This window comes from Pelodiscus sinensis, chromosome 5 (assembly GCF_052426305.1).
Source record: "Pelodiscus sinensis isolate ZL-2025 chromosome 5, ASM5242630v1, whole genome shotgun sequence".
In the NCBI taxonomy this organism is placed as follows: Eukaryota; Metazoa; Chordata; order Testudines; family Trionychidae; genus Pelodiscus; species Pelodiscus sinensis.
Window position 1 is genome coordinate 42,164,884 of NC_143056.1, and position 142,954 is coordinate 42,307,837.

The following is a 142,954-nucleotide window of genomic DNA, read 5'->3' on the forward strand; positions in this document are numbered from 1 at the left end:
TTTTGCTAAGTGAGAAATAATTGGGATGGCTCAGGGGGTGGTGAAAGAATTTAAGTGCCAAATTGAGACCTGATGTAAGCAGCTGATATCCCTGGGAGGTAGGATAGCTTCTGATTCTAGGTATGGAGGCATAAAAAGGTGTAATTGTAGTTTATTTCTCAAAGGCTATGCTCTGATATCAAGGGCAGAGATCATTGATTATAACTGTGATAGAGCATAGCCCTAGGCCACAAGGTGAATAATAATGTAGCTAAGGCTTGTGGTATGTCTGGAATCTAGAGATAATGCTGAACTGGTGAGACAGCTGCCTTCCCAGTGCCTGAAGAAACTAAGAGCTTTGCATGCAGTCCCCTTTAGATTATCTGTCTGTGTCACTGCTGTCATCCTTGGATTGTTCTCAGCAGTTTATATAAACAAACTTCTCATCAGAGCCCTATAAGACATAGGAAGAATCCTTGGATATTTAGAAGGAAAAGAAAATCTACAGACAATTTTTTTTTGCTCTGATTTTAATCTCTTGCTGTGGCTCAAATTTTATATGTCATCATTGTTGCCCTGTATCTCCCCATCGACATAATGGCTGGCAAAGAGCACTGAAGCTGTTGGCCTTACCTTTTAGATACAAGATTATTCCTTGCTACATCTCTGTCCCTTCTTATTATGCATCTGGATTTGCGATTGGCCTTGATACTGAATCGTTCCACTCTGTGGCCTGAGGAGGCAGCAGGGATAAGTCCTAGGGTAAGAACATTTCATAAGATCTCTTTCCGCCTGAGGATGAGACAGATAGGGAGAGTAGCTGTCAAGTATTCAGTTATAACAGAGAGACTGTGGAATGGGGCGGAGGCAGGAGAAAGGAGGTGAACCTAGCCTGAGGCTCTAAGATGAGCTGAAGGCCTGAAGAAGTTTAATCAAAACTGTATTATTCATGGGAACTGGTAGATGTTGAATTTGAAAAGAGAGCTAGTCTGGAAGGGGATTGTCTCTGGTCCCTGTGATGGATCTTTTCTCTCCCAGAACCTCCGCCCTGTTTCAGCTGATACATTACAGAACCCGGAGAGGTTTTACAACAGGACTGAGCTATAAGACAATAGACATGATGGAACCACGGGGTTTGAGTGACATTACAATAGGCACAAGGGCTGTGGAAGCCTGCAGAGTGTGCCTGACCTCTTTGATGGTTCCCTTGGTGGTTTGATGTGCTTAAAGGCTCACTTAAGATTTGAATAAAAAATACGTTTTTTTTATTTTAATATTCCCTGCAGTTCCTCAGTACCGTGGCAGCAGAAGGAACTCCTCTGACAATGAAATAGCTGCAAGGGAGAGGCTGCTTTGTATGCAGGTGAGACTAGTGCTATGTCAAATTCCTCTTGAGGCCTTGCTTCTGGCAATGGCATGAGCTTATGTCACCTCTGGATTTCCAATGTTCTCTGCCCCGGAGCTCTCCCCATCTCCCACTTCCAACTTGTCTGCAGAGCCGCAGTAGAAATTATCTGTAGCCAGAGAACAGGTGTTTGCCTTTTAATTAAAAACTAGAAGTAATTGTGCTGGAGACTGGTATTCTGTTTCAGCTATAGCTTGGGTAGTGGCTGAGAACTATTGAACCAAACTGTACTTCAAGCTAGGGATGTAATAGTGTATCGATTAACCAGAAAGCAAAAACTCATCAGTTAATGCTATAGACTACATGCATTTCCTCTGCCCCTTTCCAGTAAATTTTTTAGCAGGCTGGCCAGCAGCCCGGTCCTGGCTTTCACCGGGTCCAGAACCTACCCCTGCTGTGGCTCTGCATTTAAAGTGTATTAGGAGCCAGGCGGGCAGGCAGCCCAGCTCAGTTCTGGCTCATGCTGGGTCCGGGAGCTCAGACCCCCCCAGACAGAGGTTGCTGTATCAGAGGTAGCAGCACAGGACAACAGGCAGCTGGTCTGCGAAAGGAGCTGGTTTTTAAACTGGCCCCCCCTTGCAGACTAGGTCCCTCCTGGTGCCTCATGCTGCTGCCTCTGACTCAGAAGCAGCAGCGCAGAGTGACAGGGGGCTCCTCGGGAGTGGGACTGTATCACACTGGCTGCCGGCCCCAGCCCCAGGGACTATAGAATAGTCAAGAAACCACTAAGAATTCATGAGGTTAATCGACTATTCAGCGAACTGATATTTAACATCCCTACCTCAAGTCCAGGAATGCGGTAGCATCCCCAGCATCCCTAGACCTAGCACCATGTGACAAGGGAAACTGCTCTTTTAATGAGCCTCTGGCCTGGAGGGGCCACCTTTAGGGGAGAGATGAGAGTGAGTTCATCAGGCCCCATTCAGGCAGTGATCCCTCTGCTGAGACTGCTACAGAGGGATTCGTGTTAACTGTCGTAGCAGATTTCCAGCAGAACCGGTCCGAGCCCTGTTCTTCATGTGAGAGACACGCCATGGCATTGGAAAAGGTTCAGAAAAAGGCAACACAAATGATTAGGAGTTTGGAACAGGTGCCGTATGAAGAGAGATTAAAAAGACTGGGCCTTTTCGGTTTAGAAAAGAGGAGACTGAGGTGGGTATGACAGAAGTCTATACAATCATGACAGGTATGGAGAAAGTGAATAAAGAACAGTTTTTGCTTATTCCCATAACATAAGAACTAGGGGTCACCAAATGAAATTAATTGGCAGCAAGTTTAAAACAAACAAAAGGATGCAGTATTTCTTCACGCAGCTACAGTCAACCTCTGGAACTCCTTGCTAGAGGATGTCGTGAAGACCAGGACTTGAACAGGGTTCAAAAAATAACAAGATACATTCATGGAGGCTAGGTCCATCAATATTTATTAGCCAGAATGGTTGTTCTAGCCTCTGTTTGTCAAAAGCTGGGAATGGGTGACGGGATAGATCAGTTGATGATTACGTGTTCTGTTCACTCCTTCTGGGGCATCTGGCATTGGCCACTGTCAGAAGACAGGATACTGAGCTAGGTGGACCATTTTTCTGACCCAGTATGGCTGTTCTTATGGTTTATTCAGAGACCTCAATAATTTTGTTTTGTCTGTGTGCACAGAACATAGAACTTGAAGGGGTCACCCACAACAAGTCTAGCCCTCTGGTTTTTGCAGGGCAAATTTTCTCATTATCCTGTTTACAAATTTGTCAAGTCTCCATCCTAAAAGAACTGTTTGCCCCCGTGACTGATTGAGAGATTATTCCAGATCTTTCAAAAATTGCTTAAGATGTTTCTTCTACAAAGAACATCTGATTTCTATGCAGAGCTGTCCCATCCATAAGAAGGTTTGGGGTAGCTGCCCCAGCCCTATGCTTTGGGGTGTCCTAGGGCGGCAGCCTCAAACATTCTTTGGATAGCACAGTCCCCTGTGTTAGCGTTGGGGCCCAGGGAGGTCTGAGGAGGAGGCCAAGCATGGTACAGCAGCAGGAGTCAGGCCTCCCTGCACTCACCGTAGTAGCGGGAGCTGCAGCTACTCAGTAGGGCTTTGCTCTTCCCCCACCACCCATCTCCCAGCCTGTTGTGCTCTGCTTCACTGCAGCAATGGAAAGCAGATCACTCTGGACCCGACCTGCTCGGGGGGACAGGGCTGGGGCACTCTGCTTCCTACCGCCAAGTGAAGCAGAGCGCACTGTGCTGGGAGATGGGTGGCAGGGTGGAGTGGTGCAGCTACTGGGTAGTTCCCTGTCCTGCCACTGTGGTGAGTGCGAGGGAACCTGACCCCTGCTGCCGCCCCATGCTCAAGCCTCTGGCTTGCATCACACAGGGAAGAGACTTGGGGAAAGGGGTGCAGTGGGGGTGGGAAGAGGCAGGAGGATTGCTCCAGATGGCCCTATGAATATTCTGACAAAGCTCCTATGAAAACTCAGTGGGTTCTGGCAGATTTTGTTTGCCTCAGTGGCTCACAACAGCCCATAGTTTTAGGCACCATGCCTATGGCTTTAGTTTGCTGAACTCTTTTCATTATTGGCCAGCATATAGTAAAATGGAGAATAAACTCCACAATCCTTTATCTCCAACTGGAAATGGGGAGGTGGGTGTGGGGGAAAACCAGGGTCTCCCCTCTACTCCCTGTTCCAGCCCAGTTTCCTGTAATCATAGCTGCCTGTGTGAATCCCCATCACCTGCTATGAGACAGCTCCAAGCCCCTGGGCTACTTCTCCAGCACCTTCCTTCTCTCTAGTTCATCCTCCTAGTGTTCAGTTGTTGTCTCCTTTCCTCCTACTTCTAGTGGTGTCCTCTTCCATCCTCTCAGCTACACACATGCCCCAACTGCAGGCAAAGCTTCTTTTGTAACCAATCTGAACTGGTTTTCTTAATTACCCCCAGATATCCTACTTACCCTATGCTGGCCTGACTCTTCAGGCCTGGTCAATTAGGCCCAGGTGTCCCACTGCCCCTGATTGCCTCTACTGGTTCTAAACCAACCCCTCCCTGTTACCCTGGGAACAAAGATCTCCTCAGTCTGAGGCTTATAAATCTCCCCTCCACTACTTTTTGTATAGCCTTCTGTTCTGACCCTGTCACATACCTCCCCTCCCCCCATGAATTTGTTTATCATCCTGGAAAGGAAATGGCCACACATACAGAAAGCAGCTTTCCTGAAATGATCCCTTTTTATGGCCCTGGGGATTGTGCCCCAGATCCTAAACAACCTTCACCAAACCAATCCGCAGTTTACCTATCTCTCCTGTCTTTCTCCTACAACATCTCCAAATTCCATCCCGTTTTCATTCTCACCACCCCAGATCAGATCCAGGATCTGGAGAATTTAATTGTATTTACAAAATAAGAGCTCATTCTGGCCACAACATGGCAGCCCCTGTGGAAAAATGCTCATTATTGTCCATTCCAAACAGGCCCCCTAAAGTCATAAGATTGATTTTAATCCCCTACCATTCATGATTGTTAACTTTGGTTCTTTTTATTCACCTTCTAGCTCTGAGCCTTTGGGTCACATTTGCTGGCTTTTCCTTGCCACCATGTCTTCCACCAGCACAAAAGGGAGGCAGGGCTGACTGTTAAAGCTAGAAAGTGTCAAATAGGCCTAAACAGGGTAACTTATCTGGGACATGAGGTGGGTCAAGGGACTATCAACCCTCTACAGGCAAAAGTAGAGGCTATCCAAAACTGGCCTGTCCCTAAGTAAAAGAACAAAAACCAAAACCAAAACCAAACAAACAAACAAACTAGATCCAATCATTCTTAGGCTTGGCAGAAAATTACAGGTGATTTATACTGCACTACAGTCAGATCACTGCACCAACAACCAGAAAAAAGCAACCAAACACAGTTAAGTAGACTGAGAAGTGTCAGGAAGCTATTAAGCAGTTTAAAGCTGCTCTTACATCTGACCCTGTCCTAAGGGCCCCAGACTATGACAAACTTTTCTTTGTCACCACGGACATGTCAGAGTGTGGTGTGTGGGCAGTTTTGATGCAAACAAGGCCAGATCAAAAATTCCACCCTGTTGTGTTCCTCAGAAAAAAGACTCTCTGAGAGGGAAAGCCACTAGTCTGTCTCCGAGAAGGAATGCTACACCATTATGTACGCTCTAGGGAAGCTAGACTGACCATTCTAAAATGGCTTCTCACAGTCAAAGAGACTAACAAGAAACTCCTTCGGTGGAGTTTGGCTCTCCAAGACTTTGACTTACAACACATCTCAGGAGCTTCTAACTAAGTGGCTGGTTCACCTCCCATGGAAGATTTCCCAGACTAAGGCAATTAAAACTCCTTATATCAATGTCATGTATTCCATGCATGTGGGGAATCTTGTTTAGTTCTTTGTGTATTCAGTAGTGAATTTAGTGTGTGCATGTATATTATTAACTATGTTCTCTCCTAAACCTCTAGGAAGAAATCACAGCCAGTATGGGCCAGCATGTCTAGCACCATCTGTGATTTGGTGTGTGTGTGATGGATAGGAGGAGTGCTGGTCAGCACTCCTCCTGTCCATCACAGAGGGTTACATTAGTATCTCCAAAGATGCTGCTGGGAGAAGGAAAGAAATCATTGTGACTGATGCACCAATTTCCTGCAGCATCTGTGGGAGATCTTATTATATTAGGTTTATGTATCCTTATGGACCATGGTTTGTATGTCTTTTCAGGACCATGGGCTTTCCAGGAACTAAGATCGGTGAGTGGTGATTAGGAAAATTCATTCAAGTTGCAACACCTCCATAATGATACTACCTCCTGAAGAGGCTTGTCTATACTACTTCACATTGAATTCTCCAGAGAAAGGAAGGACTGTGGATAAATAGCCTTATCCAGCAAATGGACAGGACCTCCTGTACCCAAATCCCCAGTGGCTAGAGACATAGGACACTAGATGGAGAGGGCTCTGAGTTGCTACAGAGAATTCTTTCCCAGGTATCTGCCCGGTGGGTTTTACCCACATGCTCAGGGTCTGTTTACCATATTTGGTTGGTTGGGAAGGAATTTTTCTCTTGAGACTGTCGGGGGTTTTCACCTTCCTCTGCAGCATGGGGGTCACTTGCAAGTTTAAACTTATGTAAATGGTGGATTCTCTCTAACTTGAAGTCTTTTTAAACCATAACTTGAGGACTTCAGTAACTTAGCCAGAGGTTAGGGGGTGTCTATTTTGGGAATGGCTGAGATTCTTTGGTCTGCAATGTCCTGGAGGTTAGACTAAATGTTCACAGTGGTCCCTTCTGACATTAATATCTAAGCAAGCACTCCAGTCCTTAGGGAAGGGTGGGAGGGTTGACACCTACCAAAACCCTTGGGTGGATGGTGGGGAGCTTTGATAAGCTTATTAGCATGCATGTAGATTCTTTGGTTGCTTTTAAAATGTTTTCTCAGGAATGCTTTTACCTTAAGAATAAATATGGTTGCCTCTACAGGCCTGCTTCACATCTTCCTAGGAACAATGTGCCCAGTGCTTTAAGTTACCCCCACTTTTTTGTAGGCAATCTGACTTGCTAGGGAATTCACAATATAGGCTGGGAACTGTGTAGCCTGGAAAAAACTGGTCAGGAGAGAGCAGGATGCTGGTTTCTGCCCAAGAAAGGTGAAGGCTGAAAAGAAAAGCTGAAATCCTGAAGGTGGGTGCCCTTGCTGTAGTGGGACTTTCTTGAGCTGTGAAACTCATCACTTAGGAAACATCTGTCTGCACTCTTGTAAAATCCTTTTGATCTTTTCTGTGTTCATACCGGGAATGAGGGGCTGGAACAGATGCCAATACCATTTACTGCATGTCCTAAGTCTGGGGTGAGGTCAGTGGTCTCAACCATCCTGCCTTAGAAGAAATGTTAAAAGCTTTCCAATGTGTCTGCTAGGTCCAGCTGAAAATGTGGGGCCATAATCTCAGGCTAGAATAGAATGCAGACTGTGAAAAAAAATGGAGTTGGATTCCCAAGCACTGAACTTAGTAAGTTGAGTGGGGACTGAGCAATCTGCAGAGTGCATAGTAAATAAGCAAATACTTCCAGCAGAAGCCCGCTCCCACTGAGGAATGGAAGAGGTGGGGCCATCACAGCCCAGGAGTCTGGTAGTGGGGGTGGCAGTGACTGTACCAGAGGAGGCTTAGCCTCCTTGGCCTATATACCTGCCACCCATGAGCAGACTAAAAGCATTTCCTAGAATCCTGTTGACTACCGTAGTAGAGAGAGCACGAACAAGAGTCTGAAGCACTGGTTCTGTGCCAGACCTGAGGCCTGAGCCAAAGTGAGACCTTGCTGTGAACCAAAGTCAGGTTCTGTGTCAAAGCAGATGCTTACAAGTTCACTATCCGATACATGAACTTGGCAATAAGGTTGCCAATGTTGCTAAAACACAGGCACTCCAAAGAAGCATGAGGCACTGGGTATCCATGTAAACACATTCCTAGCACAGGCCTACCCCACCATGGAGTTATTGCAGTGGTCTCCAACCTTTTTAAGCACAAGATCACTTTTTGAATTTGTCAGTCCAGTATCTACCTCAAACCCAAATACCCCTGCTCCACCTTTTTGCTGAGGACCCGCTCTCCTCACTCTCTGAATATGGGGTACAGGGGAGGGGAACAGAGTGACATCAATGCCCCCTGCCTCTGTTTCCTCCACCCTGCACAACAAGCAAGAAGCTCCCAGGGGCAGCTCTGAGGCTCTGGGCAGGAGCAGCTGGGCAGTGGTAGGAGGGGCAGCTGCAGTGCCAGCGCTTGATAGTCTCCCGGCCAAACCAGTCAGGATCACCTGTCAGAGGTTCTAAGATCTTGTATTATCATGATCTGCAGAGCTGGGACAGCAGACAGAGAGCATGCACATATGTGCTCCACCAACTGACAACAACCACAAGTGGATTGGTCACTCAGCAACCTACTTCCAGCTGTGAGGATAGCAGCCAAATATTGTATCAGAAACTACTGGCAGCTTCTTGTGATACAGGTAAATTTCCCACCATAGAGGAGGAATCCCAAAATAATATAATTGAGTTGATTTTAAAAAAAGGTTAACAATAATTAACAAATGTGTGATCTGCAGCCAAATCCTAGGGGTTATGATATTCTGTCAGCTAAGGATTTTACTGATACCTTCTTTTCAAGAAAAGCCCCACAGCAGCTCAAGCTGCAATACTTACTGAATAAAGGGGTGTTCAAGGAGAAGACAAAATACAATGTATGTATATATGAACATGTAATGTGCTGTCTTTGTGTCAAAATGTGAGAGAGATTGCAGCCTTCTATTGGATAGAACTAGAATAGCTCCCCTGGTTGACAGACTCTACATAGCTAAAGCCGAAGGGTGATTCTCCTCTAGCACTGATGGTAGTGGCTGTTGCTGAGTTCTAGCCTGAAGCTTCCTTGAAATTCCGGATAATTGTATTGTACAGCAAACAGATGAATAAAGCTCTGCCTCTCATCTTACCTGGCCTACTCACCAATAACTCCAAGGCTTGTGGTCCAAAAACTTCTGTCTCTGCATCCCTGGCATATCCAGGTTGTTATTGCATTGTTGAGCTCTGAGAATGTGCTCAAGTTTATAAAACATAAAGACATTAGTGATACCCCCCAAGAAGACCTTACAATCTAAATTCTGACTTCACTTGAAGTTAGTGGTGCTACACAAGCAGAGAACTGGCCCTGCAGGAGAGACAATAAAAAGAGTAGTATGGGTAGCACTGAGGATGTAATATTGTGCTGTTTAACTTGTTCCCCTTCTAGGAACAAATATTAATACTCTTGAGGAATGATGTATCATCATTGGGTATGGCCACTTACAGCTCATGCTGACTGTGTTGTGCAAGCTTCTTGGCCTTCAGATTGTCTTGTTGAGCTGGATCTCATTCCCAGCTTCATGTTTGTTATTTCAGAGCAGACTGCAATGATTTTCAGAGACACGCTTCTGTGTCACTCAGACACTTTTGAAGAACACACCTGAAATAATTATTTTGCTGTTTCTCCACGGTGTCTTTCTCTTGAGGGGCTCTTTAACTCAGGTCTGTTAGCTTGTTTCCTCTCTCTGTTCCTGCCTCACTGCCCTTTGAGTCACTAGGTCATTTTAAGAAAAGAGCTTTTACCTGGAATGTACTTTGAAGGCATTAGCCAGAGCTGAAAAGTCTGTGGACCATTATTAAATGCTTTGCCTTGTACAGTTGGCTTCCTTTCCATTAAACAAAATGTGATTATATTCCTTTTATACATTTCAAATCTCTAGAGGGCACCTACCAATGGATAAACCAGGAGACTGAACATGTTCTGTATGTCAGTGAAAGTGACAGGAAGCAAGGAGCTACTGTAACCTTAAGGGTGTCCCTGAAAATAGCTGAAGGAAAGGGAGCATTCAAAGGCAACAATGTCATCTAATAGTTAGAACAGAGGTAGGCATTAAGAGAGCTGGATTCCAGTCATGGAGCTGTCGCTGATTTGCTTTGTGACTTTGGGTAAATGTCTTCTTTTCTGTGTCTCTTAGACAATAGAGCTGGTTCGAAAATTTCAACCAAAATAGGTTAAGCCATCACTTGCATACTGAGGCTGAAGTTTCTGGGTTGCTGTTTCTGTGTGGGGAAAATATAACAAAGTGCACAGTATTTATTTATTATGTAGCTTTATAAAAATGATAGACAGAAGGGAAAGAGGTGATGCTGTCACTTTAAGAGCATCGGGGAAAGTATTGCTACTGAGAGCTTCTCTGCCAGACAGCCAGCTGGGAAAGTGCCGTTGATAAAGGGAAAGGAGCTAGCTTCAGCTCCAGATCCTTGCATCTGATGGTGTGTGACAGGAGCACAGTTCTCACCCTTCACAAAGAGACTGAGAGGGAGACACAGAGAAAGGTGCCTGAACCAAGCAGCAGGGGGGCAATTAGAAAGCAACAGTGAGTCCTTCATTTTTGTAGACACTAGGGAACAACATGGATCTTCCCCACGGCACTCAGGTTTCGTCTAATTGCTGAGAGAGGCTTTTTCTAAACCCACCTGTGCTGCTTCCAGGCTGCAGGTGGCAGGGCAGAAAGGAGAAGAGTTCTTGCTCTACTTGGAGATCCGAGATGTGATCACAAAGTCTTGTGCGCTGTGCAGGAAAGAGCAGCCTTGGCACTTAGGAGGTAAATGGTGTGTGTGCATCCCAGCTCCAGGGGCACTGGTAGCCCTAGATACTTGGACTAATAGGAGATTCATGCCACCTGTAACTCAGAGTGCAGAGTAAGTAGTGCAGTTACTTTCAGAGGAAGCATAAGGTTTGTCTGGCTGTGTTAACCTCTCTCTTTCTACAATAAAATGGAGAGTGGAAGATTATCCAGCACAGAAAAGGCACTGATCCGGGAGAGCTGGCAGAAAGTGAGTAGCAATCTCCTGCAGCATGGCATCGTCTTGTTTACCAGGTGAGTAACAGGCTGTTATAGCAACAGGAGGCATCTATAGAAGGGTAACTCATTCAGCTATGGAGGGGAAGCAGCTGGGGCATGTTCCTTTCTCCCTGATCACCACCCCCAATTTAAGCAGGGGGAGCTTCCCAATCCGTGTTAAAGAAACACTTTCTTCTCCTTGGCAATGACTTATTTTTTCTGGCTTTATCTTATTGCTCCTTCTGTCCATTTGTTATGATTTGCAGCCTGAAGAGAACAGGATTATGAAGAAGCTTGTTAGCATGTAAATCTTGAAGTTTGTTAAAAGGAAAGCAGGGAGAGTGTGTAAGTGTAGAAGTCTGTATTTTTGAATACCTTTGCAATTATGCCTAATTTGTTAGCAGAACAGATATTTCTGTTGTTCAAAGAGCTTTCTGCTCCTTGTGTATATGCTCAGCTCTGTGGAGTGCCTCTAAGTGGCTTCCTAATTATTTGTGACATTGCAGTCTCCAGACACAGACAGGGACCTGGCCACTCGAGTGGGGTTCAAATAATTCCAGGATCAGAGGAAAAAGTACATGGGAGATCCAACTCACTGCCTTTTCTAAGCAAATGAGCCCTTCAGTTAGGGACAAGAGAGCAATGGAGGGAGATAGAAAGGTGCCTGAAAAGTCCTTTTTAAAACCATGGATCTAAAAAGTTGGTGACCAGCTCCCAGCTTCTTCACAGCCTGTGCAGAATGGAGTGTTGCCTCTGGGGGGAAAAACACTGCCCAACAGAACTGAAGAGCGAAGCTATCTAAGGGAATGTTTGTAAGTTTTGTGAAAGAGGAGAATGTTGCAGCCAAATGTAAAGTAGCTGAGGTTGATTGTCGGAAATTAGGGAGAAAGGAAATCCGTCATTGTGTGATTGTCTCTGAAGTGCCATACAACAGAGAGGATCAGGGATGTCATCCAGCTATTGCATTTCCTGACCTCTTGCTGCTTGCACCAGTCTTGAGTTACAGGAGACCATAAGCCTAAGCAGAAAAAGTTGGTGGAAGGATCTTGAATTGGAAGCCAGTGATGGTCTGCAAGATACAGCTTTATACAATTCTGTTTAAGATATCTGGCTGGAGCATTCTGGGTCTTCCTGAAATTGGTGAAGTCAGAAATCAGGAAATTTATAAAATCGGGAATTGCAAGAGTTGAGATGATAAACAAGCAGGAATAAGGAATTCAGCCAAGAAAGAGGTCAGGCTAAGGATGCATTCTAGCAAGGCCCAGAGCTAATGCTAGGGACCCATATAGCCACCAAAAACAGAGGCTTTTTTGTAGCCAGAGCTCACCGAGCTATCCCAAATTATTTATTTTTCTTTCATCACTTAATTGATGATGAGGTCCAGTCACCTTCTGGGTGCTGGTGGAGTCTGGTGAATGGATTGGCAAAGGGGGTTATCCTCTTGATGATGGTGGTAGAATCACTTTATAAGAAGCGTGAAAAGTCTGGGGTTTCTCTCTTTCTGTTGCAGGTTGTTTGATCTGGACCCTGACCTGTTGCCCCTCTTCCAGTACAATTGCAGACAGTTTTCCAGCCCTCAGGAATGCCTCTCTTCGCCTGAGTTCCTGGATCACATTAGGAAGGTAAGGGGTGAAGAGGCCAATATGATCAGCGTTGCACAGTATAGAGCAAATACTCAAAAGGGAGAAGCCCTGAGTAACAAGCTCTACATTGGAGGGCTAGGTCTCTTTATGTCCATTTGTCATGAAATGTCAGACAACTCACTCCCTGAGATACGAACATTTGTGAAGTTCTGGCAGAGGCAAATCCTCTTGAGTACTGCAATGATGGTTGGGTGCTGTGTGTTCTTATGCTCTCCCCACAGTTGTTGAGTCACTTTGGTGAGAATCAAAGGACTGGGTTCTTATTCTGAAGTGTGTGTGTGTGTGTGTGTGTGTGTGTGTGTGTGTGTGTGTGTGTGCGCGCGCGCGCGCTGTTTAGATGACTCAGGACTGACCAAAGTAGAGAATGAAAGTCCTCTTGTTAGCTACACACAGAACAGGAAAGTCCAAGCACTTACATGTCACCGTGACGGTAGGATATAAAACCTTCGATGATGAGAGGCCATGGACAAAGTTCCTGCTGTACCTAAAGGACAGGCATCACCAGTGACCTCCTCCTGAAGGTTCTCTTGCTGCAGTAGCAGAGCCTGAAATCCCACATCCCATTCAGTTACCCATCCTCAGGGACAGGTGACTCCTCCTCAGACATGGAGGGTAGAAATAGGGAAATAAAATATCTATTGGAGGAGGTTAATGTGCTTAATGCAGCATAACAGAATCCCTTCTTTCAGCCCTGAAATGCAGTCATCTCGGGTGGAATGCTGCAGCTATTTAACGACACGTTGCAGTGCTCCATGATGGTTTGTTACAGAAAATGAAGAAAAACTCCATATCCTACTGAATGGAAAGGGGAAAATTAGGGAGGCAGAATGTAATGATCCATGTTGGTGTTTGACTAGGATTCCTCAACACTTGCCAAAAGGGTCTTGGAAGCTTCACATCCTCAGCTTCAGGTCTCAGTCAATAAACTACATTTCCAGCATCTCAGTGTCACAGAGAGAAGAGTGCCACTTACAGAATCACTCACACCACTTGCCATACCACCTGCTGTTCTGCTAAGCTTGTGAGATCTGGTAGGATAACAGCCTCCTAAGGTGAAACGGTTGGCCCTTGGGTTTGCCTTTGCCAGAAGAAGGAGATGACGTACACAAGTGGAGAGGGCTGTGGCTGTGTTTAACAGAATACAGGTTTTCATCAGGCTCCATGAAGTTCTGACCAAGCTCTTTAGCAAAATGGAGCAGAGCAGAACAGGCCTTCGGAGTAGAACAACAGGCTAGGAGTGGCCCCATGGCTGATGATGAGAAGGCTGTTTTGAAATTTTGTTCCCGGCAGATGTGCTCTGCTAATTCTGTCCTCTCTGGTTTCCCCTGCAGGTGATGCTTGTGATAGATGCTGCTGTGACCCACTTGGAGAACTTGTCCTCTCTGGAAGAATATCTCACCAACTTGGGCAAGAAACACCAGGCAGTTGGGGTGAAGGTGGATTCTTTCTCGGTGAGGCATCTTCTTTCTTCAGACTACTTTTGCCACAACATTCTTCCAGCTTCATCCATGTTGCCATTCTGCCCCACTGTGAGTGGCAGTGCATGCATGCATGTTTTCCTCATTGTGCTGAAGCTGGGTTCCAGGTCTTATTTAACTCTGGGCAAGAGAACTGGCAGCCCAACCTAATCCCAGAATCTGAAGCACTACAAGGTGACCAGCCCAGGGGATTGCCAGATGTGTGATCACTTCTCAGCTCTCCCCTTCCCTCCCTCTCCCAGGTGGTGAGGCATAAATATCCTGATCCCTTATTTCAGACCCCAGCTTCCCCCTATCCTGTTAACAAACAAGAGCAGAAAGCCTAGAGCATGAGGCATGTTAACCTGAAGATATGTAGGCTTTGTTCCTTTACTCCCCCTCCCCCCGAGTGTGATGTCTTGTGCCACGAGTCAAAGTGCTTGGCAGACTGAGCTAGAATCACCACTGGTGGTGAATTATCCCTCTCTGGGGCTTGTTTCTAGCAGCCTGGCTGAGAGAGGCTCTGTGGGGAACCAGTATGTTTATTCCATATCCAATCAGCTATTCACAGGGAAGCAGCAGAACTGCCGTGTCAGTAAAGGGGGCTGAGTTGGAGATGTTGTGTTATGTAGTGGAGAATTCCCAGGGTAGGATGGGCTTTGACTATCAAGTGTAGTCTGATACACTGTGGTCTCTACTTGCTGCTAGAAATAGCTTCCACAGTTTTGCCTGTCTGCTTTCAGATGTCACCACCAGCCTCCTCTGGTGCTAACCTAGGAGAGTGTGCAGGTTTTCTACATCTGGGAGCCGTAGAATTAATAGTCTTGCCAGAGTCTCACCCCCATCCCTTTCTGCTGGAAACCTTCATTCAGCACTTTCCTGTGCTCCCTTTAGAGGTTCCCATAAAGGGAGCTATAAGGGAGATCAATTGAGAGTGTGTGTGGGAGGAGTTACAAAGCAATATTGGGCAATGGAAGTTGGTGGGGAGTGGACATCCCACAAGAAGAGGTGGGTGTGCAGCCTGGAGACGTTTTTGAAAATTGTAGGAGGATTGTAGGAGATTGGTAGGAAGGAGGAGTGGGGACAGGACGGCTATAGGTGGCTGTGTTGTCTTGTTCTAGGCAGTGCAACAGGGAAGGTGATGAAGAATAAATTCAGCAGGAGAGAAACTGACAGCATTTTTGTACTGAAGCTTCTGCCCTTGACCTCTGATCCTGGTGCCTCTATTTGGTTTGCAGGCAGTGGGAGAATCCTTGCTCTTCATGCTGGAGAAATGCCTCAGTACTGCCTTCAGCTCAGATGTGAGAGAGGCTTGGACCAAGCTGTATGGTGCCGTGGTGAAAGCCATGAGCCGTGGCTGGGATGCACGTAAAGAGGGGGAATAGACCCAGCAAGCTTGGTCTCTGGCTCTTCTGTTCCTAGCCCAGAATCAGCTCTGAGGACAGAGTCAGTTCCCCCTTCCAGTCACACCCATTCCAGGGCTATCTCAGTAGCTCTCTGTCTTGCTTTGATCTTACCCACATCTTTGCCTCTGACAATGGTCAATGTGATCCCCCTTTAATTGCACTGCAGTGAATCCTGGCATCCACCTCCAGGGAGCAGGGTAGAGCTGGGCTGTGGCCATTTCAGCCCACAAAGATGGAATGAGCTTTTCACAAACTGAAGCTGTCATCCCTCAAACTTCTAATTTGTCTCAACACACAAATATTCTCCTGGAGTCACTGCAGATTGGTTAATCCTTGTTCTTTATTCCCTCTGCATTAGCCCTAGAGTAGATCCCTGTCCTTTTTCTATGTAAGGTTATCACAGCTGTGAGCATTTCCTAGGGAGAGGCTGAGTAGTGTAGCTTTTTGAACATGGAACTGGGTTAATCCCAATGTAAGGCTTCTCTTACCAGGTCTGAACTGCTAGCTGGCTGGATTTGGAATGATTTGGATGGCTGATTTAATGTGATAGCTAGCTGAAGTGCAGCAGCTACCCGGGCTTTTTAAATTGTCTTCCCCTAAAGTAAATTATACAAAATAAATACAAACACAGACTTTGTATTAGAATCAAAGTGACAGATGCAGCTTTCTCCTGGGAGCAGCTTCCAAAAACCATCATGGTTCTTAGCTAAAGAGAATGTAGCTGTAATTCTTCCTATTTACTTATCACTTACATATTTATGGCTTCCTGGAGTCTGAGGGATAACTTCTACCTCTCACTGAAATGCAGCCGCTCTTGGTATGGAATAAGATGTCTGATTAGCAGCATACAACAGTGCTGTGACCCATTTTAGGACAGGAATTGAGTAAGTATCCAATTGAAAACAGAAGGAATGTTCAAGGGGTAGAACTGGAATTTGATTTGTACCCTGGGAATAAGATCTTGACTCCTGTGAAGTGACCCATGGGATTTTAAATGACCCCACATGGCTATGAACTCGGGTTTATTCCTTATCTGAGGCACTGCTCCTCCAGAAGCACAGCACAGCCTACTTGGGGCATTGGTACTGATTGAGGGAAGAGCACATCCTACTGAAGGTCCAGCACTGCTTCCTACAGGACCTGGATTTTCCATGGCGATCTCCCATCCGAGCACTAGTTAGGTATGACTCCTGTTATGTTAATGAAACTGCTACCCAGTATCCCTCACCTTCTCACAACACTCAAATCTGTTGTTTTGGTAGCAGCTCTGTGCCAGTTAGAACCCTCCACTGCATATTGTAGGGAGGCGAGTGTGGGCATGCTGGTTATCAAATGCTTGCCATTCACTGCATCTTTGATAGCTGTAGCTTTCTTTTATCCAGAGGGACCCTCCTTTTCTCTCCTTATAGGTTTTTGGGCTCCATTCTTCTTTTTTCCTTTTCTGCTACTCTGAGCATGGTACCAGCTCTCCCTTCTTACTGCTTCCCTCTCTGAAAGCCAAGCTGGGTGAATGTGGTAACTCTCCTCTAGTTTGCAACTCCCAGCTAATTAGGGAGGGAGCAGCTAGGCTTGGATCCAGGAGAACAGCACTGTGCCTGTCTGTCCCAGCAGGGAGAGTCAGGTGCTCCACTGTAGAGTTTTGAAAGGTGATCAGTGCATATCCAATGCCTCCTATGCTGCTGTAAATGTATGAGGTCTAAGACTTGCTCTCTGTGTGTGTTGTGGCCGAATGGGCAGCTGCGTGTGATGAATAGACACGTGTGGGTATAAACTACTACATCAAATACTGTAAGCCTTCCCTCTCCCACCCAGCTTTCATAACTCCTCAACCTGATCTACTCTCTGCCGTGTTTTGTGTAATTTCTAAGAGAAATAAACCAGCTGTGTGTGTGTGTGTGTTCCTCCTAGCCTTGCCTGGACTGTGTTTAATAGACAGCTGTACAGCAACAATGTTTGTACTTAAACCACACCTTTCATTCAGTGGCTGATTTAAGGTGACTTAGAAAGGGTTGTTGTGTTTTTTTTTTTTAAATAAAAAAACAAGTTGCTGCCTTTTGGGGCTTAATTATTTCAGAATAAAAGACCCAAAAGGTTAAAACATGGGACTGGGAGAGGGAGGGTTTTATTTCATTTCTGCGTGATTCTTGAAAACCGCACAAATGTCAAGTCTGGCCTTGCCTGGCTTTGCTGGAGGACTGCTCAGTGGCCTCAGATGTCTATTGGAAACTTTTTCCCATGTCCCTTATTAGAAGGAGCAGGCTGTTGAATCTTTAACAAAGATGTCCTTTTTATTAATGGCTCATTAACCCATAGAGTTAAATAGCCCCTAATGGGATCAAACAATTCTGAGCAGTCAGACGAATAATCCCTTCCCCTCTCAATTGTTCGTCTTCTCCTCTCACTTCCGTGATCATGCCTTTGCGCTAATTCTCCAGTTGCTGTCAGCTGTGTCTATGCTGGAGAACTGAACCATTGCTAATGGAAGCAGTGCCATAGCCCTGTGGGAAAGCCTGTTGTACAAAATATTCATGCTAACCATGTTGCTTCAGGTTAAAGAATATTGTGGGGTTTGCCCCGACTGAGCTCCCTACTATACTGTCCCATTGCAGTCACTGTTTTGTATCCCCAGTTACCAGCATAGTACTCAGGATCACTGGCTTCTGGGAGATTTGGAAATGCCTAGTGGGTTACCTTGGTGATCTCTGGAGAATTGTGGGAGAAGACTTCAAATTCCCATAATTCCTGTGGGGAACTCCCATACATCCCCTGGAGCCAGCACCGGTTCCAAGCACTTTCCTCAAAATGGAGGCCAGCTCACGCTGGGTGGGAGAGGTAACTGTGAGTGTTTTCAAACAGCCCTCACAAAGCTCTGAGGGTGAGGCAGTGGAGCATGCTCCAGCAGTGTGTCCTGAGAGCTAGATATTAAAATGAGCCGTCCGTGGGGCTGCAGTCTGGCTCGCTTTACAGCTGGCTATTGGAACGTTCCTGGAATGTTAGCTTGTTTTAATCCTGCAGGTCTAACCCATGAGAATAGGAGCCTCTGCTCCTTCTGGAAAAGAAAAGGGCAGTGCCCCATGGAAGTTGGTTGCTCAGTTGAGCAGCAGATTGAGCTTGGATGAAAGCTATTCTGGGGTGGGGTAACAGGGAATGCACCGCACAGAAGTGTGATCAAGGGGGCATAGACCTGAATTCCAAGTAGAAAACCAAGCAGAGAACTCCTCCTGTTTTCTTTTATCCATCATACAGAAGCTCAATAGACTTTTTTTTTTCTTTGCAAGTCACCTCTAAGGGCTTGCATCATGCCTGCTTATGGGGGAAGCTGAATCATGTTTTGAGGCAAAGCCAGGTCTCCAGGCTTCGAACCTCATGCTTTGATCACTCTATATGCACTTTGGAGATGAGCTAAAGGGGTGTTCAGGATTGGAGAGTGCAGCAATACAGCTTCTGTATCCCAGATCAGAGAAGGGTCATTTCTCTAATGCACACTGGGGTACTGACTGAGGGTGTTTTGTGGCTTTCCTGTAGGACCACCCTATCATAGCAGCATTTTCCAGGCCACAGGTTACAAAGATGCTTTTGCTGAAGAGGCTTTCAATCCTATTCTACTACTCTTCCCCCCCACAGCCACACCTTGGCTATGCCATTTTGCATTGGGCTGCATTATGTAATTTTTTAGCCCCAGCTGTGAGAGAGTTTTACAGGCAAATGGCTGTAATCAGCTGAGTGGTTTCTTTGAGTGACTGAGTGCTCTGAAGTGCAGAATAACAGTGCTCTAAACAATCCTGTTAGTCTCGATGAACCTTGTTGAGCACCCCTTCCACTCTGATGGAGGGAAGTGAGAGCTATCAGCCTCCATTAGCTCTTTAACATTGGCTTAAAAGTCAGCATTAACTAACTTTTAATGACAGTGACTCCAAAGCAACCACACAAGCCATTTTAATTTCTTTGCCTCTGAAACCAGAGGGGAGAAATTCATTGTTTACCAGCTGGGAAGGGTTGAAATCTGCGAAGGATTTATTTTGTGTGTGTGTGTGTGTGTGTGTGTTGAAATCTGCGAAGGATTTATTGTGTGTGTGTGTGTGTGTGTGTGTGTGTGTGTGTGTGTGTGTGTGTGTGTGTTGAAATCTGCGAAGGATTTATTTTGTGTGTGTGTGTGTGTGTGTGTGTGTGTTTTCTGGACAATGGAGCAGAAAATAATTTCTTCTCACCATAATCCTGTGGAGGGATGAGAGAGTCAGGAAGTATCACCAATGTCCATGCACCCTGCTGGGGGTTTGCAGTCACTTTGGCCTGGTAACCTCTCCTTCCTGCAGCTCTGTTTTTAATTTGGCAGGGGAACCCAAAGATCTTAATTCTCATAATATACTTTTCCTCACCTGCCCCTGTCACTCATGCCCTGTCTGCTGTACCTGAAACCCTTCCCCAAAACATGGTGTGGGGTCACTTGCATCAGAGCCTCACACTGCCACCAGGCTTTCCTTGACCCCTGTGCATCCTTTCATTTGACCTTCTGTACCACAGTGACCCTCCTACCGCCAAACTGTCCCCCTAGGCCATAGCTGTCTCCTGTTTAGTGCACTAGACCAACTTCCCCATACCTAGCCATGCACCCTATCCTAATGGTTATGAGCTCCATCAGCCTCCCTCCTCCAAGAGCTTTGCTCCTGAGAATGCCCATTGTATGGGCAGGAAGGGGCACTAACAACTTCACAGGCTAGATCCACAGCTCTGTGCATGAAGTCACTGGAGCCCCCCCACAACCCCTGCCCCCCAAGATCTGTACAGCCCTAGTCAAGGTTGCTTCCCTGTCTCCATTGCTGGAGGCTCAGGATAATTTGTCTCTATCCTGCCTGCTTTTTATTTAAAAAAAATCATGATGACGGCAGAAGCAGGAGCTCTGATTTCCATGGTAACTGTACCATGAGCCTGCCAGGGCAGATGGCTGCCTGCAGCAGCACACAGCTCACTGGGTAAGCCCTTCCCTTTGCCCAGAGCATGGCAAGGAGTCCCAGGGAGAGCAGTGCTGGATAAATTGTGCAGCAGCAACTGTCAAAAGTCCCTGTGTAGGGGGCCCTGTGCTCCCTCAGGACTTTGGAGCACAGGTAGGCTCTTAGTAGAGATGATACGATAGAACGGTGAGAACCAAGAAACCCCTTTGCCTGTCCCATTCAGCGCTCGTGCTAAGCTGTTTCTGAGCAGGAGTGCCCTTAAAGGGGAAAGGCTGCCTGGCTGGGAGAGTCCAGGAGATAAATGTATTAAAGCCTCTGAAGCTATTTTGACTCCTCTGTGTGGTGGTTGAGGTCTTAATTTTCACTTCTCTGCTGTTCTTTCAAAAGCAATGATGCAGGGGTCTGTATGCCTTACATAAGGCCCTTGGTGTGACTCTCAGGCAACCCCCTTGCCTCTTGCCACCCTGCAGGAAAACTGCCCTCCACCGGTAATGCTGTGGTGCCTGCTCAGCCAGCTGTTGCTGCTCCCCTCTGCTGGGTTGCAGACCGATGAGCAGCTGGTGAGTGGAGGAGGCAGCTGCTGGCAGAGAAGCAAGCACAGGAAGGATGGAGAAGGAAGACAGGGTGGGGAAGGGAGCGCCCACAACTATGTCCACGCAGGTATGGGAGCAAGGCTGGTTCTAGCCAGCAGAGGGTGGGGGCTGGCTCTTAAGCCATCTTCCATGACCCAGTATTTACATGGAGCCCACCGCAGGGCAAGCTGCATTGCTTAAGGTTTCCCTTTGCATCCAGTTAGGATGCTGCCTTCAGCCTTGTGCTAACTGTGCCTGCAGGTGCAGCTGTCCTGAGCTCCAGTTCCCAAGCTGGATCTGTACAGGGGGCAGATGGAACTGGTGCTGGGGTGGGGAGCAACTCTATGCAGCAGTTCTGCCCTGAAGTCCTGCTTTGAAGAGAAACATGAATGTGCCTCACTGGCACTATTCTATACGCCTTGTTTTCTTTCTCCTCCTCCCCTGGTGTGTCCATTACCTCTCCCCCATTTTGCACAAAGTGTGCTTCTGGCTTAAGGTATAAGATCAGGCAAAGTGGGGAACTCTTTTCCCCTGGCTGGAGCAGCACAGCGGATCTTTGGAGCCTGTAGTGGGGTATTTCCACTCCAGGGCTTGGGGACATGCCTGTGTACTGTGCTGGTACCTCTCTGAAGCTACTGGTTTGGCCTGCAGACTCTGTCACAAAAAGAAAGAGCCTCTACCTGCTTTGATTGTGATGGAAACTTCAAAAAGGTGAAGGGGGAGAGCCCAAAGTGGAGGAGAGTCTGCAGGGCGCTTGGAACAGTAGCTTTGAGGGATGGAAATCGCTCCATTCGTCTAGGTGCTAGGTTCCTGCAGATGCCAAGTGTTGATAATTTAAATGTCGCCATTTAATTCAGCACTGTCTTTTCTCATGTAATGCGAGAGAAGAGAGGGTCACAGATTGACACAATTTACTTGCAGAGATGGTTCTTTTTGGTGCCACAAGCTGGTGGTATTTGCCTGATAACACTGCTCTCCCCACATGCACAGTTTTTGCCCCTGAGAAAGGGTGGTGGTGCATTCAGCTTAGCCCAGTGGAGCTGAATGGCAACACAACTTCATTTTGAACATCTTTAAAACCTACTGTGAGCAGCCTCTTCTTTTGGTGGCTCACTGGGACAAGTCCCTCCCCATCCTTGGATCTTTACCTGGACATGTCCCATGCTCTAGGGCAAGGCTACTCAACACACAGGCCGCATGCGGCCCATAGTGCATTTGTTTGCGGCCTGTGGTGTGGTTTGAGTTTGGGTTTACGCAGAGCTCAACACGTGGCCCGCGGGTGGGAGCCAATACAAAAAAGTAGTCAATATAATGGTCTTCTGTTGCTATGTGTTTTAGTAGTTAAATTCCTGGATTGTCATTGCTCATTAAAAGTGCTGTCATATGGGTGGAAATTGGGTAAATATTGCATTTTATTAATATCAGCAGAACTGATTTAAATGGGGCCTGCATGTTGTGTGGTCTTGCCTTAATCTTTGTATTCATGCCTGTCAGTGTGAAAGAAGCTATTTGCATATACATTTGCATGTATATGCAACTACTCTTAAGTTGTGGTCTGCAGCATGTGCTGAGTATCATTGTGGCTCTTGGGGCTTGCAAAGTTGAGTAGCTCTGGTCTAGAGTATGTTTACACTAGGAAATTATTTTGAAACAACTACATTCAATTTAACTCCCAATTTTACACAATCAAAATAGCATGTCCCCACTATGGGGAAGCCTCAAAACTAATCCAAGGCAGGCTCCGTTAATGTGGATGCACTACCTCAACTTAGACCTCCAGGAAGCACTAGGGAGTAATCAGTTTGAATTACTCTGGGAAGTAATTATTTCGAAATAGCGGCACTGGAGTGTTGACACGACCACTATTTTGAAATAACTATTTCAAAATTAGTGTCATACCCTGGGAAAAGCAGAAGTAGATTTCAAAATAAGTGGCTTATTATTTCAAAATAACAAGCTTGGTAGTGTAGACATTCCGCTTATAAATTCAACCTAAGGAAGTTATTTCAAAATAATGCCCTAGTGTAGACCAGAGTCTAAGAAGTTCCATGTGTTATAGGAAGAATCCAAATAATCCAATTGAGTTCTTCCCCAGGGAGAGCATATTCCAACCTCTTGTACCCTGAATCAGAGGGAACAGGTGCTGGGTCAGCCCCATCTCTAGCCCAGACTGGAGTCTGTGAGCAGGAGCAGTTTATTTGACACAATAGAGCTGTGTCGCTGACAGTGCTGGGCCAGACAGGCTGACAGGAAGGGGAGCTGTTTATCTGAGCACCTCTTCTGTGTTAAAGGGCAGTAAAATAAACCAAGGAAAAGAAGCCACATTGCTACAAGATACTCACTGCAGTAAGAGACCAGAGAGCGAATGCAGGCCCCGGATTTAGAAAGGAAAGGCATTATTTTTATGCACTGTAACAGCAGCTCTCCGTGGACTCACCCAGCATCAATGTCCTTCATGGCACACATCCCTGCCTCTCCTGCTGCTTCAGTGAGGTGTGCTGCAGTGTAAACAGGTGGCATTTACTGCAGGCTACAACTGGGCGAAGTTGTTTTAATCAAGGCACGGTCATAGCGATAAATAACAAGGTACAGAACTCTGGCACATTCCTATAGTGTGACAGCCAAGGGAAAGTCAGACAAGGAGTCAGGGCTCCTCAAGGACACCATGCCACTCACAGGCACTTTGCTTCCATACCAGAGAAACAGCAAGAGAGAGGCGTTGAGGTTAGTTGATCAGGTGCTGATAGCATCAAATTGGCTCCAGCAGGAGAGGCAGCATCAGGAACAATCCACCTTCCCACAGACCTGGGCCAGACCAACCAGTGGGTGTAGCCAGCACAAGGTGGCGGTTAGTCCAGGGACACGGATGGGAGGGGAATAGCTGTCTGAGGGGAGGGGTGAGTGCATAGGGATGTATGTATGGGGTAGAGCATGGATGGGGGTGAGACAGATGCAATGAGACAGATGTGTGTTTGGCTGAATGGCTGTGGTCATGCGTGCAGAACCAATGGGAGGGTCACCCATCTCTCCAGTATCTCTGCTTTTGCAGCTCATTTCTTCTGCTCCTGATTTTGACATCCCAAGCAAGTCCCATTCTTCTGTTTTCCCTGGCTTCAGAGCTACTGTGACTTTGCACTGCCACTGTCCCATGCTCCTCCCCCCCCCCACACACACACCTCCCCCAACACTCACCCTCTGGCACTGACTGGGAGCAAATGTGATGCTGCAGTGTCACCCAGGCCACAGTAAATAAACACAGTAAATAACCCAGCCCTGAGGTGCTGAATACTCCTCCCAGCTGCACTCAGCTGCCCTCCCCCAATGCAGATAGGCTGCCTGGCTCACCAAACCCACTGCGTGCTCATTGGGGAATGTTAATGCACTAAGAACTCCACCCTCCTGCCTGTCCCAGTCAAGCCTTCTGTCCTCAGCCTGGCCTTCCTACCACACTAAGGAGACTAGGCCTGCTTGCTTTCCCTTGGGGGGAGGGGGGCTCATTTGTGCACCAGCATCAGCTCCCCCACTAGCCTGGCTCAAAGAGGGGTTGGCATTATGGCTGCTTGGAGGGCAGCAGGGGAGCCAATGTATTTTTAATCCCTCACACTTTGTTTTTACTTCATGGGTTTATTTGGTAGCTACAGTGATGGACTGGCCGCTAGAATGGGGGCAGAGTGCAGCTCACATGCCCTCTTCTGTCTTCCCCCACCCCACTGCTCAGTTGCTGGCAGGGCTACATTCAGCCTGAAGCCACACAGCTCAGTAAATAGCATGTTGGCTTGGCTCGCTGTACTTCTGGGGAATGCTGTGCCGCTGCAGTCATGCAGAGCACGGCCCCAACCCACTGGGTTGCTGCCCTGCAGAAAACAATGACTTTTTGAAGGGGAAACAAGTCATGCCCCACACACACCCAGCAGTGTGGGTGTGTCGTTCAGGTGCGTGGCACAGCTAGCACAGCAGGTCAATCAGCATGGAGCTGTGGGTTCCTCCCCTGTGCTGGTTCCAATGCTAGTCCCAAGTCAGGGCAGACCCGCTCGAAAAAACCAACCCTTCCCTGGTGGCAGGATGCGTGGCGCTCCCCAGACCACATGCATCCTGCCTCCATTGCTCCTCAGCCACTTGGGGAGCACTGTACTTGGTGCTGCTCCCTAGTTCATCTAACACTTCTGCATCTGGACCCAGACACCCTCCCAATTGAGCCACCCACACCCATCCTGCTGCACCTCTCCCCTGTAGCTGGAGGGCCCCCCACTCTGGATCCCTCACTGAGCCACCTGCACCTAGAGGCCTTAAATCCCCTCGCCCCTCACCTGGATCCCACATTAGGACCCTGCTGGGCTGAACCTACTTTCCCCCTGTGTGCTTGGGAAGAGGGGCCAAAGCCCCAGGGTCTTTAGGGGTAGATGCAGCCCTTGTACTGGGTCTGGAGTAGTCTCATGAGTGAGTCATGTCGGGGGGAGGGAGCAGTGCTGAGTGACCGCCCACAGGCCTGTGCAGACTCCTCACTGCCATGTGGGAGCTGTCACATCTATTTATTAAGAAATAACATTTGCAGCTTTTTATTGTTTCACTTTTTTTTTAGGGGGGGGGGAGAGGTTTGGTAGAGAAGGCCTTCAAGTAATCACTGGCTGATGCCACCCTGAGGCTTGCACTGCAGCAGAGCTGAGCCCATGGATGACTGTCCTGCAAGCTCAAATAGCTTTAAAAGCTTACGGTTCACTGCACCGTTTGAGCTTAGTAGTGACAACTGCCAAGTGCTCATCAGCTGGCAGGTTAATGCCAGGTGAATTGGGGCCCTCCAGAGAACAGCCCCTCCACCCTGAATGCAGCCTATCCACATCCAAACCCATCTGGTGTGCTTTGAGCCTCTTTGGGTGTGTGCATGTGTGAGCGAGAGCAAAAGCGAGATGAGCCTGTAAGTAAGTGCCAAGTACAAGTGGTACTGCACTTGGACAGAGCCATGCTTTGGCTGCCTTTGTAAACACTGTGGTGCTGGGTACCTGTTAAACAGGTTCAGCAGCCCACCCACAAGGTGGCTGAATTTCAGTGATGGGTGGGGTGAGAGTGGACAGTATAAAAGCCCTTTGCTACCACCAGTGGCATTAGTCTAGCACTGACTTCTCTTTCCCTACCCCTTTGCTCCATGCAGGTCATGCATCAGCAGCTGCTGGCAGGGGAAGTGGGTGTGTGAGAGACCATCCAGCTGTGAACTGACAGCCTTTGAGGTTGGAAACCAGTTTCACTAGACTTTAACCCCTTCACTGTGAGCATCAGCCTGGCCTTTGTGCTGTTCATGCTCTACCCTGGGGCTGCATTTTCCCCTTTGCATATTATTCCCCCCCCCCCCCCCCAGGGTGGAGCTGATGCAGTTAACCCAGCTGTCTCACTTTCTACTCCTCACCTCAGGTGCCCTATCTGTGACCTGGACTAATGACACAGCCTGCCTTTGGGATAGGCTGAGACCCACAGTGAAAAGTGCTACAGAAGCACTAGGCTGAGCCTCTCACTTGGTTTAACTGGAGAGCTACAGGATTGAAGTCCCGCCCTCCCCCCCTCCTCTATTACTATTAAAGTCTGCTGGAACCTGATGTCCAGTGTCAGCTCCACTCCCCTCCCTCCCTCCCCTGCACAATTCACCCCCCATGGGAATGCTGCAGGGCCAGCAGACCAGCTTTCATTAGCCACTTAGGAATTTCCAGCATGAGGCTGCTCCACGTGTTCTCAAGGCCAGGAGATGGGAACAGAGGTTTTCCAGAAGGGTTCCCCAGAGTAGCTTGTTCAACCACATGCATAAGCCCCTGCATGTATAGAATGCCCCTCCTCCCAGCTGCCTCTTTAATTAATCCCATGGAGACTACATGCATCTCCGGGGGTCATGCACAAAGAGCTGGCAGGCTGGAACATGCTGGTGTACAAAGAGTTAATGCTTCAGGGCGCACAACTCTCCAGTGGGTGCCTGTTAGTCCATCCAGGCATCAGCACTGTCCCCCTGTGGCACACTGTCTTATCTCCTGTACTCTGTGCTATGGGAAGCCAGGCCCCATATCTGATACTCAACCAAGGTCAAAAGACAGCGCTCAGCATTCACACACTCAGCCACAAGCAGACGAAAGGTGCGGGGCGGGGGGGGGGGGGGGGGGGGGGGGGGTGAGAGGGAAGAGGAGGAACAGATGACACCCAGCCCCTGCACTGTGACCCAGCTGAAAGGGCAACTCCCCTGCCTTGCTCCTTGGGGCAGCAGCAATAGCAGCAGCAGCAGTAGTGAGTGAACTCACCACAAAGTTAGGGTTTGGCAGCTGCACATGAGGCTGGTTGGCTCCCATGGCAACCAAGGAAGTGCAGGCCTTTGCTTCTGCACTGCACACATTCATTGGCACTGCCTGGGCAATTTCCCTTGGCAGCAGGAGAACAATCCCGTTCCCCAGGCCCACCTCCCACGCTCTCAAAAATCTCTTGATAAAAGTGGTTCACCGCCACCTCTGTCCTGGCACAATGGGTCTGTGCACCCCCAAGCCCCAGTGGCCTTCCCGAAGGGATGCTGAACCAGAGGTGGGGAAAGCAAATAGGGATGCCTGAGGTCTGTGGTGACTGACCCTGACTCCAGGAGAAGGGAAAGCCAGGAGATGGCAGGCAGGCTACTGAGCATGAGATGCACTAGCAGTTGGCTCCAGCAGCTCAGAGCTGGAGCACAGGATGGAAGCAGGAGTCTCCCTGGGGTCTCTCTCTCAGTTCAGTTCTGTCTCCACTGCTGCTCGTTAGACCCCAGAATGTTCTTGTGCATGAGTGGGAGGCCACCCCACCCCAGCCCTGGGGCTTGGGCTCCTGCAGGCCAGGAAAGCCGTTGCTCTTCAGCAGTATTGGATCCGGTCAGGTAGCAGCACTGGATCCTCACCAGGGCCTCAGAGCTGGTGGCAGGGTTGCTACGGCAGCTCAGGAAGCTTGGGGCCTATAAGATGGAGTTTCCCACCCATTTTCAATACTCGATGCCGGTGTTTCTGTCCAGCTGGTGTTGCCGCTGCAGGAGGCTGCTCAGTGGTAATGGACCTGTTCCTCCAGTACAGGCCCAGTTCTGAATTCACCCTCCACAGTCTCCAGCTCTGTCTCAAAGCTCTGTGGACCGCCCTCCTCGCTGTTCTCCACTGGCTCCAGCCGGTTGCCCATTGTGCCATAGGACTGGTGAGCTGGGGAGGCCGCTGGTGTGAGGCTCAGCTCTGGCTCTTGCAGCACTGTGGCCACGAACATCTGGGGCACAAAGCAGACAAGGGGCTAGCAGCGAGGTGGACATGCTGTGCGCTTGGGCTGGGAAAGAGACCCCTCCACACACACTCAGAATCCAGGCTGGCTGAAAGCCGGGGTTTGATTGGCAGTGAGGCTGGGGCATCTGAGCGTGTTACCTTCCATCCACAAGAGCTGCGCCCCAGGCGATGAGAGGCCGTGCCGGGGTGGAGGCACGTCTGGGGAGCTGTAGGAGCCTCAGGGCAGGGCATTCGTGGTTTGTTGTGTTAGAGTGTTATTCACTGCACAAAGCTGACTCCCACAGCGAGGCGACTGGGGGGTGAAGGGCTGGGGAGTGGAAATACTCACATTTGAGTTGGGGGTTGAGGAGATGCTGCTTCTTTCTGTGTCGTTGAAGGCCCCTTCTGACTGCTCAGACATCTGTGACAGGCGGGGGGAGAATATGCAGCAGTCAGGGAAAGAAGGAGCAGTCGTGGGGGCAAACCCCAGGACCACATTCTGCTGCAGCACTTGGAGATGATGGAGAGGGAGGGACCATGGTTGCGGCCACTGACGTTGCCTAGCTGCCAGCTAGGATTCACTCAACTGACCAGAGTCCCTGCTCAGAGGCAGCCCCACGACGGTTGATTTTACAGCTGCAGTTCTGGGTTATCGGTGGCCATGAGGCAGGAGACTAGGGTTTGCTGGGAAGTGACTTGCACCTACCAGCACAATGGAGCTCAGTGCAGGGTCCCCCATTGCTGCCTATGGTGGGACCCAGAGCCTGTCTAGCTAGGCCACTGCAACTGCACCACCAGGGCGCACGCACGCACACACAAAGCTGGTGATGGTGAATAGCCAAGGGAGATGCTCCCTGAAGATCCAGGGGAGTCAGTCCTGGGTCTGCGCCAGGTGCAACTAAATCCTCAAGCACCTCCGTGAATATTTAACCCTGAGAGGCAAGACCCAAACTGAACTGAACTGAACTAACAGGGACAAAGCGATGCTGAGTCAGGTCCTGAGAACAAAGGGGCTGCTTCCGTCTCTCACCTGGTAGCTGGAGGGCTTCCTTGGCTGCAGCTTCTTCAGACACAGGCCAAAGAAAGAGAAGAGGATGCAGGATAGAAGAACCACGAAGGTAAAGAGGGTGATGGGGCGGACGGGACCTAGAACAGAGAAAAACAACCAGGCAGCACTGAAGTCTGCATTGGAGTCCACCAGCTCCATTTCCTACCAGCCACAAGAACTTCTGAGGGCCAGCCAAGCTCTCCCCCTCAGCTGGCCAAGCCCTCCCCCCACACGGTGAGTTCAGTTGAGATCTCCCCAACATAACCCTTTCCCCATTTCCTTTCTCCCTGTTTCCCCACCCCCCTCCTCCTGTTCCTGACAAGGAGAGGGTCACTATCTAGCGGCTTGTCCCTTAGTGAAGTGAGCCCTGATGCAGATAAGGTCTAGGCCAGGGGAGTTCTAGCCCTGAGGCCACCCTACCTAGGCGCAGGACAGAGAAGAAGAGCAGCCAAAACATGCAGAGGATGGGTGCCACCACCACCTGGCTGACGGCCGCCGAATGGATGCGCTGGTTCAACTTGGTGGGGATGTACACGTAGTAAATGTTGTAGCGATCGACCATGTGCTTCAGCAGCATGTAGAGCAAACCTGAGCCAGGAGGATGAGAGGGTCAGCACAGGTGCCTCCACTGGACAAAGCTGGGGGAGGGGGAGGAGAGCGAGGAGAGAGCACCATGGCTAAGAGAGGAGATGAGGGCCTGGGGAGAACAGTCCATAAAATCAAGGAGAACAGTCCATAAAATCAATGCCAATGGTGACATTTTGGACCAAGGGATTCGGCAGCTGATCCCTGCTCAACTCTGTACCCTGGGCTGGTTCCCCAGTCACTGCAGGCGGGGGTGGGGGATTCAGCAGGAGGCCAATGAGCCCAGACAGAGCTGCCTTCTGATGATCATCTCACCTCCCGAAGAGACAAACACACTCCCTTGGGGAACATGGGTGTGGGTGAGGCGGCTTCCAGTGCTGGGGTTGGGTCCAGAGAAGAAGGTGAGGGGGCCAGGCTGGGAGCACACAGGCCTGGCACAGACACTCACCAAAGGGGACAATGATGGGGCAGGTGATGCTGTAAGTCATGACGACAGCAAAGATGCAGCAGGTCCAGGCGTACTCCAGCCCGAACTGGAACTCATAGGCTTGGCTCTAAGGTGCAAACAACAGCAAAGTTACCTTGGTGCCTCCAGACTAGTGTTTCTGTGTGACAGCATCAGCTGGAGACTTCAGCTGAGACTGGGGCACCTTGTGCCGGGTGCTGTACAAATGCACAGTGGAGACAGCCCCTCTCCCAGCGAGCTCGCACTCAAGATGGACAGATGCAAGGCAGAGAAAGGACGTATTGTCACCACACCACAGAAGGGGAACTGAGGCAATGAGAGATGACAGGCTTTGTCCCAGTTCAGCCAGGGAGCCTGTGGCAAACCAGGAACTGACCCTGGCTCTCCCAGCCCATAGCCTTCTCCGCATCCCCACACTTCCCCACATCTCTTCCAGGGCCTGGCAGCAACTCCCAGTCCATTATGCTTCCCTTTTTCCTTTATAATCCACCCAGTTAACACAGCAAAGCCATTGCCCACTGACCATGGAGAGGATTCTCCTTCAGAGCTCGGTGCTGCTGCGTCTCACATAGACGACAGTGTCGCCACAGAGTGACAGGAGGTACCCTGCTGCCTTCCTGCCCGCCCCAGAGGGACTGGAACTAAATCCAACCCCCTGCAGCAGCCTCCAGCCCCAGCTTCCTGGGTCTAAGAAGTTGAGTTTCTGGCCAGGACACTGGTGATGGGATCTGGCGGGTCTGTGTCCCTGGGAGGGGTGTGGGTGTGGATGTGCAGGGAGTGGAGCCACGTACCCGCTTGATGTGGAGCCGCTCTGGCTCAGACTTGGCAAAGAAGAGGCGGGCTGCGTAGACGATGAGGTTGGGGATGCGCAGCAGCTCCATGGCCGTCCCAATCAGGCTGGATGTGATGACGTAGTTGACAAAGAAAGCGCCGTTATCCGGAAGGAAAACGCACCTGCTCCCAGAAACAAGAAGGAGGGAAGAGAATGAGACGTGCCCCCGGCAGATGGCCGAAGAAGAGCTGTGCCAGGCTCATGCCTGAAGCACTCCAAGCTGCTGCCCAGCGTGCAGGGGGTACAGCTGCACGACTGCTAGGTCCAGAAGCTTAGAGCCCCGTCTGCTCAGGGGATTGCTCAGAAATGGAGGCCAAAACATGGGGCGTCCCAAAACAGTGCAACCAACACACAGAAAGGGCACAGTGCAATTCTCCTGCCCCTCTACACACCCAGCTATGCATGCAGCTCCCCCTAGCTCCAGCGTGTACATCCCAGCACAAACAGGGCTCCACACTGCTCAGGCCTGCTGGTACTCACTGGAACTTGATATTTGCCTCATCCAGGAAGTGAATGTCAAAAAGCCAGTGGAAGAAAAGATCTAAACTGGATGAGAGAAGGGAGAAGAGGTGCTGGTTAGACGTGTGTGACACAGACAGGAGTCTCTCTCGCACACTCACAGCGAGCAGGAAATTCCTTGTACCGCACCTCTACCCTGCCCATCGCTGGGACTATGTCTAGTCTACATCGATCTATCAGAAAAAGATATGCAAATTGTGGAGTGCAATTTGCGTACTTTTTTCCAATAGTTTTTTCGGAAGAGGCTTTTCCAAAATTTGGCCTGTCTACACTGGGCCAAATTTCGGAAAAGCCTCCTCTTTTGGAAGAGCCCTTCTTCCTCGTGGAATGAAGAAGACAGGGCTTCTGAAAGAGTGTGTCTGCTCTTCGGCAAAAAAAAGCAGAAGAGCAGACGCGTTCCCTGGGTGTGGCAGAGTTTTTCCGGGATACCTCTGGTATCCCGGAAAACCCCGGTAGTGCAGACATAGCCTAAGCTTCCCTTTGGCACAGGGCCTGCCCTGGGGGTGGAAGCATGTTGTGCTTTGGCATTGTGCACATAGCAACAATACAGATCCTAATCAAGGCCAGTCTGTGAAGGAACAGCTGGTGCACATGGTGTGGATTCTGGCAAACCCTGAGGTGGCACTTATGGAAGGACTTGGTTACAAGACCTGGGAGGGACTCCACACAAAAAAGGTCAAACCTATGAAGGAGCCTAGTCAAAAGCTGACAGGAGTGGTTGCTGCTTCTGCACCACACTCTCGTCTTGATGCTTTGGTCCCTTTGAACATCTCTGGCTGCACAAGGCATCTCTAGCTGCGGGGCCTATGCCCCAGCACAGTCAGAGTCCCTAGACAGCAGAAAGCTGTCAGCATCTGGGCTCTGACAGAAGGATCTCTGGGCTCTGACCAGACCCGGCTGTTAGGACAACCCTTTGCCCCCAGCCTAGGATCCTGAACTGGGCACAGCTTGAGGAGAGCTGAGAACAAGGTTCCTATGCACACCTGGCTAAGGAGTCCCTTGCAGATCAGCTGGACAAGAGGAGCTAATACCAAGGGTCATTTGATCTAGCTCATACTCAGGGAGGAGAGGGGCTGGACAGTGGAGGTCCTTGGGCTGAGAGGGTCATCCGGGGAGAGTTTGGGGACAGGAAGGTCCCAGGAACAGACAATTCCCATGCTGAGAGAAAAGAAGTGAGTGCTTTCTGGCTAACAGGCGGGAGAGCTGAGCCTCAGCTGACGTCACTGCAAGCAGCTGTGCTGCTTTTGCCATTTCTGTCTGATGCACTGTCAATCAATTAGACCAGGCAGTTCCCTCGAGGGAGATGCTTCCTTCTCTCTCAAAAACAAACTGGCCCACTAAACCTATAGGCCAGGCCAAGGAGCAACTACACAGAGAATGGCGAACAAGCAGCTATTGATTTGCAAGATCCTGTTTGAGGGGGTGCTGGGCTGGGGCAGTCCTCCAGAGGAGCCCCAACACTGATGCCCCCTGGAATAGGCAGGGTTATTAAAGACACTCCTGCGCATTGCCCAAGAGTCAGGGAGCTCATCTTGGCATCCTGGTCAGTTTCCACCTGGGCAATTCTGTGCTTCCTATCTAATTTCCTGTTATGTCTCAACCAGGATACACTATACTTCCCTTGCTGCCTTAACTGGTGGATAGAACTGTTTAGTGCTTAGAGCAGCTGGGTTCCCTTCCAGAGACAGCTGCATTTCAGTGGTGGATGAAATGATCCTGACACACACAGGGTGTGTCTAGACTACTGAGTTTTTTTCGAAAAAACTTCACCTGGCTGTCACGTTCTTCTGAAATTAAATCAAAAGAATGTGGCGTTTTTTTCAACATTGGTAAACCTACTTTTACCAGGAAGAACGCCTTTTTTTCCAAAAGAGCTCTTTCAAAAAAGGCATTCTTGAATACAACCAGGGCTTTTTTGAAAGAGTGTGTCCAGATTGCCTGGGTGCTCTTTTTCAAAAATGTGGATTGCTTTTTCAAAACCCTTGTGGCTGTCTATACGATCTCTTTCGAAAGAGGCTTATAGTCTAGACGTACCCATCGTTGCTGTAAAATACTTTGGGATTGATCCGTCAGGATGAAGAGCTCCAGGGACATATTTGTAATTCCCACTCTACAGGAGTATGCACATGGACTGTACCTGGTCAGCCCCAGTGAGGGGAGGATGATCACCATGAACACCAAGAAGAAGTAACACTTATGCATCGTGACCTGATTTTCATTCGACCTACAGAGAAAGGAAAAGATCTTTATACATTTTGGAGGCAGAAGAGAAACTGGAAGGAGAGATGCCCTACCGGAGCGGTCAACAAAGGCTTCCCTTGTCGACCGCACCGTGTCTAGACTGCCGCGCTGTGCCGGATCAGCTGATCGTCGGCACAGCACAGTGGCCATTTTTATTTTAATGAAGCAGGGATTATTTAAATCCCTGCTTCTTTGACTATGCAGAATAAACTATTTTACATGGCTCCATCGACAGAGCCATGTAGTCTAGACATAGCCTGACTGAGGAAGGTGCGGATTCTTTCCCTAAACTGTGAAGAAGCCCCGGCATGGGAGCAGGGTCTGGTGATGCCATCTGGGGAGCTCCCTGCCCTTCCAATCCTACTTTCTCTCTCTCTCTAAATCTCACTACTTCCCACTGTAGTATTTGCAGCTGGAAAACTGACTGTAGCTCGCAAGCAGCAACTGCCAGCTTTACTACTCACCCACGAATCACGGCTGGATTGCCAGCTCAAAACATTCAGTGCTGGAGCCTGGAGGCTCACATGCTGTGCCGGGGGACGGGATATGGCCCTTGCAGGGGATGCCCATGGGAGGACCATGGCTGGGGGACACTGGCTGGCTTGGGCCACCTGCAGGGGGTACTGTTAGCGGGGTATTGTGAATAGAGCAGAGAGGAATACAGCTGGACAGCCACAGTGGGACTGCTGATTACAACCATGGGGAGGCATTAGTGGAGCCCAGGGGCAGGTTTAACGCAGATAAAGGGAGAAGAGAGGGGACTCCATTGGCTAACTAAAGGGGGTTCATCGGGGGGCAGCTTTGAGAACCCCTCTGTTAGCAGGTCATTTTTAAAAAGGAAGATGCCTGCACCTCCATCCACGGAGGCATGGAAACAACTGTGCAGGGGCCCATTCAGCTTCACTTGTTCTACAGCTTTGGAAATTCAGGACCTGTCTGCACCATAACTGAGTGCCCTCGAGTGGAGTGAAGCACTTGTGTGTGCAGATGCCAGGGGGCTGCTGAGGCAGCCCCTAGCACAGTAACATGGCCAGCGCAGACAAGGGCAGAGGGAGCGATCTCTCAGGGCATGGAACTGCCTCCTCAGGGATTGACTGGTGGCCTGTTTTGCCTAGACTGGACGGTAGCCTGGGGACTGTAGGGACCAAGACCAGCCTGATGCCTGGAGATGGACTAGAGCAGTGTTTCTCAACCTTTTTTTATAAAGTACCCCTTTAAAAAAATTATAAGTACTCTCAATACCTACAGTTTTCAGACACAATTTCTTTTCTACCATTGCAACAATGTTCGTCTGAACAACTTAATCATAGCAGGGCAGGCGATGAAATTTTTGGGTATAAAAAGTACAAAAATAATAAAGCGCTGTAAAACTTAAAACAAAAATTCAGTTTTCGCCAAATTTCAGTTTTGTTGACGTACACCCCCAGATTTCTCGAGTACCCCTTCTCTCATCGGACACAACCCACGAAGCTCATGATACCATCTACCTGTATTTTTAGTCTTTAAGGTGCTGCTAGACTATTCATTGTTTTTGAAGTTTTTCCAGTTACAGACTAACTCAGCTACCCTTCTGAAGCTCCTGAGGGGAAAGGCAGGCCCCAGGGGGAAAGGTCAGAGTGCACAGGTGGCGAGTTACCTGGTCCAGTGTGACTCGAAGAAGGCGGAATAGTACACGACAAAGGGCAGGAACACAGAGAAGGCCCAGAGCAGCAGCGTGGGGAAGAATTGGGTGAGGACAGGATTCTGGGGAGAGGAGAGACCGGAGACAAGCTTAGGACCCTGCTGGGCTGGTGGGAGGGCAGCTGGGATAGTCATTCCGCACTGGTGGGAAGGCGAGACTGAGGACAGAAGTCTTGACTGGGACAGAGCAAGCACCCAGGCCCCTAGCTACAGCTCACAGGCTCACTGGAGAGGAAGGGGCTGGCTTCATGGCAGCTCTGGAGCAGCCCAGCACTTGTTACAGTCTGTAATGGTCCCCCCACACTCACAAAGCTGCCTTGTCCCTTGGGGTCCCCACGCTCCCCAGGCAGTGATCCCATACCTTGGTAGTCACGCATACCAGACCTCATACAGAAAGCCAGAGCCCGAGGACACCTCCATCAGGGACATGTGGCTGCCAACCAGCTGGGTTCTCCCCTTCCCAAGATGACAGCCATTGCACTCATGGAGCAGGGAAGAGGCATGGCCCTCCTCTTCTCGGGGGGCAGAGAGACAGGGCACACCGCCCCCTTCTCAAACTAGCATGGAAATGGGTAATCCCCTAGGCAGGTCCCTGAGTCGGGGGAATCAGCTACCTTGAGGCTCTCCACCGGCTGTGTCACGTTGAACATGTCTATGGTGTTGACGACGATGGCAGGTGTGGTGAGGAAGAAGAGGAGGATGAAGAGGCAGAAATTGAGCAGGACAAATCGCACCCACCATGATGAGCCACGGACAGATAAATTCTCCCTGTGAGAGAACAGAGTATCCAGCAGGTGGAGCACAGGGAAAAGCAAGCAAGTGTGGTGACTGGGGTCTCCCCACTTCAGAAGCCTGATCCTCCAGCTCCCTCCCATCTGCCCCTTACCTTCCTCCCACACCACCCACATCCTTTCAGACTATTCCAGGACTTCTGCTTTTGGGTTTCTCATCCCACCCCATCTCAACACCACCAGCCCCTGCAATGACCCACCCGTAACAGGTACTGGGGGCATCCCCAGGGACCTGGAGAGCCAGCACAATGGGTTCTCTGTGTCCCCTGCAATGAGCTCTGGATTCACCAATGCCAGGGAAAGCCTGGGAGACACTGTTTTCCCCTCCCTTGCCTGGCCCAGCTGAGACTTGCAAACTCGCTGCACTGGTGTCACTGCTCAGACTCTGCAGAGGGAACTTCTCAGACAAGGATCAGAGAGAATTAAACCCTTGGAGCCACCTCATGCCTGGTGCCCTTCCATCGAGCTGTGCGGGGATTTACCAGATGATGTCACTGGGGGCGGGAGCATAGCGGACGCCCCAGCTGTGGGACTTTACCACCGTGGTCACAGAGGATTGCTGAGGGTGCCTGCGGCAGTGGATGCGGCTGTAATCCTTCAAAATCCTACAGGAGAGAGGAGGCAGAGGAGACCGTGACTCATGGGACAGATTCCTGCTCCCACATTTGGCTACGGCTACACTACGAGCCTCTTGCAGAAGAGTAAATGCAAATGGAGTGCTCATTTGCATTTCCTCTTCCTTTCCCTTTTGTGCAAGAGCCATTCTGCCTCAAAAAATGAGGTATACAGGATTTTGCGCAAAAGTTTTTTTTTGCATAAAATGGACCCATCTACACTGCTTGTTTTTGCGCAAAAATCTCTTCAGCAAAAGCATCGGCAGAGAATATGCAAATGACAGCGCAACAAATGCTAATGAGCGCTTCATTTGCATGGTCTCTGCTGACAAAAGGCTGCAGTGTAGACATAGCCTCAAAGGTCACTACCTCTGCTGATATGACAGGCAGAGTCAACCTGAGACAGAACAACCATTTGGGTTTAGCTGACTGAACATCAGCATCCACACAGAACTCCTGGATGGCTTCAAAGTGCCAGGGCCACTGACAGTCCCACCCCCGGATCTGGGATGGACAGGAACAGACTAACGATCCCTGGTCCCAAACCCAGCAGGGGAAAGAGCTAGAGAGGCCAAAGCTGCCCAGAGCTGTGTGCATTTCTGGTTAATTTCCCATGGGGAGGAGGAAATGTGTAGGGGAAAATTATTTTCAGCCTGCCCAAGGGGCCATTCCTAGCTAGCAGGGCCTCAGCCCAGCTCTCTCAGGGGCCAGCACTCACACTGCAGTCATCCTCTCGTCCTGGAAAGTGACGAAGGCCATGTCAAGACGCTTGAGCGTGATGCGGTTGCGCTCAGCATTGAACTCATCGGTCAGTTTCTCCTCCAGCTCCCCGTAGTACTGCTCAGCATCCACCTGAAGGGGGAGAAGAAAGACCATGTTAAAACAGAGCTCTCTTCTCAGAGGGGTGGGGACTGACATCCCAGCCAACCACCAGGGATGAAATCTGGGGGCTGCCACATCAACTCTTGGATTGCTTGCTGTGGGCCAGGGGCTGAGCAAGTGGCAAGAGGGGATAGGAGGAGCTGGTTTGGTTCATCAAAACTCCTCCTTCACCCATGCAAAGGAAATAAGGATTCCAAGAAGGACCTGGGGCCTGTGGTCCAAACTAGGGCAGGCGATGCATTCCTGCAGCACCTAAGGAGGCACTGTTTGGGAACCATGCTGAAGAAGCTGAAACTACCACTACCACACGTATGTATAACTCCAGCATCACTGGGCTAAAGGCTATTGGGTGCTGGCATCTGGCTCCCACACTATCCACCCTCTCCCTAAAAAAACAGGGCAGAAACAAGGGACACTGAGCCATAAGGTCACTACATCCTCCTCCTTCAGATTGCTCCTCCGGACTCATGCCAGCCGTGGTGCCTATGCAACACCAGCTAGTGACTGATGCATAGAATGCTGGAGAGAACCTGCAGACATACCTATGGATTTTAAACCTTCCTCTCTCTGGTTGTGTCCCTCTCTCACCATGCAGAGGTATCCCCTGTCTTCTTAGGCCACTGTCCTGAATAGAGCTGCTCTGTGTGGGCAGGGTCTAGCCTGGTGCACATTGTGATCTGCCAGTGAGGAGTAACTTGTAGGATCTTTGCTAGTCAGGGCTTATATTTTTCTGTGGGCATGTTCAGCACCTAGTGCAAAGGGGCCTGGATAATGATTGTGCAGAAAGAGATATTAAGAAACAGTGTTCAACAGCTTACTCAGGATGCACAGCCACTGTGAATCAGCAGTGGTGGGGACGTGCCCAGAGATGTGTGTGAGAATGAGAGGGACTCTGCATCATTTTAGGCTCCCCAGGCAGACGCAGCTTGCAAAAGCACAACCCTGTCAAGGAGACAGCTGTCTGGGTTGGAACAACAGCTGCAAGCAGCCATTTGTGCCACTAGAGGGCAGTAGCGGGCAAGTGTTCCCTAAATACACCATTCAGGCTCCCATCAGTGTGGGTGCTGGGGTCTGGCTGCCCCTTAACCTCACTAATGCTCTGGGTTGTTTACTGATCTGTGGACAGCTGCTCTTGCGCTGAGGGTTCCTTGGCAATCTCAGCAGCGGTGAGGTGCTGGAGCCTCCTTTCTCCAGAGTGCATGGTGGGAAGGAGCCTGGGGAGCAGCACAGCTCAGACGCTGTCACAGGAGCACAGCAGCAGGAGGGACGGAAAATCAGGAGAGACTCTTCCCATCCGGTCGCTGTGGGCCAGTGTTACCTCTTCGAAGGCGCAGCCACGGCAGCAGAAGAGGCGGGCACAGGGGTGAGTTTTAATCATGATTTTCCCCTCTTTCTGTGCCTTGGTGGTAAAGTAAAGTCGTCCCTTCATCGCCTTGCGCCTGCCAAGAATGGGATCGGAGAGGACACTTCAGGAGGCTTCCCAGAAAAGGGAGCAGCTCCCCTAATTTGCTGGAAAGGAGCCTTTCTTCCATCTATACCCAGATGCTCCCCGTGTCCTCCATAGCATGCTCCACCCCAGCATGCCAGGCCATGAGTACCCCAGACATCGCATGGTGGACAGGGACAGAGGGGGGATGCCTGGTGGGCCCATGCTGCTAGGCATGCTCCTCCTGGCATGAGGGCTTGGTGAAATGCCAACACTAGGAGGGGCCAATGCTCACTGGCACTAGACCTCAGGGACCCCAGGCACAGCCTGCCAGACAGGTAAGGGCAACAGGAACCTCAAATAAAGAAGCCAAAGCTGTCCAGGGAGGCCTGTGCTATGTGACTTTTTTCCCACCAGCCCCGGGACTCCCGAGGCCATATGGACGGAGTGGGGGTGCTCTGTCCTTTTCCCGGCTGATGATGGCTGAGGAGACTCCTGCAGAGGCAGTGCGAATGCAGACTCTTGGAGCCCGTCAGTGGGTGATGTGCAGGCACAGCGAGAGAGCTCCATGCAGCTCCTAGGGAGGTCACAGCCACAGCACAGACTCACCTCTCTGCATCCAGCTTCATCAGCTTGCGAACGTCAAAGCAGAACTGGACACTGGTGACAGTACAACTGGGATAGGCCTCGCTGTGGGCACAGACAGACAGACATGAAACTTTCCCCTCCAGGAGGCTGAAGAAACTCTAAACAATCACTTTTCCCAGCCCCGCTGGCTCCTCTTCAGCTCCACAAGGGAGCTGGGATTTCTGAGGGGAACAGCCTTCTTGCCGCAGGCACTAACTAACTCCCTAGGAGATGAGTCTTTCCCTGGGCAATGATGGATGAGAAGAAGGGAGGATAGCTGTATTTTCTGTACCTGCCTTTGCCATGGCAGCCAGCAGGGAGCAGAATCACCTTCTCTATTACCAGAGACCTTTGGCTTCAAGCACCATCACCTATTTCTACACTGACGTTCCTCTAATGTTTCACTGCTCACCCAGGCCCTGGGTGTCCCAACCTGTCTCCTTCCAATGAATTGTCAAGAATCAGCAGAACCAGGGCAGGGAAGCTCACAGCGATAGGCACAGATCAAGCATCTGCCTGCCATTCTACTCACTGAAAATGCTTGATGACAAGGGAGGAGTCTGTGATCTCCTTGGGAATCCGGGTGACCAGCAGTGTCCGGGCAACCTGGGAGAGGAAAAGAGGAGCTGAGACAGAGGGATCGGAGAGCAGAACCAGGCTCGGTTTTGCATTCACAACATTGATGCTGTTGCAAAAAAAGCAAATATGATTCTAGGTTGTATCAACAGGTGTGTTGTAAGCAAAACTCGTGAAGTCATTCTGCCGCTCTACTCTGCACTAGTTAGGCCTCAGCTGGAGTATTGTGTCCAGTTCTGGGCGCCACATTTCAAGAAAGATGTGGAGAAATTGGAGAGGGTACAGAGAAGAGCGACAAGAATGATTAAAGGTCTAGAGAACATGACCTATGAAGCCAGGCTTCGTGAACTGGGCTTGTTTAGTTTGGAAAAAAGAAGATTAAGGGGGGACATGATAGCGGTTTTCAAATATCTAAAAGGGTGTCACAAGGAGGAAGGAGAAAATTTGTTCCTCTTGGTTTCTGAGGACAGGACAAGGAGTAATGGGCTTAAAGTGCAGCAGGGGAGGTTTAGATTGGACATTAGGAAAAAATTCCTAACTGTCAGGGTGGTCAACTATTGGAATAAATTGCCAAGGGAGGTGGTGGAATCTCCCTCTCTGGAGATATTTAAGAACAGGTTAGATAGACATCTGTCAGGGATGGTGTAGACGGAGCTTGGTCCTGCCTTGAGGGCGGGGGGCTGGACTCGATGACCTCTCGAGGTCCCTTCCAGTCCTATGATTCTATGATTCTAACACTCCTGCCTCTGCAGCACCTCACATTCTCCCTGGAAGAAAGGTCAGTATCTTTTCTTCCATTGCACAGATGGAGAAAACTGATGCACAGAGAGGAGAAAAGACATGCACAAGAATTGGTGACAAAGCTGGGACAGAATCCAGAAGTCATGATTCCCCCATCCCCAGCCCTTGCTAGTTCACTACACTCCCTCCAAGAGGGGGGAAACAGAACAAATCCTGACTTCTAGTTCCAGGTCATAACTACTCAAGCACACACTCTCCCTTTACTGACTCCCCACTGTAACCACTAAACACGACCCGCTGTAACCACTAGACGTGACCACTTCTGATGCTCCATGGGGTAAGCTCAGCGCCTCAACAGCCACACAAACAAGTTTCAACTTGAAGGGGGCAGAAGTGGGGCACAAGCAGAGGATTTCTTTAATTTTAAGGCATATTTGGGAGAAATCCACCTTCTCCAGTAAACCCAACTCTAAGCCATCTGTAAAGATCTACTGTATTCTGTGGTTCCTGTAACAGCACAGATGGAAAAGGACAAGTGAAGTCGTGCAGGGCCCCCTTAGTTTGGGAGGGGCAGAACAAGATTGGGGGCATCTTACCTTCTCATCCTCTTTGTATTCGAGTTGAACAGAGTGATGAGCCATACAGAGGATGGTAATAATGAAATAGATGAGAGCGAAGATACTGTGCAGCCACAGGAGACGGTCTCTGTGCAAGAAAAAGGAACAGATCCACATCCTGACAAAGCAGCCTCCCATTAGAGATCAGTGAAACCCACAGCAGACCCGCCATCCTCTCCACTTAGAAGGCAAACTGAGGGCCCATCATGGTGCAAATCAAAATCGCATGGTGCAAATCTGTGCTCATAGCTACTGCAGTCCCAGCCTCTTCCAGCACAAGGTGCTCTAAGGAATGGGTGCAGGAGGGCAAGCCCAGGGAGTTCAGTCATTGCAGTCCTAGCCCCTTCCAATAGAGCAGCAGAGGGAATGCTGCAGGAGCACTAGTTGAGCTGCTGAAGGAATAAGGCAGGAAAATGTGTAAACTCAAGCTGCTCCAGACCAGCCTTTCCCGGCAGGAGGAGCTGTACTGAATGGTGTAGGAGTGCTGGCTGGGCAGTGTTAGCACCAACCTATGGCAGTTCCAGCAGGAGATGCATTTAGTGCACAGCCTAGGAATGCAGGCTCCCGTCTCTTCTTGCACAGCTGTCCATGTCTGGCCATCAACTGCTCGCACATCTGTGCAGTGCAGCAGACATGGGATCTTTATGAGTCACGTAAAAGTAAACCCCGTCCCTGGTCCCAGAGGCCAATCCCCACCCTGGTGATGATCTAAGCCTGTGCTCTGGTGGCCCACTCGCTCCTGGCAGCCACCCCACTCACAGCGGAGAGCCCAGTTGCAAGGTGTGAGGGGAACATACTGTGTTGGGACGTTGGCGATGGTCGTCCGGCCAAAATGAGCTGGACTGTTTCCTGGAAGAGAAGAGGTCAGGGAAGCATGGAGGTCATGGGAAAGTTGCGCATCTCAAGAGGTTCAGGCCCAGAACATAAACAGTTCCCCCATTCTGGGTATCCTCCTGGCTCCTTTCTCTCTACTGCTCCCCTAGGGTTTCTCCTGGCCTCCTCCTGCAAGCCCCAAAGCTTCTCTGATCTCCCCCATTTCTGATACCCCACAGCTGGCCACAACTCACACCCCATGGTACCAATCTCTCACGCATGACCCCCTGCATTGGACCAGTCTTTTGGGCACCACACCTATCCCAGGATTCCACATCCCCAGATAACTGACAGCATCATTCCCCAATCCTGCTTGATGCATGATGCCCATCCACGTGCGGTGGGAATCTGTGCCTTGCCACTGGGGTCACCCCTTAGGCTTGGAGAATGACCTACCCATGAGGTCCCCAGAGAAGTTGACAGGCAGGATGATGGCCACAGAGAGCACACAGACGATCATGACCAGCACCAGGATGTGGCGCTGGAAAGAGAGGTAGGTGGTAGCATCAATCCCACACTTGCTCTGAAGCTCCTCGTCCCTGTCCGAACAGAGGTGGACAGCGTATCAGTGCAGGCAATGTGACATCGCCCCTCCCCACTCAGCGGATGTGGCTCCCCACTCTTCAGTGGAAAGCCCCAGCTCCAAAGGCTGTAGAGCTCGAATTCATGCCATCCCTCTTGAGAGCACTCAAGGGATTCAGGAGGGGAGCACTCTGAGGCTCTCCCTGGAGGATGGAACCTGTGGAATGGGGCATCTATAGAGATGCAAACTAGTCCCCAAGGGAAGGGATAAGGGGAGTCTCCTTATTTGGGACATTTAATCCAAGCTTGGACAAAGCCCTGGAAGATACCCCGAAAGGAACAATTCTGCACCAGCTCCTGGAGACACCTAACCAGAGGTCTCCATCTCTAATTCCCACAGGGTAGCGCTGGATCCCTGGATGGCCACAAGGGGGCATGGTGATCTCCCTGCAGCTGGAGATTCCAGCCAGTGAACCACCAAGTCTGGACACTTTCCTGAACTAGCCAATTCTACCAACTGGGAGGTGGAAATCCCCTGGGTCTGGCCTCTCTTGGGTTTTCCAGCCCTTTCTGATACCCACTGCCCCTGAGAACAGACTTTTTGCGTGATGCTACACTCTTCTGGACCTGGGCAGAACCAAGGGGCATCCACAACATAAAGGTGGGAGGGGAAGTCTGCCAAACTTTTCCTGAACTTCGGGTATGTTGTGGGCCTCCTGAATAACCCTTAGGGTGGGAAGGGGCACTCACCAGAACCAATGCAGAGGAAGGATGGGACAAGACAAAAGGGACAGCAGGGTGTATGAACAAAAAGCCCATTGCTCCCAAAGGAGATGCTTTCTGATCAAGGGATGCCAAGCAGATACAGTAGTACTGGGATACTCATTGATGATGAGTGACATCCACGTGGTATCTTGGGTACACAGAAAGGCAGAGAGAGGCCAGTTAGCTGCCATCCAATGTAGACAGGACAGGACACGTACTTACTTCATTTGATAGATGGAAATGAGCCAGGAGCAGAATCCCTGGAAAAGAGAATAAATAGGATCAGCTGGTTAAGAGCAAACCAAGGTACAAGAAATGGAGTTTGGTTGCAGAGTGCTTCACCCTGTGGGGAACTGGGCACCAGCCACATGGTAATTGTAGCCAAAGCGGGCAGCTGGGGGCTGGCCACATGGCAACTATTGCTAAACTAATGGAGGTGCTGCTCTGCACTCAGTGACTGGCTCTGACAGCACAACTAGTGTCAGTGAGGACAGAACCCTGGGGTGATCCTCTCTGGCTTTCTGAGAACACCATAGGACCTTTAGCTTCAAGGCTGCAGCCAGCAGAGGAAGGCTGAGGGACTGGAGAAAACATCGGAGGAAAGCAGGGAGGAACCAACAGCCAAATGCACCAGGCCATATTTCTTCGGAGGCAAGTCTATGGGCAGGAACCTGACCAGCACTGTCTAGACTAGAGATGGCTCAGGGGGATGCGATCACAGCCTACAGAAGCCATGAGAGTACAAGTGAATGAAGGGATTATTAACGCTTTCAGGAAATGGCAGGACAAGGAGGGATGGCCCTGACACGATGGAAGGAAAAGTCAAGGCTGGAGACTAGGGAATCTGTCTCCACAGCAAAAGCAGCCAGGGCAGAGGCTAGGAGGGGAAACCCCATCACTGCAGAGACCCGAGAGCAGGTTTGAGACATATGGTAGGTGAGGATGATAGGAGCTTGAATCCTGCAGAACCCATGCAACCTTCCTTGGCACTGGCTGGCATGGCAGAGCTGTGGGGCTCCTTGGAAGCACAGTTCCTTCAACAGCAGTCGCCTTCCCAACCCGGCACAAAGGCATTAGGTCTGGGGCAATTCTCCCCTTGCAGGATACAGGCCACTCCCGGAGGCTTTCATTTGACTTGACCCCATGGAGGAAAGTCCTTCATACCATGCACTCCTGAAATATACACGGTCCTCCACCCCAAATGACAAGTGAACAGGGTCAGCAGGGGAACTCAAAGACACAGGAGAACTCCCAGTAAGTAGCCAAGGCCTGGTGTGGAGAAGACGAGGTGACATCAAGAAGGTCACTGGAGCCATGGCCAGAACTACTTTAGGAGGCTGCCTTTTTGTTAGTCAGATCTTAATCCTTCTGTGTGACAAACATGCCTAGCGAGTGAGAGCAGGGCAATGGAGAGATGGAAAGAGGCTATGAGACAGAGAGACAGGCTGCATCTACCCTGGGAAATGTAGGTAAATCTTCCATGCAGGGAGTACTGATATAGACAGTACTCAAGAGTTTCTGCCACCATGTTGTCTAATCGTGCTGGGAATGGATCTACAAGACACAATTGCATAAACACCGGCACAATGTTTACTTTACCACTACCACTTCTAACACTAATAACAGAGCTACCTTAGTGCTGAGGCAATGGTGGTGGGAGAGATTTCCCAAACACTGACATTCACTAAAAGAGCATTTTAAAAAATGTTGCTTCCCAGGAAAACAAAGAGCAGCTCCTGGCTCCACCATTGGTTCATATTAAACAGGAAACTTCTAACTTGTGACTCAATCTAATTTTAAACCTGGGCTCCTCGTAGTAGAGAGAGCTCCTTTTCCTCAGTTTAGAGCTTATTTCCCTCCCACATCCCACTGAGACTCACCACATCTTTGTTATCGACATCCAGCGGGCTGGTCTCCGATGGCGATTTCTCCTTTTCACTCTGCTCCCCGTAGAACAGCGATGTCAAGCTTCCAGGCAGAGGGAAAAGGAGAGGGCAAGAAAGAAGGGACAGGACGGAGAGAAGAGGAGAGGGAATGAGGGGGAGGCACAAGAGAGGGGGCAAGAAGGATGGGGAAAAAAACACGATTATGATCAGAACTGAGTGACACTTCCCCCCCCCAGCAATTGATCCCTTTCTGGGAAATCAGCCAAGACAGCACTTGTGCATTTCTAGCCCAGCAGCTGAGCAGGATTTCCAGGTCAATAGCTCCATGGGGTCAGCTCTGACATCAGACAGCTGGTTAAGAAGGTGATTCAGCAGGTGGCAAAAGGATTCTATACACGCAAGAACTGCATCCCAAGAGCTTGTCACCTCCAACAGCTCCCCCCAGGATAGAACAAGGAAGTGAAAGTGCCCAGGAGGAGTGAAATTCAGGGAGTAAAGCAAATAGGGCACCACTAAGGAAAAGTGACTTGGATTTTTACAGTTCTCTCAGCTTTAAACATACCATGTGACATTCTAGTACCATATTTTTAAAAACCATTCTGCTGTTTTAAATCTTGACTGCCCCTTTAATCTCTCCAACAAGTGAAAACATCACTGACACATTTCCAGATTTAGAACCAAAGCCAGTGCTTGAGAAAAATCAGATAATAATGAGGATCAGAAGAGGATTCCAGAAAGAATTCCCTAGAGCCAGCCCCATACCTCTCAGATGCCTCTTCAGACCACCCACCCTCCAAAAATAACAACCCCGGGAAAGAAAGAGGAACTGCTGCAGGGGTGGGGAGAAGGTTGGCTGTGCAGTGCTGTGGAACATCGCAGCTATGGGGAGGGTGCCTGATGTTTTGGTTTGCTTTCAGGCTGCAAATCAAAGCAGGGTTTGAACTTATAAATGTAGAACAACATCACTCAGAATCCAGTTTTCCCCACGTTCTTTTGATCAATGCCAAATATTGGACCTGATTTTTTAAAATTATGATTATCATATTTTTCTCCTGAGTCCTCCCCTAAGCCCCAGCTGGATTCTAACCCTCTGGAAATCTACAGGCCAGGAGAATGCCAGTGTCCTCCACACCCAGCTTGAGCAGAACACCAGGAGACCTCAGAGCCATAACAGAAACACAACAGCTAGTGAAAGGGCCTCCTGCCCCTCTGGTTGGCCTCAGCCTCTCTGGGAAAGCAGCTGCTGATTCTTTCTTTCCCAGAAAGGTATTTTTCCTGTCACCAAACCCACAACCACCGGATCACCATTCTCATTACTTGTAGGAGTTCCATGTGCTTGGAGGGATTCGGCTGGTTCAGAAGCAGAGGGGGAAAAGACAGTTAGATGCATCAGTAACCATCTAGGAGACTACTTCATTCACTGCTTATCCTCCCTGTTACCTCATTGACAATGTTTCCTCTGAATGGTACCTCCCCAGGTAACTATCACCTGCCAGCCTGGTGCCCATTGCACTTGCACGTCCCCAAAATGCTGATCCCCACTCAGCTCTGTTTCTAAACGACCTTCCCCACCCCCGCACTTCTCCATCCTCTCACTCTGAGCAACTCGTCTCCCAAACCCACACCCCTTCTGCCCTCTCTGGCCATATCATAGCACACAGATTAAATGCAGATGCATGCTCTGTGTCCCTCTGGCCCTTGCACCTTCTTTGCCAGCAGGCCAGAGCATTAAGCCACCTGCCAGCATGTAGCTAGTTCCACAACCTCTAGGACCCTTGTGCTGACGACAGTCTCCAGTCAAATGGCCTGACCCTTCTTCCATTTCTATCAGTAGCTGTTTTGCCACAGATTCAGTGCAGCAGGCATAGGATCGGGGGGCAGGACTTTTAGCCAAGGGAAGAGAGGGAGGTGGAGGATGGGGTCTGGTATCATTAGTGGCTGGCGTGTTAGCGCAGTAAACAAAGGCAGGAACATGTTCCTTAGCTTTGAACCTACAAGTGAAAGCCAAAGCTGCCCTGGTGCTGACTCTAATGCACCCACTAATGTCCCTCTAGAGAACCTGGCCCTGCCAGCACACGGCCACTTCCACTGCTACACAACTGAATTTGCCTTCAAGCCACCTGCAGTGTGGGGACAGGAGAGTGCTCCAGAGCTTTCCAGCAGCAGCAGCAGCCTCCCGCCAACTTCCCCGCATCTGAAACGGGTCCACAGCACAATGGGCATTAACTGGTCCCCATCTTGAAAGGCTCAGCGGAGAGGCTGAAAGGGCTATGGAGGCTGAACGGTCCTCCTGCCCCAGCCAGTGGGCCTCTGGGACAGGGACGAGAGAGCCTGTGAGAGAAGCTTGCCCTGTTGCCACCTCTGCTGTGCCATTCTGGCACCATCCAGCAGCCCTGTCATTGACTCTGCTGGGCTTTTTTGGGAACAAGGGCAGGGAAGAGACACCCTCTGTCTCCTTTCCTGGCTGTCACAGACCTTAGGGAGAGGTGACCAGCCCCTAGGAAGGGAGCTCAGTCCTTACCTGTCATTATCCATCAGCAGGGCCAGGCGTCCATAATCCCAAGCTGCTTTCCGAAGGCAGGAGAAGACCAGGAGGAGGAGCTGCAACAGGGGAAAGCAAGGGGTTTACGCACTCACCACCTGATCTCTAGAGGCTCCTCCGTTCGGAAGGGCTGACATAGGCGTCTGGTATGTTAGGCGGGGGAAGGCCTTCCCAAACTGCCAGGCATGGCTATGCCCACACTCCGCCCCCAAAACACCTGCAGTGGCATTATTGAGGTGGAGTGCTGCTGCCACCAGCGCCCGCCCTCCCCGTGCTCCTGGCCGAGAAGGCTGGAACCATGCGACCTCCTCCCCTCCCCTGGTGCTTGGGGAGCAGCCCCCTCCCCTCTCTTCACCTCCCCGGTACTTCGGGGAAGCTGGGAGCGCTCAGCGTGTTGCCTTGTCTCTCTTCCCCTCCCGGTGCTCCAAGGAGGCTGGGGAGCACTTGGCACACTGCCCTACATCCTCCCCTCCTCATAGGGGGCGGGGCCTCAGCAAAGGGGGCAGGGCTGTAGGTGGTGCTGGGAGCCTGCCTCCCTCAGCCCCAGATGCACCAAACACCCATGGGGGCTGCCCTCCCTAAGGGGGCCCAGTCATGACAGCAGAACCAGTCAAATCTCCTCTCAAAGCCAAATTGAGGCCCAGCACTAGTGACTGCCCTGCAGCTGGTAGGGCAACAGGCTCCAGGTGATTGCACTTCTTCACCCCATCAGCAACACCCAGAGCTCAGGGACTACACACCCATATGCATCCACGCTAGGGTGAACACACACACACACACACACACACACACAGGCAAAATCACATACACAGAGGCAGAACAAGAATCATACACAAAGAAACTACTTCCCAGGCTGTGGTCAGTGCTATGACTAGTGTAGTCACACAGGACAACCCAGTCACACCTTCCCAGGCCCAGTTGTACTGTATACCCACCATGGCACAACACTGGCACACACTCAGATGCCTACAGACAGAATCGGATACCTGCTGTAGGCTCACAGATTTCACATGCATGGCCATGATTATGACAACAGTCTCTCCTCGGGAATTCCACCTCCATACACGGCCTCATCTGCCCCTGGAGGGTCAGGGCCCAGTTCACCACCTGAGCAGCCCCATTAGTGAGAGCTGCAGTGGAGACAGAGGGCTCAGGCACTCAGACCACTGTGTCATTGCTGAATAGGCGACATGATGTCGCACACTTCAGAGTCTTTTGTGTGGTTCTATTCACGCTGAGTGACTCCTACCCCAGAGGCCCACCTTCTGCCTTCCCCAGCAGGTGTCCACTTGAAGCACTGTCCAGAAACTGGGCAGACACTGGGGGCTGGGACAGGAGGAAGGACACCCAGGCACAGCCCCCTCTTCGCCTCACTCACCAGCCAGAGGATGAAGTTGATGACAAGCACAGTGGGCACACCACCAAATGGCAGCCCTTGCAGGACCGTGCTGTGGGAGTGGGCACTGAAGCATTGCTCCTCTGTGCTGTTTGCCAGGGGGTCTAGGAAGCTGAGGACATCCTGGGACGTGGGGCTGGCACCCTCAGGGGCGAGCTCGGGCAAGTTCAGGTTGTCCATCTGTGCCTCCACGCAGACCCTGCAAAACACCTGGGTAGAGTCCCTCGGGGCAGGATGGAGCTGAGGAGTGGGAGAGCATTAGCTGAGCAGGAATTCATACTACACCAGTCCTGGCCTTCTCTGGCACAGCTAGTAGAGCCCCATCCTCTTAGCACGAGGCAACACAGAGATGTGTATGGCTGGGAGCTCGTATCTAGCGCAGTCCCAGGCTTGCCCAGCAGCAGGCACTGTTGGGATCAGCACAGGAACATGGGACGGGAGAGTCCCCAGTGACTCAATCCCCAGCATCTCTCAGCAGGAGGTGCTGTATGAAATGGGACAGGGTGCTGGTGGGGAGCTGCACACAGCATCTCCAGTCTTGGCCTCTCACCCGCAGGAAAGGGCCATGGGAAATGGGAAAGGGGTGCTGGCTGTGGGGAAGCTCCCATTTGCTCCACGCTGTCCCAAGGCTACGCTCCATAAGCTTGCACATGATTTGTTGTCATTTGGCTTTTCAGATGCCGTCTCATTTTCACTCATACCTGACCAAGGGCGCTCACTGCCTTCTTTCAGTCCTGGCAGCTGGAACCAGTCACTGCCATCACGGTACAGCCAGTGTGCAGGAGCAGGGCACTGAACCATTCGTCTGAGCTGCTATAAATAAGAGAGACACTCATACTAAGAGAAGGGCTGACTGCTCACCTAGTTCCCACAGCACCTTAGTTTCAGCTTTTCACCTGCAATAACCTCATTTTATTCCCCCTAACTATATATGCTTGAGCAATCCCCTGCTCTCCTTGGGGCTTCCATCCTTCAAACACCTGTGACCCGCTATGCACCCTCTGGTCATTGCTTAGCAGAGCCAAACGTACCAAATTCTTGTAATCTTTCCTCATAAACCAGCTCCTCCATCACTTTGTTGCTCTCCTCTGACATCCTCCCAACTTGCTCACATGTTTCTGGTCCGGAGGTGTCATAGCAGCCATAGAGACAGAGTTCATTGCCGCCCTGCTCTTTGAGATGCTTTCAGAAATAGGGCAAAGGGCTTGCTCACAGCTATTCCAATCCTGGTCTTGCCTGGCAAGCCCAGAGCTGTTGCCCAAGTAGTCTCATCATCTCTGTCAGCACCTGTCTGCTCTGACGAGTTACAATTGAATGACATGTCACCAACCACAACTAACAGGTCAGAGTGGAGCAGGATTGGCTGTGGCTGGCATTGTGTGAGCTACCTCTGCTCCTCACATTAGAGCTTAAACACAAGAAGGCTTCCTGCTGCCGACAGGCTTCGACAAGGGCCCTCCAGAAGTTGGATCAGCTGGACGTCATCACATCAGACTTATCCAGCAGTTGAGCTATTTTAGTATTTTGGTTCCATCCATTTTCCCTGGCAACCCAGGGAAGGCCTCCTGATCTGAGATTTCCAGCAAATCTCCAAAGCGGCTTTTCTGGAAAACAGGCACCATGTTAGCAGCTCCCTGCAGGCACTGGTTCTCTGCCCGTTTCCTCTGGTTCTGTCAGTCTCGCTGTGATTTCACACTCTTTTCTTCTGAGCCATCAGCCAATCCCATCTGGTCCTAGCAATCTACTACATATAATTATCCCAAGTTGCTCTACAACAGTGGCTCTCAACCTTCCCAGACTGTTGTTCCCCTTTCAGCAGTCTGAGTTGTCTTGTGTACCCCCAAGTTTCACCTCACTTAAAAATGACTTGCTTACAAAAACAGACCTAACCTACAACAGTGTCCCAGCACACTGATACTGAAAAATCACTGACTTTCTCATGTTTAGCATATAATTACAAAAATAAATCAACTGGAACATAAATATTGCACTGACATTTCAGTGTGTATTATATAGAGCTGGTTACAGAGCTGTCTCATCCATAGGACACATTGAGGTGGCCATCCCAGGCCCTGTGCTTTTGGGGGCCCCATAGCAGCCACCCCAACCATCCTATAGACGGGAGGGACCTAAAGGATTAGGGGGGCCTGGCTCGGGGTGACAGCAGGGATTGCTTCCCCGCCCCTGCTCTCACCATGCCAGTGGTGGGACCTGGAGCGGCCTGCTCTGCCTTGCCATGCTGCCCTCCTGGCCCACTGTGCTCAGCTTTTCCATGGCGACAGGAAGCAGAATGCCCCAGTTCCAAGGCGCTCTGCTTCCTGTTGCCGGGGAGATACAGGGGGCTGGGAGAGGGCAGTGGGTCACCGCAGAGCAGAGCAGACTGCTGGGCCACTCTGGCTCCCTCCGCCAGTGTGAAGAGTATGGGAGGAATAACCTCTACTGCTGCTGTGCCAAGATCCCTGCACATGACCTATGAGGAGAGACTGAGGGATTTGGGTTTGTTTAGTCTGCAGAAGCGAAGAGTGAGGGGGGATTTGATAGCAGCTTTCAACTTCCTGAAGGGAGGTTCCAAACAGGATGGAGAAAGGCTGTAGTGAGTCTCCCAGGTCTGAACCTGTTGCAAATATTGTGGCCAATGCTTATAAGCTGTTTTGTTGCTGGGATAGGGAATACTGGTGTGTATATACATGCTGACAGTTGTATTTTGGTTGTAACAATCACCAAGTAGCTGTTGGACTAATAAAAGAATGCTTGTGTGGAAACTGAGTCATGGTAAAACTTAAACTTATTAGGAAAAGAAATTTGGCTCAGTGTGGCGCCTTTCAGGGGGAAGGGGTGGGAGGAAATCTAGGCGGTACACTGCTACCGTCAAAAGAGAGATGAGGAAACACAGGTGAGAGGCTTGTGTAGGTCAGTCTTTACTCCTGTCCCAAGCCAGAGGATAGGAGAATCTCTCAGTCATAACATCATGTGTTTCTAAAACCGCTTTCATCCTGAAAGATCCCAGACTGCTCTTTCTCGACAGAGATTGCTCATTCATCCCTGAAATGCATCCATGTCTGAGGTGTAACATTTAACAGTACACAGAAACACCACACAGCAATATGTGGACGAACTACCCTGCATGCTAGGGGACCTCAAATGTTTTCATAGCAAGGGCCACATTTTCACTGACAGACTCTCATGCACTGTCACCTGGCCTGCCTCCAGACTCACCAGGGATCAACTAACAGCTCTGAGGCAACTACAGCCATGGCTTTTGTAGGAAAGCTACATTAGGAAAGCTGTCACTAACTGTATTATTCATCCTGGTGTCAGCTAGAAATGAGGAACAGCAGCCAGCATCAGACTGAGAACCACTGTTGTCAGCTGCTCAAACAGCTGCATGCAATCGGGGAGGCAGAACAGAATGACCCAAACTGGGATTTGGCCAGGGTTCTGTGACGGAAATTCCAAGTTCACTAAGTGCCACAAGATCTTTAGTGAGCATTGACAGCCAAGGCTGCAGCTTCAATCTGCTACAGATGATAGCACCTCCACTGGCACAGCGCCATGCTGCACAGAAGTAGCCTAGGGAGGCAGCAGAGGCGTGGTTAAAGCTGCTTCATGTACCACACTGCAACACCATTCACGCTGATTTTGCCAGGTGGCCTCACCCCAACCCTCATCATGACAGAAGGGCCACTGGGCCAAATCTGAGTGAATCGTGCTGTGACCTGGTACTTGGTCCCCCACATTCTCACTGACCCCCCCCCCCCAACAAAAAGTCTAACTTGACTCCTGTCTCCTGTTGAGAACTTTGGTTCCCGAGGCTAGGAGGATGCAACACACTGAAGTTTTGCCTACACCAGCAGATTGGCTTGAGCGGCCTTTGGCAGTGCCACATAACTAATCAAACCAGGAGATACTGGCTTTTCTGTGTAATACAGGAGTGGTAGCAGAGGGAACCAGGAGTCCACAGTCAGCAACAGGGCAAATAATAAAACATAATGGATGGCAATAGAAGAGCCAGTATCCCATCGGGAATCTGCTGCTCCAGAAATCAAGCACAGCAAAACCTATATGTACGGCCTCCGGCTTTCCCTGACCACCTGTGCTATTGGCTGACAAAAATCTCAGGCCCTTTGAGATTTGCAAGCTCTTCTGCATTAATGCACTCTGCAGCTGTGCCATGCACAACTGTGACCAGCCTGCCCCATCCCATCCAGCTGTGCATGTTAGAATCAACCTGCTCAAGTGGCTGGGGGGGGGGGGGGAGGCTGCTTCAAGATCAGGGGTAGCTTTTCTACATATGACAAATGTTAGTTATAACTTTTTTAACTTGTTTCACAAGCGAGGGGACTATGGGATGGGTCTGCTAAGAGATCCCCAAAAGGCTCTGGGGTACAGTGCTTAGTGAGAGGGCTGGGGAAGTTAGTGGTAAGCTAGGGGTCCCAATCAGAGGAACTCAGAGATATGTGTGAGTAAGCTCCCAGTGAGAGTTGTCTGATTGGCCCGGTTTTGTCATGCTGTGCTAAGTGGGCATCTATCAACATGGATTCCCCCTGGAATCATAGGAGTGTAGACCTGGATGGGAACTCAGTAGGACACCTAGTCCAGTCCACTGCTCTGAGGCAGGACTAAGTAATATTTAGACCATCCTTGACAGGTGTTTATCTAACCTGTTTTTAAAAACCTCAAATGTAGGGAGAGGATTCCACAAATCTCCCTAGTTAATATATTCCAATGCATTAGGAAGTTTTTCCTCATGTTTAATCTAAATCTCTCTTGGTGCAATTTATCCTCATTACATCTTGCTCCATCCTGAGTGGATGAGAACAATTTATCACCCTCCTCTTTAAAACAACCACAATCATATCCCTCCTTAGTCTTCACTTCTCCAAACTTAGACAGACCCATTTTTTTCAATCTTGTCTCAAAGGTCATGTTTTCTAGACCTTTAATCATTCTGGTTGCTCTCTTCTGGACTTTTCTCCAGTTTGTCCTTACCGCTGCTGAAGTATAGTGCCCACAACTGGGCACAGTGCTCCAATTAAAGCCTTATCACTGGTGAGCAACGTGGAAGAATTACTTTTCACATCTGCTAATACTTCCCAGAATATTTGCTTTTTTCTGCAACAGTGTTACACTGTTGACTCATATTTAGCTTGTGATCTACAATAACCCATAGATCCTTTTCTGCAGTACTCCTTCCTAAGCAGTCATTTCACATTTTGAATATGTGCAATTGATTATTCCTTCTTAAGTCTAGTACATTACAGTTGTCCTTACTGAATTTCATCCTATTTATTTCAGACCAGTTCTCCACTTTGTCAAGATCATTCTGAATTCTAACCCTATCCTTCAAAGCACCTGCCACCTCTCCCAGCATAGTACCATCTGTAAACTTTATCAGTGTGCTCTCTATGCCATTATCCTAATCATTTATGAAGATACTGAATAGAACTGGACCCCAGAAAGATCCCAGAAGGATCCTACTCAATTTGCCCTGTAAGTTTGACTAGGAATCACTGAGAACTAATCCCTGAATATGATTTTCGAACCATTTGTGCATCTGCCTCATAATAGGCCCCTCTAGATTATATTTCCCTAGTTTGCGTATCAGAAACATAAGGGCTCTGAGCAGATGTCTTTGTTGCTATTCTGGCATTTCCCTCCTGGCTTGAGAGTCATAAGAAGAGTGACACCGCATCACTTTCTCAACAGCAACAGTGTCTTGGGCTCAAGTGCCAGAAACACAGGATCTGGTTTGGGTCTGTGGTATTCTCCAGTATCAGCAGAGGACAAAGTGGTGACTGATCCATCCCCAGGGTCCGTGGGAATAGCAGTGTCTCCAATATCCTCTCCCCGAATCAATCTTCTCTTCCTTGTGGTGACCTTACATCACTGTGGGTCTGGTCTTAGTCTCTGTGCATTCAGGGGCTAAGGCCCCTAAACTTATTGCTGTGGGGATGAGAGAGGGTCTAGCCCAACTCCATAATGGCGAAGGGGAACCTGGCTGGATAGGGTTGGCTGGCTGTATTGTACCTTATGGGTGCTGCAGCCTCTAATCAATATGCTTCCATCCCCAATGCCGCTTTTTAATGCATCCAGTCACTGCTGTCTTGGCACCACAGGGATGGATTTTGTGGCTTGCAGAATGCAAGTTCCTGCACCATTTTAAAATAATGGCTCTGTAGGATAGCTCTGAGCACCTCACTCCATGAATACTGCACATGCAGCCAGGACTGCCCACATCTCACTGGCAGCCTACTCCTTTCCATGCCCCCTCCCCCTCTTCCTTGAAGGACTGGGGAGAGCAAATCTAGGGAGCAATGTTTGGATCTGGTGCTGCAACCCTGGACCCCTAGCACAGGGTGCCTGGGGCTCAGGCCTGTGCCAGGAACTGTCATACTTAGCGAAGAAGAAGAAGAAAGGGATCTCATCACTGTTTTGCTGGCTATGCTGGCTCTCCTGCAACCAGCTGGTATTAGTTTTTCTCCAAAACCAAATGAGAATCCCTCTGAAAATAAAATCTACCTCTGTACAGGAACAGCTACATGTTCTGATGGAAGAACCCCAAAGAAGGCATGCGGGCAAACGCTTTGAATTCCACCTTCAAACCTGGAACTCACCAAGCCTTGAGCAGTTGGGGTTTTGGTTGGGAAAGGTTCCTGTGGATCAGGTTAGCATGCTGACTCCCGGGGAAATTGAAAGTGCCCCAAGAGCTTCAGTCCCCTGGAGATATCCAGGATTCAGACTTTATATCTTATCCAGCACAGAGCCACTTAGCACCGGCTGTGTCCTGTGCTCATCCCCTCCTCCTCCACAAGTCCCTACGGAACTGCATCACACTGGGGCAATGGAGTCTGTACCAATTCTGTGTCTGTGACTGAGTCATCCTTGGGCTCTCCTTGGAGCTCTCACATCCACTATTTACTGACTTGTCCTGATCCTGCTTAAAATGTGAAGTGGCACAAGCCCCCAGTCCAAGGTGGGATGGCTGCAGGCTATTAATTTGGCCTCCCATCAGGAGAGATTCTGTCTCTTTTCTTGGACTGGCATGATCTTTCCCAAGGCTGTGTCTACACACTAGACAGTTGGATCCCATTAGGATCAGGGGCTGAACTCCTACTTTAGGGTGCTGAGAACTCTTGGCAGTATGGCTGCTCCCCATTCCTTGCTTGTCTCCTCTTCCCCTCACCGAGTCATGGTGAATGATATAGTGAGCCTCGCTCGGGGCAGTGCGGTGGAGATGACAGGCACTGGAAATGGGATTCCGGGGGCATGAGATTAGTGGTTCCATGGAAAAGGAATAAGCGGGGGCATGCATGTGAGTACAGTGAGCCCTTTGAAAAGGGAACTGAGGACAAGGAGATTTACTGCAGCCCTCTTCTCAGCTTGCCAGAGCCCCAGCCCATTGGTTTATAAGAGAAAAAAAAACCACAAAAGGCTGGCAAGGTGTCAGGGGAGCAGATGAAGGCACGGGGCCAGTGTAGGTTAGGCACTTCCCTGTAGAGCTCCACTCAATCTGTTCATCTGCTAGGTGCATGTCTCCCTCCTTTCCTGTCCCTCTCTTCCCCAGGTAAACAACAGAACTGTCGCCATCTGGCATTTTTAGCTGCTAAATAATTTATCTCCCTTTTGTTAACCAGGAGAGTAAGTCTTTGATGGACAGAGCTGTTGGACTTTCAGCAAATAAACAAGGAAACTCCTAGCAACCTGCAACTCCTGTCCCACCTCCAACCTGCTTTCCTGGAGCTAGATCCTATGACCCGTGACTGTTTCCAGGAGCAACAAAGGATGGATCAGTTGATGATTAGCTGCTCTGTTCATTTCCTCTGGAGCACCTGGAAGTGGCCACTGTGGGAAGACAGGATACTGAGCGAGATGGACCTTTGGTCTGACCCAGTATGGCCGTTTTTATTCCTTATGAGCACTACTTTCTTTCCCTGCCAGAGGAGAGAGCCAGTGAGCAATGTCACAGCTGCTTGGAGGATGGGTGGGATGCTCTCTTTTCCTACCAGGTCCCTGACGCTGCCCCCTTTTCCCACTAGCCATCCAGAGAAGCAGAGTATAGCTTCGCTGATCTTCAGCCATGCAGAAACAAATTCTTGCTGTAAATGCTACATTTTGTTTTCCTTTATGTTTTCCTATCCACATGCCTCCCAAGGCAAACCTCCTGTGTGGACCCCAAATTCAATTCTATGTATAACTCAAACCAACTCCTGCCCCATCTTCTCTGTCCCCATTTCCTGAGCTCAACTCATTTTTTCATGGCTGCATTTTATAGATTGTAAGGAATTTTAGGAACAGAGAGAGCGTGCTCATGCATCCCCCGCCCCCGGTCAACTCTATTCCACCCTCCTCCCAACCAAGCCCATGCCCCTGTCCCTGTCCCTGTCCCTGCCCCTACCCCTCTGCACCTCAATCCCAGTTCCAACTCAGCCTCATTACAACTCTTCCATTCCTATCACCCAGCCTGGACCTCTGAACTGGCTGTACATTATCCAGCACTTTTAAATCAACCTCAGTCCCACCCAGACATCTTCTCCAGACTCCAGTGCAGGCACCTTCCCATCTTATGTGTTCCAAAACAAATATTCTGATGTCCTTAGAATGAAGGTTGTGTAATCCACACACCTACGCTGAAAAAAATGAGGTTTACAGGTTCTTGCACAAAAGGGGGCTTTTGTGCAAAACAGCCCCATCTACACTGCTTTTTTTGCGCAAAAACCTCTTCCACAAAAAGCATTGGAAGAGAATATGCAAATGAAGTTCAAGAAGTTGCTAATGAGTGCTTTATTTGCATTGCCTCTTCTGCAAAAAAGAGGCAGTGTAGACAAGCCCTTAGTGTGGTTCACTGTCCCATGTAGTGCCATGTAGACCACTTACAGCAAGAGATAAGAACAAGGGAGTTCTACAGCCTAAGCTGAGAGTCAGCTGACTTTTAGCTCAAGTTGCAGCAGCTCCTACACTAAGCTCCAGAGGTTCCAGGTTCAAATCTGCCCAATGGGTGGCAGTTACAAGTAGGTGCTTCTTCAGGATCTCAGCTGGGTCTCTGAAGCTCAGGACATGCTTCCTCAGCTAAGAGAAGTGTGTAACCCACATTCCAAGGCTATGTCTACACTGCAATGCTATTTCAGGATACTGAAGAATCCCAAAATAGCTATCCCGTGTCTTCACAGCAAACCTGTTATTTCAGGCTCGCTAGTCTGACATCCCAGTAAACTTAATTCTATGAGGAGCAAGGGACATTTCAGAATAGCACTTTATTTTGAAATCTGGCGCTGTGTAGACAGTGTCAAATGACAAAATAAGCTATTTCAAAATAGCATCAGAATAAGATGCTCAAATTGCGTATCTTATTTCGAGTTACGGTGCTGTGTAGATGCACTTCTAGTGTGGGTCACTGTACCTTGTAGTGGCACTTAGACTATGTATAGCGAGAGATAAGAACAAGGTTGCTCTACAGCCTAACCTGAGAATCAGCTGGCTTTACAGCTCAAGCTATAGAGGCTCCTACACAAAGGTCCCATGGTCAAATCCACTTGGTGGTGGTGGTGGTTACAGTTGCAGATGTCATTAACTCTCTGATGAAAACTATTCAACTACAGGCTTCCAGTGAGAATAAGCAACAGAAGGAAATGTACATAAATATTCTGTGCTCTTTCTTTCATACATTTAGTCAGCCATTGTGTGACATTGGGCAAATCATGCCCTCCTCCATGCCTCAATTTCCTCATCTGTAAAAGGGAGATAACACTTGTCTACCACAGAGGTATGGGTGTTTGCCTTAATGTCTATAAAGTTATTTTAAATCTTTCTATTATTTATTATGTGTATTATGGTAGCACTTAGGAATCCAAACGAAGAAACTCGGCCCCAGTATGCTAGCCACTGTATAGACATGGACCAAAGACAATGGTCCCTGCCCCAGAGAGCTCACAATCTGCATTTCAGGCAGGATGCAACAGGTGGATGAAACGGGTGAATGAGCTGGGGGCAGGAGCTGGTTGATGAGGTTACAATAAAAAAAAAGCAGAAAAGCAGAAGCCAGAGTGCTCCACCTGCCTAAAAAGCAAGAGAACCCAAAGAAGGCAAAGGGATATACACAATAAAAGTAGACATTTTATCCAATCGAGAGATAAATCTGTGAGCTGCCCTGTGTTTTTCTCACTTAATACCAATACTTGTGTTAGGGCAAAATGTGTCTCCTTCACATCTTGTGTTCTTATCATATTAATAACAACACTTTGCACAGGACTTTCAGACCCTCCAAAGGAAGTCACTTCAGACAAGAAAAGAATTAAGTACATCTTACAGATAGCATGGTCTGAATCATGAATAATTCATCATTCATCTGGCATATTCTACTTTTTTCCTATCCACAAACTGTCCATGAATGGCCTGAGATTCTCTTTGATGTGTTCTTCAAAATGATTTGCCAGACAATTTCTGCAAACTTCTGGACACAGTGTATGTTTTTGGTATCTGACTGGATGAGCATAACATGTAGAATCAGATGTTCCATTATAAATATGAAATTTGCTTTATGTGAATGTTGTAAAATAGCTACGTAAAACTTGCCTTTCCCCTAAATTTGCCTGACAGCAAACTCACTTGCTAGGAAATTCATGGAACACATTAAAGCAACAAGTAGTCCTGTAGCACCCAAGGGTATGTCTACACTACTACCAGCCGTTAGTTCGAATTAACTTTCATAGGCGCTACACAGGCAAACCGCTAGTTCGAACTTAATTCGAACTAGCGGAGCGCTTAATTCGAACTAGGTAAACCTCATTCTACGAGGACTAACGCCTAGTTCGAATTAAGTAGTTCGAATTAAGGGCTGTGTAGCCACTTAATTCGAACTAGTGGGAGGCTAGCCTTCCCCAGCTTGCCCTGGTGGCCACTCTGGGCACCACCAGGGAAACTCGTCTGCCCCCCTCCCGGCCCCGGAGCCCTTAAAGGGGCACGGTCTGGCTATGGTGCCCGTGCCAGGTGCAAGCCTGCCAGCACCCAGCCAGCAGACCCTGCACCTGGCATGGCACGAGCCAGCCACCCGCTGCCACCCAGCCCTCCGCCTCTTCCCGGGACCAGGCTGGCGGCTCCCAGGAGCCTGCCCGGGGCCGCAAGAAGCGGGCGCCCGCCTGGTCTAGTGCGGACATCGTGGACCTCATCGAGGTTTGGGGGGAAGCCTCCAATGTCCACGACCTCCACACTAGGCACAGGAAAGTGGCCATCTAGGGCAGAATAGCTGCCAGCCTGGCCACCCAGGAGCAGGTTTGCATGAAAATCAAGGTGGTCGAGTGAGACCCCGACCCTGAACCCTGAGCTTAGAACATAAAAACATAAGAATGGCCATACTGGGTCAGACCAAAGGTCCATCTAGCCCAGTAGCCTGTCTGCAGACAGTGACCAAGCCATTTGTCTCGTGCCATCCATCTCCAGCCTTCCACAAACAGAGGCCAGGGACACCGTTTCTACCCCCTGGCAAATACCACTCCATGGACCCAACCTCCATGACTTGATCTAACTTCTCTTTAAACTCTGTTCTAGTTCTAGCCTTCACAGCTTCCTGCAGCAAGGAGTTCCACAGGTTGACTCTGCTTTGTGAAGAAGAACTTTGTGTTCTTACTTTGAAGCCTGCTACCCATTAATTTCATTTGGTGTCCTCTAGTCCTTCTATTATGGGAACTAATGAAGAACTTTTCTTTATGCACCCTCTCCAAACCACACATGATTTTATAGACCTCTATCATATTCCCCCCCCCCCCCCCCGTCTCCTCTTTTCTAAGCTGAAAAGTCCCAGTCTCTTTAGCCTCTCTTCATATGGGACCTGTTCCAAACCCCTGATCGTTTTAGTTGCCCTTTTCTGAACCTTTTCCAAGGCCAAAATATCTTTTCTGGGGTGAGGAGATCACATCTGTACACAGTACTGAAGATATGGCGTACCATAGTTTGATACTTCCCCTCCTCCTTCTTCCTCTGGCTTCCCCCTTCCAGCTCCCTCCTCCCAGGTTTCCTCTTCCCCTCTCCCACCCTCTCTCTTCCCCTCTCCCACCTCCTTTTCCCAGTCTCCCAGAGTTTTGTTAAATAAAGAGAATTTCTATTTTTGAACACACATGTCCTTTATTTTGTACATCAGAAAGGGGGGCTAGGGAGGGGTAAGTGGAAGGATGTGAGGGAGGAATAGGGTACGAGCCCTCGATGGGGAGGTCTGGGGTGGCTCTGCGGGCTCCTCGGGGTGGAAGCTCTCCTGCAGCCCCCCAATTGCCCCCCCCGGATGGCATCCTGCGGCAAGTGCAGCCGGGCTGATGTCTGCGTGCTGTGATGTGCCGAGTGTGGGCACTCAGGGCACTCCAAGCCAGGACTGCTTTGCTGTCCCTCATCAAGTTAGACAAGCGAGTGGGGAACCCCTGAGAACTATCTGTCCGGGGTGGGGGTCGGGTCCCTTTAAGCACAGCCCTCGGCTAGCCTGAGACATCAGCTCCACGCTCTGTGTCCTAATCTGATGCCCTGCCGGCACTGCTTCCGGCCATCCTTAACCTCAGTTCAGGGTCCACTCAATGTGGACATGCTAGTTCGAATTAGCAAAATGCTAATTCGAACTAGTTTTTAGGTCTAGATGCACTAATTCGAATTAGCTTAGTTCGAAATAACTAATTCAAATTAAGTTAGTTCGAATTAGTGCTGTAGTGTAGACATACCCTTAGAGACTAACAAATAAAGTTATAGATAGATACAGATATATCCTGAGCTTTTGTGGGCAAAACCCATTTCCTCAGATGAGCAGAGGGAGCAAAAAGGAGGAGACCCTCACAATTTATAACAGATAAAGAAGGGAGAGGGGAAGGAGTCCCCCCTTTTCTTTCCACTTTGCTCATCTGAGGAAGTGGGTTTTACCCAGGAAAGTGCATGATACTATATAAGACTAACACAAATACCTCCCTCCCCCAGAGACACTAAAGCAAATCCTAAAATTCTAATGAATAGTTAACTACTTTGGGGGACAATATTTGACTAGAGCTGATTATCATCCTTATCTATCTCCCAGGGGAGCTATCAGCTTTGTTTTGCAGATAAGAAATCAGGCACAAACAGGCTAAGGGGTTACAGAGAGTCAATAGAAGAGGTGGGTTTAGAACCCAGGAGCACAGTTCTTTGCAGTGCCAACTAGATCACTCTGCTCTCTGCCCTGCCTAGGTCCTAGCAGAGGCAGTTAACTCCTGCTCGCAGGAGTGGGGAGCTATGCAATGTGAAGGCCAAGTCAACGCCCCTTAAAATTCTCCTCTCCTCATGCCCAAGCTGGGACGATAACGCTCACACTTACGTCTGTGATAGTGGAAGTCAGTGGTGACCCTAGAGGGGTAGGTAAGTACTGTAAACCTAAGCTGGTTACATTGACTCAGCACCATAGACAGGGATCAGTAACAAGCTCCAGCTTGAACAGGCACATCAATATCCCAGTGCTGAATTCAGCACAAATGGGGGATTTGCAGCTTTAGCACAGAAAGGCTGAGTGACCTCTAATGTGCTTCAGCTCAGTTCGGTGGGAAAGGCAAATATGCCCTGCCATGGGTGCTCCCATTTCCCACTCGGGCAAAGTGGGAACCCAAAGCAGGGCCCACTGAAACCCTCGGAGCAGGGGCTGAAGTCTTTGCTCATTCTCCTTCCCTTTGACAGTCCCCTCAATTCTCAGGGTAGAGGCCTATCTTCAGTAGTCAGGGGAGGGAGCCCTGTCTCCCATAGCAAGGGGTGGCAGGGTGAGTGTGCAGGGGCAAATCCCTCTGCCAGATGCTGATGTGTATAGGGAGGAAGAAGGGATCTGTGTATCCCTAAAGGATACCAGAGCTGCTTCACTCCAATATTTCCTTTAGCATCAGCCCAGCACCCTGTCTCCCACCTCTCATGGGGCCTTGGCCCCTTCTGCCAGTTTTCCCTTGACATGCTCCCCTCCCCAATTTCTCAGCTGTCCCATTGCCCGACTTCAGACCAAATCCCTTTCCAAATGCCCTGGTGTTTTCTAGAATCTTCCTAGTAATTCCTCCTCTTACTTCCCCCTCACAGCAAGTTGTTTTTTCTTGTTATTTAAAGCAGCTTTGCTTGTTTAAAGCAGCTTTGAATATGTCTTGTCTAAAGCAAAGCTGGTTTAAACAACAAGCAAAGAGAAACACACTGCCCTTCCTTACAGCCTCCATCCCCTCTCATGCCATCATCCACCACAAATCCATATTGAAAACTCAGGGCTGGCTAGAAACTTCTCCTCCTCCTCCATTTCCTGGCTCCCCTCCTTGTCATATAATGTTTTATTTTCAAATCATGTTCTGCCCCACAAGCGCTGCTGTCCCTGCGACCCTGCAGATTCATGAGGGGACCAACCCATTCTGCCACAGAGGATCTGCCAAGGGTGCACCCTGTGGCTCTGGATTGGAAAAGAGAAGTTGGGAACAAAAAGATGAGGTAAAAAGGGAAGTTGAACATGGACAGTGAATGGCTGGCGCATGGTGTCCAGGGACTGAGTCCTGCAAAGTAACCAACCAATCCCAAAACATAGGCCACAATGTACAGTCAATGTAGTATCGTGTGCAAATGTACAGAAAGGCAGCGGGTTTGGTACCTTTGGATATGAGGTATAGCCTATAGCCCCCACTGCTCGAGTCTGATCAATTCAGCTATGTGCCAGATAGATGAAACTGCTTGACAAGGTAAGTTAACCGAGTTGTTGGGGAACCAAGTAGAAGAGGTCTCAGGAGAACCCCAACACTCACAGGGGAAGAAGCTGGGAGACTGCCCAGCTCATTCCACTGAGCCGAGATCTGCTGCTGAGTGCAGCTTGCCCAAGCACTGCCAAGGAAAGAAGCACCTTCCTTAAATGTAGGAATGTCCTGAAAGGCTCCAAGGTAAACTGCTGTCAATCCCTGGAGCTGACCTGGCGCCAGGACACTATCCAGGGGCAATGCTGCCTGCTGCTCTGTGCCCCCAGGCACATCTACTCAGTCCTGAGCAGTGTTTGTCATTCTGCTCATTCTCTTTCACGATGTGGGTATCACAGTGCCAAGCAATGATCAGGAGTCAGGGCTGAGATTCCAGCAGGATGAATTTCTGCCCTCCCTAGCAGTGCCAGCTGGGTCTCCAGAAGGGGAAGATACTGGGGCAAGAAGTTTCCTCCTATATTTGCCTACCCAACCTTATCAAGCCCCTCTACTCTCACCTCTCTGACCCCACATCTAAGTACCGGATGGCAAGTTCCCTGAGACTGATCTCTTGGAGACCTGATTCTCCCCACTGGAACTTGTTGAGGAAACTTTCCTTTTGCCGTGGGTTTCCATCCCATCAGACCACAGTGGGAGCAGAAAGTCTGCCTCTCCCTGAATGAGACTAGATCAGGGATCAATCACTTGGCCAGCAAACTCGGGAATCAGAGTCTCCTCTCACATCCCACAGCCCATGCACAGTGTGTGAGTGTCTGTGAGGTGAACACAGCCTGTGGGTTGATCCAGGGGTTCTCAGACTTCACTGCACTGCAACCCCCCTCAGCCAACAAAAGATACTACATGACTCCAGGGGGGGAACCCAACTGAGACCCTGCCCGAGCCCCAGGGGCTTCAGGCTTTGGCCCTGGGCCCTGGCAACCCCATTAAAATGGGGTCTCAACCCACTTCGGGGTCCTGATCTACAGTTTGAGAACCACTGGTCTAGTCCTTACCTTGTTAATGGGCTGGGGGAATTAAGCTGTGTGGGAAAATCACTGCCTGAGTCCTGAAAAGAGACCAGCCCCCAGTGATTTGGGACATGCTGCCTTCTGCATTCCTCTCTCAGAGCCCTGCACACGGCCCATCAGACCCAGATTCCAGATGCAAACTTCCTTCCAAGAAATGCTTTGATTAGAATGGTGCATACAGCCCCTGACCAGAGCCCTAATAGAAACCTTGCTGCAGCTGTGACTCTAAGCCAGGCTTTCCAAGCCTCTCACCTCTGCTATGGCAGCTTCCTGCTCTAGGACCTCCAGAGCCCAGCACCTGCACAGTGCTGCTGCTATCTTCTCTACTGCGCAAGGAAGAGCTGTCCCATAGCCTCTCTCTCAACGAGCATTGTCGGTTCCAGGCACCTTCCAGGGAACTAGTCATATCTACTATTGTTGTTTTTCTACTCTTTCTACTCCTCTGCTCAGTCTACCACCACGGGCCTCACTCTCCTGCCACACAGCGCCACCAGGCTGGCAAGACAGCCTTCCCCTCTTCAGCCCCCAGAATTTGCAACAGCCTCCTCATATTTCTCTACTGCAGGCTCAGCCTTTGGGCAAGGTGATCAAGGTGTTTACCTTGGGCACTGCACCTTCAGGGCCCCACACTGCAAGGCTGTGTCTAGACTACATGGCTCCATCGATGGAGCCATGTAGATGAGGGTTGTAGGCAAAGGGAAATGAAGCCGCGATTTAAATAATCATGGCTTCATTTAAATTTACATGGCTGCCGCGCTGAGCCGACAAACAGCTGATCAGCTGTTTGCCGGCTCAGTGCGCTAGTCTGGACTCTTCCACGCCGACCTGAAAGCCCTTTATCGACATCCCCGTTATGCCTCGTAGGATGAGGTTTACCGGGGATATCGATAAAAGGCTTTCATTTCGACAGGGGAGCATCCAGACTAGCGCGCTGAGCCGACAAACAGCTAATTAGCTGTTTGTCGGCTCAGCGCGGCAGCCATGTAAATTTAAATGAAGCCGCGATTATTTAAATCGCGGCTTCATTTCCCTTAGCCAAAAAAACAAATCTACATGGCTCCGTCGACAGACGTACCCCAACTGACAAAAAAATGTGGGGTACTAGCTTCCAATCAGATTTCTTGTGCTGCACAGGTCTTGAGTTGTACTAACAGTTATTTTAGCATTCTTTAATGATTAAACCAAGGTGGGCAATAATTTTTGATGGGGAGCCCACTCCAAAAATTTGGAAAGTGGCCAAGGGCCACACTCTTCCATATTAATGGAGAAGGTGCATAGATGCTGGAAGTACTGACTAGATGTTTTAATAGACGCCAGGTCTCTAATACAAGCTGGGGGTCTTGCACGGTTTGTACTAATAGATGCTGGGGGCTTCTATTGGAAGTTTTATGGTATGTATAATGACATCATACTGAACAGTAACAGCCTGGCAGATGACACTAAAATAGACGCCAGTTGAAATTTTTCTTCAATCTAGAGGTGTTGTGGAATATATTCAGCAAGCGACTTGTGCTGCCCAGACTGGACTCTGTAACCCCTCAACTGGGTATGACTTAAACTAGAGCATCCACTGGCTGGGCCCCGCTGTCAGCATGCTGCCTTGGGCCCTGCAAACTCTTTGGCCAGACCTGCTCCACCTGATCCATGATCCACTTCAACTCTCTCTTCTCTCTGGTCCCTTCATGTCACCCTACCCTGCTGATTATTTGGTACCTAATTCCATAAGGGAGCTGTCCGAAAGATGCTGAGCAAAGGAAAGTGGCATCAGTCCACTCCTCACAAGACCGACCCGCGAGCTACTTCTCTCTGTCAGCACGGGCCCTTGCACGTCTCTTGCTCATAAAGTTACTCAGGCCAAAGGTACCATCTAACCAACAGGAGGAGGAACAGGTAATGCCAGAGCTGGCGTGAATGCATCCAGGACACAAAGAGCTGTGCAAACTGACCTCTTCAGTTGAGTCCATTGTGTTCACAGCTATATTGGAAAATCATCTTGCCATGTGGGAGCTGCACTCTCCAAACCTTGCTAGTAGAAAGCTCCATGGCGACAAGGGATAACAGCAATATGAAAACCCAATGGCACGAGGTGTACAGCTAGTTCGGATTAGAAGCCTAATCCGAACTAGCTAGTCCGTGCCGGGTGTAGCCGCGCGGCACGGGGTTCGAAGTAGCCGGCATTTAAAAATGGTGCCGGCCGGCTTCATGCAAATGAAGCCAGGGAAATTCAAATCCCGGGCTTCATTTGCAACTGCGGATGACTACATTACCCCCGCTAGTTCGAACTAGCGGGATAGTGTAGACATACCCTCAGTGTGATCACATCTCCTGAGCCCTGCAGGCTCTCAGGAGTTGCGAGTCAGGCCCGTGGTTAGGAAACCCTGCTACTGAGTCACCTGAACCCAGAAATTTACCCTTAGATTTACCTTTTGAAACCAACAAGCCACACAAAAGCAAAAAGCCTCCTAGAATTGTCACATACCGGTGGCTGGAAGGGGGTCACACCAGGGGCTGGCAGTTGAGTCACCCTAAGGACAGCAGCAGCAGCTGCTTGTCAGAGGGACGGCTCTGAGTGGCAAAAGGTTTTGTGAATTCCCCCTGCACATCCTGCTAAATGTCCCACAGGAGCAGCCTGGGAGCTGGGAAACTCTCATTTCCACAGATGAGGCCTGAAATCTCAACAGCTAGAGTGAGACAGACACACCTCCGTCCGTTCCTCCCCCCACCCATCCCATCACTGCAGCCATTCATCAAATTCATATGATTCAGCACTAGCTATTTAGTCACTCCTGCTGCAGGGAGGCTGTTGGCTGGGGCTAGGGAGAGCACAGCTTACGAACGGGGAGGAAGGGAGGCAGAGGGGCTCCTGTCTTGCCCCTCAGGGTATCTTGTAACCAGCTGGACACCTGCCAAACTCAGAGCCAAAAGGGGTCAAAGCAGTGTCACTACAGAGCATGGAATGGCTCTTCCCTGCTGCACGGGGGTTTGCTAGCATCAGCTATAGCTTCTCCAGAAAAACAGCTTCAGTAAGAAACTGGTACAATATTACAAAACCTAGCCCCAGCTAGGAAGGTGGAGTATGGCCCAGTGGTTGGAGCACAAGCCTAGGCACTGCTGTGTCTTTAATCTCAGCTCTGCCACAGAGTCACTGTGTGATCTTAGGTGAGGCACCTTTCCTCTCTGTGCCTCAGTTCCTCAACTGTAAAATGAGGATCTTGGTACTGAGCTGACTCACCAAAGAAGCTGGAAGACTGCTTGGAAAGTGTTTAAAAATAGGAAGTTATTTGTGAAGCAGGAGGGATTTTAGTGGGGAGCATGTTTGGGTGGTGAGGAGGTTCACTAAGGAGACTGCTCCTACAGAAGAAATCACCATTTAACTTTGCTCTTTATACATGTTATCTATTATCAGGCTCTTATCAGGCTCTCAGAGCATTTTATGAACATTAATTATCTATGCCTCACAACCCCCATGTAAAGTACAGCATCCTTATTTTACACTTGCCCACACTTTTCACCTCTATTCCTGTCTAGAACTGCTATGCAGTACCGTATATTCCGGCGTACAAGACGACCTCTGATGTTAAAAAACATCCCCCAAAAATCGGGGGTCGTCTTGTACGCCGGATGCCCCGCCGCCGGAGCCCCTTCGCGGCTTTGAAAGCCTCGGGGGAAGCCGGCGGCGGGGCATCCCAGGCGCGCCTGGGCTGCCCCCCCGCCGGAGCCCCTCCGCGGCTTTGAAAGCCTCGGGGGAAGCCGGCGGGGGGGCATCCCAGGCGCGCCTGGGCTGCCCCCCCGCCGGAGCCCCTCCGCGGCTTTGAAAGCCTCGGGGGAAGCCGGCGGGGGGGCATCCCAGGCGCGCCTGGGCTGCCCCCCCGCCGGAGCCCCTCCGCGGCTTTGAAAGCCTCGGGGGAAGCCGGCGGGGGGGCATCCCAGGCGCGCATGGGCTGCCCCCCCGCCGGAGCCCCTCCGCGGCGGCGCGGAGGGGCTCCGGCGGGGGGGCAGCCCATGCGCGCCTGGGATGCCCCCCCGCCGGCTTCCCCCGAGGCTTTCAAAGCCGCGGAGGGGCTCCGGCGGGGGGGCAGCCCATGCGCGCCTGGGATGCCCCGCCGCCGGCTTCCCCCGAGGCTTTCAAAGCCGCGGAGGGGCTCCGGCGGGGGGGGCAGCCCAGGCGCTCCTGGCGGCTTTGCTCCCGGTGCCTCTGGTCTGCTGGGGACCATCTCCAGCAGACCAGGGACACCGGGAGCAAAGGAGGCGGAGGGGCGCTGGGGTATAAGATGAAACCCTATCTTTTAATTAAAAAGATAGGGGGTCGTCTTATACACCCAGTCGCCCTATACGCCGGAAAATACGGTATGTTAAACAGCCCCCCAAAGGGGGCTGAATCTTTCTTGGATGATAAAGGGATCCCCTCATATAAAGTTTGTTGAAATCATCATATGAATAGCTTGATGCTTATATCACAACTGAAGGCTCCCTGCATTATGCAACCACTACCCAGCAGATTCAAACCTGGGGAGATTAACGTATGAACTTCTACAGCTTGAGCTGTAAAGCCAGCTGGCTGACAAGCTCCCTTGTTCTTATCTCTTGCTGTAAGTGGTCTAAGTACCACTACACAGAAGAGGAAACCACCCTAGGAGGTGCAGCCCAAGCTCCAGAGACACAGTTAAGATCCTGGATGAGCCCCCATGTGTAACTACTACTAGACAGATCTGAACCTGGGCCCTCTGGAACTTAGTGTAGGAGCTTCTAGAGCTTGAGCTATAAAGCCAGCTGGCGCTAAGCTTAGGCTGTAGTGCTCTGTTGTTCTTATCTCTCACTGTAAGTGGTCTAAGTGCCACCACATGGGACAATGAACCACATGCGGTGTGTGGGTTACACATACACTCTCAGGCGTCTCTAGATTGCACCCCTTTTCCGTAAAAGGGATGCAAATTAGACACAGCACAATTGCAAATGAAGCAGGGATTTAAATCTTCCCCGCTTCATTTGCATAAACATGGCTGCCGCTTTTTTCCGGCTCGGGGCTTTGCCGGCAAAAAGCGCCAGTCTAGATGGGGATCTTTCGGAAAATAAAGCCTTTTCTGAAAGATCCCTTATTCCCAGGATTCCTGGAAAGGCTTTATTTTCCGAAAGATCCCCGTCTAGACTGGCGCTTTTTGCCGGCAAAGCCCCGAGCCGGAAAAAAGTGGCAGCCATGTTTATGCAAATGAAGTGGGGAAGATTTAAATCTGCAATTGCGCTGTCTAATTTGCATCCCTTTTACGGAAAAGGGGTGCAATCTAGACACAGTCTCAAGGTTTATCATTTTCTCACCAGGCAGGTGTGTCTGCTCCCCAGCCATTCCAGCCTTAACATCTCTGTGAAGTGTAATGCATATTGGTGTGGTAGTGAGGATGATAAGGGATGGAGAGCTGCCTTTGTAAGCAGCAGATAGGAATTCCACACTGCACTGTTTAGATCCCTGAATAATGGTGTTACAGAAAATGTGGCTGGTGCATCTGTCTCACCACTGCCTTCTTCTGGATGTAAGGTCACACATGCATACATGCACATAGAGAGACTTGCCCTCTGTTGGGTGAAGCCCAGTGGAGAGCATATAAACCCTGTACACCTGCTGCTCATGGACCCTACAATCAGTTTGGGCTGGTGTAATTAGGGTTCCAGGTATTCTCGTAGTTAGGCTGGCAATTGAGCTATTTGTATGTGTTTAGCTGAGCTGAGTGACAAAAAGGACATTTTGGGTTGAAAAATGTGCTTTTTTCTCAATTGAATTTTTTTATGGAGAGCAGTTGTGCTTGGATTTTTTGTTTTTGTATTTAGCAAATGCCCTTTTTAGAGAAACACAATCCTTCTGGAGACAGCATGTTGAGCAAGCAGCTGGGATTCTGTTCTCTGTGTGCGGCACTTCTCTGCATGAGAAGTTTGTCTGCCCAGGAGCAGTTTAAGGATGGAGGGTCAGACCATGCTCTGCACTTGCTCTCCTGAAGACTGTCAGAAAAATAGCTGAGGTCACATCATCTATGATACAGATCCACTGAGCTGAAAGTACCCGTTTGCCTCAGCGTGTTGAAAACAGAATGGGTGCTTCTCCCTGGCTCTTCCTCAAAGTGCAGGGGAGCAGGCAGAGTAGTCGCAATTTCTTGGCAGGGAGCATACAGGCATCACTAGAAAAGGGGATCCCTGGCAGAGCTGTAGTGTAACTCTTCCCTCACCATCAGGACCTTCCTTCCAAACTTCACACAGGCTACATCTAGACTGCAGGCTTCTTTTGGAAGAAACTTTTCGGGAAGAAATCTTCCAGAAAAACGTCTTCCGAAAAAGCGCGTCCACACAGCAAAAGCTCATTGAAAAAGCAATCTGCTTTTTCGAAAGATAGCGTCCACATTGAATGGATGCTATCTCGCATTTAAGTTGTGATTACTGTCGACAGAGTGGCCACCAGGGCATCTGTGCTTTTTCCTGAAGGCCTCTTCTTTTGAAAAAATCTCTCTTCCCCGTCCACACACGTCTTTTTGCAAAAGAGCTCTTTTGGAAAAAGGCTACTTCCTCGTAGAAAGAGGTTTACTGCTGTCGGAAAAACCCCTCTGTACTTTCAACTTTCTGTCGAAAGAACACAATTGCAGTGTGGTCATAAGCGTTATTTTTCCAGGAAAACAGCCATTTTTCTGGAAAATGTCTGCAGTGTAGACATACCCACAGCCATTACCCATGGTTGTTCTGTGGAGCTGTCCCACTCTCATTCCAGTCTCTGCTTGGTCTATTTTTCAATACCCTACTGTTAACACACTGTGCCTTTACAATAATAACGTTTAGCACTTCACATCAGCAAAGCATCCAGCAAGGTATAAGTAATTGGACTGTGAGCTCCCCAGGGCCAGTTTGTTGGGTGCCATTCACCTCACTGCCTCAGGAACACGTAACACTTCCACAGATGCTGTTCATCTGCAGTGTTATGAAGGCTGGTGACAATCTCTATTTCTGTTTCACTGCTAGAGAAACTCAAGGGCTGTAGTGACTTCCCAAGACGCACAGGAAATCAGTGGCAGGGCTGGGAACAGAACCCAGGACTCCTACTTTGTAATCCAACACTTGCATATTGGGTTATCCTGCCTCCCCCTCCTCCATAGCCATGATGCTGGTATAATAGTTTTATACCATTCCTCCCCATGGCCTCTGAATAGGAAGTAAAATCATTCACTTTTATCCCAGTTCTGTCTCATTCTTTAAAGGGGTACTATCAGTTTAGGCATGACATTTAAATAGGGTCGGCACACAATCTGCATCTTCTTAAGTCAAAACAAACAAACTAGAAAAAAAATCAGCGAAATAATTCTACTGGTTTTAGGATTTGCAAGAATTTGTTTTTACCAAACTTACATTTGGGTCCCAATTTGACCTGGCCAAATAGTGTAGTCTTCCCGAGGAAGGACCCAGAGAGGGGCAGCTGCTCCAGTCTCACTAAGGTTGTAGAGAGACATTGTACCATAGAGGGCTTCAGCATTCCAGTAAGGATGGAGAGTTGCCCACACTCCCTAGAGCACCCATGGCATAGCGCTGTCCTTAATGAAGAACCACCAAATGGGAAGCTGAGAACAGCTTCTGGGTCACAGCTAAAATTAAGACCCAGAGCTGTCACTGAAACTGTCCTAAGAGAAACACACTTAGGCTGTTGCTCTTGGCAGGAGAACAGCTCCTCAGCCAGTGTTATTTATCGCTTGGTCTTTAGCTCAGGACCGTGGCACGGTAAAGAAAAGTGCATATGAAGTTCAGGAGCACAACACACACCATGGTTAAATGATCTCCCCAATATCCAGAAAGGCTTCAAAACATCCTATGTTTAGAGACTAGCAATGCCCACCTCTTTCACCTCTTCTTGATTAGCATCTGGACTTCTCTATCCTCTAGGCTGCATCCTACTCACAACCAGACACACTCAGAGACAAGAGCATTGAAATGAAAGCAAAAGAGTCTGGGAAGAGTCTCTCTGCCCCTGCACAACAGGCGCTAGGTTGGAATATAACCCCTCTCTGGGGTTATACAGCTACAGGCAGCAACTTCAAGAATCAGTAAGAGCCTTTGGGAACGTTGCTGTAGAATACTTGGGTGTTTTCCATACAGGTTGGTGGGATTCTGGAGCATGGTGAGTTGGTAGGGAGGGCTAGCACACCCACATGCTCTCTGTGCCTCTTGCCAAAGCTGCAGGAGCCCACCTAGAGAGCTGTGCCATGTGGGGAGAGGAGTGGAAGACAAACTCTTGTCCCTTATCAAATAATGTTTGACCGCCAGAGCTCAAAGCAGGCCAGCTGACAATGATGTTCTGCTTTTGGTAGTGCTGAAGAAAGCTGAGGTGTTCTCTTGATATGGGGCGGGGGAACCTCACTGCATACAGGCAAGAAAGAGGAGCACCTGGTATCCCGTTGCATGTGCTTCGCCAGATACATGGGAAAAAAGCACAGTACACAGTGAAATACAGCACTGCCTGACCTCCACACACAGACAATGTCACTTCTACCAAGGCCTTTACAGCTCTGCTCCCAGTGAACTGTGTCTGTGAGGTATGGTTAGCAGTGCGCGCAGGCCCCACCTCATGCCCTGCTGGGACAGAGACAGGGGGCCAACCATGAGCATAATGAGGACATAGGGAAGAGCCAGACAGCTGAACAACACACACCAGAAATAGTACAACTCTGGGAAGGTGACCCCTCTCTCCCCGACTTGCCCTGGCGCCACTCACCCCCAGCAAGCTATGCTTTGAAGTGAGTCTAGTCCTGGCTTAACAACACCAGTGCCTGGGGGTTTTTGCATCTCCACAGAGGAGGGGGCAGGAGCAGTGGTAGCTACCATGCCCTGAGATGGCCCCTCTAGGCCAAGAGAACAGCCCATTCAAGGATTGGCCTGTATGCTGAAATGGCCCATCTGCCATGCCATGGATTCTTATCCCACTAGGAAGCGTATCACACACCAAACAGCTGCCCAATGGAAAAGACAGTCAGACTCTGGCTATGTTGGACCCAAATGGAGAGCAAGTTCTGTGTCTCTCGCTCACAAGTTCCTACAGCTGGGCAGTGCCTGAGTCACTGATGGCAGCTCTGTCCCCTGGCCACTAATTCATGGAGGGAACTGAAGCAGCACAGTGAGCAACACTGAGGGACACCCACGGTTTTGGAAACTAAGCCTCCTATGCCAGTGAGGACACAGCTCACTCACCACTCCCCTTTCCACTCCCAGTGGAATACCAGTGTCACCGGCTCCGTGGGGCTGCAAGGGAGAGAGAGTTCTGCACACAGGAGGATGAATTTCAGCACAAGGTGCTGGAACCAGCATTGCTATCGCAACCGTTCTGCTCCTTGCACAGAGACACAGACCTGCCAGATCTGGAGACACAGTTGGGCAGCAAAAACAACAGAGCAGTAGGTTGAAGCTGTGCATGCAGGCCTGAGCTTCTCAGGGAAGCAGAACACAACATAAGCCAGCTCTGACAGGAGGGGTTGGGGATTCTTTTTCACCTCCCATGCACTTTGTTGATTTCAGCCGCTGCTGGCTGCTGGCTGGCTGTGTGGGCGGGTGGTCTGCGTGGGCGGATTAGCGAGTGTCAGGCGGAACACACTGCCATTCCCAGCTCTACTGAACACCCAGACAGGCTGCAAGACTAAAAGCAGAAAAACACACAGGGGCCACCCTTCGCCCAAGCTAGAGAAAGGCCAAGGAACGTGCCAGGGAAGAAATGTCTTGATCCCAGGTCTACCAAGAGGAGGTGTGAAAGCCCTGGGGAATAAACATAGGGTGACCAGATGTTCCTTTTTTAAAGGGACAGTCCCATATTTAAACCCTCCTGCAGGTGTCCCAACATTTTCTTAAAAATGGCAAATTGTCCAATATTTTGTGTCTTCCTCCCACATCATTACTGGTGGATGCTGCTTGTTAGAGGGATCCTGGCTTGCCAGCTGTCTGCCCACCAGTGGAGGGTCCAGTAGCCGACGATGGGAATGGGTGTGCAAGGCTGGTGGGACCAGCTGCTCCCCCCCACTGGTCCGTCAGCATAGCCCCAGCTGCATGGTGGCTCTCGGCAAGCAGGGTCCTTCCCCCACCCCATTTCACCGGGAGTCCCACTTCTGCAATTCCTAACAGAACTGCTGCTGCCCACCTCAGGTCCTTCTGGCACTGCAAGCTGCTGAGGCTAAGGGTACGTCTAGACTACATCTGTTTCTCAGAAAAAGCTACGCAAAATAGACTCCACATTTTGGGTACCTTCTTCCGATTCTTTTTTTGGAAAAGGCTTTTCCGACATTTGGCCCGTCTAGACTGGGCCAAATGTCGGAAAAAAATCCTCTTGAAATCCCCCTTCTTCCTCGCAGAACAAGGAATACAGGGGCTTCCGAAAGCGTGTTTGCTCTTCCGCAAAAAAAACAAACAGAAGAGAACACGTTCCCTGGACGCAGTGGAGTTTTTTTGGGATACCAGAGGTATCCCAACCCCCCCTCCTCCCCACAGTCGAGCTGTACCCTAAAAGTAACACTGGGATTAACTGTGGCTGCTCATTGGCATGACCATGCCCAGAATATTTTCCCTCCAGCTTGGCACTGCTGGAGGCCCATAGCCAGAGGTTTACCAGGTCTTTGCTACAAGATACTTGCCAAACCTGCCCCTGAGGAGGCATCACTCCTGCCCACGGTTTGCCTCTGAGTATGGAGTTAGGTAATACCAGATTCCAGTGAGGAGCCACCACACCCCTACGCTGACAGGGAGGGGGTGGGCGCTGGCAGAGCAGATAAAGCATCAGCACTGATGGATTACCCGGAGATCACACCAGTGGTTTACAGGGCTAGTCATTTCCAGCTTCCCCCAGCCTCTAGTATTAGCCAGGCTGCAATCAATCCATCACCGTGTGTTAACAAAGATCAGAAAAATGCTTTTATCATTTATTTTTATAACATAAAAACAGTAACACACATTTCATTTATCGCAAGCTTCGTAAGGCAGCTGTTTGGAAAGGAAGAGCACGGTCCCAGAGCGGGTAATAAAGGAGGACGTATCATGGCAGCTTTGGGCCTCTTGCCTCCAGAGAGCCAGATCTCAAGGTGCCCTGTCAATTCCCATGGGCCTCAGATGGTGTGAGAGGCATCTGACACTCTCAGGACTGGGCCCAGAACTGAGTGCGGGGAGGTCTGCGGTGGCAGTGTTCTGTGAAGGAAGAGGCCTGGTAGGTTCACAGGGGCAGCAGGTACAGCTCCTAAATGCCTGGGTCTCTGTAGGCTGGGAATCTGTTGAGAAGAGCCTCTCTCCCAGACATGCCTAGGAAGCCCTGCTTCCAGAAAGGGTGCCTGTGCCCAAGAACAGTCCCTAGGGGGAGCTGTGCTGCAGGGAGAGGTGCAGGTGCCCCAGTACAGGTACTCTCCTACCCAAGTCAGTACAGTACTAACCCCTGGTTCCTCTGCTCAGTGCTAGGAGGTGCAGTGCTGCAGGCCTGGTTTTGGGGACTCAACTGGGGAGGGACCCTGCTCAGTCAGTAGTGACTCCAGTGCTGGTAGTGAGTGCCGTGCTGCACAGAATGGTGTGATGGACTCACACTAAGCCAATGTCCCCGTGCTGCAAGTGGGTACCTCACTGGGCTAGAGGGACAGATGTTAGTGGATTCAGTAGGTAGGTGGCTTTCTTCCCTCTGGAGCTAGAGAGAGCTTTTCCACTGATGAGACTCTCTCTTGAAAGCAGACTAAAACCAGCACCCTGAGCACAGTGGTTATTAGCAATTGCCTTGCATTCTCCCAGGCACTGGAGTGCCACCCCAGAGCAAGGCCAAATCCAGGGGAGGCGCTCACATTCAGCCACGCAGTGATCCTGCCTGCTCACTGCCTAACATGCCTGGGGAGCAAAGTCCCTTTTGAGAAAGCAGCTGGTGAGTTTCTTTCCAGAGACTGTGGATGAGGCAACCAGTGGGGCTACTCCCCATCTGCGGAGGCACACATCAGCCAGCCTCTCCAGCCCTCACAGCCTTCAAAGGGACCCAGACGACAAGAGTCCACTGATAAACAACATGGCTTCTTCCACACACAGACTGCTGCAGACATGTGGTTCTGAAAGTACTCTGTGTTCCAGTCTCCTCCCAGCACGCTAATGCCAAGTGCAGAGAATACAGCCTGTCCTGATCACTCCAGGGGAATTCCCCAGCCCCACAACACACAGCTGAGCAATTCCTTAACCACTTGCCCCAGAGCAGGCAGTGTTCTCTGTAAGCTGTGTGCTTGTGTGGCCCCCCAGGAAAGATTGAAATGTCGCTCAGCTGATTAGCAGAGCATCCACAGCTAGGTTTTGTGTTTCTGTTGGTGGTGCATATTCACACATGCCTGGGTGCACATCAAAATGATTGCCCATGTGGATGGAAAAAAATCGACACATGGATGGAAAAGATTAGAGGGAACATTGGCTGAGGAAAAAGTGTGCTGGGGGCAGCTGGGGCATCAGAGATTAAGGTGGAAGAGGCTGTTGTGCTGAAAATTCCCAGTCCTATCTCAGGCCATTGCCAGGTGAACACGTTGTAACATGTCTCCAGGCAGTTTATGTTCTGCATCTTCTTCTTCCCCACGATCCCTTGCAGGGGACCAGGACTCATGGATTGCCCCCTCTGCAGATTGTGTTGCTCCGAAGGAGGTAGGCATGCAGGCAGGCAGAGCCATGCATTGACCGAGCTCCTTTAGCCTAAGGGCACTCAGTGCTATGCAGGATCAGGCCCTCCTTGTGTCAAGGCCAGAGCTGCTGAGCTCAGCTTTGCTTCTCCTCCAAGCACGTGGCCACAACATTATCTGGATAGCTGCTGCTCCCAGCTACTTGCAGGCATTTCAGCGTTGATTATATCCTGTGTTTTCTCAGTCACATTAGATGTTTCCTTTACAGCAGAGCAGAAATGGCCAGGCCTGGCCATGTGTACAGGTCAGGCTGGAAGGAGATAGAGGCACCAGGAGAGAGAGAAAGAAAGTGGGCTGGCAGGGAAAACTGGAATCTCCTTATGGATTAGGCGAGAGAGCTGGGGGAAATCCTGAATTATTTGAGGGGATGAGAAGGACGGGTAATGTGCAAGAAATCAACCCTGAAAATAGTGGGGCCTGCAGTCTCTGGGCTTGGGAGCCCGCAGGATGGTCCATATTCAGTCTTTGGCAGCAAAGATCCTCTTTGTACAAGGGGACATGGGAGAGACGCTCAGGGGCTGGAGAAGAGAAGGATGCCAGTATCCTTGATGGGAAATTGGGGGCGGAGGGGATGGATACAGAAGACCACACACATCCCTTGCCAATCCCATCTGGTGAAACCCTGCCTAGCTCACATGTGCTGAATTGCTGCCAGTGCACCACTCAGGCTAACAAGATTCAGCCCCTTCTGCCCAGCCTGCAAAGCTGCGTCCCTGGGCTGCCTCCAGCCCACACTCCATGTAATTAATGCTGCATTGGAAAAGAACACGGCAGCAAGAAAAGATGCAGCAGCAGGGAGCTCGGAAGGAGCCGCTTGGAATCTCCTCCCCTTACTCATCTTAGGTGAGCTTTAAACAGGGGCAGCTTGGAACTGCCTGAGGTCAGGCTTGCTAGCACCCCCTGCACAGCCCCAGTGCTAGAACGCTATGGCTGGGCTGATGGGGAGTAAGCAGCTTGCAAAATAAATGCTCATATACAACCCAGGGCAGGTGGATGGATGCTGTTCAGTAGTGGGGGCAGGGTAGCACTGTACAGTCACAAACACCCCCCAGACAGCCCACCTGCAGGGCTGCCCAGTTAACCTGATCTCACAAAACCTGTTCTGCCTCTCGCCCCTTCTGAAGTGCCAAACCCCCCTAAATGACCCTCACTCATTTTTGTACTGACCAAATCCCCATAGATCCCTGGGCAACTTGCACACCACAGCTCTGCCCTGTCAGTACTGAAATCTGCAGCACTCCGAAAACTGGGCAAGGAAATTGAGTATCAAAGTGAACAGCTCAGAGGCCCCTGTTGTGATTGTTTTATTCCCAAGGGACTTACTATAAACTCCTTGTTTAATGTTTAAGTGAGGCTGCTGCAGAGCACATGCAGCTTGAAGCACAAATTGCCACAGGACTACGGGGCAGCGAGCAGTGTTCCCTCTAAGGCTAGGTCTACACTGCCGCTTTTTTTCGGAAAAAGCTACGTAAAATGTGCTCCGCATTTTGTGTAGCTTTTTCAATTCTTTTGTCAGAAGAGGCTTCCCAACATTTGGCCTGTCTAGACTGGGCCAAATGTCAGAAAAAAACCCTCTTTCGAAAGCCCCCTTATTTCTCGTGGTGCGAGGATTACAGGGAATTCCGAAAGAGCGCGTTTGCTCTTCTGCAAAAAAAGTGGAAGAGCAAAAGCGTTTCCTGGACGTGGAGCAGTTTTTCCGGGATTCTTCTAGTATCCCAGAAAAACCGTGTAGTCTAGATCAGTGGTCCCCAACCTTTTGGGGCTGCTGGGCGCCCGGGGGCCGTTCATGCACCAGGTGCTGGGGCCCAGGACGCAGGAATGGCTCGGGCCAGCCCTGTTCACTACGCGGGCACACATAAATGCCCCAGCAGGCGCCATGGCGCCCACAGGCACTGCATTGGGGACCACTGGTCTAGACATAGCCTAAGCTGTGTGGCAGCACAGCTTCCCAGGTGATTAATCAGCCCCACCCAGCCAGAGCTGACTGGGCAGGGCTAATTCATTACCTGTGAAGCTCTGCTGCCTCTAGAGGGAACACTGGCAGCGAGTACAGGCCTGGGCTGGATCAGAGGGTTCAGTAGCGCCTAGGTTTTGCAGTGGGAGTGCCAGGCTTATCAGAGAGGGGTTTCCTACACTGTGATGCAAACTGTTGAGACAAGAGGCCCAGTTCCCTGTAAGCTGAGCAGTTGGGCGACCATTCAGGAGAGACTGAAATGCCGCCCAGCTGATTAGCCGAGCGCCCGCAGCCATGTGTTTCTACTGGAGGTGCACATCTGAACTTGCTTCAGTGCACAGAACAAAATTCATTCCACACACGAATGGAAAAAATTAGCGGGAACACTGAGATCACACACACTTGCCTCTTCTGGCAGAGAAAGTGCCCAGGAGGGGAGTGGACTATTGAGTTTATAAGACACCGTTAACCTGGAATACAAATGACCATGCACGGAGTTATTCAGAAAGCTGTTAGACAAGCCCTTAATCTCTGCTCATTGAAGCCAGTGAGAGCTGCATCAGGCTGTTAGCACCCAGCTCTGTTGCAAAGCCCCCTACTTCAGAGGGCAGCCCTGCTCCACTCAGGGGGCTGTTCCCCTTCTGACTTCTCCTACTACCATCCTGGAGGGATTCAAAGTAAGTGACTGGTTCAGACATACTATTAATCTCTATTTGCTGCCTTTGCAGAGGCACTGAAAGCACAATGTACTGCTGCATCTAACTTTAGGCCCCTTGAGGACAAAGGCAGGGCCTTCTCACAGAATCAGCTGCAGGTGACAGAGGGGAAGAGCAGCAATCCTCCTTACTCCCCTCCACAGGCCAGTCCTGATGCTTACACTTGAGACATCACTATGCACTCTTGCTGGAAGATCTTTCAGTCCTAAGTGCCCATCCCCTGGGCCAACTCAGACCCACATTCACACGGTCACAGTGCCAAAGTCTAGAGCAGGGGTCACAAACGCCTGGCTCATACACCAGTCCCGGGCAGAGCGATTGCACCATCCAGTCCAGGACTCCTAGTGAGTCAGGGGAGAGGGGGAAAGGGGAGGCTGTCTGTTACCAGCTCTCAAGCCCCATCCCTTCCTGCCCTCTATGGCACCCCACCCCTCCAAGCACATGGCTTTGGGATCACTGGAGGGGCCTGGTGCTGCAAGGTGGCAGCAGTCGCACCCCCTGCAGCAGCAGGAGCCACAGGGCAAGTGGAGCACAGCAGAGTGAGTGCACACGCCCAGGGCAGGATATGGTAGGGATGTAATAGGGTAGTCGATAAGAAAAAACGTATAGGTTAATGCTATAGAGTACATGCATTTCCCCCACCCACAGGTAAATTTTAGCAGGCTGGCCAGCAGCCTGGCTCAGTCCCAGCTTGTGGCAGGTCTGGGACCTACCCCTGCTGCAGCTCTGCATTTAAAGTGTATTAGGAGCCAGGTGAGCAGGCAGCCTGGCTCAGTTCCAGCTCACACTGGGTCTGGGAGCTTAGACCCACCCCTGGACAGGGGCTGCTGCCACTCCACACTGATGCCTCTGTATCAGAGGCAGCAGCATGGGGTGACAGGTAGCCGGTCTGCAAAGGAGGCTGGTTTTTAAACTGGCTCCCCACATGAACCAGCTCCTTCTGATACAGAGGCAGCAGCACTGAGTGGCAGGATGCTCCTCAGGAGTGGGGTAGGTAACCTAGGTAACCTCCCTCACCACTGTGGGAAGCTTCACCCCAGTGTGGACTCAGGAAAAGGCTCCTGCCAAACACAGAAAATCTCAGGCTTAGTCTGGCAGTCACAGCAGTCCACCTTGTGTTAGGGGTCATACATGGTTCTGCTGTGGATTCTGTATCTCAAGGCCACACACTTTAATGATCTACGTGATGCTCTCTCTGCTAAGTGTTTTCATCCCCCCATCCCACCCCGAAATCAGTAAATTTGCATAATTTGGGGCATACAAAATCAAGGCAGGAAAGCTTGCTCTAAAATACCTGAAATGCAAGAATTTAACATCTGCAGTGCCAATGAACAATACATGTAAGAGGAGGGGCTTGGAGTCCAGCATGGACCTTACTTTTGTTTGATACAATGGTTACTCTTTTTAATGTGAAAAATATTCAAAATGATAAATATTTATATTCAAGAAAATCATCATTTTAACCAAATGCTGCAGTGGGTCAAGTAGGCAGGTTATCTGGATCCAAAGCACTTTTTTTTACACACATGCCTGAAGATGTGCTCATTTTACACTATCTGTAAGTACTTCAGTTAATGGCAGTAAGGTGCTGAGCTTTGGTGTTGATGTGGTATGTTTGCTGTCCAGGAGTTCGGCTGGTCTTCTGACATGGTGCACAATTTGATTGTCCATAGCATGTAGCCATGAATATGGTTGCCTGTTCAATGACATCAGGTATTGTTGCACTGATGTCACCTGCAGAAAGAGGGGTTATCCAGCTTGCAGAATCTTCAACATGGTGCTTTGTGAAGGACAAAATAGGAAGCGAATGCCCATCAGGCTGAAAGTACATGAGCAGCTAGCAGCCCTGGTACAATGCTGTGGTGTTGCTGCACAATGGCACGGATGTTTATTACAGCTCTCTTGGACTGGGGCACCTATACTCCCTAACGATGTTAGGCCCCATTCAAGGCAATAGTGCAAAAGTAAGACAAATATATTGGTGTTATCTGATAATACTGACATTTCCATGAGTTTCTCTTCTGCAACCATCACCATTTATTGTACAGGGATGCCATCAGGTTTGTCATGTTAGGAGGCCATATCTTCTCAGCTGCTCACCCCACCACTCGAGCTGGAGTGTTGTCTCTGACTGTGACGACTAGCTTGTGCTTTGCAATGTGTCATTGGTGATGCTTCTTGTCTTGAATGAGGTCTATGCCAATGATGTCAATCAAATGTTTCTTACTGTCAGTTACCATTAAGACAACTTTCTGGGGAGGCAGCAGTGTACTCGTGCTCAATTAACACAAGCTGCTTGCTTCTATAGTTCTGCTAGCTCTCATAACACACTTTGTGCTGAAGTCTTGGTATGTATCAAAGACAAAAATACACATCACCTATTGCTTGCTTATGTACAGGGGAGACCCTGAAATTGGTCACAAAGTCCTTGATGATACCACTTGCTGGCCAGCATATTACCCAAAGAACTCCGAAACCGTCAATGACTACGTAGGTGACTTCTTGTAGAGTATGTCTATCAAGGCTCTCCCTACCAATATGCAAAATACACAGCTGGATAGGGCACCATGAAATTTGGGGCAGTAAATTGCCCTACGCAGCTGTATGAGTGTGTGGACTGGAACACCACCGCACTCCCTGTTCCGCCTCCAACCCTGCCCAGCCTCTTCCCACCCATGCTCCACTCCTACCCCATCCACATTCCACCTTTCCCCCAAGCCCGCTCCCTCAAGCAACATGGTCCAGAGATTAGTAGGAGGCCTGGACGTGGCAGCCCAGGTGTCAGCCCAACCCTTGCACTCAGTGGTGGCAGCAGGGGCAATCGGAGCAATCCGGCCCCAGCCTGGTCCACTCTACCAGCTGCATTGATGCACTTCTCACCTCTGCTGGTGAGTGCTGGGGTAGTTCCACCCCTTCTCAAAACCTGCTTCCCTGAGTGACGTGGCTGGGAGATCAGGGAGTGGGCAGGCTAGGGCACAAGTGCTTTGCTTCCCGCCACCTCTGGTGAGGGTGGGGTTAGGCCTGACCCCTACTGCTGCAGCCTCCCTGCCCCCCACAGCTCTGGGCCTGACCCCACAGCAGTTTGGAGCGTGGTCCCCCACAGAGCACCAGCCCACTGTGAGGGGCCATGTAGGGCACCAAAACATGTAGGGGTGGCTCTGCTGTCTCTTAACATCTGCTTCCTTAGCAACCCTCATGTCACCAGAGTCAGTGAACAATGATGTTGGTATAGGAGCCTACTCAGGTTACAACATATTCTTGATGTTAATATCTTGTGAACTTGCTTATAGATCCCTCAGTCTTAAATAAATGTTATTGTTAACTGACTTGTTGGACCAACCTCTCCATACTTGCTAATGTCTCTACTCTTCCTGATATTGTGTCAGAGAACCCTGAGGGCCAGTTACCTCCAAATTCTTGCATCTGGTGAATTCCAACAATAGCTGGTGTCATCTACGTTGACTGATGATGGTGCCACTCTACCACTGACATTTACTACTGCCTGTGGGTGGGGTTTAAGGGATCAATGTACAGCTTTAGCGTCTTACTAATGGCTTCTCTGTCCCTCGCATCTGCAGAAATCCTTTATTTCACCCTTGCGGCTCTCTTGTACTTGTGCTTCATTGGTGGCATTTATGTTTGCAATGTCTTCCACCAACTAGCTGCATATGAGGAGGCTAACAACCCAAGTCTAGAGGGTCTCTGGTTTCAGGGTAATCTCAATGATTCCACCATGGCTGGGACCATACTTCATAAAGGTGATTCAATGTACATGCCACTGCATATACCATTCCATTTTCCTGGACTGTGGGGCATGAAGAAAATAGCTGACCGTGGGGTTAGCTATTAGTATCTACAAATGTCCAGAATTTGAAAATTCATTTGTAAGAAAGAATGACTATGTAAGAATTTAAGTGGCAAATTCAGAGTACTAGAATCACAGAATACTAGAACTGAAAGGGACCTCAAGAGATCAAGTCCAGTCCCCTGCCCTCATGGCAGGACCAAGCACAGTCTATATCGGAGTGGCCACCCAGTTAGAGACAAAGAGCCAAAATAGCGGTGGATAAAGTGCGAAGAGCCATATGTTATATATTTATTTTTATATATCTATCTATAGAATGATAAAATGTACAAAATGTACTGATAAAAATAACATTACAGGACATTTCGGACAAAAGCCAATACAAAATTCTCTAGTCACTTAAAAAATTCACAGCCAGTCCATAGATCTTCAGAGAACTTGACAAGGAATAAACATCAAATTAAAAAAAAAATTAAAAAACCCTTTAAAAATACAATAATACTCTCACACTTAAAAAAAAAAAAAAGCATTCCCACCATGTATTTTAAATGTAGCACTACTGCCCTATTACGTCCTGTGAGTTTTTTAAAATTAAACTGAACTGAGAAGTAAATTAGCACAATTTGAAGTGCCTTGTTGATCTCTGGTATGACTTCCTCATTATTTTACTTATGAAGATTATGGCTTTTTTATAGTTTTAAAATTTCAGGTCTGTCCCAGACTGCAAATATGAGAGGTTCAAAAACAATAAGGGAGAGACTCATATCTCAGAATAATTGCTTCAGCCTGGCAAACAATAGCCTTTGAATTTTCTTTAAAGAAACACAGTGTAAACCAGGTACACGCTGATTCTTTTTTTGCCCTGGAATTTTAATTTGACATCGGTGTTGGCTGCCTTATTTTGCATCCACAAAGACTTTGAGTTTAAGGTGCTTCAGCCCCTCCTCTCCCACTCTAACCCAATGCCCTCTCCCTCCCCCAGAACCAGGCATGCCCCTCTGCTCTAACCTAATGCCTGGGTCCCGGAGCCACCACCACGCGCTTCTCCTTCCAGGCGCTGGGGCGCCATGTGCAGAGTGGCCGGCTGCGAGCAGGAGCTGGGGCGCCATGCGCAGGCTGGGGCGGCTCTGAACAGTCGGGGCATGTGGCTCAAAAGCAGCAGGAGATGCATTTCCTTAATTAATGATCTGCATGCCGTTCAAGAGCTGCGGGTTGTCCACCCCTGGTCTATATCATCCCTGATAGGAGTCTATCTAACCTGCTCTTAAATATCTCCAGTGATGGAGATGCCATAAACTCTCTAAGCAATTTATTCCAGTGTTTAACCACCCTGGAACTTTTCCCTAATGTCCAACATAAACCTCCCTTGCTGCAGTTTAAGCCCATTGCTTCTTGTCCTAGCCTCAGAGGCCAAGGAGAAAAATGTCCCCCCTCCTCCCTGTGACAACCTTTTAGATACCTGAAAACTGCTATCATGTCCTTTCTCAATCTTCTTTTTTCTAAACTAAACAAGCCCAGTTCCTTCAGTTTTGCCTGATAGCTCATGTTCTCTAGACCTTTAATCACTTTTGTTGCTCTTCTCTGGACCTTCTCCAGTTTCTCTACATCTTTCTTGAAATGTGGTGACCAGGACTGGGCACTATATTCCAACTGAGGCCTAATCAGTGCAAAGTAGAGCAGAATGACTTCTTGTGTCTTGCTCACAACAATCCCATTAATGCATCCCAGAATCATGTTTGCTTTTTTTGTAACAGTGAAGAATAAGCCTGGGGAGGACAAGGGGATGTGCAAGCAAGGTATACAGCTAAAACAGACACAACATATGTGCTTCCTCATTAATTATGTTCCATTAGAAAATATTAGTTTGACATTTTCATTAAAAATAATTGAAATTCAATGAAAGGAGTTTCGCTGCCACTTGGCTTGTGGTCAGAAAGGGTAGAACTAAGTGCTCCTATTTCAAAATGCTCAACAGTGACAAGGTGTCATCAGACAATTTCTTCACATTTGGAGTCCTGAAATTGAGAACCAATTCCCTCCTTTCCACATACACACTGTATGGACACAAAAACAAAGTGCTGCCCAAAGCTTGCATGCCTACCAGCACAGCTTATTCAGAGCACAGTGGACAGTTAAGCTGCCCTGCAGCCCTCCCACAGCTAGGGTGCAACTGCAATTGCACAGCCCTCACACCTCACTGAGGATCACAATCCAGCCACTTCAGTAAACCACTCCCCATACTTCCTAAGAGTTTAGTCTGAAAAAACACGCAGGGCATCAGGCAAAAAAGTAACAGACACATATAAAGAAAGGAGAGACTTAGGCCTGTGGGGAGGAGGGAAGGAGCAATGTTCCCTCTGTTTTTTTCATCTGTGTGTGGAATACATTTTGTTATGTGCACTGCCAGTATACACACTTGCTGCCAGCTATGGCAACGTGGGGGCTCTGCTAGTCAGTTGGGTGGCATTTGACTCTCTCCTAGGTGACAGTCCAACTGCTCAGCTTACAGGGAACACGGGTGGGAGGTGTCAAAGGCATTTTCACGTTGCTCAGGAAAACGATTCTCCCAAATCCCACTCCTTTAGTACTATACCCAGAGGTGAAAGTAAGCCAGTGTGCCCCAGTATACTGCTTTGGCAAGGAGAAGCCAGTCAACTGGGATATTTGGCTGCAAGAGGAGAGACAGTGCATTCCCAGCCTGGCTCCTGGGGCTCTCCTGCAGGCTGCTATGCTAAGTAGTAGGCAGGTTAATGGGGCTGCTTGGGGGAATGCCCCCACACCGATCCAGGACTGCCCCAGCCCTGAGTCCCCCCCCCTCCCCAGGGCACCATTTAGGGAGGGCAGAGATTGCTATGGGAACACTGCTTGCTGTTCCCTTTCCCATCAGGGAGAGAGAGGAAAGCTCACAGCCTGCCTGCATTCCCCTCCCTCCTGGCTGGGGAGTGCAGGGGCAGAGGAGTCAGTGACCCATGGCGGTGAGCTTTCCTCTAGATCCCTGAGAGTGATAAAAGGGGAACAGCAAGCAGCCTCCTGGTCTGAATCTGGGAGGGGTAACTTCAGCCCCCCCACTCCATAAACAGTGCCCTTCCCCCCTGCACTCTCCTCCACATCTTCCAACCCCCGGCCCTGAGCCCTTCCAACCCTGACTCCGACACCCCCCCCTCTAGCTTTCTGCCCTGTGACCCCCCCCAAACCCATGACCTGACTCCTGCATCCCCCAAAACTCACCCCTGCCCTGAGCCCCCCAAACTCCAGCCTACACTTAAATTTCTTACAGGTACTTTTGTGTCGCAACTGCTCCAACCCCCCCGCCCTGAGCACCCTCCAAATGCACCAGCACTGCCAACTTGCTATTCATATGCCTCACAGCCAGTCCATTTCTGTCACTGATTAAGCAAATGGTGAACTGTGCATCCTCTGTACAGGATGTTTCCTTTGGCTCAGGCAGCAGGCCAGACACCTGACAACAGGCTGCAGAGCAGGTGCCTTTTAACTCTTTCCTACAACTTAAAACAGTAAAAATAAATGGCAGGTGCTCTTGGATCCTAGGCTATATTTTAGAGCATACCTGGCGCATATGCACCCCCTCCCCACCTCAGGCCAGTCACTGATGCTTGATTACAGAAATCCAATTACACAGGTTAGTTCCATTAACTTGGATTAGAGATCACACCCTACTGACACAGCTGCTCCCTTTGCCTCCTACGGCTGGATCAAATTGGAACAAAGGCACTACCCGGTGGATTCACTTGCAAAAACTAGAGCTGAGTCTAAACCCAAATTCCAGCTTCAAATGCCCTCAGACTTTGGGGCAGCTCAGGTCTAACGTGTCTAAGCACGGTTACTGGAACTATGGGTAGGGCTGCACCCCTGACTTGAAGTGGCTTCCATTATAGACAGGGTTTACAGTTTGGTTCAATGGATTTCAGCATTCCTGCTTTACAAATTGTTCCAGCACCCCTGGGTCTAGGGCAAATGCAGCAGCTTTGGCCTTTCGCTCGCTGCAATTGACAATTGCTAGAGCCCTACCAAATTCATGGTCCATTTTGGTCAATTTCAGTCAGAAGATTTAAAAAATAATAAATCCCATTATTTCAGCAACTTTTAAATCTGAAATTTTATAGTGTTGTAATTGGAGGGGTCCTAACTCAAAGGAGTAGCGAGGGGAGGGGTCCACAAAGTTATTGTAGGGGGGTTGCAGTCAGTGTTTCCTCTAATTTTTTATCTCCATGTGCTGAATGACTTTTGTTATATGCACCAATATGGAAGGGATGTACAGTGACAGTGTGTGGTAGCAGTAGCAAGGAGGGGTTAGGGTGAAGGCTGTAAATGGGGTTTGGTTCCATATGGGGCTCCAGATATGGGAGTGGGCTCTGGGCTGGAGCAGGATGTTGGGGTGCAGGAAGGGATGAGGACTCCAGCTGGGGGTGTGGGCAGTAGAGTGGGGATAGGGATGAGGGGTTTAGGGTGCTGGAACAGTGTTCCCTGTAAGCTGTGCACGTGTATGGCCATTCATGGAAAGTTCAAATGCCACACAGATGAGTAGCAGAGTGCCCACAGGTAGGTTTTTTGTTCCTATTGATGGTACACATAAAATTATTCCACACATGGATGGAAAAAAATCTGCATACGGATGGAAAAGATTAGAGGAAACATTGGTGCCAGAGGGGACTTTCTCCCTGCAACTCCTTCTTGAGTCAAGACCTCCTGTTTGAAAAAAAACTTGTCTCCTCTGTGAAATCTGTATAGGATAGGGTACAAACAAACAATGAGATTTCATTGGGGGAGACCAGGTTCAAGGTCCATAACATTTTTTATGGCCATGATGTCCCATGCACCAACCAAGCCTAAAACTGCCCACCCTGCCTTGCTTGTTTGATTCATATTTTCGCAGAAAGGGCTATTACAGCACTCTGAACTCAGATCTTAGGAAGCAAGAGAAGGGAGAAATGATCTTCAGCTATTTGGTGTTAAAATAAACATTTATAAACGTGTGGAGGCTGCACTAATTTGGGGACTGACTAAGACACTCAAACCCAACAGACACACAAAGCTGAAAATGCTTTTTGCTTCACCTTTTGGGAGGTAGTATTTAGTGTTCAACACACCAGTGTGGTAGCCAGGAATTCTTGAGGTGAGTTGCATCTCTGCCACTAACTCACCTGGTGGTCTTGGGCAAGTCAAACCATATTTCTATGCTTCAGTTCCTCTCCATCCCCAACTGCAAAATGCTGGCTCCCTGGAGCACAAATAAAACATAGGCAGAGGCACCAAATGGAAACAATGTACTATATATATAGTGAGTCTCTCAGAAGAGATTTTGTATTTTTGCGGTTTTCTGCTAAATTTAAGTTTTTGAAAAAACAAACCACCACCACCAAAATAAGGGTGAACTCCTGACCTCAGTGAAGCTAGTGGCAAAACTACTAAAGAATTTCAGCCTGGCCAGGACTTTACCTTCAGCCCTTTTGATTGGGAAGAAAAACTGTTCGTGATTCAGTGAAACATCTCTGGTCTAAGTCTACAGACAGAAAGCCTAAAGCAGCTGCTGTCAGGAGGTGTAACTGCAGTGGTGTAACTGAGACATGAGTGGTATAACTGGTGTTACCGTGGTGAGTTAATTTGAAACCTAACAATTAATTCAGACATTTCAAAACTTCAGTATTTCACTGAAGATCTTGTTAGTACAAACATCCAGTGGCTGCACTATCTCCTCTGGGGCTGGACTGATTTAGAAGGACATGCCTCAAAGAAAAGTTTAAGGATGCAAGTAACTAAATGTTTTATTTACACTTTTTTGGTCTTTAACATAAGAAGTTGTACAGAAAGAACATGAAGAGAAAAGAAAGAGCTTGGTCAGGTATTGGGGCCTGGGGAGAGAAAGACTAAGAAAATTTGATGAAAACCACTCAGTAACAATTCAGCATGCCAGATTGATCAGCTTAATGAGTGTGATCAGAGAACAGACCAACAAAACACAAGTCTCAACAGTGCTGTAATAGGCACCCTTCTCTGCCCTTTGCACCACTAAAAAAAACCAATGGATGCTTCTGAGTTTATGAACAGCAGTGTTACTGATTTGGTCCCTTCCACTAGGTCAGTCTCATACAGCAACACACAATTAGAAATCAACTTCTCTCTTCCATGAAAAGCATACACAAGCTCACCACCCTGGGATCCTTATTCCCTAGCCCTTGCCAGCCTTCCTCCCCTGCTTTTACTGCTCCCAGTTGATGGGCTGATTGCCCCCTTTATGTAAGCCACTGAGCACCCATTCCCCCCAATTAAGTCCACTCCAGCAAATACCTAGCTAGTATATTGCAATTAAACTTCCACAGCTGGTGTGTGTCTGCTGACTCTCTCCTCACAGAGTCCAACAGCCCAGGCTCCAGCCTGCAGTCAAACATCTGCACCACAATTCTACAGCCCAAGCTAGCTGACATGGTTGAGCCGGGGTTTTTAATTACAGTGCAGACAAACTCTTGGAGACTAAAGTGCTGAGACAGTTCTGAGCACTAGCACGGTCACAAGTGCCATAAGAACTGTCCACAGCACAAACCCACACGCACAGTGCGATTCAAAAAGTTTGGTTATTTCCCCCTATTGTATTTCCCTCCCGCCCAGCTCTGCCCTCTCAGGTTCAGATCGAAAATAGAAACTGAAGCACTGACACACCCCACCTAATCTCGCTCTCAGTGAATTCCCAACCCAGCTGCAGGCAGGGAAATCTGGGAATCTCTCAAAAGAAGTCGGACATCTTTGAACACAACAGTTGCAAGTTTGAGAGAACTGCATAAACACCCAAACTTCTGACCATTCCTACAAATTGCACCATGGGGGTCATTCACTGGATATCTTGAGTTGGCTATAAAATGGACAAGATAAAGCCTTTGGTAGCCTCTGGCCAGTAGAGAAACCTCCCATGGGGCTACATTGTCCTCTCTGATCCCAGGCAGTTCAGAGCACCTTACTCTCCCTACAGCCAACCAAAACCACATGAAGAAACAAAGAGATGCAGCAGTGTTTAGCATGAACCCTGCTGCCCACACCAGGGCAGGGAACTTCCCTCTAGGATGATGCTGGACCCTTTCTTTATTGCTTAGGTCACTTCCATTGTGGCAGCCTCCAACATCTGCCTCAGCCTGACATTCCTGGCTCCTGCCTCTGCCTCTGTTGAGTTTTGTCTGAGGGATTTCTCTGTATACTCTGCACAAGGCGAATATGCACCTATGGGCTACACAGCAGAGGACTGCCATGGGAGAGTCTACGAGAGCAGCATCATCAGACATTAGAAGGGAACTTTCTATTAGTAGTAATCTGTACTGTGGTAGCATTCGGAGGCCCCAGCTGGGCTTGTGTCGGATGCTGTACAAACTATCCCTACCCTGAAGATCTCTCAGTTTGATTTAAAATCCACACACAGGTTTTATGCCCATATAATTATTTGGCGAGGGTGAGATGAAGTTATCCCAGTATAAAAGTGCTTATACAAGTATCTCCCATACGGGTAGGGGACTAAGCTACACCAGTATAACTGCATCTGCACTAGAGGGATTGCATATACCAACGTAGTTAAATGTTAGTACAATGTTTGTGTGTAGACAAACCCTAAGATGAGATTCAGCAACCGAGGGTGACAAACACAGGAGTATGAGTATCAGAGATCACAGGATTGTGTAAATACAGGGCACACAGAGCAGGCAGTGTGATTAAGAACTAGAGCCCTAAACTAGGAATGAGGAGACCTGGGATCTAATCCTGGCTCTGCCAGTAACCTGTCACTTGTTCTCTATGGCTCTGTTCTCCTTCTATTCTAACTGTTTACATTCTGCTAATCCTTTGCTATGTGTGTGTACAGCACCTAGCACGAGACACTAGTCTTGGCTAGGACCTCTAGGGGACCACTGAAATACAAAGAGTTCTGACAGCAGGGTTGGACAATAAAACAGCAGTGCTTCACCAGGGTTAGCTCCTGGGAGCTGCGGAATGGTGATCCACGGCCAACAGGAGCTGCAATTGCCCGCACCTACGGAGGTGTAGGTAAATACAGCGACAGTGGCCTGCCAGAGGCTAATCCTGGCAAACTGGATCTGGCCCGCAGACTGGTATTTGCTCACTCTGTCCTACAGGCACGATTAACTGGGAGAAGAGTTCAGTTATAAATTAATAATGTTACCACTTGCTAACTGTACTTTAACAGTTTAATGGTGACAATCAGAGCTTCATGTGACCTGATGATTTGGGGCTGGATTTTTAAAGGTATTTAAAAAACAACAAATGGTCTGGTAGCACTTTATAGACTAAGAAAACATGTAGCTGGTATCATGAGCTTTTGTGGGCACAGCCCACTTCTTCAGATAATCAGTCATCTGAAGAAGTGGGCTGTGCCCACAAAAGCTCATGATACCAGCTACATGTTTTCTTAGTCTATAAAGTGCTACCAGACCATTTGTTGTTTTTTTCTATAACAGACTAACTCGGCTACCCCCTGAAACTCTTAAAGGTATTTAGGCACTTAGGGTATGTCTACACTACCCTCCTAGTTCGAACTAGGAGGGTAATGTAGGCATACCGCACTTGCAAATGAAGCCCGGGATTTGAATTTCCCGGGCTTCATTTGCATAAGCGGGGAGCCGCCATTTTTAAAACCCCCCTGGTTCGAACCCCGTGCAGCGCGGCTACACAGGGCACGAACTAGGTAGTTTGAACTAGGCTTCCTAGTTCGAACTACCGTTACTCCTCATTTCACAAGGAGTAACGGTAGTTCGAACTAGGAAGCCTAGTTCGAACTACCTAGTTCGTGCCCCATGTAGCCGCGCTGCACGGGGTTCAAACCAGCGGGGTTTTAAAAATGGCGGCTCCCCGCTTATGCAAATGAAGCCCGGGAAATTCAAATCCCGGGCTTCATTTGCAAGTGCAGTATGCCTACATTACCCTGCTAGTTCGAACTAGCGGGGTAGTGTAGACATACCCTTACAGATGCAGGAAGACACCTGGTAAGATTTTGAAAAGCACACAGGCACCTAACTCCTACTGGTTTCACAAAGGGCTAGGCATCTAGGTACTTTTGAAAAATGACACTGGGTGCCTACCTGCACCTCAAGGCACCTAAATGCCGTTAAAGATCTGATCATTTGTCCTGATGGATTTCACATCCCATTATCAGACCCACCTTCCACTCCCCACCACCCTCTAGACCAGAGGTGGGCAATAATTTTGGAAGGGGGGCCACTTCACAAATTTCAGATATGGCTGCGAAGGGGCATGACCTTAGGCAGAAGGGGAGGGGTTGAGAACTACCCTGCTGGTTATGGTGACCTTATTTTCTGAACCAACTGCAGGTAGTAAGAACAGTTTAAATTATGAAACAGATTAAGTGTTTTAACTTTCTCATGTTAGTTTATCAAGCTTCATTTTAATTAAGGTAAAATATTATGTCCAACAGAAAAGGTTTCAATGTTTTCTTTATTTATGGCAGAGGTGGGAAACCCTTTTCAGGTCTGGGGTCACAGGCCCACAAAAAAAAAAAAATCAGTTGGGGACCACACAAGTGAGAAGCAAAATATTCTCCAAAACCCCCCAACGCTCACTGATGTGGCCCCAACTGAGACACCTCACCCCTCTGGTGCCCCAGCTGCACGAGGTGAGGGCAAAGGAATGGGGGGGGGGACCGAGGTTCTGGGTTCCCCATGGACCAGATTTACTTTTCTGGGGTTCTGGAGTTAGTGGATTTTATGGACCTTCTCAGGCTGTGGGGTAGGGACAAAAAGGAGGGGTACAGTGCATGAGACAGGGCTGCCAGCAAGTAGGATAGGGATGCGATGCAGGATCTGGGAGGGAGCTGGGGTGCAGAAGCAGGCTGGGACTAGGATTTCTGGCCAGGGGGAGGGAACAGGAACAAGAGAGGGTGCAATGTGTGGCCAGGAGAGAGGGTGCAAGAACAAGGGATGGTTTCGGAGCAAGCTGAGACTGCTGGGTCTTGGGGGGAGGGAAGTGACGGGATTGGGGTGGGGATGGATGGATTCTGGGTATGAGGGGGAACCTTACCTGGCTTTGTGCTCCCTTGCAGCAACAGCTGCAGCCACACTGTCCCAGCCACCCTGGAGAGAGGTCCCACTGCTACGGCCATGCAGTTCTGGAGGCTGGAGACACCACTGCCGCAGCCATGAGGTCCAGGGCTGGCCCTGAGGCACAGCAGCCACAGGCCGCTCCGGAGGCTGGAGGCGCTGCTGCCATAGCCACAAGACCTGCCTCTGGGGACAGCAGCCACAGCTGCCCTGGAGGTGCTGTGGCCCGGGGCAGGCCCCGGAGGTGCCAGTAAGGTGGCTACGTGGCTTGGGGCAGGCCCTGGAGGTGCCACAGCCACAGGCCGCCCCCAGAGGCACTGCATCCACGGCCACGAGACCTGCCTCAGGGGACAGTGGCCCAGGGCCGGCCCCGGATGCACTGCTACAGCTGTAGAAGTGGCGCCTCCAGCCTCCAGGGCCGGCCCCAGACTGCGTGGCCATGGAAGCAGTGCCTCCGGAGCTGGCCTTGTTGAGGCGCCTCAGCCCCAGCGCTGCCTCCTCTGCAGCGGCTGTGTAGGGGATGGGGCCTGTAATTGCCTCATGTGCCAGATCAAAGCCCAAGTGTGGGCCGGATCCAGCCTACTGAGAAGCTTTTGTCCACCCCTGCTCTAGTCAGCTATAAACATTATCTCTACAGAGCTTAACAAGCAAAGGCTTCATTTATCAAAAGTCATAAGTAAACTTATTCTAGACTTTTTTGAACTGGGGAATTATGAGCTACTTAGAACCAATGCAAATCTAAGTCTTGTAAGAATCTAAAATTGTTCAAACCTGCTTTTCCTCAGGCCTCTCTAATAAGTGATGCTGTTTTTCTCCATATGAAGGTACAAGACATAAGTTTAATATCTGTAAATGTTTAATGTAAAGAAGTGGTGCTCCCAGGAAGACAAGACTCATTAATGTAAAATGCAATTTTGTTTATACGATTCATATAGAATAGTTAGCTCTTCCACCAGGAGAAGAATGATATTTTCAGAAGAGTTAATGTGAGTGACTGATTAGTTTAATATCAATTATTTCAGTTGCAGGTGTTAGAAAGTTCTCTCTATCTCTGTAATAGCTTTTTTTAAACAGCATAAGGAAGGGTGTGTTTTCAAGGAGAAATGGGGTAATACTGAAAAACACTGACAGCTTCTCCTTCTATTAGAGGGGGAGACCATCTCAAATCTAACTTTGTTTAACTGAAACTGGAAGCTCCTGGAGCTAAAGCCTCATGTTTTATTTGTCTGTAAAGCACCATGCACACCTCTGGCTATGTGTATGTAATAACTAACAATGACCACTAGGGCTGTTGTTATAATCTCTCTTTGCAGGATCTTTGTATGTGTTTAATTAATCTTTGTTGGTGATTAATTAATATTTGTGAATATCTTTGAAGATAAGAACATACCACAGACGTGTCAAGTTGTATCATGTTAAATAAAGGGTTTACATGCATTCAGATATGGTCATACTGTGGTCACACAAAGGCCAAGATACTGCTACACAAGTAAGACAGAATCAAAATTGCAGAGAGGCTAAAGAATGTGTTTTGGCTGTCAATGAAAAATGTTAAAGTGTTGGATTTTTGCATTGCTTTGCACAAGGATGTATTCTGGACCACCATCTACATGTTTTGTTAGTCTATAGTGCTACCAGACCATCTGTTGTTTTTTCCTGTACAGACTAACTCGGCTACCCCCTGAAGCAAGTTAAGGGAGTTCCTTCTTGAGAGATTTCCTCATGTCCATCCACCCACTCTTTCATCCACCCTGTACCATGCCAGTTCAGACATGTCAGCCTGAGGACGTGCAAGATAGCAGTGGCCCAGCAAGGATCTCCGGGTAGGTCTACGCTACAGAGAAGACTGAAACTGCTGCTGTCGATCTTCCAGGGTTTGAATTAGCGGGTCCTAGTGAAGACACACTAATTCAAACTGAGAGGGGCACTCTGGTTGATGCTAGTAGTTCTGCTTCCATGATGAGTAAGGGTAGTTGAATGAGAGTGTTCTCCCTTTGACTTCCTGCTGTGTAGACCCAGTGCCAAAAGTTGAGTTAAGGTACGTCGATTTCAGCTATGCAATTAATATAGCTGAAGTTGCATATCTTAATTTGACCTTGTCCCATAGTGTAGACATACCCTTTCTGTCCCCACCTCATGATTCTGTGGGCTGTCACTCTCCATCATACTCCTTTCTGACTGACTCCTATCCTGTGTTTTCTCCAATAACAAAAAAAGCCATGCACTCTTCCACAGCACCCCTCATGCCACATGACACAAACCTAGGAGTCACTCAACCCCACAGAAATTCAGCCTCATCTAGAGTGGAACATCATCATTCATCCTCTGCATGTTTCAAGGAGGGGAATCACTTCCCTAGCTGAGTCCCTGGGGAATGCCGCTATTTGTGCTAACTTCTTCTCTAAGCTTGATTTTAGGTAGAATTTTCCCCCTCCGCCCCAGTCAGGCAGAATTGCCAAGTTTGCAGAGAGAATCTATATCTAGACACTCACACCATTCCCTGCTGGAACTGTCTGGAATGTAAGAACAGAGGGGTATTGATCATTTAGTGAGATTTTCATCAAACAGTTGAAAGGAGATATATCCACACAGACAGACCGTGGACCAGACAAGACTGAACCTCCTCAGTAATAATCTCTTAGCAAACAATCATACATTATAAATACACAGTGTTACACAGCCACTCATTACACAGAATGAGGTAGCAAGCAAAGGAGACAGCAAAGTTATGTATCTATAGACAGCTTTAGATGAGGTCATGAGCCATGAGTGAGCAGCTTGGCCAGAGCATTAGATCATCTCAGCCCCACAGCTACTTTCACTTGGGGTCATCAGTTTGTCAGTGTACTCCCTCTTCCTGTGTTTTTATGCGAAATGAGGTAGAATGGTCTTTTTTTTATTGCCAGTACGAAGCATTTCCTGGCATTTCCCCTATTACTAGGCACAGCTCCAGGGAGGAGGATTTTGAAGCCATGATGATGTGGAAAACTGACAACAAGCGATGGAATGGTACAGGGGAGGCAGCATGACATTTTGTCTCCAATCAAGGGGGAAGCAGCACAGTCCAATGTATAAGGACTCATATTGGGAGTCAAGAGACTGGAGTGCTGGGAGTGCTATGCCTGGCTCTATCATTGTTTTATAGTGTGATTTCAGAGAAGTCCCATCACCTGGCTATGCCTTTGTTTCCCCACCTGTGACACCATTGCTCACCTGCCTTTACCAAGTCCTTTGGACTCTAAGACTACAAAGCTCTATAAGTACAGTATTAATGTTATCATCACCACCCTACGGAAGAGTAGAGATAAGAGTGTAATTATGTAAAAATCACCCCAAATGTTAATATACATCACAGATACACTGCCCCTCCCTCCTGCTTCCTTGTGATAAACGTGGAACTAGGATGAGGAGTAGCAATAAGTCATAGAAGTTGCTCAGGATGCCTAAAATGAACTTCTGAAGAAGAATGGGTAGGTGTAGAAATGACAGCCACATTGTAAAGGCAGGGCTTTAGCAGGAGAAATAAACTGCATGTCATATAAGTACTTTTTCTGGGCTTTGTTCTACCTAACTTTTCCTGTTGAAAATAATTCCAGCTCCCTTCCAACAGCCAAAGATCCACAGAGATGCTTCCCCCATCTACAGTCAGGATTTTCCAACCAAATGTTAGGGGGACCCACAGAGATTCCAGTTCTCTCTCTTTTCTCTTTTGTTAGGACTTCTTCCCCCACCCCTTGTTTTAAATGCAACTTGTTCCACGAGGTCGTTCTGACCAGGGCAAGCTGCCCTAGCATTAGATATCAGATTTGTTCCACACGATCTAATAGTCTGAGACCAATTTTGACCCGTTTTCTACACAGTTTTAGAAGCTAAAAATAACAGACACAGGAGAAGACACATCCACATTGAGCAAAGAGAACATCTCCTCTCCTAACTATACGGTACCCCCTCCATCAAGCTCCTCCACTTCTAGTCCCGCTCACCTCCCCTTGGGCAAGAAACGACAATACTGCATGTTCCAGCGACTAGCCCAGGAAACAAACAGTAGGGTCAATTAAAGGCAGCCTGCCCTGTGATCTTAGAGCTGCTCCTCTCAAACCCTCTCTCCTCGGGCATTGAAAGGCTGGTGCCGATGTCCTCCTTTGCTCGGGATGAAGGGAGAGATGAAAGGCTTTTGTCCCCTACCTGCAAGAGGGTAGCTGAGATCTCGGTCCTTCTCACCACCAGCAGCAGCAGCAGAACGCCAGCCCCACCTGCTAAGGGACCGTCTGCGAACTACCGCTGCACAAGGGAGTCACATCATCTCTGCCCCTCCCTCCCAAGTCAGCAGCACTCACCAGCTAAGCGGACCTGCCAAGGGGCAGGGGCTCACTACATCAGCCTATGCAAACAGCCCGGGGCACCACAACAAACCCACGCAGGGATCGTCGGCAAAGTACCAGATGCACATATAAAGGGCTCCTCCCTTTTAGCATCAGCAATCGAAACCTCACATCAGCTCAGCTCGTTTCTTTCCCCGCCTCGGCGGCTTTGGAAGTGTGTAATGATCCGCGCTGTGCAATCATTTCCCACCCCTCCCCACGGCCCTACGGCATCTGAGATGCTTCTGTGCTTTGACATGAGCAGACAAGGGGGCACAAACCCTGTGGTGCAAACAATCGGCCGCAGGGAGCCCTGAGCGCTCTGCCCCCTCAGCTCCTCCTTTCTGCACTAATGCCGCAGAAACAATCCAGCCCTGCCACTCGCCCCCGCCTCCTGCCTGTCTAGCTAAGGGAATGGCTGCAAATTACCAAAGACACAGACGACTACTGAAGACTATTGAAGAGACTGGGGCCTACATTTCTGTAAGCGGCCTCTGGGTCTGGGGGGCTCAGTCTGTGACCACGTTTGAAAAGTTGGCTACGTTCCATCTTCTTTAGATCAGTGCTCAGGAGGACAAATCTCACACAAGCTAGACTGCTACAGATCCCTACACAGAACAGTCTGTGGCAGTGGAAAGCTACTGCAGACCTGTTCCAAATAAAGAAACAAGGCCCAGAAGCTAAAGGTAGAAAAGGGAGGGTGAGAAATATTGGGTACGTTTAAACTGCAAGGCTATTTCCGGATACTGGAGGGATACCTGCATCCAAGGAATGTGTCCGCTATTTTGAAATAACTTTCAAAATAACGGATGCGCTATTTTGGCATCCCTGTAAACAGCGAGACGTGCCACATTTCAAAATAAAATCAAAATAAGATATGCAATTTGCATTGTGCAAATTGCGTATCTTATTTCGATTTTAGAGAGCAGTCTAGACGTACCCATTGTGTACCCAAATAATCAGGAATGAATTTTTACTACAATTGCAATAAGGGAAACCTGTGCATCCTGTTCTTTTCTCTCTAATTCTAACACTGTGCCCCATAGACTGTACTATCCAATATGCCCAGAAAGAGGACAGCTCAGCCTTGCAAAAAAGGAGGGATGGGATGGCATCACCAGCCTGGGACAGCTTAGAGCCAATGAGCTAGGGGCAAAAGGATCCCTATGCTATTTCTAATTCCCTGCTTTTGCTTTCTAAATCCTTACCTACAAGGGGCCAAACCTTCAAAGAGTCCTTGATTCACTGGCAGTGGAGGCTACAGACAGCTGCTTTTCTGCTCCCTGAAATGGTGCCTGTTTCCAAAAACCCTCTGGCTGAAATTAAGCAATTTGAAAATTAGGCCTAGCAAGAGCCATGGCCACAGGCTGAGCATGCACAGACAGCACAGAGGTTCTGCGCTGGAACCTGTTCTCTCTCTTGCCTTCCTTTGCCCAATCCTGGTACGCCTGAAAGGAGCAACACTCAGCTGATCTCTGCTGTGCTAGAAAATGCTGTAAAAAAACAGGCTGGACACAGTGCCATATAATAAAACCTCACTAGAAATGGGGCACAGATCACAGACTAGGGGCTTCTAGAACTGTCATAATAATAATAATAATTAATAAATAATTGATAACTTTAATCAAGAGCATTTGTGAAATGTTTCTCATTTCTTGGACTGTCATTTCCTTCAAACAAGAGAAGTCATTAATCTCTTGAACTTACTCAAGTGTAGCACAGAGCTGGTGTCAGTCCCATTGTATCTTCCAGGCCCAAGGGGCTTGACTTTCTCCTGCTTTGCACCATGTGACATCATTTATCTCTGTACAAATTGGCCATCAGATGCTCCTGTTCTGACCCAGTTTTGCACCTCCTTGGCACAGATATAAATAGTGACACAGAGCACACGTCAGGGGAGAACCAGGCTCAGGGACTCCATGTGAAAATTAGGTGAGTTACCGGCCAAGATTTTAAAAAATGACTAGCAGTTTGGGGTACCTTTATTTTTGGGTCCCCACCTGGATATGCCTGAAAGGACCCTGATTTTCAGAAAGTGCTGGGCACTGTTGGAAGTCAAGACTCCCAGGAGGCATCTTAGGTTGGACCCCTGAAAACTCAGGCACTCAAAACCACTAGTCGTTTTGGAAAATGTTGGTCCTTATCTCTAAACTGACCCATTTTTATTGCAAAGCTTCCCCCATCCCAAATGAACCCAATTCCAGGTCACTCTCCCCATCCATAAAGCCCCCTCTGGGTTCAGTGCCACATGAAAGGGAAGAAGACCTTACTGGGCTGGAGAGAATCCCTGGAGGGGATGAAGATGATGAAGTGGAAACTTCAGTTTGGCAGGTATATAAACACATATAAAGATGGGTGTGTTACATTACCATGCGGAGATTGAATTAACCTTGTTAGCACTGGTCCTCTGCATAGTAATACAACACACCCATCTTTGTAAGTGTGTATATACTGTCAACAGATGTTTAACTTCATACATCTGATGAGGTGAGTTCCAGAAACTTATGCCCGAATAAGTTTATTAATCTTTAAGGTGCCACAGGACTCCTTGTTGCTTTTCCTGAAATAGACTAATACAGTGTGACATTACACCTCCATATTCTTTATGGAAACATGGTTTTGAATATGAATATACCTAATTTGAATATGCTTTATACAAAATGTGGCATGTAACCTATCATTGGAGAGCTTGTAATCCCCTGAATGTGTATATTCTATTTGTGTGCATGTGTCATTCCTGTATTTGAAGTTAGAAATATGATGTATAAACCTGATTATATATCTAAATGTGCTAGTGAAGACCATTAGTACTACTTAAGGAATTTAATGGTCTGGTACTCACAACAATGATCATCTTGTTTTTTCCTGTAAGCCTGGACTTTGGTTGGTCCTACAAAGACATGTGATCATGTCACCTGGTGCTGGAATCCATCTTGAAGTTTGTACTTTTCCACAGAAGTGTGGGAAATTGAACAAAGACTTTCTGCCCTAGGGAAATTCTATATAAGGGAAGAGGAAGTAATCAATTATTGTCTTCAATTGGCGTCATCACTCCAAGAGATAAATGAAAACACATGGAAACAAAGACTGTAACAAAGAGGGTGGAGGAGCATTGCTGGACCCTGGTCAGAAAGGAGATCTCTGGCCAGGGAAGAACTTTTACCTGAAACAAGCACTAGGGTGAGAAAATATGGTTTGTTTTGTATTTTAATGTATTAGGCTTAGTGGGCATGATTTTGTTTTGCTTATTAACTTACTTTGACTGCAACCACTTGCAGGTATTTAAATCCTACTTTTTATATTTAATAAAATCACTTGTGTTCTTTATTAAATCCAGTGTAATTAATTGTTACCTCTCTCTTTTGTTAGTAAAGGAAGTGAACAACTTATGAGCTTCCTTTGGGATTGTACCCCAATGGGGGAGTGAATAACTGGGTGCTGTAGTAAATTCCTTGAGTCCCCTCAGAGCTGATCTCTATGTGTATCTGCAACTGGTTGTGGCCCAGACTATGTATTTTGCTAGTGGCAGCTTGAGAGCCTGGCTCAGCAAGATCAGGTAAAAGGGGGCCCAGGTTTACTGAGAAGTTGGGCTCAGTGGTATTTTAAGCACCTCAGTTGGCACCCCTGGGGACCCAAACCATCACACCATCATCAGGACAAAACCGATCACTGGACTGAACCACTGGGACCTGTGCAGTCTAGCAGCAGGTGCCCTATCTGCTATGCAGGGACACTTTGCTCCCCTGTTGGTTGCCTTATGCTGGGGACCTGTGCAACCTTGTAATTTCAAACCAATTTTCAAAAATCACATGCCACTCAGATCTAGTGGCCAGGCCCCAAAATATTATATTAAAATGTGCTAAGTAGTTACTCACAAGTTTTTGTTGTCCAGCAATGCTCTGACGAATGACTGTAAAAATGGCCTCACAGGCAGTGTTCCCTCTAAGCTGTGTGCTTGTGCAGCTGCTCAGATTCAAATGCCGCCCACAGATTAGTAGAGTGCCCACAGCTAGGTTTTTTTTTTATTATTTCTTCTAATGGTGCACATTAACACATGCCTTGGTGCACATACAGATTATTCTACTCATGGATGGAAAAAACCTGCACAGGGATGGAAAAGGTTAGCGGGAACACTAATCACAGGGTTTCATTGTGGTGGTTTCTTAGTGGCTCTAATTGAAATCTGCTCAGTTTACAGATATAGACACTCCCCAAGTTACAACATCCGACTTAGGAACATCCATACATGCAAACAAAAGGCTCACCTGCAACCTCCCTGGAGCAGGCAACAGGCATGGGTGGTGGTGAACTGAGCAAGTGCTGGCTGGACCACTCCAGAGAAGCAGGGAGTGGTCACACACCCAGTGGGTGGAGAGAGGCTGCACTTTGAAGGGAAACCACTGCATGTCTCCAGCTGCACAGCTGCCCCCCCGCCCCCACTGGTCCAGAACCCATTAGCCCACACTTGTGCCACTTGCCACCTCTTGGTGAGCAGGGCTTGGCTGCAGCCCATGGGAGGTGGGAGGGCTGGCTGCAGGAGCCAAGGCCGAGCCTATGTTGGGGGAGCTGCGGAGGGTTGGCCACAGAATGCCCAGAAGTTACTTTTAGAATCTCTACTACTTCTTCATCCTCCTCTAATTTAATCTGCCTTTCCTCAAGCACCAGCATTCAAGGTTAAATTAAAAACTATTTCTACTATTTTTCATTGCACACATAGGCTATGTCTACACTCGCAGCTTCTTGTGCCAGAAATATGCAAATACCGTTATTCCTGAAAATAATCGGCGTAGCGGCAAGAGGGTTTTTGTTGTGCAAGAAGGGGCAGTGTAGACAGCTCCTTCTGGTGCAAGAGCCTCTTCTGCAAAAATGGCAGCTCATTAGGTATGCAAATGAGGCGCAGCGATATTCCATGCTTAGCCTCATTTGCATATTTCTCGTGCAAGAAGCCGCGAGTGTAGACATTGCCATACAGTATTTCAACAGCATTATGGGTTAAATAGACTTTTGTGGGCTAGCCTGGGAATCTAATTACCATTTATAACATAATTTCTATGGGGAAATATTTGTTCCAAGTTCCAAACAACTCCCTTACAAAGGAACTTTCGGAACTCAACCCATTCATCAGTTGGGGACTTCCTGTAAATGGATGGCCTTTCAAAATACCAGCCTTGCCATCTCTGTCTGGGCCCCAAGAATCAAACTGGGTTCTTTCCTGCCCATGCATCATCACCAGTTAATATAAAATTCTACAGGCCAATACCTCTGTGCATCCAAAACCATCCACAGGCAAAACATCATGTGTACACTGCAGTTATTCAGGAGGGGCCAGGATTTACTGCCGAGGTGTCCTCACTGGTCTCTTGCTCCATTGATGATGATAACCAGAAGGTTGCTTGCGTGTATGCTCAGTGACATTTGCTGTGTCTATTTGTGCATTTGGGGTCTGCTATGGAGATTAACAGAGCACCCAAATACCACAAACCAGATAAGGATCAAAGGTGCCCGGTCAGGTTTATTGTTAAGTGAAGTACAGTAATAGTGGTTCACATATTTACCCCGTAACAATGGAATCACTCAATAAGTGAAAAATTTCTACTGTCCCCTAGGTCATCCAAAGACTGTCTTCCCAAGACACCACTTTATATATAGGTACAAACAACTTACACATCACTGTTGATGTGTCAGGTTGCCACCTTCTGATGCTTCTGATAGATACCACCCATTACCCTGTGCCTCGTGGTTTGATTAGATCATCTTTATCCATCATGCTGTCATTTTAGACCCTTTCCTGAACCTGGGTCTGTATCTGTGGGGAGTGGGTACCAAGGTCTTTTTTAATGAGCTGCTGGTACCATGTGCTTTCAATTTATGACCAGTATCAATTACTGTTCCACATCTGGGCCTATTATCAATTCGTGTTTTGCACACTCAGCCCTGTTTGTGCCAAATTCTGTGAGCAGGAGCCTGCCTCTTGCTCACAGCTTAGCTTTGCTTTATGTTAGTCATGTTTTGTCTGTTGTTAGGCCTCAGGCCTGTGCTGCATGGGCTTTTGTCTTAGGCCTTCATCTTACTACATACACAGTTAACAGGCTGATACTCATGGACTCTCTGATATTCCTTCTGCCTCCACCTTCATTCTCCTGAGATTCAACTGCCACAGCACCGCTGCTTGTCCGTTGGCAATCCAGTTTCTATCCTAGACCCCTGTCTGTTCCCTGCTTTCTTACTGTTAACCACCCAGATTTTGCCTGATTCATTGTCTCACCACACTCTCCTCTCTACTTCAATTGCTGCCACTTATAAACTTCAGCATCTGTCCCAACATCCTAGAAAGGTCTAATTGAAGACCTGCACCTTTACCTGCAGGCCAGTGCCTGCTTCAAACACCCCAGTGTGGGGGCACAATATGTGCCCAAAGTATTCCGAAAATAAGTGCAATGTCCCTAACCATGAAGCCACACAAGCCCACCATTGGGGGCCGAGGACAAAGGGGACAACTGCCCTGGGGCCCAGCAATGTAAAAGGGCCTGGGACTCCTGGCTGCTGCTATTGCAACCCCCTTGCCCAGGAACCCAGTGAGGCTTTCAGCTCCCCTAAGGCCATGCCCTCTACTTGCTTATTTACACTCACCTGTTCTTTTGACACACATATTCTCTGAACATGCCCAGTTTCCTCTCTGCATGGGCATCTCTTTCTTGTGCCTCTGCAGGTGCATGCATATGGGAGTTTGTGCCCATTCAAGCTGTGGAAAATGTATTCCTTTCTCTTTTGTGTTTGTTTAAAACAAATTATATCCTCACCTATGAATAGCCTGCCTGGATATTCCTAATAAACCCTTCATAACACAGAAGCCAGAGATCTAACCCAATCCTTTTCTGCAAAATTAAAGAAACTGACCTTTTTATACTAGACAGCCTGTTCTTCAACTCCTGCCACATTAGAAGTTCCTGGCAGAACATCTGAGCTATTGACTAGATAAATGATATTTGTGATAATGTTTACAACACTCCTGTTAATGCATCCCACAATGGTGTTTGCTTTTTTTGTCACACTGTTGACTCATATTTAGCTTGTGGTCTGCTATGACCCCTATATCCCTTTCTGCAGTACTCCCTCCTAGACAGTCGCTTCCCATTCTGTATGTGTGAAACTGATTGTTCCTCCCCAAGCAGAATACCTTACTTTACATTTGTCCTTATTGAACTTTATCCTATTTACTGCAGACCTTTTCTCCAGTTTGTCCAGATCATTTTGAATTATAGCCCTAGCCTCCAAAGCTCTTGCAACCTCTCCCAGCTTGGTATCATCTGCAAACTTTAGAAACGTATTTTCTATGCCCTTATCTATATATATCGTTGATGCAGCTATTGAACAGAACCTGTCCCCAAACTGATGCCTGCAGAACCCCACTTTTTATGCTCCTCCAACATGACTGTGAACCATTGAAAATTGTGCAGCTCATTATCCCAAACTGAATTATCATGTGATCCACCAGTCTGTGCTTGTTTCTTATTACCCATTTTGTCACTGTAAGTACTTTGCACTTACTTTAACAATAATAATTAGACAGCACTTATCAGTAGATCTGAAACATAGAAGAAAGCCAGGCTGGCAGAAGGTCAGCAGTAGCTACAAGAAGTTATAAGGCAGCAGTCCGACCACAGGGGGGATGGGACAACTGGGGTGTCGGGAGGACAGTGCATTCAGTCCCCTGCGACATCATGCGCAAAAGAATGGAGCTCTGGCTGCTGGGGGGCAAGACAATGTTTCACTGCCTACAGGAGAGGTGTGCAGTAGAGGGGGTAACCCTGGCTGTCACTAGGTCTGAGGAATCCACGGATACTGTTACAGTTATATTCCTGGGTAGGAGTGTCCCCCAGGTTGACATTGGTTTGGTCTGTGCTATAACTGTTAAAGTAATAATGCTGAAAGTTTTTGCACCTTTTGGTTTTTGGCAGCCCTAGTAAAGTGATCCCCCTTGATTTGTATTGTGGGTCTGGGCACCTGCTGAGGACTTTGTTGACCTACCACTGAGGGCATGAACAAAGCTTGTCTGCGAGCTTGTGGTACACAGAACACTGCTAGGCATCTAGGGCAGGTCTATACTTACCAGAAGATTGATGCTCGAGAGGTTGATTTTCTGGCATTAGATTTCATGGCTCTATAGTAGACCCACTAAATAGAATGCTGAGGGAAGCTCCTGCTGGTATCCAATACTCCTCCTTTTGCGAGGAATAAGGGGAGATGACAGGTGCATTTGCTTCCATTGGCCTCCTACAGTGTGGATGCCGCCAAGGCTTGGCTTCAGGTAATTCGACTCTAGCTATGCAAAATACATAGCTGGAGTTGCGTACCTTAAGATGATCTTCCTGGTCTAGTGTAGACAAGGCCCTAGAGGGAGCCACATGCCACAGCGGTCATGGCAGCAGTGTGCAGTGGAGTCAGTTACAGTATTTGTATCCCCATTATACAGATGGAGACATTGAGACACAAGTAGGGAAGTGCCCTGGATAAAGCAATATGGCAAGTCAGTGTCAGAGATCCAATTAGAGTTCATGAGTTTCTGGTTGAAACTCCAAATTCTGTGCACTACATCACACTGTGTGTCATTTCTTACTGCAATGCTTGCAACAATAGATCAGTCCAGCCTGACAGAGCTGAAGGATTCTCTCCCCACTGTTCTTTCTGACTGGCATCACAGAGGGATCAGAAAACCACATCCTCAAACTCCACAGTCATTTAGTTTGGAAAAGTAACAGGATCTGGTATTTCTTCACATAGCTCTCAGTTAACCTGTGGAACTCTGTGCCAGATGAGGTTGTGAAGACCAGTGGTTTAACAGGGTTCAGGAAAGAACTACATAAATTCAGGTTATGTTCTTATGTTTAGTATAACCTGCTCGAGCAGGACGAAAGAGCTGTATCCATCTATATTCTATGGACTTATGTACTTTACTGTTCTTACATACTTTACTTAAAGTTCTTATGTACTTTACTGTTAAGTCCTTTATTAAAATGAGCAAAAGGTTGATGCTCACATATCAGATGGGTAGGAGGGGCTCTGGAGTTAACCAGGGAAATAATTGCTCAAGCAGAAGTACTGTCTATAATCTATTTACTGTAAACAGTTACTCAAAGAGGTCTCCAGAAGCCAGGTGTGGGTTTAATTGGCTAAATGTCTCAACTCACATCTCATCCATACAAGGGCGATGCAAATCTCTTCCCAAGAGAACCTCTTATCATACCCATATTATTAAAGGCCAAATAAATTGATGAAATAAAGCAAAAGTCTGTAGATAGCTTAGATCAAATTCAAGTCTGATGTAACTGGTGCAAATCTCTTTGGCATGAGTAGGAGTTATACCTATTTACACCTGAGCTGAATTTGGTCCCATGTGCTTAAGTATCAGTCTCCCTATCAGTGAGGTTAAATTCAGGTTTAATTCATCAGTTGCACTGGCCAATAGCAAACTCCTCTTCTGGAGCTCTTTAAAGAGTCTGTGTGAGGGATACTGCTTTACATAGAGATCTGTAGAAAGCTCCATGCTGGAGTCCATCTAGTGTGGCAATGCCTCATTTCCCCTGATATGAGGAAGTTTGGGATTATCTGATAGGACTGGAACCAGTTATGGGAAAATGTTCTTTTCTGTAGGGCAGTGGTGTGTAACAGTACCAAAACCTAGCTGCATTTTCTATCAACTCTCACTGTTTTGATCACAGAAGTTAGAAACAGAAAAAGCTCTTTCAGATTTTCGAATCCAGAGGTGGGGAACCTAAAGCCCAGTGGCCATGTGCAGCCCCTGGCTTGCCTGGATACAGTTCCTGAGGTCCAGGGCCCTGCCAACATTGGGAAGCCTGTGCTGGCACTCTAGCCCCCTCACTGCCCCACTACAGGGCTGGAGCATACAAAATCCACTAGGCTGGGCCCTCTGTGGTCTGGTGTGTGAGAGAAATGTGGGGAATGCCTTTCTCCTTCTCAGTTGGGGGCCACATCAGTGAGGATTTGTTTTGGGGTTTCTTTGTTTTTTCTTTGCTTCTCACTTGTGTGTGGCCCCCACCTGATTTTTCTGGTCTGCAGCCCCTGACCCAAAAAAGGTTCACTACCTCTGTTCTAATCGCTGGGCTCTCAATCTGGAGATTGTGTCCTGGCCATGCTTTCCTCACATTGCTATATGGGGGAAGGGATTCCTAACTAAATAGAAGAGGAGTGGTCCCAGTATGGTAAAAGTTTAAAATCTATGATACAATCAATTTCCTAGCCAATGCATTATTGCTGCTTATTGTACATTTACTGGGGCTCTATCCAGTCTCGTTTTAGATGCCTCAACAATGGGACTTCCAGAACTTCCCTTGGGAAGTGATTCCATGGCCTAAAAGAGTTTACAAGAACCATCTTTTTAGAATAAGCTGAATTAACTCTGGATTGATTATTTCTTCTCTCTATACTGATGAGTAACAATTTGATTCTGATGTGAAGCCCAGTCCATTCCCTTTGCTTTGATATAGTCCCTTTCCATGAGAAGACAGAATCAAAAATATTTTAGGGAAAGTCAGTATAACCTGCCTGGGTAGGAGAAAAGTAGTTAGCTGTATCCATCTATATTCTATAGAGGTTAGGTCCATCAATACTTATTAGCCAGAATGGGTAGGAATGGTGTTCCTAGCCCCGTGGTCACCAACCAGTAGATCGCGAGCTACCGGTAGATCTCAGGGGCTCTAAGAGTAGCTCTTGAGCCCTCTCTGAACTGCGCGCCTGCACAGTACATTTACATTAGATTTCCTCATTTGAGGAGCAGCTATTCACCGAGCAACAACACAGGTGAGTAGCTGCGAGGAATGGTGGGAGCTGGGAGGTCGGGAGGACTGAAACACCCCCGCCAGCTGACTGTGGCTTTCAGCTGAAAGAGGCTGCCCCACGCTCCAGCTGCTCGGTGGCTTCTCCTCTGCACCTGCCCACGTGGAGCTTGGTGCACCCTGGCTGAGTGCTATGGCCAACTGGCCGGACAGCCACTTCTCTTCTCTCCAGTCCGGCTGCCCTGCGTTCAGCCCAGGGAGGCTATGTCTAGCTCCAGCTGTGCTGCAGCAAGCTTCCCGGGCTGAGTGCAGGGCAGCCGGGCAGGAGCGAAGAGAAGCGGCTTCCCAGCCAGCTGGCCATGGTGCTCAGCCAGGGTGCACCAAGCTCCACGTGGGCAGGCGCAGAGGGGAAGCCGCCCGATTAGCTGGAGTGTGGTTCAGCATCCTCCGGGCTGAAGGCCACAGCCAGCTGGCCAACCAGCTTCTCCTCTGCACCTGCCCACTTGGAGCTTGGTGCACCCTGGCTGAGCACCATGGCCAGCTGGCCGGGAAGCTGCTTCTCTTCGTTCCTGCCTGGCTGCCCTGCACTCAGCCCGGGAAGCTTGCTGTTAGTGTTAGTATCCCAACACTGTCCAGCCTAGAGCCCCCTCCCCGAGCCAGTGTCCCCTTCTCCACCTCCTCCTGCATCCAGATTTCCTCCCAGAGCTTGCACCTCCCACCCCTTCCCACACCCAAATCCCTCATTCCCACACCAGAGCCTACACATCCTGTCTCAATACAGCAAGGGTCCAGCTAGACTGCAGGAGTTTTTCAGGATTCTGGAAATATCCCAGAAAATCTTTTCTGCATCCAGGGTTGCGTTTGTTCTTCCGCTTTTTTAGTGGAAGAGCAAACAGGCTCTTTTGGTCACCGCTATCTTCCTCTTTCCACAAGGAATAAGGTGGCTTCCAAAAGAAGGGGTTTTTTTTCTGACATTTGGTCCAGTCTAGACAGGCCAAATGTTGGAAAAACCTCTTTCTACAGAATTTTTGTTTTTTTTAAAGCAGCAGTATAAGGATTGCGGATAGCAAGTGATGGAGAGGAGGAGAATAGAGAGGGCGGGGCTTCAAGGAAGGTGGCGCGGCTTCAAGGAAGGGGCGGGGCGGTAGATCTTGGCTTGGTCTGTCATTTAAAAAGTGATCTTGGGTGTAAAAAGGTTGGAGACCACTGCCCTAGCCTCTGTCAGGGGCTGGAAATGGATGACAGGAGAGGGGTCACTTGATGATTATTTGTTTCTGTTCACTTCCTTTGGGGCATCTGGCATTGGCCACTGTTAGAAGACAGGATACTGGGCTAGATGGATCTTTGGTGTGACCCAGTATGGCCATTCTTATGTTCTATCACTGTGATAGCTGAGTGCTTCTTGAACTAACATAGTAACAAGACTGTCTCCATCTCTCGCTTTTGTTTATTTCATAAGGAGAGGTTTTTTTGGTGTGTTTTTTATATAGCACACAGACTATGACTGCTAACTGGCCCATTACAGCAATGTCTGTCCAGGAGGGCAAAGACCAGCTTTTAAAATCAACTCAATTCACTCTGGCTGTGTTTAATATTAGGCATGGGCTCATTTCTTGACTGTGACTCGTGGGGCAGGGAGTTTTAGCTAAACAAGCAGCACCATCTATGGGCTTTATCTGGGATTTTAAACAGTTGATTTTAAAGTCACAATGAAGGAATGGCTCTTTTTATTCTCACTTTCAACCAAAGGGTCTCTCCCCCTTTTCCCTAGGAGACAATTCCACTGCCTGATCCATCTCACTACCAGGAAGTCTTTCTTGAAATTTCCCTATCCTAATTTCATCCTATTGCTTCTAGCTATACCTTCTAAGTCCATGCTAAATAATTAATGTCTCTCCTTGATTTTACACTCTGAATTTTTTTGGATTTATGTTCCCCTTTGATCCCTAAAGTAACAGTTCCCATAGTACTGAGGAGTAGGGATAAAATGATATATACATGTATAAGGAGCACATAGACTGACTTTATTAGTTTCCCCGGCTACATTTATCCTTCAAAAACCTTCCTATAGCCTGAGGCCTAGGACTGGGGAAAAAATGAAAGGCGATAAGAGTGCCCCCTTTTTCCATTCTATCTGTAGCACAGAGCTCCTGACAGCAATGTAGTGAACCTAGCTTGGGCTTACCCATGGAGGTAATAAGGATGTTATTTGTTTTAAACTAAACAGGTCTGAAAGCTCCTGTGTTCAATTTTCAGCTAACATAAAACATTGAGGCTATGTCTACAATGCAACACTATTTCAGGATACTGGAGTATCCCGAAGTAGCTATCCCATGTCTTAACAGCAAGCCCGTTATTTCACCCTAATTTCAGTCGAAATAAGATACACAATTGGAGTTACGCAAATTGCGTATCTTATTTTGATCTAATTTTGAAATCGCTTATTTCAATTTAGAAATAAAGCACGATTCTGACAAGCCCCTTAACCCTTGTTACAGGGATGCCAGAATAGCGCACCCCTTATTTTGAAATATATTTAAAAGTAACAGGCATGTCTAAGGATGCAGAATAGCTATTTGGGGATACTTCCGGTATACTGAAATAGTGCTGCTATCTAGATGTAGCCTTAGAGAGAGAGAGCCCAGGGATTTAGGACAGTTCAGAGATATGCTTAAAATCCTGTCCACATTGCAATTTTTCATTTCCAGTCTTAAACCATTTATTTGTTTGCTGTTAAACAGCTGTCATGTTCTGTCCCAGAGGTGGCAGTCTTTTTTTTTTTACAAGGGAAGTGATCCCTGCATAGATAAGTACTTTGGAAGCCTTTAATATGGCAGAAGCTATATGCATGTAAGATATTTAGTCTAACAACTTATGTTCAGTTAGAATCACTGATATCTGCACTCTTTAGCAAGTATATAGATCATGATCATGTGCAGTACTCACGTATATAATAACAATAATATTATTTTGTATTTCTATAGCACTCAAAGTCGTTTACAAACTTACCCTCCTATATATACCACCACCAAACTACAGTCAGTCATTAGGGTAGAGAGTGACAGCAAGGTGAAACCAGAAGCAACAAGCATTATCCCATAGGACACATTGCAATAGCAGTCTATTTTATATCACTGGTTCAGAAACTTGTTCTGCTCTCCATGGTGAAATGTGTCATATTTCATATCTGATTTCACTCTTTTCCTGACTGAGAGGTTTGCTTCTCTAGGGAGCGGCAGTTTCTTCAAGGAACCATAAGAAAGAGCCTCAGGGAAACAACAAAAGGGAAGGCATATTTTATCTTTACTAACTGGTCATTTCCATTTTGGAGGCAGCAAAAGATAAGCCATCTGTTGGGCAGTGAATATTCAACACATGAGCAGTTACCTGATTATGAATATGAGACTGTGATATTGTTATTTATTATTTAGAGGGTGCCCACCCGTGGGCTGTATGATATAAATTAGATCAAGACTGCAACACAAAATAGCAACAGACCGTGGGGGTGGGGATCTGGCGGCATCAGCAGTAAACACAAGTACAGAGCGGACAGCTCTTGGAGATGATGATTGTTCCTGTTGACAGCAGATTGTTTGAGCTGATCACTTTCACACATCCCTTGCTGGTTAGATAGGTTTTTAATCTGTTCCTGTAATTAATATTTACATTTATTATTTTAAATTCTATATTCACTGAAGTGAACCCTACATGGAAATGAAAAAGCAGTAAAGGAGCATTAATCAGCAAACCACAATATCCTTCCATGAGCAGGCAGGCTGCTATCTTCTCAGAAGCTTTTATGTCTAAAAGCTTAAAATGACTCAGCTTTAAACAAAACTATTCACAGAAATCAAATTGAGATGAGTAGGCACCTTTGCTGTTAGCCTTCAATGGGCTTTAGCTTAGGTACTATGGTAAATTCTCATTGAGTTTATTGGGAGCTGGATCAGGTCCTAAGTGAAGTCTTCCTGGAAGATGCTGAGCTCTCTCAAGTCCCAAAGAAAAAAGTGAGAATTGGAGGGATTCTGCACCTTGCATAAGGGGCTCAAAACTTTGCAGGATTGAGCCTTTGTTTATTTTCTCTTCTGTTGGCCTCTTTTTTATTTGCTCCCACTCCCTTCTGCAGAGCTGCTTAAGAACTTTCTGTTACAGCCCTTTCTGGCTGGCCTTTCAGCCATCTGTTTGCTAAGTCCAGGCCTGGGCACCTTTTCCTTCATGTGAACCTTCTTTTCCACCTGTTTCCATAGGAGATTTTCCTTTCAATATTTTCTTTTTTAATCATATATTTATTAGCTTGCTGAAGTTTATTTGACCATAGAAAGCTGGTGTTTTCCAACATCAGCAGCTGGCAGCCAATGAGTTAAATGTTAATTTCTGCAACAGCTTTCATGACACATAAAAGTACATGCTAAATTGTTACTTGGTACATTTGTTTTAAACAGATATGATATTTCCTTTCTCTATCAAGCTACGTAACCAGGTACTTATATGGCCCTCACCAACACAACATTTAAATACCCCCCCATTACTGCAAACATTATACTAGTCTTTTGTTCTTCCTTTCTGCCACCAAAAATGGAGTTAGGTCATTTCTTTAAAATGAATAACTGAGCAAATGAGGGTACTAATATAGGAAAGGCAGAGTGAAGAAAAGGGACTTATACATGGCTGGATGTGACAAGGCTAGTGGCCATTCTTATTTCTTGTGGCAAAAATTTAGCATTTAGTCACTTATTTAAAAGGGAGATTTTCCTTGATAGACCCAGACCACCCAAAGAACCATTACAGCTGGTTCTGTAAATTTTAATCAATTCACAGATTATTGCCCCCTTTTCTTTGCTTTGCTCAATCTGCTGAGTGTTATAAATCCATGTGCTAAAGTTCCTAAGGACACTGTCACTGGACAGGGTTAATATAAGCAAGAGTAAAAGACCATTGTACTAAATGAAAAGTAACTGGGTTTTTCTTCCATTTTCCTTTCCCCGTATTTAACACACAGATTAATTACCTGAATATGTCTGTTTCACATACAAACACATATTTGAAAGAATTAAGGTTAAGAATGTGTCTTTAGGTAGCAAATTATCTAATTAGATGCCTTAAAACTAGCCGTGACTGATTTTTGGCATGCAACAATGTGTGAAAACATAATATGTTCCCTCATAAATATTTTGTATGCCAAATTTTAGCCTCCACATATTTTTACAGCTGAGTATAAGCCCTGGAAAAGACAAGACATAATGAGACATCAACAAGCAAACCAACCAGACAAAAGCTTGGCCCACACAGATGAGAACACACTGTTGTCATTTAGTATATTTCAACATTAGAGCTAATGATGCAGAAGGAGGGAGAATGAAGATTGGCTATATTAGAGGACAACCTATACTTCATTTTCAATCTTTAGGCTACAGATTCAAATCCAGCACAAGTCTGATAGTATCAGGAAGTTGTAACCTACCAACTCTTTAGTAGTCCTAACATGATCAAGTTGGACTCCATCCTTTCTCTTATTAACGGGTGTTAATGTCACTAAAGCCATCAGTACAATTTGCACCGCATGCCTGGCAATCTGGGTAAAAAATCAGGAACATAAAACTATGTTCCCGAGTTCATATTTAGATACCTACCTGCCTTTCAATACTGTTGAAGATCTCTATCATAGACAGGAGTTTAATTCAAGTCTCTGATTTGAGGCAGTGTTGGCCCTTGTTGGTAACTTCAGTAGAGGGACTGAACTATAATTCTCCCCTGATTCCTAATGTTTGCACCTCCATCAAAGTGGGTTTGAGGACTCTTGGGGTGATGAGTGGGGTGGGCTAATCTTGCCATTCTAACGTCCATACTTTACCTGGTTTCACAGCTAAACAGAAAACATCAGGCTTTGTCTGCCACATTCAATTAGCAATCAATTTTACCCAACACAATGAAACAGAAAACCCTCCAGATATTATGACTGAAAAAAAACCCCCAACAACTAGAAAGTTATAAGGTTCATTTGGACCTTAAATGAAAACGTAAAACAAGCACCAGTGAACAGAGTATAAAGGGACCCATTTCATCCAAGCTATAGAATTAAATAGTTAGTTAATGCCTATTATGCCCACTGGCTTGTAGAGCAGCAATGAAGATTCTCCATTTTTTGTAGGAGAATTCTTTGTTGCTGTTTCCATAACAATTTTTTTATAGAATCAAATAATATGTATTAAATCACTTCTGTAAATGATAGCCAACAGGCTGTCTGCTGAAAGCAAACCTAATGGGACTGTTTGAAACTATGAACATTTTTATTGGAAAAAAAATATAAAATAACACATAATTTGGGGTGTGATTCAGTGAGAGTTCACGGATAAGCTCTGCTAGACATGAAGCTAGACATGAAGCCACAGAGACTGAAACATGAACAGTCTGACACTGAATTTTAGTTTGCTTAACATGGGCCAAGCATAGTGGATTGGATGCCTCAGGGAACAGGCTATAGAGACTTTCATCTACTATGGTCAAGTGTAGTACAGGTTAGTGGTGACCAAAAGATGCAATCAAATGATGGCTGTTTGATAGACTGTGTGGAATGAGTGAGTGAATTCCCTGCCTACTTCCTAGTAGGAAAGTTGTGCACATCAGTGAAGTCACCTTCACATTTGGCACTAATTGATCCTGTGTGATCAGGAGAGATCAATGAAGACCAAATTCTATCCAAATCAGGAGCAAGATATTGGGGGAACTGGCTCTGGGGTGGTGTTTGGGAGATGTTTACAGCACTATTCTCCAAGAAGTACCAGTGCAATGGATAAAAATAATAACAGCTAGCCCTTTGTATAGAGTTTTTCATACTGAAATCACAAAGTCTTTATGAAGGAGGTAAATGTTATTATCAATGTGGGAGCCAAAACATAGAATGGTCAAGAGACTTATCCAAAGGCATCCAGCAAGCTAGTAGCAGAGGTATGAATAGAACCCAGATCCCCTGCACACTAGGCCATACTGCCTCGTTAAAATAGAAAGTAGAAGAATTACATTTCTCTTTTAATCAGTCTAACTTCTTTTACCAGTGTGGCAATTATTTATTTAGTTATTGGGGGGAGGGACAGAATAATAGCAGTTACTGCAGTAATTGATGTAATATTTGTTTTAATATGTACCCACAAATTAACCATTGCTCTTGTTATTTCAGTGAGTGGATAAGCTATTTTGCCAAGATTTTCTCAAATCTCTCTTCCTCTCTCACACACAGAGCCAAATTCACCCCTTCCTGGATATAATTCTACTGAATTCAATGGATTTATAACAGGATTAATCCAATCCCCCACTGCAAAACACAATAATGTGAACAGAGAAAAACAATGTAAGCCATATTTTAAAATATGAAGTAATTATTTTGCCAGTTACAAAATCATGAGCATCAAAATCTGGATGAGCATGGTAATGAAAGCAGCAGGCATAACTTACTTATGCACTGTACCACTCCAGAGGGAAAAGCTGTTCGCTTTCTCTTATACATTTCATTAATAAATTGTTGTGGTGCTACCAGTATAGAAGAATTAATGTCTTTCATGTTATTCATTCCCTTCAGTCAATGATCCTTCATCACATGAAAAGGCTTCGATATGGTCTTTCTGTTATTTTGATGTAAGCTCTTAAAATACAAAGAAAACGTATACTGATGATTTAAAAACAGCAGCTGGGCTGGCACTCATATTTCTTGTTTTAACACTCACTCTAGTTTAAAATCAATGAGTCAATGAAATATTAAAGGATTTTTTTTTGTTTGGGATCATGGCAGGAAGCCCATCAGGATGGGAGTGAAGGCTGGGGGAATAGAGTCCAGGTTTCCCCACATTTCTGCTGAAGTGCATCTCAGTCATGTCTCATTTCGGTACCACTGTATATAGGCCTAGCTTTCTCTGGCTTTATTAGCCTCCGTGGGTTTTTTTCTCAAAAATGTTGAATCATGAAAGTGAGCTGAGAAAAAAAAGTTATTTATGCAACAAAACAAAACCACTAAGCAAAAAAATCTGACTGTTACTAAGCCCAACATTGTGTGTGCGATGGGGAGGAGGGGGTAGTTTGTCTCATAATGCATATCTCCTTAGAAGCTCAGACACAGGATCATACCTCAGTCCTGCCCTGTCCTGCACTCCACTTAAATGTGAGTGATGGACCTCTCTGGTACAAGCGGCGCCTGCTAATGAGTCTGCATCACAGGTTGGTTCTTATGAAAGGGACCAACCCTAGGACCAGTTTTCAGCCCCCAACCTGTATTTTCTTTGGCTTGCGACCAGTCCAGAGTTTGAACCTTGTCACCATAGGTTCAAAGCACTAAGTCAGGGAGCCTCTTGGTGCCCCTTAACAAGGACAGACATGTTTGTCAAGCTGTGAGTGTTTGTCAGTGCCTTGTGTGTGGGTGTTTGTGGGGGGTGTAAACATATTTTGGAGCGAGAGAGCGGGTGTGTACTCGGTGTTGGGGGGTAGGAGAAGGTGTGCTAGTTACTCAGCACATATGTGGGGTAATTAAAGCTCTGGGCACAGATTCCCGAGGACCCGTTCAGCCTACCGCACAGTGCCATTTTACACCCCCTTGCTTTCAATGCTCACTAGTTGATCAGGGTACCAGAGGTGCTGTCTCCCGGTTACACGCTAAAAAAGGAGGCTATCAACCAAGAGACGCCCTCCCGAACTCCCTAACATTCACAAGACGGTTCCTCAGGGCTGCTGCTCTTCCAGGTGACTCGTCGGCAGCAGGCGAGACGTTTCCATCCTCCCCCACCCTCGTGAAGCACCTGCTGGAGCAGCAGTGCCCGGGAGGTGATAGAAGACAAACAGCCTGTGGCCGCCCGGGCTGCAGCAGGCAGGACCTGCTCCTGGCTCTCGGTGAGTGAGCTCAGTTCTTCTTCCTTCCTCCAGTCCCTAGGTCTCCTGCCCCGCTGCCAGCTCCACGGTGGGACTGAGGGCAGTTCCGAGAGCCCCGGCTCTCGGGCGCAAAGACACCATGCTGGGGCTGGGGCTGCGGGAACAATTGCTCACAGGAGGGCTCCAGCCGGCCGTGCCGAAGGGACAGCTCCCCAGTCCCCCGAGGCGCGCGCTAGAGGTGCTGAAGGGACAGCTCCCTGGTCGGCACGGGGCGGCTCCTGCCGGGGTGCTGAACGGATGGCTCCCCATTGAGCAGCCTGCTGCTGTTGGGAGGGCTGCTAAGGGGGGGGAGCTCCGCTGCTGTTCACACCGCGGCTGCTGCTAAGCCAGCGGCTGGCCTGGAAGCGACGCCAGCTTCTTCCCAGCTCCGCTGGATTCCGGCCCTAGCAGCTCCAGGCAAACAGGTAACGAGAGCCCCAATTATGCACTCCTAAACCAGCAAGCAAGGGGACTTCAAGGTTATTCCGCGCACTAGCCAGCCCGCCCCGCGAGCTTGGGGGGAAACAGGGCTGGAGACTGCCCCGTGGTCCCGCCAGAACCCAGCTACCAGTGTTGACACCAAAGAAAGTTCCCGGTGGCTACTAAATCTATTAAGTTTAAGGGACAAAGGCACTTCTGATTTCAGCTCTCGTCTGAAGTTTCCTTACAATGGTGGATAGGGTTCAGCCAAGCAGAGTAAAAGGCAGGCAGCGCTGGAAAAGGCAGCTCCCTCCGCCCCCAGCCTCCGGCACCTTCGGTACATTTTAAATGTGTCTGACAGGGATAGAAAAAGAGACAGCAAAACGCAGTCAGCGCTGTGTTGGGGGAGCTGACACAGACCTGGGGGCCAGCGGCTGTTTTGTCCCTTTGATTTTTAGGGAATTGTGTTTGTTTGCTGTAAGCATCGGTATTGGCTCCCCAACAGTGACACACACACACAGCGCTCTGTTGATGTTACAGAGTTCCCAGCACAGCGCCGAAGGGAGCCGCCGGGGCAGCCCTTAGCTTTGTTCAGTGCATTTTCTAATTTTGCGCATGTAGAGACAGCAGCCGTGGTGGTAATCTGCAGATCTGTGGCTACAGCGGATAAATTAGAGCTTTGCATTTGATCCGTATTGCAGTGGATTAAAGCAACCACCCTTCTTCCTTCCCCCACCTTCCTGCTGACATGCAACACAAAAATTGACCCTGCCTATACCAGGAACTCCCGTAGTAGAGAACAGGGCAGCCGCAGAGCCAGCTTGGTGCTGATGCAGCCAGCAGACAGAGTCTGCTCCAGCCACCACAGCCCGTGGGTTCTCAGTGGCAATGTCGCCGGCCGGCTCCCTGAAGCCGGGCACTGGGGCGGTGACACTAACTTGGAAATGAGGAGCGATCGTTCCCCAATGAGCTGGTCTCTGTCACACGCCCCTGAACTGGCGGGGATTTCATTGCAGTGAGCGTGGCAGACGGGGGCCGGAGGGGAGGGGGTGGGGAAGAGCAGTAGAGGGGGCATTGCCAGGAGCAAGCAGGGGAGCCGGAGGGTGGGTGGAGAATGGGGAACCTGAAGGAAATGGACGCAGCAAGTATCCGGCCGAGGCGGTGATGTTTGTTCTCTTCTTGCTCTCCCTGCAGGAATGTAATCCACAATGCTAGTTCTCAGGGTGCTCAATGTTGTTGCTCCAACCTACTTCCTGTGCATCTCCTTAGTGACCTTCGTCCTCCAGCTCTTTCTCTTCATCCCCAGCATGTTCAAAGACCCTTCCACCACCCCACTTTTCTCTCCTGCTCTGCTGCATGGGGCCCTCTTCCTCTTCCTCTCCGCTAATGCCCTGGGGAACTACATCCTTGTGATACAAAGCTCCCCTGAGGACCTGGGCAAGTGCCTGAACTCGGGCGGAGGAGCCGAAGCAGTGGCAGCCCGGCCGGATGGAAGCAGGTCCCCTGGCTCAGCCTTGCCCAGCACCCACTTCTGTAGACTGTGTGCCAGAGTCACCCAAAGACATGACCACCACTGTTTCTTCACAGGGAACTGCATCGGGAGCAGGAACATGCGGAACTTCATCATGTTCTGCCTCTACACCTCCTTGGCTTGCCTCGACTCCCTGGTGGCAGGGGTGGCTTACATTTCGGCAGTGCTCTCTGTGTCCTTTGCTAGCCCACTGGCCTTCCTCACGCTCCTGCCTCACTCCATCAGCCAGTTCTTCTCAGGTAAGCGGCCTCTCCTTCCCCCTTGTCCGAGAAGGAACCCGGGCTCCCTTTGCCCAAGCCCCCTAGGCTCTCTCTCAGGCAGCTTTGTGAGGGGCGGAGGGCGGGGAGCAGGAAGGGAGGGGGCCTGTGCTCATTGATCTCGTTCCTGGAGGCTTTGTGTTCATTCCCCGCAGGGGGGTAGCACTGCGATCAAAGGACGCTGCTGAAATGAGGCCCTATTGAAATCAAGCCTGGGCCCCAGCCAGGTTCCAGCCACAGCCCGCTTCATCAGGTATCAGGTTCCAAAGAAACCCCAACCCGGCGCCTCAGACAGAGTGTCAGAGGGTAGTACTACTAGGCAGCAGGAGAGAGGATTTCACACCCCTATAGCAGAGGAGTGCTTCCGTGGGTGCCTGCGGGGGGGGGGGGGGTTCTCAAGTCCTTCAGGGAATCACATCCTAATAGAGACTGACTGGGGCACACTTCCCCTTCCATTTGCCATCACCTGGTCCCTCCTCCACTCCCATTCAACACACCTCCAGCCCCCCCACCTTTCCCAATCACTGTAGGCCCTCCCCCCCAACAACACACTCCTGGCTCCACACATTCCCTTCCTGTGGCAAGGACAGCAGCTGCGTGCAAGGGAAATCAAGGTTAGGAATGATTATGCTAGTTTCTTCTAATGCCACCCAGCAGGTGAAAACAAAGAAGAGAATTAGATTGATGTGACCAGCCAGCTCTCCAACCTCCTGTTAGTTTTTTGCAAACCACAGTTTGAGATCAACCGGTGATCTTGGAAAGAGTCCCACACCCAAAACAAATGCATTCCAAGAAATAATCTCCTGCTGTTGACTGCTGACTCTTCTTTTTTTATGCCTTCCCCCACATGTACATTTTCCTTCTTATCAGTTCTCCCCCTACTCTTCTCATTTCTCTTCCTGATCTTTCCCCCACACCTCTGCATTGACACCTCTGGTTCTGTCCCTCCCCATCTCACCATGCCCCTGAGCCCTTCTGACTGCACCAAGTCTAAATCTGAGACAAAACCCTAGAATGAGGGGCATTGAAAGGTCAATATGCAGAAAGCTTACAGGCTAGTGGTATTCTGAAAGTGCCTATGTAACAATGTCATTCTTTTACCCATCAGACCTGCAACCTGTGGGTATCAGAATCAGATCCCCTCATATTGCTAACTAAACAGGACTTTTGCTCTGACCTCTGCAGATCCACTCAGTTCAGGGAGAGGACCTGGATTGTATTCTGGGTCATGCATTAAATGGCTTTTTGACTGTGTTTTGAATGCAAAATCATGCATGAGCCAGAAGAAACCCAGCTTGATTTTCAGATTCCAGGCTGAGAAGGCTGGCATTTAAAACAAACTAGCAGCAATTTACTTTGAAATGTATCATATTTTGGCCTGATAGTCCCTGAAAGGTAATAGACATGGAATCCTGACATGACATTTTTATGGAGTCACAAGTAGAACCACAGTTTAAATAATGTTGGATAAACCTCAGAATCAATCACACCAGACTTGATGCTCCTCTCTTCTCAGCTGTGCTCAACACAAAATGGAAAGGGAGGAAGGGGTGAGGAGGCCACCAGGGAGCTCTTTGATTCTGTGGGCTGATGTGCATCAACCCTGGTGTATATTAGAGCAAAACGCCAGGATGCACTAACTTATGCTACTAGTGTATGGACCCCCAAGGGACCATGTACTAACTGAGGATCAGTGCAGCAGAGCTCCACCACACCTTTCCTTCCTCTGTCTATGGTTGTGGCAGGTGATTGCAGGAATAGGAGATGGATCTGTTAGTTTTATGCCAGATGGATTAATTCTTGTGGCCAGAATCTGTGCACAGGAGGCACAAAAGATCCAGCAAGAATATTAGAATTTGGTTCAGTGTCTATAAATTCAGCATCATGAGTCAGCATTTCTAGCATAAATAATGTGCAGCCATAAAAGTGAGATTGTATCAGGTTCACAAAGAACAGAAGTAAATTTGGGTATAAAATGGTCTCTGATGATGAGGAGCAAATGAGGAGTATCTTTGTAAATGTATGGCAGATTGGATCTACTGACAAAACTACAGACTATATGGATAGCCTAGGAATAAGATTAACAAACTGTATGTCCATTAAGTATAGCTCAGGGAAGCTTTATACTTGCAAGGAGAGACAAAGATTCTTCTTCTCACAACATGGTGAGTTTCTGCATCATGTCCTCAAATAAAACTTGCAGGCTGGCTGCAGAGTATCTCAGTACAATTTTCTGTTCCCAACTTCCCACAGAGCACTATTAGGAAAAACAAACCAAGCTCTATTGTTCTAATTGCTTCCAATAAATGCTGAGAAGCCCATGGTTGTATCTGACCTTCCTATTAAATATTTCAAGTTATCCTCACTAAGGGTATGTCTACACAACAGTCAAATTAAAGTCGAATTAAGCTACGCAACTTCATCTATGTCAATTGCATAGCTTAATTGAAATAGCTTAATTTGGCATTTGGCACTGTCTACACATCAGGAAGTCAAAGGAAGAACACTTTTCCTTTGACTTCCCTTACTCCTCAAGAAATGAGGATTACCGTGAGTTGAAATAAGAAGTCCTTCAGCTCAACATTATTTCTAAATAAAGGCTTGTAGTGGAGATGTTCACTATGTTATTTCAGAATAATGTCAGTTACTCCGAAATAATGCTGCTGTGTAGATGTAGTCTAACTGAATTAATATGAGGATTCATTACTGCTTTAAGGGACCTATTCTTCCTCTTGCCATCTTGTGCATGATGTCTAGTGAGGCTCGTGGGATCTGACAAAGAAAGAGAGGTGATATTGAATTTAAAAAGTAATGTTTAATAGTTCAAGTGTTCAGGGCTGTCTCTGAAAAGCCAGATGGTGGTTTTAAAAAAAATCTTCCTGTGAATGTTCTCTCCTAACCATGTCCAACTCTTGGAGTGAAGTAAAAATGTAATATTGTAGCAGTCAACAGCTAGACAATTCATTACAGCATTTTGAGATGCAGAAGCTAGAATGTGAATATTTTAAGGCCAAAAGCAACTATTAGTTAATCTAGTCTGATCTCCTGTATAACACAATTCTAATAACTGGAGGAGCCTGAGCTTCCTACAGCCGGCTGCTCAGCACTGTTCTGATGACTCCTGGTTAGAGAGAAGGCTATAAGAATGGCTTGCACTTGTGCACTGTTTCCTATGGTGACTTCTGCTGAGAGAGGCTTGGATTACAATAGCTTGAGTTGTCCCCCTTATACCATTCCTACATTCTTCTCTTCATTAGGGAAATGTAACATTAGAGAGGTTCTTTTAAAAATCCCAGAAGGAATTAGTTACGATGCATTTGATACTTATACAAGTAATAAAATATTGGCAGATCCTGAGTGGATGCTAATTGGCATCCAAGTTATATATATATATATATACAATGATATATAACTTTTTAAAAACAATGATTAGAAGTACCTGTCACATTCAGCGTTTCCATAAGTCTTTTAGCTTGCCATAACCATGTACACAAGAGATGTTCCAGTAAGCCAAGACAGTGCATTGTAGATTCACATCCTGATTTGCCATGCAATAACATTCCACATAGACAAGACCTACATCATGTAGGCACTTTTGAAAATGTTACTAATTATGATTAAAATACATTTTATATTTTGTGGAATGTTCCCTTTAAGTCCTGATGCCACTTATTAATAGTATGAACATTAGTCTAGTCTAACCTTTACATTTTAACATTTCCCCCCCAACAGTGTGAGTTGCATTGATTATGAAATAATCATGATTATTTCATCTCAAATGAAATACTTCAATTAGAATAATTAGAATGATTAATTCTCTTTTTCCTTCTAGCTCGCCAATTGTATATTTGTGATAGCGTGCAATTCAGTTTCCAGAACTCTTTGGGTTGAATATTCCTGTTGTGTGGTGTATATAAAATGCTGTTTCTTTTTTTCTCTTCCCCTCTCCTGGCCCTGGAACTGCAGGAGCTCTCCTCAGCTCTGAAATGTTTGTCATACTCATGCTGTACCTCTGGCTTGGAATTGGACTTGCCTGTGCTGGCTTCTGTTCCCACCAGATACTGTTGATCTTACGAGGGCAAACTCGATATCAGGTGCGGAAGGGGATGGTGGTAAGAGCCCGGCCCTGGAGGAAGAACCTGCAGGATGTCTTTGGAAAGAGGTGGCTGATAGGACTTCTTATTCCTGTGCTAAATGTGGGAAGTGACTGTCATAGGCCCAAAGACAAGTAACCCTCCACAACGCACACACCCAAAGGCCCTCCAAGAGGAGGCAGGAAAGGAGGCACTTGCCCCAGGGCCTGGTGATTCAAAAGGGCCAAGGTTCTCGGCAGCTGCTGCTACTGCAGCAGTGGCGATGGCTGGAGCCCTTGACCCTTTAAATCACCACTGGAGCACTGCGCTCCAGGAAGTTCTGAGGGCTGGCAGGGGGGTGGGCAGTGTGCTCCAGGCAATGCAAAGGGCTAGCTGCCCCCAACCCCGCCCTTTCCACGTGTGGCTCTACCCTTTCTGTGAGAGCAGAGTCACACCCTGCCCTGGGGCACAGCAAGTCTGCCAGCCACCTTGCAAATGCAGATACACTCCTACTTTCTCCCCTACTCTGCTGCAACATGGCAGAGTTGGGCTATTCCATCTCTCAGTACTGCAGCCTCTGTGGGATGGGGCAGGGATTGGCTAACAAACTGAGCAGACATAAGGGACTGTCTTCCTGTTCTGTGCTTGTATAGTGCCTAACAAAATGGGATCCACATCCATGACTAGGACTCCTAGCTACTATGTTAATACAAATAATAAAGATAGATGAAGAGATACTGCCTCTTTGTAGATACCTCACTGCACCTATGTACATGGCAACAGTCTCCATATTATTAGAAAAATAATATTCAACTTCTCTTTTAGGCTCCCTTTATTCCTCTCTCCTCTGTTATCTAACCTATGCCTTCATCCACAACTGGCAGCAGGATCCTCAACAGGCAGCCTAAACCAGGGGAGAGAAAACCTTTTTTGGGTCAGGAGCAACTGACCCACAGAAAAATCAGTCAGGGGCACAAGTGAGAAGCAACCAACAACAACAAACCCATACCACATCCAAACAAAAAACCCTAACCAACCAACCAACCAACCAACCAACCAACCAACCAACCAACCAACCAACAAAACCCCCAAATTCAAAAGACAAAAAGCAAACCCTCACTGACATGGCCCTTGACAGAGAAGGAGAAAGACTCTCTCCGCATTCCCCTCACACATGACAGGTAGGGGGCCCAAGCCAGGAAATTTTGTGTGCTCCATCCCTGTGGGAAGATTGTGGAGGGGCTGGAGTGCCAGTGCAGGCTCCCCAATGCTGGGGATGGGGAAGCCCTGAACCTCAGAGGTTGGATCCAGGCAAGCTGGGGACTGCACCCAGCTACCAGGCCTTAGGTTCTCCAACCTTGGCCTAAGCTATCATGACTAGTTGGTAAGCAAAGTTCTGTGGAGGGTTTCTAAGTTGGAGCTTTATGCAGCTTAAAGTAACTGGAGACAGAAAGAAGCATTTAACAATAAAACTAAAGTGCATCTGAGCACTCTAGGAACAGGCTTCTAGGAAGGCAGAGAGAGTCTGCTCTCCACAGACTAGAAATTAGGGATGGAAAGGACTTGTTAGTTCGCTTGATCTCCAGTTATTTTTTATCTCTTCCTTTCATAGATAACAGCTAATAGACTGACCACAGGGCTTGTCAGGATTGCAGCTCTATTGGCTGCTTCTCAGAGTGTTTCTTCTCCTACCCCCCACTCCAGAACCATACCTTATGTCACAGTCCATGGCACAACTGCCTACCAGCTCCAAGGACTGGCAAGCAAATCTAATAATGGACCTTGTATCAAATAAGGCAGATATACAAGGAAAGAAAACTGAGCATGAATTGAAAACATGCATTTGAGAGTTGATTGTATGTGAACAGTTGTGACTTGAGTGAGTGAGTGACAGAAGGTGCATATAGACAGACTGGGCTGGCAGGACAGCGTAAGAGCAAGACCAGGACACTTTGCTATCATGTTTAGTACTATCAGAGATGAAAATAAGTGGGTATGCCCTGGTGCACAGCTCTGGAAAGAGCTAACTGAGCTGTGGCAAAAACAAGCAGGAAGCTATTTAAAGAGCTGGCAGGGACCCGGGTTGCAATAGGACAGTACCTGTTAAGAAATTTTAAGTTACTTTCATTGTTGCATACTATTTAAAATTAGCGAAATTATTACCTCAAACAGTCCCTTACTATAAACTCTTTAGAGGTTCTTGAACTGGAGGAGAGGCACAGAATGTATTCTGGGAGGCTGTGAGAACTTTTACGAAAAACTCACATATTCAGGGCTGGGTGGCCAAAGAGCGGTGGCTGCTGGTTGGACGCTCAGCTCTGAAGGCATAAGTGCCATCAGCTGCAGCAAAGAAGCACGGGTCGTAATACTATACTACGCCACCCTTACTTCTGCACTGCTACTGGCAGCTGCACTGCCTTCAGAGCTGGGTGCCCTGCCAGCAACTACCATTCTCCAATCTGCATTCTGAGGTGAGTGGTCAGAGAGTGGCAGCTGTGAGCCACATGCTCAGGGAGGGGGCATATGTAAACCGCAACAGACACAAAGAAGGGGGGCACAATCAAGTTTGAGAACCAATGCTTTAGGACATTTCCTCTAGCCTAGGTATAATGGGGTACATTTATCATGTGTATCTGCATTAATTGTGATACTATTGGGATGAATCAGCCCAGTAGGACAGTCAGGGCCATCCCAAAAAGGGTGTGTGGCCTTGGGGAACCCCTGCCCAGTGACCAAGGCACAGGGCCCATGCATCTCCCATTCCTGTTCCATCCCTTCCCCAAACCCTGTCCCTGTTTCACCCCACCCCACCCTGTTACCCACTTTCCCAAGCAACGTGGCCTAGAGGATTTTGGGAGGGGATCTGGCACAATGACAGCAGGGTCTGTGGTGTGCTGGGAGGGCAGGGCAGTGTGGCACTGCGAGAACAGGTGGAGCAGGCTGCTCTGGCACCCACTGCCCACATGCCGAGTGTGTGCGTGGGGCAGTGGGGCTGACAAGCACAGCGGGGCCCAGGACAAAGTGTGTGGGAAGTTGGTTCTGTGCTCCACAAAGGGGCAAGGCTGTGGGCAGAAAAGGCAGAGCCAAAGGCAGTCAGTCCTTAGCTCTGCCCAGACTGCAGCGCACACCCCCTACCCCAGCCTCAGAGCTGTACAGAGCTGTGGAGCAGTGCTCCAGCACTCTGGAGACAATTCAAAGGGGCCCAGATTCCAGCCGTAGCAGTTGTGAACTCCAGGCCCCTTTGCATCTCCAGGCCCTGGGGCAATTGCCCCTTTTGCCCCCCTGTCAACAGGTGTGGGTGGGGACTCCTGCTGCCACCGCACCAGACCCCTCATAATCTCCCAGTTCCCTCCCATCCATAGGATGATTGTGGTGGCCACCGCAAGGCCTCCAAAAGCATGGGGCTTGGGGCAGCTGCACCAAACCATCCTATGGATGGGATGGCTCTGATGACAATATGTCCTGTTGCAGCAAACCCCATCATACCAGTGCTGAGATACCATGCTGATAGGTGCCTTAAAAAAAGACACTACTACATTTCAAAACTTATCACAGTGCTTTATTCCCAGGGGTTTATTATAAAGAGAAGAAGCCTCTGTTATGGTCATCTTTGCATCAACGCATGTGGGTTGGATGGGAATTCACTATTTCTCTAAATAGACTGGAAGGTTGCAGTTAATCCATGAAAGATATAGGTATTCCTTGAACACTGCTCTTAATTTGTCCTGGGGGAGGAATATAATACCTGCTTTCAAAGTTGTGTTTCTCCCGTAGCAGTGAACAGCAGTCATTCCTGAAGAATTTAGAATTGGCAGTTCCATCATAACCCCAGAGTGTACACATGTAACAAACAGACACAATATTGTGATGAACAGCGTGACCTTGAGAATATACTGCAGAAATAACTAGTTGCATAGGTAGAACACACATAGACAATATTCTCTCCAAATCGAATGCGTGCTGGCATGAACACACAGTATTTACATGTATAAATATGCTGTATTTTCACTAACAGACAACAATAAAGTGTTTTGATTTTGTAATTTACCTTTTGGATGTTGTGATCTTTTAACTGCACTTTTGTTCCATTGGGGCATGTGGACATGTATGTGTATAACAGCATATTTAACCTATATTTAATCTATCTACAATAGGAAGAAATTAAGAGTCAGGTCTTCTAGGGTATTTTTCCTGGCTCTACTACTGATTCACAATGTGACCTTGGACAAGCCACTTCATCTCCCTACTTAAGTTTCCCCTTCTGAAAATTGATCTAATAACGTAGGAGGTTTGTGAGGTTTAATTTGTGTTCGTAAAATGTTAGGAGGTCCTCAGATGAAATGCACTAGAAAAGCGTTACTATTATTATTATCCACAGACAGATTATCGGAGTGAATTACTCCTGTTGGTACTCCTACAACAGAATGGTTTACTTTGACACTATTTTACCTAGGTAAATGAACTAATTGTTTCTTACAATCACCTTGTTACTTGGTTGTGAGCAAGCACTTTGCACTGTATGCCTGGCCTTAGAAGTATTCCCAGCATTATTCTTATTCCACAGTCTAGCTGACCAAACGTCCTCTGCTCATCACTGATTGTATTTTTTATTCCTAAAAGGGACAGGTTTGCAAGACTTCAGCCATTAGTTTCTTTGTGTCAGCACAAATTAAGAAATTATATTGTGGCAGTCTCCTCCTCTGCATGTGGCATTTTATTAGCACTGTAGGTTTAGTCAACTCCTGCTACTCACTTCCTGCAGACATGCTACCTCATACGGTATATCACATACTAAAAAGGGCAAGGCTAGCTCTCTACTTGGAAAGGGGAAACCTTCAAGGAAAACCCAGCTATTACACAAAGTAATGCAAGTTAGTCAATAAAAATCACTAGTCTCTCCAAGTCAGTAACCAGCACCTTAGCCTACTGCTATAGACAGCTATTCTGATGAAAGGTACTGACCATTTCAGTCATTAAAAAAATCCACATTTTAGCAAGTGTTAATCTTGGCATCACAGTCAAATGTCAATATGAGGAACTGTATAGTGATTCTCTAAAATTCCTCCTGCAATTTCAGTTGGATACATTATTCCTTACCTCCTGAACTAAGCTGATGTGTAGAGTTAACATGTGCTGCTAACCAGTTTTCTGAACCATGCTACAGGTGTCTACATTTTGGTGGCAGTCAAGTGACTTTTGCTTATATATCTTCTTGCAATTACTGTCTTTTGGGATGAAGGGCACTATGGAAAGGTAACATTATTGTGATAATGTATGTTGGCTTATTTCTCTGCTCTCCTCCCAACTCTGTAAACTGCAACATCCAAAACCTAAGACTGGTGAATCCCTTGGGAGTAGCAACTGTCAGAGCTTCACACTTATCCAGTCAATCTGACATCTCTTCTATTTGGAGAATGAATAACTGACCTTGAGTCTGGGTGTCTGTACAGTAATTCCTTGCTTAACATTGTAGTTATCTTACTGAAAAATGCTACTTTAAGCAAAACAATGTGAAGCAAATCCAATTTCACCATAAGAATTAATGTAAATGGCGGGAGATTAGGTTCCAGAGAATTTTTTTTGAGCAGACAAAAGTATATACATATACACTATAAGCTTTAAACAATTTTTAACAATTTAATGCTCTACAAAGCAATGATGATAGTGAAGCTTGGTTGAGGGGGTGTAGTAAAAGGGTAGAATATTTCCTACGGAATGTCTTGCTACTAAATGATGAACTTGCACTTGACTGAACCCTCAAGTGTTAACACGTTGTTAATGTCGCCTCCCACTATACAAGGCAGCATGGTCTGAGGAAACACAATAGATACAGCACAGCAGAGGCTGCAAACACTTCCCTGCAGAAACTGAACATTATGATGAACCCACACTTTCACACTGGAATGCACTTCTCATTCCTCCAGATGGCACATACATGGCTGCACAGTGCTAAGGGGTATATGTGTGTGTGACAGAGACACACACACTGTGGGTATGTCTACACTACAAAGTTAATTTGAAATAACAGCCTTTATTTCGAATTAACTTCAATAGTGTCTATACATGCAAACCGCTATTTTGAATTTAATTCAAAATAGAGGAGCGCTTAATTTGAATTTGGTAAACCTCATTCTACGAGGCGTAACGCCAAATTCGAAATAGCTAATTCAAAATAATTGCTGTGTAGACACTTAATTCGAATTAGCTGGCCTCCAGCCCTTCCCAGTTTCTCCCGGTGGCCACACTGGGCCAAACCAGGAAAACTCCTCTTCTCTTCCCTAGCCACGGAGCCCTTAAAGGGGTAGACTCTGGCCAGACGGCATGTGCCAGAGCCAGGCCTGCCAGCAATCTCTGCCCCTGACCCAGTGGACCCATAAAGAGCTAGGCAGCCAGTGCCAGCCAGCCATCCCCCACCCAGTCTCCCAGCACCGAGAGGCCAGCCAGGGGCCATAGATGGCGCGCGCCCGCTTGGACTGGTGCGGAGATCATGGACCTCATAGAGGTTTGTGGGGAGGCCCCCAATGTCCGTGATCTCCGCACCAGGAGGAGGAACGCGGCCGTCTATGGTCGCATAACGGACACCATGGCCCAGAAAGGCCACAGGTGCACCCAGGAGCAGGTGTGCCTGAAAATTAAAGAGCTGCGGCAGGGGTTCACCAGGGCCACCAGGGGCGGCGCCGCAGCAGGCGCTGACACCTGCCCCTACTTCCCCGCCCTCGACCGCATCCTGGGGGGTGGGACAGTCCGCACCATCCCAGGGGGCACTGAGTCAGGACCAGAGGGCCCTGACCCAGGTGCGGCAGAGGGGCCAGCATGAAGGGTGCCATGCCAGCGGGACCCCCAAGCTGTCCCGGCACTGGAGTCAGCAGAGTCATCAGGGGAGGCCACACCAGGTAAGTGCCATCACTCTCCCCTACCCGGGGTGGGGTGGAGAGGGAGACCAGGGGCCGTGGGCATGGGCCATGCCTCCCATGGATCACGCAGCCACCTGTGCATGTGTGGGCATGTGCCGTGCCACCCTTGGGCAGGTGGCTCCAGCTGCCTGCCACACAGGGGCCGTGGCCCAATAGCCACACATGTGTGAAGAGACCTGACACGCTCCCGACCCCGGGACGGGACCCAGCAGGATGCCCTCCCTTCACACGTCCCCTCTACACAGAAACAGGGGACATCTCCCCCCCACCTCGGCCGCACTATAAAAGGCACAGGGGCATGGGTGCAGTCTTGGGGCAGCTCCCACTCCCGGGGAGAGCCAGACATCCCACTCATGGCCTCTGTGCAAGCACATCGGCTCTGATGGTGCAGGGTACGGTCGTCCTCACCTCACAGGGGGCACTGGGCATCATCCACTGCATCCCAGGGAGAACTGACCACTCCTCTTCTTTCTCCACAGCCACACCAGCTGCACGTGCAGGGCGCACCACCCTGCATAGGACACGCTCCTGCACCCGAGGGCTCCACAGGACCACCGCAACATGGCAGGGGTACTGGGACCAGCACCTAGGGGCCCTGTGAGCCCTGCACTGCATTATCCAGGGCTGGGTGCAGGAGGACCTGCAGCTCCGCCAGAAGCAGCTTGCCCAGGACCGTGCCATGTGCTCACACCTTCAGGCCCTACTGCAGAGCATGCTGCCCCATGCCGCCCCAGTGCCTGCTGCCCCCCCAGCTATTGTTCCTCTTCCCACTCCTGCCCCCTCTTCCACCTCTCCCTCCTCAACCTCCTCACCCTCCTCTTCAATCTCCACAGCCCCCACCTCAACCTCCACACCCTCCTCCCCATCCCCCTGGGGATGCCGAGGCCCCCGCACCCGCCGTGCTGGGAGACGTGGCCTGATGAGAACCCCCACCCCTGAGCACTGAGCTTTCCTTCCCCCTTCCTCCCTTTGCTTCCCCCTTCCAGCTCCCTCACCAGTTTTCCCTCTCCCCTCTCCCACCCTCTCTCCTCTCATTTCCCGCCTCCTTTTCCCAGTCTCCCCAGAGTTTCATCCCCTCCCCAGTTTTGTTAAATAAAGACAGTTCGTGTTTATGAAAAAGTGGGGCTAGGGAGGGGTAAGTGGAAGGATGTGAGGGAGGAATGGGGCACGAGCCCCAGGTGGGGAGGACTGGGGTGGCTCCTCAGCCTCTTCAGGGTGGATGCTCTCCTGCAAGGCCTCCTGGATCCTGACAGCCCCCCGATGGACCTCCTGGATGGCAGCCTGCAGAAAGTGCAGCTGGGCTGATGGCAATGACCCCACGAGACGCACCGGCATGCCCAGGGGCAGCTCTGGCTCCATGTGGCCGAGTGCTGTGGTGTCCCAAGTGCAGACACTCAGGGCACTCCAAGACAGGACTGCTTTGCTGTCCCTCATCGAGGTAGACAAGCAAGCAGGGAACCCTGAGAACTGTCTGTCCGGGGTGGGGGTAGGGTCCCTTTATGCACTGAGCTCAGATAGCCTCAGGCAGCAGCCCCACACACTAAGTCCTAACCTGATGCCCTGCCGGCACTGGTTCCGGCCAGCCTTAACTTTGGTTCAGGGTCCACGCACTATTTTGAAATAGCAAAATGCTATTTCAAAATAGTTTTTGTGTATAGATGCGTTATTTCAAATTAGCCTAATTCGAATGAACTATTTTGAATTAAGTTAACTTGAATTAACGCTGTTGTGTAGACGTACCCTGTGTGTGCAAGACAGACGCATATGCTGTGTGTTTGAAAGAGAGTGGCAGACATTGCCCCTTTGCGTATGCTGACCCTACGTCAAATACACTGCCCTTTTGAATACTGTAGATCAGGAAGTTCAGACTAAAAAACCTGTAGCTATTGGTAACCTGCTTTTTGAAGATTAGGTACAGAGAGGGGGCCTCAGTCATGGGCAGGAGGAACATCCTGACATCAGCACCCCTCTCGTCTACCCCTCCTCCCCTAGCAAACAGGGGCTCCCAGGAGAGAGCAGGAACAGTATGGCAGCATGGCCCAGCCACATACAGCACTTTACAGGGAACTTAGGTGAGCTGATTAGGAGCTGCAAGCTCATGCAGGTTCCAAGCCCCCACAAGGATGGGCTGCTCTTCAGAAAATTCTGCAAATAGTAGACAAAGGAGGCCAAATGATGCTATAAGGGACAACGCAGAACTTTATACAAGCATGTGCTTTAATAGCTAAACAGTGCAACAACATTAACCAGGATTTTAAGTGACGAGTTACTGTAATTATAAGTTTATTGCTGGAGTTGATATACTGATAAGCAGAAGTTATTAGTTCTTTTGTTTTTGGTAGGGAGACAGACAACCCATTAGGGATTTCATTGGGTTATGTTTTGTTTTGAATTACCTATAAAAATTTATTTAGTGTATGCACTTTGGAGACGCTTGGGATAAATACTTCTGAGAGGATTTCTACAAGCTTGGAGCCTGATTGCTACCTTCCCAGTGGCTAGGGTGATGGTCGGCCACCAGAACCCTGATGATGAACACTCAACACCATCTCAGACTTTGGTAATTATCTTCTGGGGTGCTCTATTTAAAGGTAGGCCTTGCATTCAATAAAAATAAGGATTTTTAGGTGGAAACATTCATACATATACTACTCATTTATCAGACAGATGCTCTGTCCCACACTGATAGTTTCCTGACACCACCTGGATAATAGGGATGTAAAATTCCATTTAATTTGTTAACTGGTTCAACGAGGGTGGGTGGGCTGTGGCTGGGTTGGAGTGCCTCCTTCTTCCATAGGAGGGGGATGCTGCAGCTGGACTGGAATGCCTCCTGCCTATGGTAGGTCTCAAGAGGCTAGAGCAGCCTCCACTGGTTTACCATAATCGGTAAGCCTCACCCATTAAGGGTAACGCTTACTGTTTAACTGGTTAACCATTCACAGACCTATTGGAAAACAGAGACAAGTTACCACAGAGCTGAGTTCATATAATCCCAGGTAACTCTTCACTAGCCAAAAAAACTGACTCCCAACTTCAAACAACAGGGTCCAATTTTAACTGTCCCAATCTACAATCCCAGCCCAAACACCAGATCCAATCTATGACTAGCTGTCTGAGTTGAGCCTACAAACATTTCAGATAACACCATGTCAGCCATTTTAGCTAGGAAATCTTGAGCTGAGGCAGAAAATCATTTACATGTACAGTGAAAAAAACAACAAATGGTCTGGTAGCACTTTATAGACTAACAAAACATGTAGATGGCATCATGAGCTTTCGTGGGCACAGCCCACTTCCCACGAAAGCTCATGATACCATTTACATGTTTTGTTAGAATACCAGACCATTTGTTGTTTTTTTCTGTAACAGACTAACTTGGCTACCCCCTGAAGTTCATGTATAGTGAAGTTGGCAAGCACAATCAGCGTGGTGAATCCACTAATCCTGAAGTAAGAAATTCACAGCAAGAAGGGACTTTGCTGTGCAGAGAGGAAATCCACACACTAGAATTACCTTAATTCAATCATGGGACTCATATTCAAGATGGAAATGTTTTATCAGAAAAGGCTTTGAATACATAGGAGACCTGCCACATTTTAGCTAGTTGTAAACACAACAGCCACAGAATCTCTTGTTGGCTCACTCAGTACTGAATACTTATGTGACATTCTGTATTCCTATATCCATCTCTTTTTAAAAACTGTGATAAATTTTGTATCAACTATGCCTTGTAAAATATCTCTTCATTATTCTGGTAAAATGTGTGTGGCAACATTGTAAAAGTTATAAATTTTAACTGTGGCTACATCTAAACTACATCCCTCTTTTGAAAGAGAGATGGGATGTAAATTAGGCAGATCAAAAGTACAAATGAAGCAGGGATTTAAATATCCCATGCTTCATCTGCATAATCATGTCACAGTGGTATTTCGAAAAAGGGTATTTCAAAAGTAAAACCACCATCTATACGCAGTTCTTTCGAAAAAAATTTTTTTCAAAAGATCCTGTACTCCTCAATTTTTGTTGTTACTAAAGCCTTGTCTACACTGGCATGTTTTGTAGCCAAAACCTGCCATGTGGTTACAAAACACTGAGAGTGTACACAGTACAATGCGATTTTTGTTGGGAAGAACACACAGTTTTGGTGACAAAAGCTTCCACCTCTGTGAGGGTACATCTACACTGCGGTGTTTTTCTGGGATACTGCTATCCCGGAAAAACTCCACCATGTCCAAGGAATGCGTTTGCTCTTCCACTTTTTGTGTGTGTGTGGAAGAGCAAAAGTGCTCTTTCGGGGAGCCCTGTATACCTCATTCTATGAGGAATAAGGGCTCCTCTGAAAGGGCTCCCTGTCTAGATGGGGCCAAGTGATGGAAAAGCCTCTTCCAGAAAAACAATTGGAAAAAGCTATAGTGTAGACCTAGCCTGAGAAACTTTTGTCTTTTCCTGTTCCTTTATCGTCAATAAAAAGCCAGTGTAGACTCTGCTGTTTGTTTTGTCAGGAGAACTGGCTTCTGCCACTATCCCATAATGTCTTCCAGAATGGCTGTGCTCAGCATTTCATGATCTCTGCTGCCCTGCAGGCATGCACCCCTCCCCTTTCAAAGCTCTGGGAAATATCTGACAGCTGAGTGATCTGCTCCGTTTGGGAAACAAACAAAGAGCAAATCATTGGAATGCTCCTTCCTGTTCTGCCCTGCTAAGAACACAGCAGCAGACAGACTGCTGCTGCAAGGGAAGGGCTGGAGCTGCTGTGCTACTTCAACATTCCTCAGCACAGAGAGCTCACAGAGCTACTCATGATACTGCTCCCAGCAGCTGAGAATGCTGTGGGAGAACTCAGAGGGAATCCCAAGAAGTGCAGGGATGAGCCCTGCCTTGCTACAACACTGCATTGTGGGATGCTTACCCACGTTGCTTTGCTCTATCTGTTGACAAGGTGCTAGCAGTGTGACCATGAAATGTCAAGAACAGGAGGCAAAAAATTTAGTTTGATTGGTTTTCACTTTTGGTGACTTTTGCATAGTGACAGCTCTTTTGTCGCCAAACCTTCCCAGTGTAGACATAGCCTTAGACCTATTCCAAATCTGAAAAAGCAACCACAAGCTAGTTCTTCAGGAACAAAAAGCACAATGATGCCTCAGCCAGATGTCAACAGAATCAAATGGACACCTGTTTAAGTGGCCATTCTTTGGCAGGAAAAGGGTCTGAGTGAGCAATTTACTTTGTGGCAAAGAAAGATCTGGAGGTTCACATCCCTACATACCTTCTGTCTTCTGAACCCATGAAGATGTTTCTCATGGGTTTAGAAAGAGAAAGAATAAGAATGAGGGACAGACCCCCCAAGATATCTCTTCCTTCATCTCTACACATTGCATTGACAATACTTGAAGGACAAAGCAAGCATCACTGGATTGTAGAGGGATCCTATCAGCAACCCCTGAGGCCTCAATCCTGGGGCAACCCCCACTGCTTCAGGCTTTGCCTCCACACTATCTCCACCCCATCTCTTCCCACTCCTTCTCTGCCCTTTTTACAAAGCTCTTTTCCCCTGAGTATGTGAGCTGGGGAATTATGTGGTGGCCTGGGGTGGGACAGCAGCAGGGGTCAGCATCGCTCAGTGGAGCAGGGTATAGCTGGCTGGGGCACTCCACTTTCCACTACGGCAGTGAAATGGAATGATCCAGCTGGTAGACAGTGGGAAACAGTGCAGGTTGCTGAGTGCATCGCTCCACTTTCCAGATTCCTGCCACTGCACAGAGTGCAAGGAGGGGACTCCTGCTGTCAACTTGTGCCAAGCTGTGACAGACTGGGCCGGGTCTGGGCACAGCTGAGGGCGTCTGCTCAGGGTGAATTGCTCAACTTTGGGGCTCCTTACAGCCCCAGACTGGAGACCTTTCCAAATAGGCCACAAACCAGTCCCACAGCGCGCTTCAGCTGCCTGCCTGAAGCCTCATGAGCAAAACCCCTCCGACACTCCAGCAATATCTGTGCCCCAGATGACCCTGGGCTTCATACACAGGTGACGGGTTTTAGAGCCCAATCTCACCTTCCCTGAACAAGTTCTGTCCAGTTCCAAGAAACCAGCCACAGATCCCAGGTCAATTTACCCTCTGGATCTTACCCACAAGATCACGCTGAGCCAGTCCTTTAGAATCTAAAATCTAAAGGTTTATTACTACAAGAAAGAAAGCATGAGAGTAAGGTTGTTAAAGTACCATACATTACATGCATCAAATCTCCCAGTTCTCGATGCAGGCTTGCAGCAGAGATGTTATAACTGCTGGCTTAAAAGTCTTTGGTGAACATCCTACATCAGGATGAGTCCACAGTTCTTCCCGGCTCCTCGATCCCTACACTGCTGCCTCTGGGATGAAGGGCTGAGCTGAGCACCAAGATGGAGTCGGCCACATGGCATATTTATATCCTCTCCTGGCTTCTTTCATGCTGGGGACAGTCACATGGACAGTGGCCAGGTGTGTCTTTTGCCTCCAGAGGTCCATTGTTTCCTGGAGCTTTGCTCATTAGCATGTCCATGGGCAAACATTCCCGGCCCATTGCTCTGCCTCAGACAGAGAATCCTTCAGCATCAGCACAGAGTACATATTTATAACTTCATACACAGACATTATAAAATTACATGAATAGCATATATAGAATCAGAAGAAAGTAAGCTTTCAGTTGACACCTCACATGGCCCCGTTCGTACCAACTTTTGGGGCAAACACTCCCCCATGGGCGCAGCAGTGACCTGGCTGCTTCCCTTAAACTCCAGTAACGTGTCACAAGCCCCCCAGGTAATCCTCTGGGTCCTGCAGGCTCCCATCAGTATGAGGTACTGTTCCATCCATAGAACAATTAGGATGACTGCTGTGGGCATCCCAAAGTGCAGGGCCCGAGGCAGCCACTCCAAACCATCCTATGAATGTAACGCTCTACCTATCAAAAATAAATTCAACCAGCAAGACTGCTAGAACATGTAATGGGAGAGACTTTTGTTTTGAATTCACTTAGGCTATGTCTAGACTGCAAGCATCTTTTAGAAGAAGCTTTTTCAGAAGAGATCTTCCAGAAAAACTTTTTGAAAGAGAGCATCCACACAGCAAAAGCAACGAAAAAGCGATGTGTTTTTTTGAAAGATAGCATCCACATTTATTGGACGCTCTCTCGCATTTAAGTTGTGATTAGTATGGACGGAGTGGTCACCAGGGCACTTGTGTTATTTCCTGGAGGCCTCTTCTTTCGAAAGAACTCCCTCTTCTGCATCCACACATGCCTTTTTCCAAAAAAACTTTTTTGGAAAAAGGCTTCTTTCTTGTAGAAAGGAGTTTAACGCTGTCGGAAAAACCCCTCCCTTCTTTCGACTTTCCGTCGAAAGAACACAATAGCAGTGTGGACGTAAGTGTAGTTTTTCCGGAAAAACAGCCATTTTTCTGGAAAAACATTGCAGTGTAGACATACCCTTAGCTTGTTAAGTTATGTGTCAGTTGAGTTTCACCTTTTATTTCTTTGTAACCAATTTAGACTCTTATGCCTCATTACTTGTAATCACTTAGGGCATGTCTACACTTGCAGCCTAATTTGAAATAGGGCTGCAAATGTAGGCATTCGAAATTCTAAATATCCGGTGCTTAATTTGCATGTTCCCAGCTGGGCACCATCTTTGAAATTGACAAGCCCGGAATAACTGCCCACGTCTACACGTGGCAGTGAAACGGGCGTTCTAAATAAAGCCCTAGTTCGAAATACCTGTTATTCCTCCTGCAAACTAGGGCTTTATTTCAAACGCCCGTTTCACTGCCGCATGTAAACATGGGCAGTTATTCCAGGCTTGTCAATTTCAAAGATGGCGCCCAGCCGGGAACATGCAAATCAAGTGCGGGATATTTAGATCCTGGGCTTGATTTGCAATTTCGAATGCCTACATTTGCAGCCCTATTTTGAATTAGACTGCAAGTTTAGACATACCCTTAAAATCAACTTTCTTGTAGTTAATTAACTTGTTTTATTGTTTTATCTAGACCAGTATATTTGGACTAAAATGTCTGTGAAACTTCATTTGAGACAACTAGATTTGTAGATATCGTTTTCTTTTAACAAATGACTGACTTTCTATGAGCTTGTATTATCCATAAGGAGAGAGCTGAGCAGTACAAGACGCACATTTTTGCTGCAAGTCTGGGACTGGGAATTTGCTGGTGTTGCTTTGCAGTGTAATTCAAAAGTGGCTGGCCATAACATTCATATTGTATTGCTGTGAATAATTTATATTCTAGAGGCTTTATGTGAATTGACCAGGAGTGGTTGCTCTCACAGCAAAGCAATGTAAAAGACACCCAGGTGGGGAAATTGAGGGGTCACAGCTGTTTAATAGTCTAGATTGTACCCTGGGTAATGACACAAGTTGGTTGGTAACTACTTGGCCAAAACTGATCCATTAATCATCATTATCTAATCATATCTTCTAGGAAAGAGGAGTTTAAGAGGGGCATTTCACAAGTTGTGTATTGTGCTGATAGGGAAGGACAGCAAAGAAGTTTAAAATCAGTGTCAAGAGTGACCTAGAGATGATAGGATGAGAATGGACAAATGACATATGAGGCTCCAGTTAAATAGGGTAGCATTTTGGGATGCATAAGAAGATAGATAACAATGCAAAAAGTTGGGAAATGATGACTTGTGTCTATGTAACTTTGATATAGCTACATCTGGGATACACCCCATTCAGTGTTACATACCTCAGACAAACTGGAGGGATTTTTAAGTGGAGTAACAAATAATTGAGGAGTTGAGAGATGGATTTACCAGAAATTATTTAAAAAAGTACATCTGTTTAGCTTGGATAAATTACAACAGAAGGGAGCTGCGGAGAAGATGTGAAAACCATCTATAAGTATTTGACAAGAGAAGGAAGATTTATTTGGATGCGATCAATGTAAGAAAGTAAAATATAGGTTAAATAAATTTCAGGAAATACTTCCAAACAGTGAGATTTGCTAGTGAAATAATTTTCCTGTGGAAGAAGCTGAAGCTCCATCACTTGAGAGATTTAAAACTAGACTGGTTAAAGGATGGGACAGGGAGATGGACGAGATGAGACCTCCTATTTTTTCCATCCCTAATTTCTATGGAGAAACACTAGTTGAACTAGTGCCAGAGATGACAACGGGAGAACAAGCTTAAACCAAGAAAGGGACAGATGCTAAAGGCATTTAGTTAGCATTTCTTTATACACAGTGATGCTCACAAAATACTTGAAAAGAGTTAAGCTGCTGGTGAGCTAATTTGTTTAATTGTTTCTGTGTATTCTCCATCTGTATCAATCTGCTGTATTTTGTCATATCTAAATTGTAAGCTCCTTGGGACAGGGACCACTTTTTTGTTTTGTTCGTACAGTATCGAACAGAATGGGTCCATGATTTGGGCACCTAGTATCTGACTAAGGTCCTAACTGCTAAAGTAATAAAAATACAATAATAAATAACAATATAATATTAAACAATAACAAAATACACCAATGATCACATTCTGCCCTGACTACCTTGTACCATGTCAGCTGGCAATTGTGGAATGAGGCCAACCAATTAGTTAATTGAGTAAAGTACCAAGGGTAAATATCTTGGGGAAAAACAATTAATTTGGCAAACAAAAAAAAAAGTAATAGAAAAAAATGCAAACTGAAGGGATGCATTGGATCTAAATGGAGTTTTCTGCCTCCTTTTTTCCCAATCCTGCATTATAGCATTATTTCCACATAGTTAATTCCCCCTTGTGAATATATATATATAAAACTTTCTATGGAAAAAGTAAAGGATTCATATAACTCTACAGCACTTTTCAGTTCAACAATGACCAGACAGTCATTTTCAGTGTCTCAGAATAGCCAGCAGAGGGCACATTCATACAGTTCTGTTCTTAGGAAGACAAAGTGGGTGAGGTAATATCTTTTATTGGATCAACTTCTTTTGGTGAAAGAGATAAGCTTTGGAGATACACTCAAAGCTTGTCTCTTTCACGAACAGAAGTTTATCCAGTGAAAGATACTATTTCATCCTTCTTGTATGTCTAATATCCTAGGACTAATACGGCTAAAATTCTGCTGTTCTTACTTTTCTTTTGTCCTTCCAGCACTGCCTGAGTAGAACCATCACAGAAAGTGTTGACTCAATATATATGGGAACAGAACAAAGTTATTTCCTATTTAACTTTTGTTTTCCCCCCTGATTTTAGAGGTGCTGACTCAGTACCCACAACTCCATTTAAAGTTAGCAGGAGATGTACCCATCTAAACCTTCTGAAAATCAGGCCCTTTATATATGATATACAAATAAATGCATGAAATTTCAGATGGAATAAGAGCCGAGCTCAGGCCAAGCCCCAGTTCTGGAATGGTTTGAAAATGCTGGACAAAAACAGCTTTCTGATTGGCTCAGCATGATGTCATAGCACCAAAAATAGATCATTCGGATATATCTTTATCAGCAATACCCAGGAAATGCCAGGGGAAAACACTATAAAATTTTAAATAATTAGTGTTTCCTAATAGCAGTAAATGCCTCAAGTATTGTGTGGGGACTGAAACGTGGCTTGCAGTATACCCCAGAGCTATACAAAGAAACAGAGCAAGTATAGGGGCACAGTAAATAGCAGTGCCTTTGGTGGTAAAATGCAGTAACACAGTGAAATGCAGAGCTGTACCGCAATCCTAATCTGTCTCATTGTCAGCAGCAGAGAAGCCATAGGAATCTGTGAAAACTCACGCTGCTGCTGATCATCTAAATAAAAGGGCTTAATATAGACAGAGACATGAGTTCAGATCACACTTCATATCCCCTCATTTGTGATAATATTTTCACGGTCAGAGCACAGGGCTGAAGTCAATGAAGTCTCATAACTTTTCACCTTTAGGTGGGAGGCATGGACCAGTGTCCACTTTGCACTCCCCATCAATCCTTGGCCTCAGTGGGGGAAGCTAATGATCCACCCAGTGGACCAGATTCAGTGATGAATCCTGGTCAAGTGCCATCTGAAGCACATATGCTAAAAAGAGGATCTTTAGGTGTTTGCTTCAAATCTCACTCAGTTGATAATTACTGAAAGTGACATGTTGAGTTGACTATATGAAATAGGTCAGTC

The 142,954-nt window shown here is 48.1% G+C and overlaps 3 protein-coding genes across 12 annotated transcripts; 2 read left to right on the forward strand and 1 right to left on the reverse strand.

Moving 5' to 3' along the window:
- The first annotated feature begins 2,368 nt into the window (after nucleotides 1–2,368).
- Nucleotides 2,369–17,319, forward strand: NGB (neuroglobin). The gene is made up of 6 exons (XM_075926808.2): nucleotides 2,369–2,536; nucleotides 6,088–7,047; nucleotides 8,217–10,797; nucleotides 12,272–12,383; nucleotides 13,736–13,855; nucleotides 15,100–17,319. The coding sequence occupies exons 3-6, from the start codon at nucleotides 10,694–10,696 to the stop codon at nucleotides 15,244–15,246; spliced, it is 483 nt and encodes a 160-aa protein (XP_075782923.1). The 5' UTR covers nucleotides 2,369–2,536; nucleotides 6,088–7,047; nucleotides 8,217–10,693; the 3' UTR covers nucleotides 15,247–17,319.
- Nucleotides 17,320–23,319: 6,000 nt separating this feature from the next.
- On the reverse strand, nucleotides 23,320–99,002 carry TMEM63C (transmembrane protein 63C). 10 transcript variants are annotated; one of them, XM_025181991.3, is made up of 26 exons: nucleotides 98,763–98,878; nucleotides 65,341–65,499; nucleotides 50,351–50,462; nucleotides 49,632–49,848; nucleotides 48,233–48,312; nucleotides 47,029–47,061; nucleotides 45,706–45,793; nucleotides 44,048–44,085; nucleotides 42,935–43,077; nucleotides 42,463–42,514; nucleotides 41,645–41,753; nucleotides 40,264–40,337; nucleotides 39,714–39,794; nucleotides 38,997–39,117; nucleotides 37,515–37,648; nucleotides 36,665–36,787; nucleotides 36,006–36,159; nucleotides 35,348–35,454; nucleotides 33,608–33,694; nucleotides 31,432–31,497; nucleotides 30,911–31,073; nucleotides 30,102–30,207; nucleotides 29,489–29,656; nucleotides 29,051–29,166; nucleotides 28,370–28,441; nucleotides 23,320–28,027 (listed from the first exon to the last, which is right to left on the reverse strand). In XM_025181991.3, the coding sequence occupies exons 4-26, from the start codon at nucleotides 49,827–49,829 to the stop codon at nucleotides 27,815–27,817; spliced, it is 2,526 nt and encodes an 841-aa protein (XP_025037776.2). In that variant the 5' UTR covers nucleotides 49,830–49,848; nucleotides 50,351–50,462; nucleotides 65,341–65,499; nucleotides 98,763–98,878; the 3' UTR covers nucleotides 23,320–27,814. The 10 variants fall into 10 exon arrangements, with proteins under 10 accessions (XP_025037776.2, XP_025037775.2, XP_075782915.1 ...); XM_025181990.3 differs by having other exon boundaries at nucleotides 49,632–49,889; XM_075926800.2 differs by lacking the exons at nucleotides 65,341–65,499; nucleotides 98,763–98,878 and adding an exon at nucleotides 98,915–99,002 and having other exon boundaries at nucleotides 49,632–49,889.
- A 20,426-nt stretch (nucleotides 99,003–119,428) lies between these two features.
- On the forward strand, nucleotides 119,429–125,221 carry ZDHHC22 (zDHHC palmitoyltransferase 22). The gene is made up of 2 exons (XM_006117792.5): nucleotides 119,429–120,810; nucleotides 124,795–125,221. Exons 1-2 carry the CDS (start codon nucleotides 120,249–120,251, stop codon nucleotides 125,058–125,060), a joined length of 828 nt encoding a protein of 275 aa, XP_006117854.1. The 5' UTR covers nucleotides 119,429–120,248; the 3' UTR covers nucleotides 125,061–125,221.
- The last annotated feature ends 17,733 nt before the right edge of the window (nucleotides 125,222–142,954 follow it).

Excerpts from the sequence above, each read along its gene's own strand:
- TMEM63C (XM_075926800.2), bottom strand. The coding sequence starts at position 49,829 with ATGGACAACCTGAACTTGCCCGAGCTCGCCCCTGAGGGTGCCAGCCCC. Across the intron at positions 39,795-40,263 it reads CTTGTCATCAAGCATTTTCA|CGAGGCCTATCCCAGTTGTA; the intron begins GTGAGTAGAATG and ends CTGTGCCCACAG. Across the intron at positions 28,442-29,050 it reads GGAAGCCCTCCAGCTACCAG|ATGTCTGAGCAGTCAGAAGG; the intron begins GTGAGAGACGGA and ends CGCCTGTCACAG.
- ZDHHC22 (XM_006117792.5), top strand. The coding sequence starts at position 120,249 with ATGCTAGTTCTCAGGGTGCTCAATGTTGTTGCTCCAACCTACTTCCTG. Across the intron at positions 120,811-124,794 it reads CATCAGCCAGTTCTTCTCAG|GAGCTCTCCTCAGCTCTGAA; the intron begins GTAAGCGGCCTC and ends CTGGAACTGCAG.
- NGB (XM_075926808.2), top strand. The coding sequence starts at position 10,694 with ATGGAGAGTGGAAGATTATCCAGCACAGAAAAGGCACTGATCCGGGAG. Across the intron at positions 10,798-12,271 it reads GGCATCGTCTTGTTTACCAG|GTTGTTTGATCTGGACCCTG; the intron begins GTGAGTAACAGG and ends TTTCTGTTGCAG. Across the intron at positions 13,856-15,099 it reads TGAAGGTGGATTCTTTCTCG|GCAGTGGGAGAATCCTTGCT; the intron begins GTGAGGCATCTT and ends TTTGGTTTGCAG.